This window comes from Saccostrea cucullata, unplaced genomic scaffold (assembly GCF_032062105.1).
Source record: "Saccostrea cucullata isolate Sc308-1 unplaced genomic scaffold, CSIRO_AGI_Scuc_v1 ctg214, whole genome shotgun sequence".
Classification (NCBI taxonomy): Eukaryota; Metazoa; Mollusca; class Bivalvia; order Ostreida; family Ostreidae; genus Saccostrea; species Saccostrea cuccullata.
This window is the reverse complement of record NW_026929583.1, coordinates 1-123,833: the sequence shown is the minus strand read 5'-3', so window position 1 is coordinate 123,833 and position 123,833 is coordinate 1. Positions and strand designations below refer to the sequence as shown.

The 123,833-nt window shown below is 34.1% G+C and overlaps 8 protein-coding genes and 1 long non-coding RNA gene across 19 annotated transcripts; 4 read left to right on the top strand and 5 right to left on the bottom strand.

Moving 5' to 3' along the window:
* Nucleotides 1-8,933: 8,933 nt before the first annotated feature.
* LOC134281286 (phosphofurin acidic cluster sorting protein 1-like) lies at nucleotides 8,934-33,326 on the top strand. 4 transcript variants are annotated; one of them, XM_062763764.1, is made up of 22 exons: nucleotides 8,934-9,070; nucleotides 9,223-9,310; nucleotides 12,109-12,198; nucleotides 12,311-12,433; nucleotides 13,538-13,691; nucleotides 13,969-14,138; nucleotides 14,908-14,970; nucleotides 16,548-16,702; nucleotides 17,125-17,176; nucleotides 17,449-17,508; nucleotides 19,390-19,533; nucleotides 21,750-21,854; nucleotides 22,554-22,660; nucleotides 22,804-22,958; nucleotides 26,136-26,246; nucleotides 27,623-27,725; nucleotides 27,985-28,027; nucleotides 28,336-28,375; nucleotides 28,672-28,819; nucleotides 29,059-29,303; nucleotides 31,153-31,260; nucleotides 32,061-33,326. In XM_062763764.1, the coding sequence occupies exons 1-22, from the start codon at nucleotides 8,964-8,966 to the stop codon at nucleotides 32,174-32,176; spliced, it is 2,487 nt and encodes an 828-aa protein (XP_062619748.1). In that variant the 5' UTR covers nucleotides 8,934-8,963; the 3' UTR covers nucleotides 32,177-33,326. The 4 variants fall into 4 exon arrangements, with proteins under 4 accessions (XP_062619748.1, XP_062619749.1, XP_062619750.1 ...); XM_062763765.1 differs by lacking the exon at nucleotides 17,449-17,508; XM_062763766.1 differs by lacking the exon at nucleotides 19,390-19,533.
* Nucleotides 33,327-38,357: 5,031 nt separating this feature from the next.
* Nucleotides 38,358-44,916, bottom strand: LOC134281283 (transcriptional repressor protein YY1-like). 3 transcript variants are annotated; one of them, XM_062763759.1, is made up of 10 exons: nucleotides 44,407-44,915; nucleotides 42,376-42,526; nucleotides 41,553-41,591; nucleotides 40,831-40,888; nucleotides 40,490-40,648; nucleotides 40,201-40,370; nucleotides 40,043-40,093; nucleotides 39,781-39,816; nucleotides 39,423-39,476; nucleotides 38,358-39,314 (listed from the first exon to the last, which is right to left on the bottom strand). In XM_062763759.1, the coding sequence occupies exons 1-9, from the start codon at nucleotides 44,843-44,845 to the stop codon at nucleotides 39,437-39,439; spliced, it is 1,143 nt and encodes a 380-aa protein (XP_062619743.1). In that variant the 5' UTR covers nucleotides 44,846-44,915; the 3' UTR covers nucleotides 38,358-39,314; nucleotides 39,423-39,436. The 3 variants fall into 3 exon arrangements, with proteins under 3 accessions (XP_062619743.1, XP_062619744.1, XP_062619745.1); XM_062763760.1 differs by lacking the exon at nucleotides 41,553-41,591 and having other exon boundaries at nucleotides 44,407-44,914; XM_062763761.1 differs by lacking the exons at nucleotides 38,358-39,314; nucleotides 39,423-39,476; nucleotides 39,781-39,816; nucleotides 40,043-40,093; nucleotides 41,553-41,591 and having other exon boundaries at nucleotides 40,197-40,370; nucleotides 44,407-44,916.
* A 7-nt stretch (nucleotides 44,917-44,923) lies between these two features.
* Nucleotides 44,924-63,354, top strand: LOC134281275 (sphingolipid delta(4)-desaturase DES1-like). Its single transcript, XM_062763749.1, has 8 exons — nucleotides 44,924-45,110; nucleotides 47,301-48,043; nucleotides 48,703-48,854; nucleotides 49,190-49,199; nucleotides 57,346-57,486; nucleotides 58,019-58,153; nucleotides 58,303-58,364; nucleotides 59,582-63,354. Exons 1-8 carry the CDS (start codon nucleotides 45,029-45,031, stop codon nucleotides 59,733-59,735), a joined length of 1,479 nt encoding a protein of 492 aa, XP_062619733.1. The 5' UTR covers nucleotides 44,924-45,028; the 3' UTR covers nucleotides 59,736-63,354.
* A 374-nt stretch (nucleotides 63,355-63,728) lies between these two features.
* LOC134281281 (complex I intermediate-associated protein 30, mitochondrial-like) lies at nucleotides 63,729-67,635 on the bottom strand. Its single transcript, XM_062763753.1, has 4 exons — nucleotides 67,615-67,635; nucleotides 66,751-67,234; nucleotides 65,008-65,208; nucleotides 63,729-64,187 (listed from the first exon to the last, which is right to left on the bottom strand). Exons 2-4 carry the CDS (start codon nucleotides 67,210-67,212, stop codon nucleotides 63,960-63,962), a joined length of 891 nt encoding a protein of 296 aa, XP_062619737.1. The 5' UTR covers nucleotides 67,213-67,234; nucleotides 67,615-67,635; the 3' UTR covers nucleotides 63,729-63,959.
* A 6,338-nt stretch (nucleotides 67,636-73,973) lies between these two features.
* LOC134281280 (calcineurin B homologous protein 1-like) lies at nucleotides 73,974-79,425 on the top strand. 2 transcript variants are annotated; one of them, XR_009995046.1, is made up of 8 exons: nucleotides 73,974-74,112; nucleotides 74,306-74,378; nucleotides 74,796-74,876; nucleotides 75,188-75,300; nucleotides 75,408-75,511; nucleotides 77,532-77,612; nucleotides 77,784-78,908; nucleotides 78,971-79,425. XR_009995046.1 is itself a non-coding variant. In XM_062763752.1 (7 exons), exons 1-7 carry the CDS (start codon nucleotides 74,046-74,048, stop codon nucleotides 77,835-77,837), a joined length of 573 nt encoding a protein of 190 aa, XP_062619736.1. In that variant the 5' UTR covers nucleotides 73,974-74,045; the 3' UTR covers nucleotides 77,838-79,425. The 2 variants fall into 2 exon arrangements, 1 of the variants encoding a protein (XP_062619736.1); XM_062763752.1 differs by having other exon boundaries at nucleotides 77,784-79,425.
* An 892-nt stretch (nucleotides 79,426-80,317) lies between these two features.
* LOC134281282 (protein transport protein Sec23A-like) lies at nucleotides 80,318-91,260 on the bottom strand. 4 transcript variants are annotated; one of them, XM_062763756.1, is made up of 19 exons: nucleotides 91,024-91,067; nucleotides 90,567-90,852; nucleotides 90,264-90,350; nucleotides 89,996-90,073; nucleotides 89,297-89,455; nucleotides 89,104-89,192; nucleotides 88,843-88,987; nucleotides 88,310-88,468; nucleotides 87,632-87,747; nucleotides 87,339-87,462; nucleotides 86,988-87,158; nucleotides 86,715-86,821; nucleotides 86,379-86,532; nucleotides 85,960-86,111; nucleotides 85,417-85,591; nucleotides 84,923-85,078; nucleotides 84,636-84,701; nucleotides 84,424-84,438; nucleotides 80,318-80,780 (listed from the first exon to the last, which is right to left on the bottom strand). In XM_062763756.1, the coding sequence occupies exons 1-19, from the start codon at nucleotides 91,050-91,052 to the stop codon at nucleotides 80,691-80,693; spliced, it is 2,358 nt and encodes a 785-aa protein (XP_062619740.1). In that variant the 5' UTR covers nucleotides 91,053-91,067; the 3' UTR covers nucleotides 80,318-80,690. The 4 variants fall into 4 exon arrangements, with proteins under 4 accessions (XP_062619740.1, XP_062619741.1, XP_062619742.1 ...); XM_062763758.1 differs by lacking the exons at nucleotides 80,318-80,780; nucleotides 91,024-91,067 and adding exons at nucleotides 84,088-84,215; nucleotides 91,117-91,260; XM_062763755.1 differs by lacking the exon at nucleotides 80,318-80,780 and adding an exon at nucleotides 84,088-84,215.
* On the top strand, nucleotides 91,249-121,931 carry LOC134281284 (threonine aspartase 1-like). Of its 2 annotated transcripts, XM_062763762.1 has the most exons (13): nucleotides 91,249-91,352; nucleotides 104,556-104,623; nucleotides 106,320-106,388; nucleotides 111,269-111,389; nucleotides 111,494-111,578; nucleotides 113,713-113,792; nucleotides 114,378-114,469; nucleotides 114,644-114,796; nucleotides 118,980-119,055; nucleotides 119,679-119,792; nucleotides 120,440-120,514; nucleotides 120,731-120,804; nucleotides 121,106-121,928. In XM_062763762.1, the coding sequence occupies exons 1-13, from the start codon at nucleotides 91,322-91,324 to the stop codon at nucleotides 121,175-121,177; spliced, it is 1,110 nt and encodes a 369-aa protein (XP_062619746.1). In that variant the 5' UTR covers nucleotides 91,249-91,321; the 3' UTR covers nucleotides 121,178-121,928. The 2 variants fall into 2 exon arrangements, with proteins under 2 accessions (XP_062619746.1, XP_062619747.1); XM_062763763.1 differs by lacking the exon at nucleotides 106,320-106,388 and having other exon boundaries at nucleotides 121,106-121,931.
* On the bottom strand, nucleotides 93,030-96,161 carry LOC134281279 (uncharacterized). Its single transcript, XR_009995045.1, has 3 exons — nucleotides 95,759-96,161; nucleotides 94,928-94,993; nucleotides 93,030-94,605 (listed from the first exon to the last, which is right to left on the bottom strand). It is a non-coding gene; the product is annotated as an uncharacterized LOC134281279 (long non-coding RNA).
* On the bottom strand, nucleotides 101,962-103,954 carry LOC134281277 (uncharacterized). The gene is made up of 2 exons (XM_062763751.1): nucleotides 103,922-103,954; nucleotides 101,962-103,759 (listed from the first exon to the last, which is right to left on the bottom strand). Exon 2 carries the CDS (start codon nucleotides 103,731-103,733, stop codon nucleotides 102,036-102,038), a length of 1,698 nt encoding a protein of 565 aa, XP_062619735.1. The 5' UTR covers nucleotides 103,734-103,759; nucleotides 103,922-103,954; the 3' UTR covers nucleotides 101,962-102,035.
* Nucleotides 121,932-123,833: the final 1,902 nt, after the last annotated feature.

Below are 123,833 nucleotides of genomic sequence, written 5' to 3'. Positions count from 1 at the left end.
TCAGGAACTATTAAAGAAGCTATGTTTTTAGAAAAACTGAAGAAGATTTATGCAGATTTTATTACAAGATACAAGCGAAAGCGCAAAGAATGGGTGATTGCATGTCAAAGTCTCATTCTTAATTCTTCATACAAGTCTAGACAATCTCCACATATTTTTATAGAATTGATGTATGCAAAAGGCATTAACGGACAGCTAACAGGCATTCGATAATTTTCTTTGATGATAACTTTTGAAATATTACAAAATAACCCAAAAAAACCACGGTGCTTTATAACACGCTCAGCGGGAACTACTCACTTATAACAAAGCGGGAAAATCTTTATGTCTGATGCTCCTGATAAAGCGTCTGAAGGTGCGATAAACTTATTATGTTTTCTATATGAAAATCTTGGTAAAAACTTTCTAGCCCCCCCCCCCCACCAATCGAGGTAAATCTGCACGAAGTATTCTATTTGTTTCCATTTCAATATCTGTATGCTTTTCTTCTTTCTCTATACTACACTGTACTGTATCACTTCTACAGTTTGTGTAATAATGTCGTAAACCAGTGAAATAATTGGGCCAGATTAGAAGGGAATTCTCATCATTTCTAACACCTTTGACGTCTAGCATCGTATAATCGGCTTCTTTGGGGTTCCGATGCTATTTCCATACGTTAATGAGCTCGACAGATTGAGTTCAAGGAAAATTTTTCTTTGGTATAACAAAATAATGGAATGGTGGTTCAAAATCACAAACTATGAAAACTGAAGAAAGATTACTTCTCTTTCAATAAACAAAATTATTTGTTCTAACTTTTATATATGGCACGCCAAATTCACAAAAATGTAGCATTTGAAACCTAGAAAATTACAATTGATAAACTAGGTTTTGTCGGACCCAAGAACCAATTTACTGGTTAGGCCAAAGGCAGACAGTTTGGTTCGAGGGTCGAAAAACGCATTTTGCCAGAGAACACAGTCAGTAAATGTTTTGTTATACCTTTCTTTCATTTTTTTTTTTACATAATTGTATCTTGTACTGTTTTCCATAATGTAACCTCAGGTCCGTCTCTTTTGAACACCAACGAATGCAAAAGAGATTTATCTCCTCTGTAACAGGTAACAGCGTTAACTATAGAAATTTTTTTTTTTATATATATATATTATTACACATAGATTCATCATGTAGTTACAATCGTAAAAATAGTTAAAACTTGTTAATCATAGTTTCACAAAAAAATACCCCATATATACATTTATCAGATCGTTAAAGGTATGTTAACGGTTTGTAAACTATAGTTTACAAATTTAAAAACGTATTTATTTTATTTCAACCTAAAATGTCGATTTTTGCACTGTCGCAAATGATTTTTTCGGTGTTAATGCTATCGGTATATTTTACGAATCCAATAATATCTCCTTAAACATAGAGTTAATGTTTTGTTAACCTTAGTTTAAAAGCAACGGAAGTGTATAAATGTATGATAACACCCGAGAGAGATGATAACGTCAGTCCGTTCTCTCGGACGTTATCCTTATAAGTGAATTATTCAGTCACTTCCGTTGCGATTACCTAACTTTCAACGTTCTGAACCGATGCTGTTTAAGGAGATTATCGATTGTAGAAACTAGTGATAGCATGGACTGAGACTTTTTATATGTAGAATTTATGAATCGACATTTTAGGTGAAAATAAATAAATAATGTTGTTTAATTTTGAAAACAGTAGGGGTATTTGAAACAAAACGGATATAATACCTTTCTCCCTTATAATGTATAGTAGGGTATTTTTTTGTGTGTTTTGACGATTTTTTCATATTGTACACCTGATGAATAAGTGTTAAATATAATTTGTGAAAAAAAAGCCAAAAGCCCCAGAGGTTGAATAAATCGAGGGGGGGGGGGGGGAACATCCATCCACAAGTACCTGTGTCTGTTTTATGCGGTTTACCAACCACAGGTACTTGTGGAAATGTTTTGTTATACCTTTTTTTCACAAATTATTTTTTACACTTTTTATCAGGTGTACATAATTGTATCTTGTACTGTTTTCAAAAAAATACCCTACTATACATTATAAGGGAGAAAGGTATGTCTCTTTTGTTTAACACCAACTCTTTCTGAATTTAAAAGAGTATTTATTTCTTTTCTAAAATGTCGATTCTACGTGACTATGTCGGTCCAACATCTCTACCATATAGCCCAACATCTCACTCAGCATTCGGTTAAATTTCCTTAGATTTTAATGAAGTGCATAGTGAGGCGTTATAAGATGTTAGACTTTTTTACTGTATAATCAGCTCTCTCGTATTATCATAACAATTTATGCACTTAGTTGCTTTTATACCAGGGAAATTTCACAATTCTGTCTGGAATAATGTTTAAGGAGATATTATCTGGATTCTATAGAGCAAGTTACTCCGATATAATGAGAGACAGAAATATGTAGAGAAATAATTCTTTTCTTTGAAATATAAATACAAACATACCTGACTTGGGGGGTATAATAACATAAGACATACTATCACTTATAATGTATTTGGGGTATTTTTTTGGGAGCGATTGTTTCTTTTGACGATCAAGACAGTATTGTATATCATGCACAAATATGTGTAATAATATATATATATAATTTGTGAAAAAAAATTTCGAATAAGCCCCGGGGTTGATAATTGAGGGGGGGGGGGGTCCTGTCCACAAGTACCTGTGTGCCTAGCATATTCAGTAGTCAGTAACACGTATTGTAGTAATCTTGAGCTTGGTTTACCGGTATATACAAGTAACTATCAGTAAGAAGTCAGTATCACGTATTGTAGCTATATTGCTCTGTTAAAACTTTTTATATGTTAATACTATTTTGATATGTATTGTGGTTATCTTGGTCTACATACACAGGTAACTCTCTGTATCGTCAGTAACACGTATTGTAGTTATTTTGGTCTGTATACAGGTAACTCTCAGAAGTCAGTAACACGTATTGTAGTTATCTTGGTCTATATATAGTTTACTCTCTGTATAGTCAGTAACACGTATTGTAGTTATCTTGGTCTATATATAGTTTACTCTCTGTATAGTCAGTAACACGTATTGTAGTTATCTTGATCTATATATAGCTAACTCTCTGTAGTCAGTAACACGTATTGTAGTTATCTTGGTCTATATATAGTTAACTCTCTGTATAGTCAGTAACACGTATTGTAGTTATCTTGGTCTATATATAGCTTACTCTGTATAGTCAGTAACATGTATTGTAGTTATCTTGGTCTATATATAGCTCACTCTCTGTATAGTCAGTAACACGTATTGTAGTTATCTTGTTCTATATAGAGTTTACTCTATGTGTAGTCATTGTAGTTATCTTGGTCTATATATAGCTTACTCTCTGTATAGTCAGCAACACGTATTGTAGTTATCTTGGTCTATATATAGTTGACTCTCGGTATAATCGGTAACACATATTGTAGGGTTCTTGGTCTATATCTAGTTTACTCTCTGTATAGTCAGTAGCACGTATTGTAGTTATTTTGATCTATGTATAGCTTACTCTCTGTGTAGTCAGAAACACGTATTGTAGTTATATTGATCTATATATAGCTAACTCTCTGTAGTCAGTAACACGTATTGTAGTAATCCTGGTCTACATATAGTTTAGTCTCTGTATAATCAGTATCACGTATTGTTGTTATCTTGTTCTATATATAGTTTACTCTCTGTAGTCAGTAACACGTTTTGTAGTTATCCTGGTCTATATATAGTTAACTCTCTGTATAGTCAGTAACACATATTGTAGTTTTATCCTGCAACTACTCCTTGCATTGATCTAATAAAGGTAACCTAATAAACAAAGCTTTATCCGGTCACTGCCCTAATAAAGCTTCGTGCATGTATTCCGACGTTCTAAAAGCATTGTGACGTCATGTATATTGCAATGTTTACGCAATGGCGTCATATAGATGTGCCGAAATCTGTCGGAAATAGCTAGTTTTGGACGTTCAAATGTAAAGGATATGTTTCAGGATAAACAAAATACATGATAATTTTCTTGAAATATAAGCGATATTTGGGCTCGGGTCAAACACGTAAGAGGGCTTGGCAAGCCTCGCCCTCTATCACGTTTTATTACCCTCGCCCAAATATCGCTTATATTTCAAAACAGTAACCATGTATTTTATATATCTTAGTCTATATATACTAGTAGGTGACTCTCAGTCTCGAAGTATAGTCAGTAACACGTATTGTAATTATCTTGGTCTATATTTAGTTTACTCTCTTTAGTCAGCAACACGCATCGTATTCATCTTGGTCTATATATAGCTTACTCTCTGTATAGTCAGTAACACGTATTGTAGCTATCTTGGTCTATGTATAGCTAACTCTCTGTAGTTAGTAACATGTATTGTAGTTATCGTAGTCTATATATAGTTTACTCTCTGTATAGTCAGTATCACGTATTGTTGTTATCTTGTTCTATGTATAGTTTACTCTCTATATAATAGTCAGTAACACGTATTGTAGTTATCTTGGTCTATGTGTAGCTTACTCTCTGTATAATAGTCAGTAACACGTATTGTAGTTATCTTGGTCTATATATAGCTCACTCTCTGTAGTCAGTAACACGCATTGTAGTTATATTGGTGTATATATATAGCTAACTCTCTGTATAGTCAGTAACACGTATTGTAGTTATCTTGTTCTATATTTACTCTCTGTATTCTGTAACACGTATTGTAGTTATCTTGGTCTATGTATAGTTTACTCTCATTATAGTCAGTAACACGTATTGTAGTTATCTTGGTCTATGTATAGTTTACTCTCATTATAGTCAGTAACACGTATTGTAGTTATCTTCGTCTATATATAGTTTACTCTCTGTATAGTCAGTAACACGTATTGTAGTTATCTTGGTCTATGTATAGGTAATTCTATGTAGTCAGTAACACGTATTGCAGTTATCTTGATCTTTATACGGGTAACTGCCAGGAGTCAATTATACGTATTGAAGTTATCTTGATCAGTGCGATAGGTAACCTTCAGTATACGTATTGTAGTTATATTGGTCTTTATGTACTCAGCAACACGTATTGTAATTATCTTGGTCTATTTATGTTAACTCCCTGTAGTCAGTAGCACGTATTGTTGTTAGCTTGGTCTACATATATTGGTAACTCCCAGTGCTAGTCAGTTATACTTATTGAAGTTATCCTGGTCAATGCGATAGGTAACTCACAGTATATGTATTGTAGTTACTAGTTTATTGGTCTTTATGTAGTCTGAAATATATGTAGTGTATTTATTTTGGTCTACATATAGGTAACTCCCTGTAGTCAGTAACACGTATATTACAGTGGCAGGTAACTCTTAGTATAGTCAATAACCTTGGTCAAAATAGGCAGCTTCGCAAAGGAAAACAGTGATTCTAACTATGGAATACTCTTAACATTATGCAAGAAGAGAAAAATCTGAAGCAAAATGTCAATAATTTCTACAACAGTTGTGTCTGACGGGCACCTGTTTCTGGGTCGCCGTAACCTCTAATAAGTTCCGGTGTCACACCAGGGCAGCCTAACCCGCATCGATCTCACTTCCGGAGTTGCTGTGAACAATTTCCGGACGTCCTTTTTTGATTGCACGATGAAGCGCCAGAGAAACGCCCATTGACCGGTCAACTCGCACAGGGGCTGGTCATAAGTAGACATATCCATTACTGACCATTATATCTTGTATTGGAATAAAAAAAATGATTTGAAAATTCATTTCTGACTTTATTATATTTGATAATTTATTTCTGACTCTGTAATATTTGATAATTTATTTTTGACTGAGGTTCTTCATTAATGGTTGATTACAGGTATTGATCGAAACGCATATTCTTACATACACTGACATGTATGTATTATCATCACTGCAAAAATCTATATTCCACTTATACGTTCGACTGATGCTTAAGGTAATGGCTTTCGTTTTTTTCCATCTTTATGTTTTAAAGTTCCCTCAAGAAAAATTATCTTATAATTATCTTATAATGATTTTTGTTTCAAAACTAAACAACTTTGAACGATGGAATTGATCTGCGCAACCTCCATGTCAATTTTTTGAGTTTTAATGCACTGAGTGATTAATTATTATTTTTTTGTATTTACATGTACATGTATTTACATGTACATATACCGGTATATAGTTATTGATATGACTTTCCACACAGTTGTGGCCATTTATATGATGAGAACTTTAGAACTTGCATTGTGTTCAAACCATTCTTATACTATTTACAATAACATACACTGTCTGTTAAGTTCAAACTTATTAATTTTTTTTTATTCGATGCAAACGAATTTAAATACCTAGGTATACTCTTTTCCCGATCAGGCTCATTCTGTAAAACTAAAAAACATTTATGTGAGCAAGCTCAAAAGGCCATGTATAGAATTATACGAAAAATTAGACAATTTAATTTACCAGTAGATTGCCAGCTTGATTTGTTCGATAAAGTTGTCACTCCAGTACTTCTGTATGGATGTGAGATAATGGGGTTTTGAGAACATTGAAATAATTGAACGCGTTCATCTTGAGTTTTTGAAATATATTTTTAATCTAAAAAGTACTACTCCTAGTTATATGGTTTATGGCGAAACAGGTTGCTTCCCTTAATTTTTTGTATATAACAGTGTATTCAAGAATGATATCCTATTGGGCAAAATTATTGGTAAGCCCTGAAAATAAGATTGTTTATGTTACATATAGACATTTATTTAAACAGTTTTGTTCAGGAAGTCATATAAGAATCATTGGATTTTATGTATTAAGAATATACTCGATAGCTGTGGCTTCTCAAATATATGGAATGAAGAGATCTTTTTAAATATTAAATGGCTGAAAGCTATAGTTGAACAACGTGTTAAAGATCAGTACATACAGAAGTGGAGAAGTAATATGCGCGATTCGACTAAAGGTCTTAAATATAGTATCTTCAAAACAAAATTTGGATTTGAAAAATATTTAGCCTTACTACCAAAAAAGTTTAGAACAAATTTAATTAAACTAAGAATAGCAAATCATCGTCTTCCAGTTGAGACTGGGAGATGGTTTGGAATTCCCAAAAATGATAGGCTATGTAATCATTGTAATAATGGACAAATAGCTGATGAGTATCACTATATTTTAGAATGTAAATTTTTTTCCGAATGTAGAAAAAAATATCTTCCTAGTAAATTTTGTAATAGACCATTTTTTTTTTCAAATTCTCAGAACTGTTGTCATCTGCTGACTCCAAGGTATTAATTAAATTTTGTAGTTACATAAATAGAGTATATGAAAAAGTCTTACCTCCATAATTATTTTTGTTTTTACTTCATACGAATGTATTTCCGCCATTTCACGTGTTTCTTGTATATAATTTTTTGTTTATATTGTACATATATTGTTGAACCTCATGTACCATTTATATGGTTTGAGCGAATAAATTGAACTTGAAGTTGGAATTTTAAATCGAAAACTGATCTTTTTTTCAATTTTCTAGGGCCAGGAGGGCTATTAAAAATAATTATAAGGAATGTTTTGTTGTGGAAACAATGAAAGAATATGTTAGGAACACAGGTTATTTTTTTTAGTAAAATTTTATATTCATATTGATTAACATAATGAAAAAAATGTGTACAGTTTTAAAAATAACAATTATTGAAAATAAAAAATAAAATCCGAGCAAGGATAAAATCTAAAGATTAATTTTACCTGAAACAGCGCAATTTTTTTTTGTATATATTGCGTAATAAATGTTCAGTTTTTTTTTTGGAGAACAATATATTGACAGAGGCACTGTAGCTTTCCGATCTGTCAATATATTTTTTTCAAAAAAAATTCTTTTCTCCTCTATCAAGAAGAGCTACAGTTCAGCAACTATTTAATTATAAGGAAAACAGAGAGTGGTATTTTTTGACAGTTTTAAAAATATTGAATAGTTTTTTTTTGTGCAATTAAAAAGTGTAATATATTTTTTTTCGATATTCATGTTTTTTTTGCAAAATGAAATTGAGATACATAAATAAATTGTATTGTATTTCCATTTTATACAATTTTGATTGGGACTATTTATTTTCAAATTTTAAGATTTTAAGATAATTTACTTCCATAAAATTTCCAAAATACCACTCAATTTCTTTTTTAAAATATTATTTTCTAACATTTTGTCTCTAGGTAAATTCTTATCCGAAGATTTAAGAATATTCAGAATTATTATTTCCAGCCGTGATAAAAATATTAAGAAGGCCTTTTTTCGGCTTTTTGATATATTTTATTAGATATCCATGTTGAGCATTCATTAAAGCAAAGTAACTCTATAAACAGCTGATAGAAGCATCAAAATTTACATTTTTTCTTTGAAAATTTGGGAGGTTGATCGAGTCCTGTAAAATAATTAAAAGAAATGGGAAATGAATAAGAATTAAAATATTGGTGTGGCTTTTCTAAGATGCGTGGTGTGCTAGTTTAAAACAGTTTCTTTAAGAATACCAATACATAATCTGCCCGGTTCTTCTCGGATACAGCAGAGTTTTGGACCCCCCCCCCATCTTTTTTTTTCTTTTAAACGTTACTTTTTTCAGCGTAGACGATAGGAATGATAGGAATGATAATTATATTCTTTCTTCTTATTATTTTTTTAAATTAAATAATCTGACCTTCACTGGCAAAAGAATAAAAAAACTGTAAACTAGTGTTTCAAATAAAACAAAGATTTTGGAACTGTCCAGTGGCAGCTGATTGTTTTCTGAACTTATCAAAACTACGCGGTTTTAAGAAACTTGTAAAATTCCTCGGAATTTTTTAAATTATATATTTAACATCTTAGAAAAGAAAAACCACTCATTTTGATCTATTATAAGGCTACAGAAAATATTATGCAGAAAAAATGAAACAGTTTTGGAACGAAATATCTTCTTCTCGAAGTCATTCAGTGAGCATGCGCAAATTTAATTAAAAATAAACATGGCGGAGAAGTCTGCCAAAACGATGGGGATCGGCACAAAACCTGTGCCTATGAAGTTCTTCGCTGTTTTGGAGGTGGAAAAAACAGCCCCAAGTTGTATTCCAAGGTATTTGCTTGAAGTTTTTGGGCGTTCTCTGTACATTGTAGTTTTGATCTTAAAATCACACGCTTTTAATTTTTTTCATGTGCGCCTCTGACACTGACAGAAGGGTGGGAAAAGTTGAATTATTCTGTACCACTTTTTCGATCGGGTTTCAGGTTGTGTACCCTTACGCTGAGCAGACTCATCATACATAAACCACTGGAAAATGATCTTAATTCCGTGATTATTGCTGTTAAAATGCAGGTGAGAAAATGCATAAGAATATGCGAACTTTGCCAATGATGTAGAAGTTAAATTGATCCAAAGCATTATGATTTTTTTCAAAATAATTAATTTGCTTTTGTATATGGTTTGAATACTGGTCCTGGTAGCTGAGTCAGTAGAGGGCCTGACCAGTGTAACAGAGTTAAAAGTTGTATATAGTGAGGCCACGATCCTAGTATCATTGACTAGTTGGTTAACCCCAAAGCTCAGTCGGTGTTCGGTAGAGCATTGGATTTTAAGTCTGAGGGCTGTAGCTCGAGCCACAGTGTAGACTCTCCCTAGCTTATCGGTCATACTAGTGATTCAGGGGTTCCAGGTACGATTCCCGGGCCAGCCACACATCTTCTTGGACGATGGGCCTGGGTAGCTCAGTATGTCAATATTAGGATAGAGTATCTGACTAGTGATGCAGCCATCTCAGGTGCAATTCCCCAGTCCAACCATACAATTTCTTTTTCTGTTACACTTTACATCAAGAGTAAGTATTTTCACCAAAGCTAATTCTAGATTATGTTAAACTTCCCTCAGTACTTATTCTATTGCCTCTTCATGGAACTCTGTTTACATTTCTTTCTAATTAGCTTATAGGTAAGGGCATTTATTTAATTTAGAGCCCAGAACAGACAAATATGAAATTATTCTTTTAATAACAAGAGTAGTCTTCAAACAAAAAAAAAACAAAAGGTTAAACTTTGTTGTCTGTGGTGTATTTTAGTCACAGATTCAAAACACTACCCTGGTTTCTGATAATTTTCCAATAACTTCCTACTACTATATATACCTTAGGCAACAAGTGAACTTGTATGGCATACATGTGATATAAGCTCAGATAAACAAGGAATGATACAATCAGGAAGTAGTCCTTGTTTCCTGCAGGGGAAAGTTCATTGTCTCCATATATTCACCTAAATTAATTTCACACTTTCTGCTTTTAGCTAAAAGAAAAATATTTCTGATTTTAGGCAAATTATTATTATAAATAAATATTGAGTGAAATGAATTAATTATGAATTTAGTAGTAACAAAAGCAAACACTGCATTTACTCCTACTGAGTCTTGAAAAGTTTATTATGAGACTTGTACGTCTGTGTTTGTCCCTCCACCCCCACACACCCACCTTCTGAACCATAAGGATATCTCTTCTGTCTAGTGGAAAAGTAATATATTCTGAACTGCTGTCTAGTCAAGTATGACTGTAGCTTCTGATTGTAGTTATAGTCATATGATTACACTCAAGTTATAATTAATGTCATAAATGCTCGAATCTTTTAAATATTCAACTTTGTTCTCATAATAATATTAAGTTAACCCCTGTTTGAGGACAGTGAGTCTCTCTGTGACAACTTTGTTTTGTTTCAAATCAGAGAGAGTTATTGCTTTGTAGTGCTTAACATATACAAGGAACTGCAAAAGAAACATTATCACACTTTTTATAGGCCATTGAAATCTTAATATAAAAATAGCTTTTGACATAAACTAAGTACAAACATGTAAGTCAATCAGAAACTTGTCTTCTTCTACTATATTCTAGCTCAGTTGCTGAGTGGGTTATATTTGGTGTAGTTTTACACCAATTGATAAATATTTATTAAGTACTCTTAACATTTAAAAAAAGATGTCTCTTTGTTGGGTACCAGCAAGTGGTGGTGTCTCAATATGAGCGAAAAATTCTCAAGAGCGATGTTAAGCAACATTTAATCAATCAATCAGTCAATCATTTCCATACTTGTAGGGAAGGTACATCTAAGCATATTTAAAGTTTGTTTTTTACCAGTTAAGCATCAGATAATTTTGCCTTCATTTTGTGGAACTCTTGCTGTGTTCTTTTTTTTTTTTAAAGCAGGTCCAATTTCCCAAGTAACTATGAGCCCTGCCTTGGTTTATAGTAAAGATTGATTGATGCATCTTGGGACACACACAAGTTTAAGATTCTTTTTTTTTTCCAGATGTACATGTTTATGTATTGTTGATTCTGTAGTGATGAAAGTACAGTAAAACTCGTTTAGTACGAACACGGATATAGCGAATTCACGGATACAGCGAAGTTTTTCTGGATCCCCGGCAAAATTTTAACAAATCTTTGCAAAATTTTATGTTTATAACGAACTCTGATATAACGAATTTACGGATATAGCGAACTGATTTTGAGTCACGTTGAGGTTAAATATAATGAAATTTACATCTTTTATAAAACGAACTTTCAAAGATCTCAAAATTTGATAAACTGAACTGACTTTATATTCTTTTAGCATTTGAATATAAAAATTCAATTCATAATAAAACCTTAGTTATCGAAAGTATGTTTTGTAGTATTTGTTTCCCTAACATATTTAGTAGAAACACTTGAAGGAAAACATGCATGTTGCGAATTCGCTATATATGGTTATACGAATTCGTTATACGGATATAAGGAATTACGGATATAGCGAATGAAATTCACAGGTCCCCAGGACTTCGCTATAACCGAGTTTTACTGTAACTGGATCGTTTGATATACTTTCATGTTTACCTTACCTTAAGGGTATACATTTGTAAAAATTTCTTTATTTATAAAATTCTCTTCAAATTTGTTACATGTTAAGCTAAAACTAGTGGATTCATACACTGACATTAAGGAAGATTTAAAATCTTATGTCTCTTGAGTAGATTTGTTTGACAGGATCAAGTCTCTTACCATCTCCCAAAATAAAAATCCCTGTTTTCCTGGAATAAAAAAAATTACAATTGAATAAATCAGATTTATTAACCTAAAATAATACTCCTTCTTTCCTTTGTAGAATTCTAAGAGAATTTTGAGATCAAATGAAATCATCGTACCACCAGGGGGACTACTGGATACAGAGTTAGACCTCACATTTTCTCTTCAGGTTTGTGAAGGAAATTTCCTGTGTGTTAAGATATCATTTTGTTGAAGGGCAGTATATAAGTATGTATTATCAAGTGATAGAACTTATATCCAGTTATTTTAATTTTTTTCAGTATCCACACTATTTAAAGAGGGACTGCAAATTACAAGTGATGTTACAGAGAAGGAAGAAATACAAAAACAAGACAATTCTAGGATACAAAACCCTGGCTGTGGGTCATGTCAACATGACACATGTAAGCAAAACACAGTCATATAAGCAAAATATGTCAACATGATACATGTAAGCAAACATGTCAACATGAAACATGTAAAAAAAAAACACATCAACATGAAACATGTAAGCAAAACATGTCAACATGTAAACAAAACATGTCAACATGAAACATATAAACAAAACATTCCAACATGAAACATGTAAACAAAACATGTCAACATGACACATGTAAACAAAACATGTCATCATGACACATGTAAGCAAAACCCAGTCATATAAGCAAAACATGTCAACATGAAACATGTAAGCAAAATGTCAACATGACACAGGTAAACAAAACATGTCAACGTGAAACATGTAAGCAAAACATGTCAACATGACACATGTAAACAAAACATTCAAACATGACACATGTAAGCAAAACATGTCAACATGTAAACAAAACATGTCAACACGAATCTCGTAAACAAAACATGTCAACATGAAACATGTAAACAAAACATGTCAAAATGAAACATGTAAACAAAACATGTCAACATGTAAACAAATCATGTCAACATGAAGTGTGAGCAAACCTGTCAATTTAACACGTATAAGCAAAACATGTCAACATGATACATGTGAGCAAAACATGTACAGTGAAATAAACTGGTGGTCTTACTTTCTGTGTAACGTTTTACAGAGAACACATGATAAGGACCTGTCCCTGTACAGTGATATAAACTGGTTGTCTGACTTTCTGTTTTAGGTTTTGCAGAGAACACATGATAAGGACCTGTCCCTGTACAGTGATATAAACTGGTGGTCTTACTTTCTGTTTTAGGTTTTACAGAGGACACATGATAAGGACCTGTCCCTGTACAGTGATATAAACTGGTGGTCTTACTTTCTATTTATAGTTTTACAGAGGACACATGATAAGGACCTGTCCCTGTACAGTGATATAAACTGGTGGTCTTACTTTCTATTTAAGGTTTTACAGAGGACACATGATAAGGACCTGTCCCTGTACAGTGATATAAACTGGTGGTCTTACTTTCTATTTAAGATTTTACAGAGGACACATGATAAGGACCTGTCCCTGTACAGTGATATAAACTGGTGGTCTTACTTTCTATTTAAGGTTTTACAGAGGACACATGATAAGGACCTGTCCCTGTACAGTGACCAGAAGGACAACACAGAGAAGCTGGCCACACTGGTCATGTTACAGTTGTCCAGTCAGCCGGTGGACCACACAGAGAACGGTCAGAGGAAGACAACATTGTCAGATGTTGGTGAGTTGTAGATAGGTCACATGATACAAGACTTATTAGTGGCAATTACTGCTAGGTTTTGTTGTAGCATCTAAACTTAATTGAAGGAAAACAATTCATTGGTGTGTGTACCTTTGTGTATGATTGGAATATTAAGTTTGAAATCTTACTTTGATTTTATAATGGGTGTATTATCTTTCTGAAACAATAAAATTGCTTATTCTAATAAGATATAACACAAAGTTGATGCTTTTAATAAAAGTACAAAAAAAGATAACTTTGAAAACCCTTTTTATAGATCGTTCGCCGGATATTGACAATGAGTCCTACGATGAGGATGATCAAGAAGAATGGTCAAATGATGACATCAGTGATCCTGAGGCTTTGGACGAGGACGGAAGGCTGAGGGCAAGAAAATCGAACCGAGCACAAGCCCGAGGTGTAGCCACAGCCAGGGGGAGAGTCAGCGTAAGTCAGGGAGGGGGATATTGCATGCATGGTCAATATAAATATCGGGGTAGGCCAAGAAACAAATCTTTAGTTTCTCAGGTACTGCTTCTTCAAATAATGCAAAGGGGAATAACTCAATTTTCTTCGGAGAATTTAGATATTTCCTTTTCATCAATACAGTAAAAATGTTCTTATTGAATACTCACTATATTTCTTGTTTAACAATGTTCTTATTGAATACTCAGTATGTTTCTTGTTTAACAATATTATTTTAAAAAACATACTAAATTTCAAATAATTAAGAGTACAAAAAGTAAGCTTTTGCTTTAAAATAAAAATTGCTTGTTACATTTTAAGCTGTGTAAAATTGAAATTATGGTTCTCAGGCCCACATGCATCAATTATGTGATAAATGCAATGCAGTTTATATCATAATAATATGCATGTATTGGGTAATTTTTTAAAATGTTACACATTTCTACATAATGGTGACCATAGATTTTTCTGTTATTTATTTTGAAAATTCTAAAAATGCCTATCAAAAAAGATAAAAAAAAAAAAACCCAGAGAAACTGTAATTTCAATTTTACTCGGCCCTCTGTAAAATTTTTGGCCCAAGAAACTAAAGACTAATTTGTTTGGCCTTTTGGAATTTATTGAATGTTGAGCGTTATTGTAAGCACAATATAATATATATATGTACAGTGGCTTATTCACAATTCATTATCACTTAGATTAGAAAGATATGGTTGGAAAGGTGTGCTATGCTAATTTCTTTGTTTTTCAGCAACAGAGGAATTTTAAACAGAAAATTGTATCATTGCTTCGAAAATTCAAGATCACCGAGGAGGTTTGCTTATAACTCAACACTTTTAACTCAACACTTGCTCTCCTTTTCTTCCTGAAGCTTATAACAGATAAATATAAGTATAACTCTGCAGTCTTTGTAAAGGATGGAGTCTGATTTAGTGATTAAGGCCTGAAGACAACTACTAGCCCTTGTTTTATTGTGTGCACACACTACTAGCCCCCATTGCATTATATGCACACTGTGTGTTCACAATAATTGTAGTTGGGGTACATCACATTCATATAAATTTCTGACTTCAATTCAGTTTAACAATTCAAGGGACAGAACTCAGAAATCTGTATAACCAGGATCAAAGTTATGATAACTGAGTCCTAGTGACAGTCCTTGACACTTACATCAAGATTCTTGTTAAAGAATAGATTATGATTGAGGTAAACATGGTTTCTGTTAATGTATTATCCACCCTCTCAGGTTGCCAGCAAAGGACAACAAGGCTTGGGGGGAAAATATGACAAGACAAAAATAAAAATATATTACAACATGCTTTTACATTTATAATAGTCTCAAGAAAGCAAATTTTTTGCAAGTATATTTTTGATAGGACTGAAAACTATAACTAGCAGCCAGTCCTGCATGACTAGGTTATCTGACTGTCGAACACTGCCCGTATCTCCATTTTGTTTTAAGGGAGCCGACTATAGTTTTATTGTGTGAGAACTACAAAAGCCAAACTCTTCAGTTTGATACCATATATAACTTACATTAACTTAGTGTACATGCAAAGTTTGGGGGAAATCTACCGTCCAGGTATTTTTGAGGGACCGTCTCAAAGTACAGGTACATTTACTGTAGGATTATATAGGAAAATGCCAATTGTGAGCAATTTAAAGTAAATTATACAAATACTACAATAGACATTTTGTTCAAACTATAATATATGATGTGTAATACTATATTATACAATATATGTAAGAAATACAAATTCTACCGTCTTGTTTCCAAAGGAGGCATCTCGAAATGCAAAAAATTAGCAAATATTACTATTTTTATAGAGTACTACAAAATATGACGTACACAATGAATTCACATAAAAACATAATAAAAATATTGGACATTTTCTCAAATTTCTATGTTTTAAATTTCAAGAGCGTATGGTTATTACTTTTTCTTAAATAACATTATTATAACCCCTTTCTTTAAGAGATTCAGTTTATCATAACGTCAAAAACACACTGTAACGATGTCAACCTACCTATCAATTGCAAATCCGGGTAAAAAATCAGTTATATCAAATTGTAATTACATTTTTATACGTATAATTTCTTAATTTTGTTCAATTTTAATAATTAAGTGAAAAAAGTTGCATTAAAACAGTAAAGACGCTTCATTTTACTATGATGCGCCGAATATTGCGCAATGGAAACTATAGTCGGCCCCCTTAAAACTAAAAGGCTCCATCCTTGTAATTTTATCAAGTTTCTCATAACTGTAAAACAACTAAGCTTTATATACCTACTATTAAGCTAATAATTTTTTGAAAGGATCTTTGATTATACAATTAAACTTTTAGGATGCTTATCATACAGAGATATTAAGTTGACATGATTATTTTACAGTCATTAGACCCTGAAGAATTTCCCGACACAAATCAGGACCCAAACGACGACATCGAAGACTTAATCGACGAGCTGGCTGAGAGCATGAGTGACAGCGGCCAGGAAATGGACCCAGACGCTGTCAGTGTAATCTCAACCCCAAAACCACGACTCAGGTGAGTTTGTTATCTCATATCTAACCCATGACTCTGATGAGCTTGTGATCTCAATGCCAAAACCAAGACTCAGGTGAGCTTAATATCTCAACCCCAAAACCATGACTCAGGTGAGTTTGTTATCTCATATCTAACCCATGACTTGGATGAGTTTGTGATCTCAATGCCAAAACCAAGACTCAGTTGAGTTTGTTATTTTAACTTTTAGAACAAGACTCAGATGAGTTTGTAATTTAAACAGTCCAGACCCAACCCAGACCAACACTGGTGTCATGATATTTATTATCCACCAGAAAGAATAAAAAATTATTTCATAATAAGAATTTTGTTTCATAGGAATAAGAAAATACTGCAACATTTATTTTGTTATTGATACATAATTTAAATTAACTTCTGATAATCCATTTATTTTCTTTTTGTAGACCATTTTTCCAAGGCCGAACAAGCACAGTAGAACCAGATGACAGTAATAAGGTAAGGCCACCAGCATAGACCCAGTGAGCATGCCCAGTAACTCATCGTCATCCCGTCATACCGCATCAGTTTATTTCTTTATAAAGCTTCCTTGGTTTATTTTCTACCAGATAATACTTCGTAATCCATTAAAGCATGTGTTATAAGAAGTAAGGTATATAGATCTGTATTAATCTCGGACTCTAGTCCTGTACTCTAGTTGTCAGACTGAATGTTGTCTGCCAGTGCTTCAGAGCTGGATGTTGTAAACAGCTGTTTGTTTGTATACACAGGACCCAGATAAAAATAGTGATGATGCAACCTCCATCAAAAAGGAGCCTGACAGTGTAATGGTAAGTGTAAAAAGGTCAGTCTTCTCACTGGGCCTCATTGATTGGTATTTTTGTCTTGATTTTTAGTATTTTTACTATGTGTCCCCCTCGGTACATTTTTATGATCTTTTTCTACATTATTCTTTTAAAATTTTGTAGCACTTTTTAAAATCAAATTCAAAAAGTGAAATGATACTGCTTTACACATTATGATTAAATAAATATAGCAGAATGTATTATACTTTTTTTTCAAAATAGCCGCACTCCCCCCTTATTAATATCAATAGTTCCTTAAAGATAAATTTGATATATTTCATACACAAGTGATTTTTTTTCTCAGACAGATAAAGCAGCTATGTTTATGACACAACATCAAGATTCATTTTATCACCACAAATAAATTATAAACCAGTGTTCTGAGGTGTAACTTTCATATCCCCTTACCCCATTTATCTGTAATCATCTAAGCCAACTAAATAGACAAAATTACAAAAGAATTCTCCTCAACTGATTAATAAAGGAACATTTTTGGTTGGCATTATTTGGTGATTATTATAATTTCCAACTTTGTGATTTTGATTTGGTACACTTTTTCAAATATTTTATTGGCATTTGGTCTGTCTAGTTTACAATTTTTATGAAACAGGAGTTGGATTAGTTTTCAGCATGCTGTTTACAAGACCTGTTGGTCATATAAGATTAGGCTTCATTGTCTACAGTACTAAAAAATATATAGCATGATGTAAATCATCTGCATTAGAAATCTGTACAGTATTGTAGCTTTGTTTTGTATAACAATTTTACTCTCACCTAAGAAAGACTTATTTTATTCATGATGTGCATATGCCCTCAGCAATTAAAAAGAAACCCCACCTTTTCCAGTATTGGAAGACATACATGTTTATGTATACTGTAATCTTACTTATCTTATATTGTATGTCACATAAACAATTCTGTAGCAAGATGGATTATTAATCATAACTTGTTTTTTTTATTTGTATACAATATTTAATTGAAAAAAAGTTCTTAAAACAAGTACCTATAAACATATTTCCAGATCCAACTTTAATCACATTTGGCTGACAGACAATTCATACATATACAACTATAGATTGATGTTTTTGATAGGAAGCGGGAAGGGAAACAACTAGATAGTTCATATCCATTCCTAACCATTGGCCATTGTAAAGCATTTATGCTGCATTAGAAGAATTGCTCATCTAACATACCAGTATTGTTGTGTATATCCTGTTTTGCGTCAATGTTTGCATGTTTGTGACGTATTTTGTCTCTGTTTGTGTACCATATACTGAATTTTTGTGTTTCTAATGTTTTTCCTGTTCCTCTTATTTATTTGACTTCTTCTGAGGGTCTTTTAAACAAATATTTTTGGTTATAGAATCTATAAATATAACTTTAGAGAACCCCTGTAGCCTGTGTACCCCTCAAATTATGATTTTTTTTCTCTTTTTTCTCCCCATTTTTTCTACTTTCTTTGATTCACTTGACACCGTTTTTTCACTTGTATATTTGAGCACCGGTTGAGCTGCTGTTTTTAAACAATTTATAGTTTAATTATACAATCATTTAATATTATTTATAACCCCAAGTAATCTGTATGTATATATTTTAGTTATAATACATGACTGCCTCTCACATATTCCTATTTAAACTAAAGACTAATCATCAAACTTTTATTGATTGGTACAGGATATTTTCTATTTTATTGATAACAGTAGGTTTTTTTTAAAGATATAGAAAATCTTGTTCAAAATCATTGGCAATTGATTGTAACAGTTGTAAAGTTCTAATATGTACATGTTTTACCCAATGATAAATTGTCTAGTTGTAATTGATATTCACAATGCCTCAATAGTAAATGTTAATTTTTGACGGCAATAGGAAAAAGAACACGTAGAAGATCACAAATCTTCGCCTGAAACTAAAGGCAAAATAAGTCACGGCCGAAGTCGATCGTATCGAGAGGGAAAGCACAATAAAGGGGAGCGACACCGCCGTCACAGTACGGGTCTAATTCACGGATCGGTTAGTAGTACCCCGGCCAAGGAGCATGAACTAACACACAGTGTATGTGGCCTGAGGCAGTACAGCTAGCCTGATATAGACAGATTACTTACATGTATCTTATAGAACACAATATCTTCTGTACCTCACACACTCCTAGGCAATCTTGCTAAAGCCTTGATCAGCACCACTGTTCTTTTTATAGCTCTGCCATGAAGGGGGTATTGGTGACCTTGGAAGTAAAGGGTGGTTGTTTTTTTTTTGTCTGTTTTGCATGTCCAGAATTTGTTGGGATCTGTTAAATTGTTTTGTGTTTATGTAATCATAAGGCTGAAATGAGCTCTTCTGATCTGTGTTTGTCTTTGTCTGTTGTCAAGTTCTACAAATATATTGACTTTTTTCACCTTACTAACACTGTCACTGAAACAATTTGACTTGATTCAAAAAGCACAAAGCTTTATGTGGAATGTATACAGAGGAAAAAAAACTGTCGTAATATTTGGTTTACACAAAACATGCTTTCTAGCATCATTAAAAGAAGTCCACCCTCACGATTTTAATGGTTTAAAGTACAAAAACTGCATTTATTTTCATTTGATATACTTCAAATTTTCCAATTATTGCAAAAAATGTATAGGTCACCATATTATTTAAGATAAGAAACATAAATAAACAGAAGTGTATTTCATCATTAGAAAATCGCACATTTTTTGTAAACAGTATTATGAAAAATATGTAAAAACTGCTTAAAATGCATAATTCTGATGCTGAATGTTCCTAAATACTTCTTACTTATAAGATATGATTGAATTGTGAATATCAGGGAAAGTATTTTACATTAGAAATACAATAAAGCAAATGAGACCTTAGAAGGAGTTACTGCCCTTGTCAACATTTTTAAAAGATTGAATACTTGATTAAATAAAGAAAATATGCATTTTTTAAATTCTTTTCTGTTGGAAAGCATTTTTCCAAAAGATATTGTTCTATTAGGTATGAATTCAAACTAATTACAGTTTTTGCAAAAACCTATGACATCACAGGAGGGTGGAATTACCTTTTTTTTAATGTACATTTTGTTGGGGTTTATTTTGTCCTTTTGATCAAAATTGTAAAGGAATAAGGGAAAGATCTTAGGAGATTTATACTCAGGTGAGCATTGTTGTCCATGAGCAAGCATAAAATCTGTCATTAAACATGATCTGTTTTGACATGCTGGCAAAGAAAAACAGCCATCTTGGTGCTTTGAGTGTGTGGTAAATTTGTTAATTTGTATAGCATGCTTTTAGATGTGCTAACATTTGGGTAGTTGCTAATACAAAATGGGAGTAGTGTTTATTTATAAAGTATATAAGTTTCTTTATTTGCTTTATGTTGTATCTTACTCAATCTGTTTTTCACCACACTTCATGTATTCAGAGATGAAAAACGTAAGCCAGCATGAAGACTATTTTTTATTCCAGCCACATTTTTAATACATTTTTTCTTCAATTTCTGTTTTGTTTTTTCAGTCATTTAGAATTTGCTTCCTGTCTCAAACAAGATCTTGCTTCAGTTAAGTTAGTGATGAGTGAAATTAAACCCAAGTTTTACTTAATGTCCAACAATATAACAAACTTAATGTTCAGAAGTAGACTAGATAATACCCAGATTCATTTGACTGACACCTGCCAGCATTTTTACTTGAGTTAAGGACCTTGCCTTGGGGTCTTAAAACTTAGACGAGCTCACTTTTGATCTCAGTCTCAATTCTTCACTATATGTTCCTTTGGTAAAAGTGAGACTGAGATCAAAAAAGAGCTTGTCTAATTATTATGGGCCCTGTGTTCTGATTATAAGGGTGAGTGTTTACAGTGTATTAATTTTTACTAGTCTTTTGAAAAGAGCTTTGTTGCTGTGCGATTTTACTTTAAAACATGTATACCCAAAAACCTATAAACCAGAATTGTGATTTTATGTGTCACTTTTAATCAAGAAAATGTTCAGATTTTAAAGATTGTGTGTTTTATATATTTTCTCTGCACTGCTTCAAGAAATGACTTTTTTCATGTATATTCTGGCATGGTAACAATTTTCATCAACTTTTCTCTTGCTGCATTTAGTATCATATGTCAAAAAAATTTGTAGATTTTCTTCATGTGTGTCATTAAGACTTAATAAGGTAGTAATATTAGTACATGTAATCTGCTATACGTTTGTTTTGTACTCTGAGTTACATTGTGATCTCTCTACTCCAGCCTCGGAAAGCTCTGATGGAACAGTTAGGGGTGGTGTTTGGGGGGTCAGATGACAATCTACCAGAATCTGTAATGTTGGTCAACACCTCAGAATGGCAGGGACAGGCAAGTATAAATATATGTAGAGGTGCTACATGACCTTGACACTAGTGTTTGTTATTCAAGGTCATGACTTAAACAAATTGCTATAACTTTATTGCATAGTAGATTAAATCTCAAATTTATATTAAGTAAGCTGAAGGTCAATGAGAAATGACAAGGTACTGTATACAGGGAAAATTTCGCCCCCGTTTTATTTTCGCCCCTTTCGCCCTCTTCCTGAATGGGCGAATTTAAGACGGAGCGAATTGAAATTACACAGCATAATTTCTTAAACAGAACTATGATTGGGCGAACTTAAAATGGGGCAAACTGTTTGCAACTGCTAAAGGGCAAAAATAACACGGGGCGAAAATAACACTGTATACAGCATTGATAAAATGTACTTAACTTGAAAATAGTAGTTCTGTACAGGAGTTAAATAGTAGTTCTGTACAGGAGTTTAATGATAAGATAACATTGAAGGTCTGGTTTTGACAACTGCAAAAACATAAGCTCTGAAGGGCTATTTTCAGACTAAAGGATTGACCTTGTATTTGTTGATTTGTTGCAGTAAGATTGAGATTGACCTTGTATTTGTTGATTTGTTGCAGTAAGATTGAGATTGACCTTGTATTTGTTGATTTGTTGCAGTAAGATTGAGATTGACCTTGTATTTGTTGATTTGTTGCAGTAAGATTGAGATTGACCTTGTATTTGCTGTAGGTGTTTCATCAGAAGCTTCAGGATCACAGTCATAATGTTATATGTACGTGTGGAGAACCTGACGTTAAGGCCTCCATTAATGCTCTAGTGTCCAAAATTCAGAAATAGTGAGTACAAGTAGCATGATAAAAAGTAAATGTAACACAAGATATGGTTACTTTAGCTGTAAAGATGAATGAATCTTAATTGTAACAGTAGGTGTGCTCTGATTGGTTTAGCTGTATCATTGTCTGTGTTTTGATTGGTTTAGCTGTAACAGTAACTCCAAGGCCCCGAGTGCTATCAAGGTGTGTATAGCGGGGAGTGATAGTTATATTAACACAGTCCTCAGACCATACGTCGAGCAGTTCTCAGCCAAACCTCCAGACTGGCAGACCTATGTTAAGTTCCTCATTATACCATTCGGTGAGTCTAATATTACCAGAATCATACCATTCTGCGAGTCTAATTACCAGATATCAAATTTACTGACTCTAATTACCAAAAAATCAAGTTCTTTAGTTTACCATGTGATGAGTCTTACTACCAAAAAGCAAGTTCTTATAATACATACATGTTAACCTATTATGATGAAAAAGAGGGAGATTCAGACCTCAAAAGCGGTAGCATTGCGCGCGTGTTGTTTAACGCTTGGATTATCGATATCTTTCATGTAATATACATGTATATTATAAGCCTTAAATGAAATCAGGTACCTACACTAATTAATCTTAAATATCAACAGCAAAGAAGAAGACAGAAACACCTTAAGTTTGACATAAATTGTATAAATTCAAATATTTTTCATGCTCATCATTTTGCTTGGATTGGCTGCTTTACTTAGCCTTTTGAAGAGTGATCTTTGCTGAAATAGCCTAGAAGCAATAATTCTGAATGTTCATTCAGTTTTTAAACAAAACAAATGATAAAATGGTTTAATCTAGATCTAAAACAAGTTCGTATCTTTCGTTATATAAATCAGATTTCCCGCGATGATCGAAAACGAAAGTAGAGATGTGCCACATGGCTTGGTCAATCGAGTGATTTCTATTGACTTTATTGATAAAGTTGTGAGCTTCTGTGCTTTTAAAGACGATCTCAAATGTTTTCTTCTAATTCTTAAAAGCTGTATCTCCTTTTTCACGGCAGGGATGTTGATTAATTTATCGTAACCAATGTAATCACTGGTAGTCTTATGTTGTTGTCGTTGTCAAATCCGTGCTTGAAATCTATGTACAAAAAAAGCGTTTGTATGATTCCCAGTCAAATCACGCGATATCTAGCGAGATTTTATGAGAGTGGCTTCAAAAATGGATACCCAAGTGAACCAAAAATACTTTAGACGCAACTTTTGTAGAAAAGCGGTAGATTTCTGAATTAAATCGGTAGGCGGGAGATGGAGTGAAAAAGCGGTAGACTCCCGCCTAAATCGGGAGAGTTAACATGTATGTATAATATGTTTGGTGAATGTAAATACGAAACATCAAGTCCTTTATCATGTCTGTGGGTCATACTAATATAAAGTTTGGTGGGAGTAAATTCCAAAAATCTTGTAAGTAAAGTTGTCAAAAATGTTCGGTTCTCATGAAACACTCAATTTTCACAAAAATTTTTTTTGTATAACTTCTACTTTTTAACTGTAATTTTATGTTTCAGTATTACTTCATTAATATTCTGAATACAGCAAAACTCGTTTAGTAGAAACACGGATATAGCGAAATCACAGTTAAAGCGAAGTTATTTTGGATCCCTAGCTATATAAATTTAATGTATTCCTTATATAGAGAATAATACATACCCTTTTCCATATCACATCCTGTATCAGCCCGAGACACCAATATCAGCCAGATCTCAGGCTGATACAGGATGTATGTGGAAAAGGGTATGTATTAGTATATTTATTACAGACTTAGTAATAAAATACAGCATGCATTAAGTTGAGAAGAAAATAAGTAAATAATCATGCATGGACTTCTTACATACATGTACATGGTCTATTGTCTCATACGATTTGGGTTTGTTTCTACTTCTATTTCAATGCACTCGATCAGTAATTTGAAAATAATCTTTTATATGTATTTGTAAATTAAGATTAACTTTATTTTCAAAAAGTTAAAATTCAGAGAACATGGACCCACCAAAAATTGTGTATGATCACAAGAACTGTTTTTGTGGTTTAATTTACTGAGGGTGTGATATTGACCTCACAATAGCCGTATCAGCCCTGCAGGGCTGATATGGATTTGAAGGGCTGATATACTGTAAATCACTTTTTATTCGCGAGAACTTTATTTTCGCGTAATTTCGCGGGAGGGTATGCTCGCGAAAATTTCATTCTCGCGTATAATTGAATTCCTTAAGCTTATATAGAGCAATGACCACAATTCGTGAAAATTATGTCTCGCTAATAAAGAGTCAATGACTCTCTCGCTAAAATAAGGTGTCGCGAAAATTAAGTGATCTACAGTAGGTTATCAACCCCGCAAATCCATATCAGCCCTGCAGGGCTGATACGGCTGTTGTGACGTCAGGCATATCGCATATGCAAAAAACCTGTATTTAATACTAAGTGTGTAATAAATGGATATAATGAATTACGGATATAGCGAAGTAAATTCATAGGTCCTTGTGACTTGGTTATAACCGAGTTTTACTGTACCTGGTATTACGTTACCTGATATTTATAGAACTTGTACATTACTTGAAAGTAGTGCTGGGTATCGCGACGGAAAAATCGTATCGTGATATATCGCAATATTATATTTTGTATTGCAATATATCACAATATAAATATTTAATAATATTTTGCTTTTCGTAAAAGTTAAATGAAAACACAAACTCAAATTACATGTATTCTCGAGTTCATATTCTAATATTGCCTGATCGCGTTATGTTGGCGCAAGCAGCAAGATAAGTTTTTTTGTTGGCACAACTTGTAGAATTCAATTAATTGTAATACTCAGATTCAGCTTTTAAATTAACATGAAGGGGTTTCATATAACAGTTGTCGTCGATTCTTTTTTGAAAGAGACATGTCTCTGGTTTCTGATCACACTTCACGTCGCTTGCCGCCATATTTTACCTTGAAAAGGGCAAATAACTCTTTTTGTAACAATTTATAGCATATCGAATCCGAACCGGTATTCACAAAAAAATACCGCGATACGTATTGTGAAGAACAAAATCGGGATACACCGGTTAACCGGTAATATCGCACAGCACTACTTGAAAGTGCCCAAAAGTGTACCTGATATTTATAGATTTTGTACATTTCCAGGCTCCAGTTCTATAGGGAAGTACATAGACATTTTAGACAGTACTGTAGATCACTTAATTTTCGCGAAACCTTATTTTCGCGTGATAGTCATTGGCTCTTTACAAGCGAGACAAAATTTTCACGAATTGTGGTCATTGCTCTATATGATCTTACAGAATACTATTAAACGCGAGAATGAAATTTTCGCAAGCATATTTTCTCGCGTAATTACGCGAAAATAAAGTTCTCGCGAATAAATAGTGATTTACAGTACTTACAGTGCTCTATGTAGACAGTACTTACAGTGCTTTATGTATGTGATATTTATAGATTTTGTACATTTCCAGGCTCCAGTTCTATAGGGAAGTACATAGGCAGTCTAGACAGTACTTACAGTGCTTTATTCCTGGACCAAACTTGGAAGGATACATTCGAAAAGAATGATGCCCCAAAACTGGGTAAGTTACTAATCATTGAATTTTTTCAGCTGTTTACTCCCCTCTTCCCTACAATAGTTATAGGTGCTCTACTACCACACATGTGGACATTGCTTCCTGTTTCAATTCTTGAGAAAACTGTCCTTTTAAGAATTATACATTTAACAGTTTTTTCCCTAAAGATTATAAATATTAAGCTTTTCTTTACAAATCTTTTGCCAGATTTTTCAATAGTCGTTTATTTTACAGTGGATTATCTCCCTGTGTAGGCTCTGCATTGTTAGCTCACCTGAGCCGAAGGCTCAAGTGAGCTTTTCTGATTGAAATTTGTCCGTTGTCTGTCGTCATTGTTGTCATAGTTGTTGTCGTCGTAAACTTTTCACATTTTCATCTTCTTCTCAAGAACCACTGGGCCAATTTCAACCAAACTTGCTACAAAGTATCCTTGGGTAAAGGGGATTCAATTTTGTTCAAATGAAGGGCCACGCCCTTTTCCAAGGGGAGATAATTATGAATTTGAGAAAAATTAATTGCATTTTTAAAAAATCTTCTCAAGAACCACTGGGTCAGGGAAGATTAAACTCATGTGGAGTTATCCTCCAGGCAGTGTAAATCTAAATTTGTTAAAATCATGACCCCTGGGATAAGGGTGGGGCCACAATGACCGATTAAAATTTTACATAGGAATATTTAGGAAAAATCTTTTAAAATATTTAAAACTCTTCTTCTCAAGAACCACTGGGACAGGAAAGATGAAACTTATGTTGAATCACCCTCAGATAGTGTTCATTCAAGTTTGTCCAAATCATGGTCCCCGGGGGTAGGGTGGGGCCACAATGGCCGATCAAAGTTTTACATAGGAATATATAGACAAAAAATTAAAAATCTTCTTCTCAAGATTCATAGGGACAGGAAAGATGAAACTCATGTGGAATCATCCTCAGATAGTGTAGATTCAAGTTTGTTCAAATCCTGACCCCTGGAGGTAGGGTGGGGCCAATATGGCCGATCAAAGTTTTACATAGGAATATAAAGGAAAAATCTTTAAAGATCTTCTTCTCAAGAACCACTTAGACAGGAAAGATGAAACTCATGTGAAATTATCCTCAGGTAGTGTAGATTCAAGTTTGTTTCAATCATGACCTCTGGGGGTAGGGTGGGGCCAAAATAACTGACCAAACATTCTCAAAGGAATACATTGGAAAACCTTTTAAAATCTTCTTTTCATGTACTTCAAAGCCATGATTAGTAATATTTATGTAGAATTATCCTCAGGTAGTGTAGATTCTAGTTCTTCCAAATCATGATATGTGGTTTTTCCTAGCTGATGTTCTCAGGTGAGCGCTGTGGCCCCTGGGCCTCTTGTTTGAGTTTGGAATGATTGATTTCTATTGTAGATTCTCAAGACGTTATAAGCCGAGTGTCAAAGTATGTGAACTGTTCAGGGTCAGTGGTTCAAATCCCGATCGCTGAAGCCATGGTCATGTGTAGAGCCAAAAGGTAGGGACTCTGAAAAACATTTTAAAATTGATATAGGTGTAACATTATGGGATATTTAGTCAATGGTTAGTGTCTTAGAACATAATTAGTCAATATTGGTTATAGAAGGTTTCGTGTTTCCCAAAAATGATAATTGGCAAAAAAAATTGTTCTATGGGGAAAAAATGTTAAAACATGAAGTATATTAGAAGAAAATCTAAATTAAAAAGAAAACCAACACATCTTTCTTTCTCAGATAATTTATTGGTTTATTTTTCAGTGGTGAAGAAGATTCATCCCAGATATTGATTCCGTTCATTAGTGTAAGATTTATTGATTCAGTTCTAACTTGTACGGATGGAGAAGCAAATAAACAAAGCAATTCAGTATTTGTTTATCTTTATTTGGTTAAAAAAAAATGATAAACAATTACATTTATATGAATTTGTCGTATACCTGAAAGTAATATCTTCAAATAGAATTATCAGCAGTTTTGCCTTCAACAGGGAAATTTTAACATTAAAATTAATGATCTCAGAATTTTTTTTATTTTTCATGAAGCTTTATGTATTTGAGTTGTTTCAGAAGTAAATATTTTTAAAGTGCATTTTGTCTTTTTTTTTCTCTCCAGGAGGTTAAGATAGGCAGTTGTGATGTTATGAATGCTTCCAGTAAGTTGTGTATTATCAGATTTATTTTAAAATTAACTATAGAATTTAGATAATTTATACTTTAGGTATCATCTTACATGTATATTTATTTTGATAACACAGTGCATAGCATATAATCTTGTAATACCAAAATGTAATCTTTACATACATTCAGCACTGGCCACAGTTGTGTATGATGGAGCCCAGTAATAATTCATGACGTGCATTGGCATTTACTTTGAGACATGCCAAGCATATATACACCCACAGTACATGTATTTAACTTTTACTGGAGAGGAATGTTTTTGATTTTGTAGTGGACTTTGAGGACACGGGGAACACCCTGGTCAATTCTCCGTCACTGTCCAGTTCTCCCCCCAGTAACATGTCCACCCTAGACAAACCCAAGATGGACTTCTCCACGCCCCCCAGCTCCCCCAATGTCAGTGTCGCCTCCAACACAAGGTATCAGCCAAGGACTCATTTATACTCATGAAAATTACAGTATTTTGATTTTTGAAAACAAATTTTATAACAGTAAATTGTTTCTTTTTATGATGAAAGTTTTGAAATGGTAAGTGCTTTTAGTAGATTTGATTTTACTGATGCACTAAAATAAAAAGTACTTCATCCATACAATATGAAAAACTATTTTGTGTCATATGTCTAGGGGGCACACTGTAGCTGAGTTGTTCTATTTTTAGCCAGAGCACCTTGCCCCCCACCCTGGTCCCCTCAGGTGAATTTCTGGAACTGCAGGTGGACTACTGGACGACGGCCTCTAAGTCTGAGAGCACCGAGAAGACGGACAAGGCCAGTAAGAAGGACAGTAACAAGTGTACGCTGAAGACGACGTTCCGCTCCCTACAGGTCCAGAGGCTGGCTCAGAATCCCGTCGACCTCACCGCGTTCTCCATGGTAGTGGTGACCAAAGAGAAGAAACACATAAGTAAGTGAGACTCCTATAGACTGAGGGGAGGGGAAAAAATGCATCTCATAGGGAAATATTTCTTGAAACCCCCTCATCCATTCATTCTGAGTGTAAAGTTTCAAATCCAGGCAGTGGATAATTTTATGTTTATCATGTTTGTCTTCCTACCACTCCTCTCAATTTCAGAGAAACTGTTCCATGTATTGTTTACTGAATGTTTTACATAGATATTATAATAGTATCTCTTTGTTAGCTCACCTGAGCCAAAGGCTCAAGTGAGCTTTTCTGATCACAATTTGTCCGTTGTCTGTCGTTGTTGTCGTCGTCGTTGTCGTCATCGTGGTTGTTGTAAACTTTTCACATTTTCATCTTCTTCTCAAGAACCACTGGGCCATTTTCAACCAAACTTACTACAAAGTATCCTTAGGTGAAGGGGATTCAAATTTGTCCAAATGAAGGGCCACGCCCTCATTCAAGGGGAGATAATTGGGAATTAATGAAAAAATGGTGGTATCTTTTAAAAATCTTCTTCTCAAGAACCACTGTGCCAGTAAAGATGAAACTTTTGGGGAAACATCCTCAGGTAGTGTAGATTCAAGTTTGTTCATATCATGACCCCCGGGGGTTGGGCGGGACCAAAATGGCCGACCAAAGTTTTACATAGAAATATATAGGAAAATACTTTAAAAATCTTCTTCTCGAGAATAGCAAAGCCACAATTGATCATATTTATATGGAAGCATTCACAGGTAGATCAGATTCAAGTTTGTTCATATCATGACCCCTGGGGGTAGGGCGGGGCCAAAATGGCGGACCAAAGTTTTATATAGAAATATATAGGAAAATTCTTTAAAAATCTTCTTCTCGAGAATAGCAAAGCCACAATTGATCATATTTACATGGAAGCATTCACAGGTAGTGTAGATTCAAGTTAGTTCATATCATGACCCCCAGGGTTAGGGCGGGGCCAAAATGGCCGACCAAAGTTTTACATAGAAATATATAGGAAAAATCTTTAAAAATCTTCTTCTCAACAACCACTGGGCCAGGAAAGATGAAACTTATGTGGAATCATCCTCAGGTAGTGTAGATTCAAGTTAGTTCATATCATGACCCCCAGGGGTAGGGTGGGGCCAAAATGGCCGATCAAAGTTTTACATAGGAATATAGTGGAAAAATCTTTAAAAATCTTCTTCTCAAGAAACACTGGGCCAGGAATGATAAAACTTTTGTGGAATCATCCTCAGGTAATGAAGATTCAAGTTTGTACAAATCATGACCCCCGGGGGTAGGGTAAGGCCAAAATGGCTGATCAAAGTTTAACATAGGAATATAACGGAAAAATCTTTAAACATCTTCTTCTCAAGAACCACTGGGCCAGGAAAGATGAAACTTATGTGGAATCATCCTCAGGTAGTGTAGATTCAAGTTTGTTCAAATCATGACCCCCAGGGGTAGGGTGGGGCCAAAATGGCCGATCAAAATTTTACATAGGAATATATAGGAAAAATCTTCTTCTCAAGAACCATTGAGACAGGAAAGATGAAACTCCTGTGGAATCATCCCCGGATAGTGTAGATTTAAGTTTATTCACAACAAGACCCCCAGGGGTAGGGTTGGGCAAATAACCTATAAAAGTTTTACATAGGAATATATAAAGAAACCTTATGATATTTATAGGGAATTATTCTTAGGTTGTGTAGATTAGATTCAAGTTTGTACATATCATGACCCCTGGAGGGTTTAATTTCAAGCCCTCCCCCCCCCCCCTCTCAGTAAACTTTCAGTTCTGATATGATCTGGTATGAGCTTTTTCCTAGCCAATTGCTCAGGTGAGCGATGTGGCCCCTGGGCCTCTTGTTTGTAGTTATGAGGCTGGGGAAGAAAGCCAAGGAGGGAGAATCTAAGAGTCAGATTGTGGAGGGGATAAATCGACTGATCTGTACAACCAAAACACAAAGCTACTCTCTCAAAGGTAAGACACATAACTGCTCTCTCTCTCTCTGAGGTAAAACACAAGAGATACAAAATATGATTGGTATCAGATTCCTTATACAACTGTAGTATATATGTAATGGTACTTAATTTGCTCAAATTAGCTCCACCATCTGGTAGGAAATGTCATCACTACAGGTCTAAACAAGATGTGTTTGTGAAACACTATGCGCCTGGCGGCAACAAAGTTACAAAAAACTATTTTTAGCATATAGGTCACAGTGAAGGTCACAAGGTCATTGATATTAATGTCATTTGAAGAACTTTAGTAGTGGAGTATGCATACCAAATATGAAGTCTATATTTCCTATGGTTCAAAATTTATGGCAAAAGTTCGAAAATAGTTATTTTTTAGCATTAAGGTCACAAGGTCAATGACTTTGGTGTCATTTGTATGAGCTTTATTAGTGAAGTATGCATATCAAATATGAAGTCTCTATCTCTTATGCTTCGAAATTTATGGCAAAATTTTGAAAAAGCTATTTTTAGCATGTAGGTCACAGTCAAGGTCACAAGGTCATTGACCTTGGTGTTTTTTGAAAGATCATTATTAGTGGAGTATGCATACCAACTATGAAGTCTCTATATCTCAAGGTTCAAAATATATGGCGAAGGTAAAAGTTTTCAGCAGACAGACAGACAAACAGACAGGACAAAAACAATATATGCCTCAGATCTATCGATCCGGGCGCAAAAAAATAATCTTTTAGTCTATTCTACTGATTAATCTTGTTTTAAAAGCTGATGCCTTGCTATTAAAGATTATCCTGTACTTTACAGTTATGGTGGATGGGGTTGAATGGACAGGAGTGAAATTTTTCCAGTTGTCCACGAATTGGCAGACCCACATAAAACATTTTCCGATCACTCTCCTAGGGAACCCAGACCCTATCTGATTTCCTCAACCCGCAGGTCTTACAGTCTCTAACCACCAAGGTGCAACACCCTGGGAAAATTCAGATGGAGATGTTTTATATATCAGGGCTTCCCTCTTTTACCAGAGAGTTTTTGTAACGACTCATTTTTTTTCTATTGAGGATAAGCTAACCTTGACCAGCCATACTTACTTGATTCATGACAAAAATTTGTGATTTTCACAAATGACTGAGTTGTTTTTGTATTCGTGTAGACAAGTGCCAGCAATTATTTGTACACTGGATTTTTAAATTGTTTTGACCTTGCCTCTTATTTTAGTAAACACATTAGTCATAAAAATGTATTAGAATTGTACAAGTATATTCCTATTATAAATAATGTAGGAATATTTTCCAATCAAATGATTAGTGTCGTACATCATTTAGATTAATAGTGCTAAAATTACTAACTTGTAAATCAGTGCATCCTGTTGTAACTGTGAGATGGGTGCTGTGTAGAAAGCAAAGCATATTACATCTGGATTGGTTTTCACACTTTGAGTAGGTCTTTCCACGTGACCGTTTTTCTGAGGTGCCTAATTATAAGACTATGTCAGTGAGTTGTCTCAATTCCTCTGTAGGGAGTACAAATAAAACTAGGCCAGTATAGAGTTGTCTCCCTGTCGTTGTGTGATCTGGTCTGAATAACCTCAGTATTGTTCTGACTAAGCTCTAATATTGTACTTAATTAAAAAAATGTATTAATTTTGTATGAAGTAATTTATTGTTTTATTTGTGGTATCCATTTAATTAGGGCATGTTCAAATTTAAAATTGTATTAATATGTGTGTATATTTAACCAAGAACAAAACTTGTGTACAGGAAAATTAACCAGTCCATTTTTGTACATGTAGTTTTATACATCGGAGTTTTGTAATACGACCCTACTTTTGTAATGTCTGTGTTGTTCTGTATACATGTATCTATGATCTGGGGATGCTCCACATTAATATACCGGTACTCGTGTGTAACATGTTGTCGTAGAGACGAACAACAAATTACGTGTTGTCGAAGAGACAAACGACAAATTATGTGTTGTCGTAGAGACTAAAGACAAATTACTTGAGGGCTAGACTTGGATCTCCTTATTTAGGGTAGTTAAGATATAGCAGCATCACATTTCATTCTGGTATTTTTAGCTCACCTGAGCCGAAGGCTCAAGTGAGCTTTTCTGATCAAAATTTGTCCGTTGTCTGTCGTCGTTGTCGTTGTCGTTGTTGACTTTTCACGTTTTCGACTTCTTCTCAAGAACCACTGGGCCAATTTCAACCAAACTTAGTACAAAGTATCCTTGGGTGAAGGGGATTCAAGTTTTTTCAGATGAAGGGCCAGGCCCTTTTCCAAGGGGAGATAATTATGAATTAGAGAAAAATTAATGGCATTTTCAAAAAATCTTCTTCTCAAGAACCACTGGGCCAGGAAAGATGAAACTCATGTGGGATCATTCAAGTAGTGTAGATTCAAGTTTGTTCAAATCATGACCCCCGGGGGTAGGGTGGGGCCAAAATGGCCGATCAAAGTTTTACATAGGAATATATAGGAAAAATCTTTAAAAATCTTCTACTCAAGAACCACTGGGCCAGGAAAGATGAAACTCATGTGGGATCATTTTCAGATAGTGTAGATTCAAGTTTGTTCAAATCATGACCCCCGGGGGAAGGGTGGGGCCAAAATGGCCGATCAAGGTTTTACATAGGAATATATAGGAAAAATCTTTAAAAATCTTCTTCTCAAGTACCACTGGGCTAGGAAAGATTATTAATTCATTTGGGATCATCCTCAAGTAGTGTAGATTCAAGTTTTTTCAAATCATGACCCCCGGGGGAAGGGTGGGGCCAAAATGGCTGATCAAAGTTTTACAAAGGAATATATAGGGAAAATCTTTAAAAATCTTCTTCTCAAGTACCACAGGGGCCGAAAAGATGAAACTTATGTGGGATCATTTTCAGGTAGTGTAGATTCAAGTGTGTTCAAATCATGACCCCCGGAGATAGGGTGGGGCCAAAATGGCCGATCAAAGTTTTACAAAGGAATATATAGGAAAAATATTTAAAAATCTTCTTCTCAAGAACCACTGGGCCAGAAAATATGAAACGCATGTGGAATCATCCTTAGGTAGTGTAGATTCAAGTTTGTTCAAATTATGACCCCCGGGGGTAGGGTGGGGCCAAAATGGCCGATCAAAGTTTCACAAAGGAACATATAGGGAAACCTTTTAAAATCTTCTTTTCAAGTACTTCAAAGCCAGGCTTCGTTATATTTATAGGGAATCATCCTAGCTCAGGTAGTGTAGATTCAAGTTTATTCAAATCATGACCCCCTGGGGGGGGGTGTAAAATTCAAGCCCCCCTCCCCCAGTTTACTTTCAGTTCTGATCTGATCTGTGTTTTTCCTAGCCAATTGCTCAGGTGAGCGATGTGGCCCCTGGGCCTCTTGTTTAAATTGTGTCAATTTTTGCAGACACTGATCATGCCCCATCATTTTGTATTACATGGTACAAAATGTATCTTTTAGCCATTAATATCATCTTCTATATGTGCGTATACCGAACAAAACTAGTAAACAGTTCACTGAGATTGTATTTTGATAATTTTCTGTAAACTAAAGCATTATATTCAGTGTTGCCATGTCACATTTGTCATTTTTTTAAGGACCATAACCCTAAGTGTGATCAGCATTAACTGCCATAAAAACAGCTTGCCAAAATTTCTCGTTAAAAAATATTCACATCATGATGTGTATTTACGCTGTAGAGGTAGAAACTGGCTCTGATTTTGTTGAGGTCTTTAGAATGGAGTTATTTGTTTTATCAGCAGCTTTGCATATTTTTTATTTAAATGTAATATAGTATTACAGGGTGTAAATTGTATTAGATTGAACAAAAAGAGGTCTCTTAGTTTACTAGTCTGAAGTTTTGTTATGCTTTGACAACAAAATATATGTACATTTTTATGTGTCCTCAACAAATTAGTCAGTCATGCAGATAACCTTGGACTAGTTCAATTGACCTATTTTTAGGGCCATTTTTCCTTTTTTATGCCTGCATCATGAAATCCTTATTACTTATTTTTTTTACCCAATCATTGGTGGTCAATCTATTTTGCAATGAATTTGAGCAGTAGTTAACCTTACATTTTAGGGTAAAAGTAGTCATTTCTACATATGTAAGAAAAAAGCAATTTATTTTGCAATGAATTAATTTTTTTAATATTAAGAGTCCTGATTGTATATATTTGTTTATTGTGCTTCTGTTTAAATAACTTTATTAGTCCGTAACAAAAAGTGGGTGAAATATGTGGGCTTTGAGAGAGGAGGGATTGTGTACATTAAATTTTTAATTTCAATTTTTCGTTCCCCCCATGTGTGATAGATTTTTTTTCTCCCCCCTTTTCCTTTTTAAGATTTGGTGATATATGACATTGTTGATTTGTTTTGTTATGATTTCGGGATGTACTGCAATATTGTGACTGCCAGGTATCTCTACCGTGTGGTAATTTCACCTATGTAAGGTTGTTGTCACCCGTAACTAAAAATAAAATCTCATAACCAGATTTTGATTTCTCTTCTGCTCAGCATGATCAGCAAAATAAGAGGGTAGAGAAATTTGACATGGTCGATCAGGTATAGAGAAAAGATAATTAAAAGTGATTTTATCAACTATTTCTGAATGAAAGAATCCATTTTAATAAACAACTTTCAACTCGACTATCTCCATGGATGCTATATTGAAGCATGACAAACCTATCAAGTTTTACCAGCTCAAGGACAGATTATACAAACTTTTGTCCTAAAAATTGAAAATAACCAGTCATGTTTCAATGAGTAACATGAATAAATTTAACCACTTATTGTTTAGATTTTTTTAAGTTTCACAAAAATGGAATTTGAAGTGAAAAATATTTGTTTCGATTGATAAGGATAGCTGCAGAAATGTAGAATTTTTAATATAGAAAGTTTACTATTTCTTACATATTTTTGGAAATTTATTAGTTGCATCATTTGCAACAAAAATAGGCCCGAAATATATTCCAATCCAGACATCTATAATTTTGTTTGTATCATCTGTCCTTAATCGACTTACCCACAATGTAGACTGATCATGGCTGCTTACTCAGGCGCTGCCACTGGCACACCTAACACATTCTCAATGAAAATCATTGAATCTCTGTGCCAGAGGCAAAGATTTACACAACTACATGTACAAGGAAACATCATTTCTGGTAAAGCGGTTTTGGAAAGATCCACCCTAATTTCACTATTTCTAAAGGAGTGGTATAATGATATTTTTAGCTCACCTGAGCCGAAGGTTCAAGTGAGCTTTTCTGATCACATTTTGTCCGTAGTCCGTCCGTCTGTAAACTTTTCACATTTTTAACTTCTTCTCAAGAACCACTGGGCCAATTTTAACCAAACTTGGTACAAAGCATCCTTGGGCGATGGGGAGTTTAAATTGTTAAAATAAAGGGCCAGGTCCCCTTCCAAGGGGAGATAATCAAGAAAAGACAAAAATAGGGTGGGATCATTAAAAAATCTTCTTCTCAAGAACCACTGGGCCAGGAAAGCTGAAACTTATGTGGAAGCATCCTGGAGTATTGTAGATTATAAATTGTTAAAATCATGACCCCCGGGGGTAGGGCGGGGCCACAATAGGAAATCCAAGTTTTACATAGAAATATATAGGGAAAATCTTTAAAAATCTTCTTCTCAAGAACCACTGGGCCAGAAAAGCTGAAACATAAGTGGAAGCATCCTGGGGTAATAGATTCTAAATTGTTAAAATCATTACCCCCGAGGGTGGGGCGGGGCCACAATAGGAAATCCAAGTTTTACATAGAAATATATAGAACCAATCTTTTAAAATCTTCTCAAGAACCATTGGACCTGTAAAGCTGAAAATAATATGGAAGTATCCTGGGGTAGTGAAGAATTTAAATTGTAAAAATCATGACCCCAGGGGGTAGGGTGGGGCCACAATAGGAAATCCAAGTTTTACATAGAAATATATAGGAAAAATCTTTAAAAATCTTCATTTCAAGAACCACTGGGCCAGAAAAGCTGAAATTAATACGGAAGTATCTTTGGGTAGTGAAGAATCTAAATTGTAAAAATCATGATCCCCGGGGATAGAGCGGGGCCACAACAGGAAATCCAAGTTTTACATAGAAATATATATAGGAAAAATCTTTAAAAATCTTAATCTCAAGAACCACTGGGCCAGAAAAGCTGAAATTAATACGGAAGTATCTTTGGATAGTGAAGAATCTAAATTATAAAAATCATAATCCCCGGGGATAGGGCGGGGCCACAATAGGAAATCCAAGTTTTACATAGAAATATATAGAGCAAGTCTTTAAAAATCTTCTTCTCAAGAACCATTGGGCCAGTAAAGCTGAAACTTATGTGAAAGCATCTTGGGGTAGTGTAGAATCTTAATTATTAAAATCTTGACCCCCGGGGGTAAGGTGGGGCCACAATAGGAAATCCAAGTTTTACATAGAAATACATAGGAATAACCTTTAAAAATCTAATCTTCTTAAGAACCAGTGGGCGAGGATAGCTGAAACATATGTGAAATCATCCTGGGGTAGTGTAGATTTTAAATTGTTAAAATCATGACCCCAGTGGTAGGGCAGGGCCAAAATAGGGAATCCGATTTTTATATAGAAATATATAGAAAAAATCTTCTCAAGAACCAGTGGGCCAGAAAAGCTGAAACTTAGGTGGAAGCATCCTGGGGTAGTGTAGATTCTAAATTATTAAAATCAAGACGGGGTGGGGTGGGTGGGGGGGGGGGGTGGGTAAGGGGCCACAATAGATATAAGAAGAGGGGAAATCTGGTAAAGAACTGCATCACAAAAGTTACTCAGGTGAGCGATAAGGCCCATGGGCCTCTTGTTACAATCAGCTATTGATCGTATGAAGTAGTTGTAACTAAATAAATCATTGTTTAAGCGAGTATAGATGAGGATGTCCACCTTTAAAATATCTTTCAGATAGAAAACTTGAAGTAATTGTTTCTCTCTAGTTTAGGACTGTATGTTAATTCTTTTTATAAAGCATTTTAATAAACTTGAATTCCCAGTGGCCAGATTGATTTATATTGTCCCTTGGGTCTAGTATTAGCCTACAGAAAAAGCTTGCCCAAAAACACAACAACACAAAAAATATTTTGTTACTTTTATTTTCAAGAGAAGACCATTGAGGAATGACAATTTATTGCCTCCCTTTAAGTTTTATACACCGTAGCAGTTGCACCAAATAATTCAGATAAAAATAAACTTAAAAACAGGAAATGGAGAGGGATTTCTCTGATCTCAAGTTTGTTTGAATTTTAGCAAAATAATTTTAAAAATTAAAGTGAGTGTTAAAGGTCAAATTGTACATGTTAGATTTACAATAAATAGTTCCGTATAAAACTGATATCTATCCCTCACTGGCATGAACAATACATCATTAAAATATGATGTTAAAATGCTGCTTTTCTTACTGAATACTTAGTTTGTTGTTTGCATTGATAGGATATGTGTGAATGTTAGGGGGGAGGGGTGTAGAAATGGTGGTGATGGGTTTATATGTAAACAAACTAATGAAACCCAGTGTCGGCCAGAAAAGAGCGGGATAAATTGTGTGAAGATATGACATGTATGTACACACCAAGAGAATCTGTTAACATGTCTCAATATTTTATAAAACGCTTCAAAAGGCTACATTAAACAGGAACAGTAACCACTCTAATTTCTGTAAGTATTTTGTTGGGCAGCAAAATAGTTTCTGTGCATGAAGACAATTTATCAGTGTTGAACAAATAAATATATGGAGACGAATTGAAGAAAGGCATGACACAATTCCAACTGGCTTAACTTTATCAAGTGTCAGAAAAGCACTTCTCGAATGAATCCACTCCACAGTGAACAACATAATAAATAATACATGAGGATGAAATGTTAATGAGGCAGACAGTCACTGACCACAACCCGAGGCCGAAGTCCGAGACCCAAGTTTGGACAACAATGACCTTGACCTTGATGGTCATCAGTCAAAGTCTGTATATTCTTCACAGATTGCTGGTATCAGGGCAAAATGTCCAAAGGATTACTCCAAAAAGAAAACCTGTATGTATCTGTAAAAAACAAAAATCCTTTTACCGGGTAATAATAATAAAAATTTCACGAGATGAGAGAATTGCTGCTTTTTTGAATCCTGAAAAAGAAAAAAAAATTGTTCTTACCTCAGATTTTAATATCATTGCTCTTCATAGGCATACCCTATTAGCATTGTCTCTCTGCAAAAGAAAAAAAAATGAAATTCTAATTAACTTGCTAGATCTGTCAGTAATCAATTCAATCCGTTTTCTTACAATAACTTAGATATTTTGTCCATTATAAAAAAGATGACATTTACATAAACTGGACATTGGGACCTGCCTTTATATGAATACTTTATACCGTAAGACAAAATCCAGAACACAAATACTTTGGATAAAAATATCTGGTTAATTAATATAGGGTGGTCTTGATGAATTTTATGTTTGTTTTTTTTTTATATTAAATTCCTCCAATACTAACAAAGATTAAACATCTACTTACTGTGAAGATGGCAGTTGATACGCTGTGGCTTGATTTCTACAAACAAAAGAAATATCTTGATGAATTTCTATCGATCCCTAATGTTTATTTGGAAAACATGTTTCAAATCAAAATGTAATAGAATTGCTATTCTAAAAAGTTAATCAACTGCTATGAGGAAAAGCAGATTTTTCTTGCTACTGTATTTACTTGTAATGGTAAAATGAATTTTGAGATATTACACATATACTGACGAATTTTCTCCTCCCCGACCAGTACTTACAGATCTACGCTGCTATTACTGTCACTGCCTAACTGTACAGATATCACATTACTGAAAATAAACACATAAAAAAGTAAATAAACTATTAATAGATATAACATTACTACAACAAAATGCTAGGTTAGGGTTATTCAGCATATTTAGATTAGTGGACTTACTTAGCCTTTGCGTGAGTCAGTATGTGAGACTTGAGATTTGTGGACTGGGCAAACTTCTTGTTACATCCATCAAACGGACAGACATACGGACGGTCACCGGTGTGGATCCTGACGTGAGTCCGGAGGTTAAAGTCCAGAGAAAATCTCTTGCCACAGCCCTCAAACGTACACTGTCAATCACACAAAATGGACCATCAAAACCCAAGAAATGTGAAATCAACAAAGCTAGAAAACTTATCTCAGAGAGTTTGTCTTGAGATAAATTTACATATAAAATATAAGTATATACCTGGAAGGGTTTCTCTCCCGTATGGACCAGCTGATGCCTTTTGAGTTTGGAGCTCTCCACGAATGCCTTCCCACACTCGGCGCAGACATGAACTCGGGGACCGTGTGTGTGTAGATGTTTCCTCATGGCCGAGTTATCTCGGAACATCTTACTGCAACCCTAGCACAATAACCATAAACATAAAGAGAGGGGCAAAAATATATTGCATAATTAATATACTGAAAATAACTTGGATATGTAGAACCAAACTATTGAAGTTTACAAAGACACATGAAACACATGAACACTTGGGTTGTGTGTCCTGAAGTTAAGAAGAAGACTTAATTAAGCATTAGATCTACCTTGTGAGGGCATGGGACTGTCCGCGGCACATCATCTGCTGGCTTTCTGGGCTTAATTCTGAAAAAAAGATAAATCTTACATTAATGATTTGTCGTGAAGCTTTGGTGTGCACCTTCACAGAATTTCATATCTCAAGACAACAATTACATCAATGCATTTTTCTTAATTAAAACCTACATTAAGCAGACATAAAATATATCAATGGCAAGTCCTGAACCTTTTTATCTAAACCATTTTCATAATTTTTTTCTGATTCAAGTGACTTTGTACTTAGTTCCATACAAAGCAATCATCATCCACATAAATCAAAAACATATGTTAAGAGTGATTTTTGTCAACTTTTACTTCCTACTCAAAGCAAGCAGAGGGAAGAAAATAAAATTGTGGCAAAATAAAGAGTTTCTAGTGCTTGTGCTAAATCATTAGTGGAAATGGAAGAGAGACACAGACAAAAAAGCTCTATCTCTTGTCACTGAAAGCTGCAAAAATATATTTTTTAAATTCCCTTCTATTTCTTAATTAAGGCATACTAGGGTCTTTCATCAATAAGTTTATTTTTTCCCTAAAAGAGTAGATGCCAAGAAAAATAAGAGCCAAGAATTTTGGAATCAAAGAACCCAACAGCGGACAGTTTCAGTGACAAGAGAATCCTACTCAGTAGCAGGATAAAAATAGAAGAGCGACAGAGGGGGGTTCCCCTTTAACCAGGTGAGATAAATACCTTGAGTGCTGCAGCAGAGCTGTGTCCCTGTGCTGGAGACTGAAAAATGGAGACAATAACAAAACAGATCATTACTTAGGTCTCCCTGTGTCAGCACTCAAGGACGCCTGCACCCAAATCAAGTTAACGCTATCGCCCCAGTTATATTCACTGATAATAATATGTGTATAGGAATTTACTACTAAAGTGAAGAGAAAAATATCTTAAAATCATCATTCTTTACGTCAAATTTGCAAATTGCAGGCATTCACCCAATGGAGAAGAAGTGAAGCAAACTGCATTCACACACAACATTCATGCTAGCCCTTACAGAAAAAATATTCCCAAGTTCATGCACGTCCCTACTGCATTATAAATAGTTTGACCTCTGAATGTATTCACCCTCACACATAATCACCGGCATAGACAGATCAAATTAATATTTTTAATGCTGATTCAAAAATTAATTTCAAGTTTAATTTCAAAGAATGTGTTCTGCACAAGATTTTTACATATGGAAATTTTCCTGTAATCCATAGATAAATATTTTATTATTGAAATTATTTAGGCTGCAAAAAAAAAAAAAATAATGATCTAAATCATTTAACTTTACTGCATTGATGTAATATGGTAATTAATTATCATTATAATACTTTATTTTAATCCTAAAATTTTAATTAACAGAGAGTGATCATATCTCATACGGTGTACATCTAAGGGTGAAATTTTTGTGTTCCCATGATAGAAGAAATACAATCCAGATTCATCAATTACATTCCATGGTTTTAATTAATGAAGCTATATCAATATATACTAACTAGGACCACTAAGAACTGTGAGATACCTTGCAAACTCTGCCAGCTGTTTGGGGTCACTGAGGTCAAGTCCTGGAATGCCCCCTGGTGGCAGTTTCTTGCCTGTCATGTACTCTGTGAAGTCTGCATCAGTTTCAGATACTGAGGCATCCTCTTCTAGCTTTATCTTATCATCTGTTCCTGGAGAAAAATAATTATATTACAATTTTCTTCCTTAACAAAAAAAAAAATCACTTTTAAGAAATTTAAAACTTATTTCAGCTTTTGAGCTACATTTTTTTTTTATCTAAAAAGTTTGGTTTTTCTAATATTCCAAGGGCAACGAATTGCCAATTCACCTTTCACAACACAATATCACTTGTAAATCAGACTTTGGGTCCACAAAAATATTGGAGCAAAACTATTAACATCTCTGTTTACAGCTTAAAATTTTGTAACTGAACATCTCTGTTGAATTATTGTCTGAATCAGTGTACTGCAAATTTGAGAAATCAAATGTATATATATTACAGTGGAGTCGCCAATTCCGGGTCGTCTCCAATTCCGGGTCACTTGCGTGTATTTTATGCCTAGTGTTAAAATTTATGCGCAAAAAACTTAATGAATACGCTGGTCATGAAGAACTGGTCTTTCTGTACGTAATTAATTACAAAATTTTGAATATAAACTTTAAGAGAGCATCCGACAATCGAAATTCTGAAAAGCACGCATTAAAGACTTGGATGTTTCTGCTGCGGTGACGGGCTACTTTCGTTTTTGTTCGCAGCAGAAAGGCTGATATAAAAGTTCTGGATAAATAATGATAGCTCGAAAGTATGGCAAATGCATTTAGTTTTAACTCAGAAATCAATCATAATGATCGCTCAGGGTTTGAAATTAACAGTCGCCCACTCGCCATTTGCGACCAATATTCCTTGTGGGCGACTTAAAATTATAAATAATATATAATATTAAAATATGTTCAAGTAGCCCACATGGCGATTAGAAAATTTACGTTGATAAATATTTGTTTTTTAATTTTGTCCGAATGTTCCTTTTTTTTTCTCTTGAAATTTTCGTAATCAGTAAAGTGCTTTATATTTAATTCCAATTGATACTCAAAAATGTTGGCAATATTAGCCTGCACAGGACATCATGGAGAAAAAAAAATTGGTTTTTGGTTAAAAAAAAAGTTTTTAATCTTAATTAAATAATTTTAGAAATTTTAGAAATTTTAAAAATCTTAAAATCTTTAACTCCTGCTAAGTAAATTTATTTTTACAATAAAATGAGGTTTAAAATATTGACATCAACAATGATAATAAAATTATCAATACCTCTTTCATATTTTATTTCTTCTTTTAATCAAGAATTTCAATCTAAATGATTATTAAGTACTAAACACTGTATTTAATTTTATCTTAAAATTAATTTATTTCCTTTAACATTTTTACAATAAATTCCTTCTTATGGAAATCTTGAAATGTGATTGGCCAATTTTTACTGACGTCACAAATTCTGAACCTGAGCCAAGATGGTGAATTCGGCAAGGAAGCCATGTTGTTGATAACCAAGGTCGACTGCTACGGCTGAAGAATGTTCGCTAATATTGCAAATTCAGGGCACGGTAGTGCTTCAATGATAGTCAAATCAAAATAAAAAGGAACTGGGCTAACAATTTACAGATATTTTGTGTTTGCTTTGTCCCTCTTTACTATGAATTTTTTGCAAAGTAGTCATGTACCTGATACAAATGGCCGCCAGTCGCCATTGCTAAACCACCGCCATGTTCTTTACATGGCGGCGCCCAGCAAAACATGATGGCCGACACCAAACCAAAACAAAGACGATTATGAAGCTACATTTGAGTAAATATCAAAAACACTAAGATGACAACGGTCGATATACATAGGAAATATACATATCTCGGGGGCGCCTGAAATGGTGACGTCATTTGAGCACTCCGACCTATTCTAATCGCTTGCTCATTTTAGCAACAAACTAGACACATTTAAAACTAAAATAAAAACGAAATAAATTAACAACAAACCAACCTTTGCTTTATTTACGTTATTTCATACCTGTAGCCCACATAGTCACAGAGAATTCTCCTTCCAGTGTCTTTATTTGCACTTGTTTCTGTTCCCATTTTTTAGCTGAAGAAGGTGAGTCAAGAGTTAGTTCCGTGCCTAAACCGCTTAAAAGTCCTCGATTTTTAGCACCCTTCTTCTTTCCGCCTCTACCTCTCTTCAACGTATGTGTCTCCTCTGTACTTATTTCAATTTCAGGGGCTGGTACAGGTATAGAATCCGCATACACGAGGTTTGGATCACCTACAACTTCTTCTCTTGTCTGTAAAACAATTTCTTCCTGTGCATCTGGGAGCGGTTGTAGAGCTATCATAGGTTGAACTTCAACTGTCTCGTCTGTTGTTTCAACTGTCTCTATGGGCATTTCAACCGGGATGGATTCCACCTCCACCTCCTGTATTTCTACTTCGGAACCGATGACGGACGCCATGTTGGTTTGACGTTAATGGCGGGGATACCTTCGTTGGGGGTCAAATCGCGTAGTTACTTCTGAGTCACATGACTTGTTTTGCATAGGTGATCACGTGACTCGTTAGTGCAGTGGTACGATTGATCGAAGTGTGAGGCGATCAGAAGGGCCGTGACTGCCATTTCATCAAGACTGATACTGAAAATGGGCGCACGAGTGTCAAGAGAAGATTACGAATGGGTGTACACAGAGGAACCACATGCGACACGAAGGAAAGAAATAATGGGTATTTAAATAATGAACTTTTTATTTTTCGTATTTTTTAAAACGTTACAAGATAGAAGTATCGCCGTGCACAGCTGATGCATGATGCCGGTGCATGAAGGTTATGCATTTGACTTCAAAATATTAGGCCTATGGATTATTTTGTCTTTATAACGGTCCTTATTTAACATTCCATTAAAATTAAAATCCTTTTAAGATTGATGTATTTTTCACCATTTCGTACGCTAGAACATTAGCATCCTAGTTTGTAAAATTACATAAATCTTGCTGTAGGCGGATCATAATTTTTTGGTCCTTATAAAAACTAGCTATTGTACTGACATTAAGACGACTTATAGGATTGATTAATGAAAAAGAAAGAAATAAAAGAATATTGAAACATGAAATGGCCATCTAATATTTTGTCAAATTTTCATTTCAAGAGTAATGCACAAGCTAATTTTCGGAAGTAATGCATTAAGCAGTGGCGGACATTTTAAAAAGGTTTGAGGTGAGGATAGGGGCTTGATTTATTAAATTATATATTTTTGGTTTTTTTTTTACATGGTCTTGAAATTATTGGTTTTTTTTTTAAGATGAAAGACATTTAGAATATTATTATTTAAGATAGGTTACAGTTTGTTTATTGGAATCTAGCTTTTCATGATCGCACATCTGAACAAAGGACAAGAGCCAATAAGGAATGGTTTAAACACAGAACAGTTTATTTAATGTGGCCGGTCATTTAACTATGTGTAATTGTTTCAGTATATTCAGTGATCTATGCTTGATTCTCTGGAAAATAACCAGAATGTGTTATGTTTAACAGAACATTTAAATCGTAGTAAACTACAGATATGTTTAACAAGAGGCTTTATTCATTGTGACTCTTTAAAGACTGACATAATATCAGTTATGCCATTTATAAATAAATAAGTTTGGCATACAGAGGACTTGATTAGAGAGGAGGGGGGGGGGTTAACTTTGTTAAAACAATTTGTCACTTTTTATCTTGCACCATTTTCTAACTTTACATACAGTATGCTGTTTCTGGAACTAGGACTAAGGTGTTGATTTTTAATTCAAGATACAGTGGACCTTCAGATATCCGGACGCCAGATATCCGGATGCTTCAGTATCCGGACGATTTTTCATCGGAACGAAATTTTAAAATGTTATTCTGTCTTGTTTAACTGGTGATTCAGATATCCGGATGCTTCACATATCCAGACAAATTGACTGGGAACCAAAGCGTCCGGATAAATGAGGGTCCACTGTATTTAAAAATTAAACTATTTGCAGTTGAAATTTAATTGCACACTTTTAGAAGTATTTTATTCTGGTGAGCATCATGCTGCCTTCAGAAAAGCTCTGTCAAGATTCACAAAATGAAGTGATTCAGAAAAAGGATCAGTTTATCATTAAAATCACACAGTTCATATCTTGAGACTCTAGCTGCTTTTAAATGTTTATTGACAATCAAAACAAAAAAGGTCTTCTTTTAATGAGAATGGATTATCTGCATGTGATTATAAATATTTAAACTATTTATTTTTTTATATTGGAGATTTACCATCATGCATGCCCATGTTCAGTGAATCTTTCATATTAAATTAAAATTTTTATCATCAAAATGATGTGAAAAATCAAGAAATCAAGAGTTCTTGAATAGTTCAGAAGTTTAAAAATTACTTTTGTTAAAAAACTTAAATTCAGTTTTGAAAGTCCAAACAGGAAGAAAATATCTTGTTTTTTTTTTCAGAAAGATTCTTTAAAAGCCTGTTTATTTTCTTCGTAAAGCACCCCATGCTCAGAGGGGTTCATTTTGAAGTCTCAAGGCTAAGGGTTTTAATAAATGGATTATGTAATTTGGTAAATGGTGGCTTTTAATTATTATGCACAAAGGTATTAGCCTCAGTGTTCAGTTTTTTTGTGTGCTTGAGTTCTCTGTAGCTCTGTAGAGGTAACAACTTAGATTTCATTTCTTTTCATTGTACTAGTACAATCAACACTTGAAGAATCTGTACACTGGCTTTGATATAAAAGATAGCATTGCCTGTAGTCTGTTCTGGCCATGATTTCTGCATTTAAACTGAGTCCCAAATCGGCCAGGCTTTAAAAATATAAACACTCTACCATGTACTGCTGTACAAAACAAAAAAGAAAAAATTCTATGAACTCAATCTAATTGAAATTTTTCATATTATTACAGCAAAATACCCCCAAATAAAGAAGCTGATGCGCCCAGACCCCAATCTGAAGTACAAAGTCCTGTTCCTGGTGACCCTACAGATTCTGGCTATGTCTGTCATCTCCTCACAGTCCTGGATGGTCGTGTTCCTCATGGCTTATGTGTTCGGGGGAACCATCAACCACTCCCTCAACCTGGCCATCCACGAAATTGCTCACAATCTCGCATTTGGACACAGTCGTCCTCTGGCAAACAGAATTCTGGGAATGATCGCTAATTTACCCATCGGTGTTCCTATTTCGGTCTCCTTCAAAAAGTACCACTTGGAGCATCACCGTTACCAAGGCGATGAGAAGAAGGACGTGGACATCCCCTCGGATTTCGAGGGCAGGATGTTTAACCGTACATTCTCAAAATTGATCTGGGTGATTCTCCAGCCCTATTTCTATGCGTTCCGACCATTGTTTATACGACCAATGCCAGTCTCTACCCTGGAGATTGTTAACTTTATAGTACAAGTGACCTTTGATGTTTTAGTGTACAAATACTTTGGTATCAAAGCCATTTTCTACTTTATACAAGGGACTTTCCTAGGGACAGGGCTACATCCCCTGTCGGGACATTTTATCTCGGAACACTACATGTTTATTAAAGGCCAGGAGACTTATTCCTATTACGGCCCCTTGAATCTCTTAACCTTCAACGTAGGGTATCATAACGAACATCACGATTTTCCCAGCATTCCTGGGTGTCGTCTGCCAGAGGTAAGTCTCAGCGACAGCAATGTACACAGTTCAAATTTTTATTGTGTTGTTGTTGGATACCCTTGATTGATCTCATGTAGAATAAAGTCTGCCAATATCCAACAATCATTTTGTTGAAATGTTTCTGTGCTTATTAAATCTCAATAAAAATGCACCTTTTTCTCAATCCATGCATAAAAAATATGAGGGTTCATCCAAATGCAGTGTGTTGCAACCATGACTACTGCTATGAATTCTTTAATTTATGATTTATAAAAAGATTTTACAGCTGTAGTGTCAATACTTTTGGATCAACCCTTGTACTTTTAGCTAGATATGTTTTTTTTTAAATGCTTACACACAAATTATTTTGTCATCATAAATTTATGCCACAGAAAGCTTGCCTCTCTATCCTTAATAGGCTTCTAAAATTAGTTGGATGTTTTTTTTAATGGAGAGATTATTTTATAGGATTGTACATGTTTTTTCTAGTTTTGGTGTTTCTAGTACATATGAAGAATAAGCCTCTATGCTAACAAATATGTGTGTTAAGATTTGCTAGGGACTTAAAGGGCTTTGAAATGATTCACCAATACTCTGAATATTTAACATTGGTTTTGATAGATATTTGACAAGTTTGTGGTTTTCATGTATTATAAGGTTTATCTTTAATTTTTCAGGTCAAGAAAATCGCACCTGAATATTACGACAACTTGCCTCACTATGACTCGTGGGTCAAGGTCATTTATGACTTTATAACAGACCCTGAGATAGGGCCATATTCCAGAGTGAGGAGAAATATTAAGGAATCAGACGAGAAAAAGATCGATTAGCGTGTCTGTCACTTGTACTTGTATGTCGTAAACATTTAGCACTCTTATGTACCAGCAAGAACAAGTCACAGCACTTCTGGAATTGCACTTTGATGTTTATATTGTCAAAATTGAGGAAGTGGAGAGATAAATTAAATTTCATCGATTTCAGGGTACTGATAAACCATTTATGGATATTTGAAGAATTTTATGAATTCAAAAGAGTGAATGTTATGATATGTAAATCTACAAATTTCCAAGTATGTGTACCCATACACTGTTTTTTATTTTGATATTTATGAAATAGGAATAATTTGCTCTGTTTTATCTAGATGTGGCATCAATTGTATGACAGCTGTTTTAGTGTCAGAACAAATAGTTATATAATATAGCAAGTTACAGGAACTTTTATAATTTTATCTGTTTATCTCACATGAGTCATAGGCCTCTTATTTTAGGGTAGGCATTTTAACAGACAAGATGAAAACTCACTCATTTTATGGCTTGCCTGTTTGTGATTTTGAATGTGTTGTCAGAATTTTTGAGCTATTGTTGAGTAAGTAATATAGATATAGTGTGTATATGAAAAAGTTGCTAGCAGGGCCAGTATTTGTTTTGTTGTATTGACCTTGGTTATTTTTTTAAAGAAATGTTTTACAACGAACCAATAGATTTATGAAGGTTTTACGCATGCCCCCCTTCTGAATTTTGTCAGAGATTTAGTAGATTTTTTTTTATCATACAGTGTGTTCATGATTTTAAAGATGTCAAGTGTAATTTGTCATTTATTTGATATTCTTTATTCAAGAAATAAAAATTTGAGAGGCCATAAAGTTGTCCCTGTATTTTCACAAATAAGAGCTTTAACTGTTCTTAATGTCAATATAACCATTGTTAGAGAATTCAGAAACATGTAGTAAGCTGTATTATAAATCAGTCAAATGACAATATATAAAGTTTAAAAAACTAAATAAATTGAATGTATTATTTGTGCATAAAATGAAAGGAATAATACAGAGGACATGAATAGCAATTCATGCTTTTTGTTTGATATTTTTATATCCTATTAAAAATGAATATTATTGAAATTAAAATCAATTATACAAAAGAATTGGTATCTTGAAATCTGACAACTTTTTTTTTGGCATATTGTATTATTTCAAAGTACCATGGTATAAGGCATTGATTATTTAATGATCAGATTCCAGTTCTATTTACTGTAGAATTAAAATGTATTTGATAAAAACCTTTAATATTCCTCCCATTTAAAAATCCCAGAATATTTTAAACAGAATAGTTAAATACAGCCGGTGAGATATTGTAGTAGACTGTTTATGTATAAATCTGGTGCTCAGTGTAGTAACTTGTTTAAGATATATACAGAAGTATTAACGACGTTTGTATGGGCACTGCATGTTTAAGGGATAGACTTAGTCTGTGATGTAAACAGAAGTCAGATTTTGAAGAGTGCAATAGAAAAGGATTACCCTTAATATATCATCTTCAAATATTCAATACTTTTAAAGCTTACGTATTGATTTTGTGCCGAGGATTTTTGTGTAGACCTAGACACGCAGGCTGTCAGACATATCAGTGTATATTTAAATGCATGTTAATTGTACTGAAGGTAAAATGTTTGAATCTGACATCCAAGGAAGACTTGATTCAATAGTTTTAACAAAATTTATTGATTGATTTTAAGTGTGATCTGCTTTATCTATGTTTTTAACTAAACCTAAACTACGTCAATTTTTATATGAAATGCGTATATAAACAGCTACATTGCTTGCCACAATTAAAGATTAGAAAAGATTAGTTGTATTGTTTTGTTTTTTAATTAATCTTCTTTTAATGAAGGTTATTTACACAGGTGCTGTATGGTAGATAATTGTGAATTAGTGGACACACCTGATATTTCTTCCTCAGATGCCAGAGTTTGTTGGTTATAGTTCCTCCTAACACTGAGCGAGTTTTGGTTGCCGTAAGAATATGATGCTTATCTAATTGTAAAATTGTGCATTCACATAAATTTCTCAAATTAATACAAACAAAGATTTCTTTTGTTGGAACCAATGATTGAATTATTTTCAATTCCTCTTGAATTAAATTCCTGTATTTCCAACTTTCAGATAAGACCCTTGGTCCCAGTGAAATATACATGTGTGTCACATTCGGGTAATCTTGGTTCCAAAATTGAGCCAAATTAATAACTTGCTCTGATAAACAAATTACTTCTTTGAAATTATTGATTTGCGTCCCTCTTGTTCTACCAAAATCTGACATGAAGTTAATCTATGGATTGAAATAAATTACAAAATCAATTTTAAGGCTTTAGGTGAAACTTTTGTTGAAAACTGGGTTCTGTCTTTTTTACATAGTATTGATAAGTTCCTAAAAAAGGGTGAATCACATTGATTGTGCTGGGACAATCCTCAGCTGTGGTTTAATCCCCTCCAATTGTAAATAGTACATCAAAAATGTCCCTCCTCAGAATAATGTGACAGATAGTGATTAGGCTATAACCAGAAAGGAGTGAAATGAATTCTATAAGCTTAGAAGCATGTTTTGAGGTCTATGATACCAAGGCTCATATACCTGCACATATTGGTGAGAACTATTCAACTGTAATAACCATAAGGATAGCCAAGAATGACAAGCTGAAGTCATTTCGGCTGTCATTCAATTTTGAAAGTTGATCCTTGTCATCTTTAGTCAGTAAAAACATCCAGATATGAAACAGTTGTGGCAGACTCTGTGGTATCTTTAATTTCCACTTCACTGGGATTTAATGAGTAGACATGTGAATGGTTGTACTGGTAACAGTTTTGTCAGTTGATAAAAAAAATCTGAATGCCAAGATGAAGGCCACAGCCAGGTTTTACTTCTCATGTAAAAGTTATTTTAGAATGAATTCTGCTTCATAGAAATATTTTTAAAAGGTTGGCTAACAAAGGAGCACAATTGGTTCCTATTAGGATTCCAACACTTTATAGAAAGACTTGGTCTGCAAAGACGATATAGGTGTTGTCAATGAAAAACTGTGGAAGTATATGTCTACTTCAAAGTATTTTTATGTAGAAAAGTGATTTTAACAGAATAATTTTGTTAATGACCAATCACAATGTATGACAATTTCCGAGTTCAGATTTTATTAAAGCAGTTGAAAGTCAGCATTTCGTAAAGTCTTTGGTCATCATAATGACCTTCATAGCAAATAGATCTAACATTGAGTCATATTTTGCCTTGTAAACGTTTTTCATTCCATTGTTAGCCTTTGTTTATATACATGTACGTCATTTGATTACGGAATATTCTGTCTTCATGATCAATATTTAGGCCTAATGATGGGTATAACCGGTCGTCAGGGGATGCTTACTCCTCTTAGGCACATGATCCCATCTTCAGGATTTCCAGGGGTCTGTGTTTATAAATGCCCTATTTAAATATTTGTAGGCTTTTGAGATTGATAAACCCTTTATTGACCAAACTTGCATTTGTGAAAATCTAAAAGAAGGCACACTACCAGGCTTGCTTTGGATGCTGAATCGACTTCCATTTTCCAGATGAATGACCAGATTAAATATTTTGAAGCAGGTTCATTTTAAAGTTACTTTTACCCTTGTTGACTTTTATGATGCAACCGAGGATGCACACTACAATATCTGCTTCGGTCCTCAACTTGTAGGAGTACTTGCAAGCCCTTTCAGACTAAAATTGGGGAGATGACGGTCTAAGTTTTTAGAACTTTTTCCAATCCCTTTAACATATTGTCTACAAAATATATTCAAAATAAACGTTGCATAATTATACCGTAGGTTTTCATAATGCTAGATTATTAGTTTAGTTTGGTACTTTACTTAAAGACAAAATTAACATTTTTTGGGGTGTGCTCTATAATCTTATTAAACTGTTTTTCATTAAATGTAATGCCAGGGATAGGCCAGGGCATTTATATCCAAGATATAAATTAATAGCTTTTATATTTCATTAAATATTTAGTGAATCGAGAAATCGCTTTTGGTGAACAATTTCCTGAATTATTTAATGTCTTAAGCCTAAATCCATATTATACACCTTATTAGAACTTCTCAAAATTAAAAACACCAAAGGTATCATACGTAAAGGAAACCAAATTGCTGACTTCCAGGAAAGGTTCTTATAATGTTCTATGTCCTTATTAAAGATGCTCAAAACTAACACGGTCTCCACGTGTGGGTGTTTTCTCATCGAACACGTAGAGCTACGTAACAGAACACCTTGGGTGGCATTGGTTTTACCCAAGCTTTATAGTTTTAGCATTTTCTTAGAAACTGACAAAAAAAAAAAATCATTTGAGATCCTACACGATAACTCAAGTACACCACACAGCTTATAATAACAGAGCATGACAGTTAATGAGGAATGCCACACCATTTTATTTGATGGTTCGTGTCTTGTAGTATTGTCCAGAAACTGGGGGAGTGGATAAATCACAATGCTCTTATTGAAAAGACGCAATGAAATAAATTTTTTATTCTTTCTTTTTGCACCTTTACATGTATATCAAATTCTCAGACTATGATATTTAAAACGTCCTGAAGTTACACCAAGTTCAGTACATTTTCTGGACGATTTAAAAGACCTTTTGTACATTATAATAATGACATTGACAGTTAGATTTAAAATGTTTAAAAAATGTTTATTTTCACGCGTCTTTTCCTATTTTCAACTGTCAGAGCAGAATACCCAAATTGTTCTTGAATCTTTCAGTTATTTAAAATTCCTTTTTAGGTAAATATTTAATTGATCAAACTTATTTAAATTTATCTTATTTCATAAACATCAAATTTTTATTCAAATTGATCTTAAAATAAAACATCACAATAACTTTGACATTGAAAATAAACACATCTTTTTATTATTTCCACCCTTTTAGATAAATTATATATGAAAATACTCTTTCGAAGGCTATTTTATATTATTTTTGAATAATTAAATATTTGATGCTTGATATAACTACAGAAGACTGGCGTAGAACACGGTCAATTTCCCAATGCAAAGAGCTATGCACGCTGACTCTCGATTCCCGCCCACATGTTATACCAACATTTTAAATTAATCAATGATAGGTTTCAGAGACAAGAAACAGAGACACCATCATCAATATTTGTATCATTTAAAGACTTTATGGGAAAAAAATTGACAGAAGTCTGCACAAAGTCAATATAAAATTTAAATGCAACATAAATACATATAGAATTTTGTTTAACCTGTGATCAATTGTTCGACCTTGAGGTTCTATACAAAAACTGGGTCAGTTTTTACCTTTTTTTAAAAAAAATAAAAGTTATATACGTGAAGGAGGAAGGGCGTATCAACATTTTACGGAGACAGGTACCCAAATAGGTCAAAACGCAAAATGAAGAGGACCTGACAAAGAATTTATTTCAGAGATTCTCTCCATTGTGTTCTCTATTTTGTAAACCAACGTTTATTCGTGTGCGAGAAATATTTCGCGACCTACTTTAATTTTTCAGATGGATATTAATCACCGCAAACAAATTATTTCGCTTTGTATTTGTTTCATACATGAAAAAAGTATTAATTGATTTCAAACTGACGAATCGCAAATAAAGAATGACGCGGATAATAGTTGGTTTACAGTATATACTGTATAATTCAGTATTTCTACAGAACTCTGCGAAAATTTTAAATGTTAAGAAATTCAATTTTTGACATGAGGTTATGAACTCGCGAATATTTCATGAAGCGCGTTAGCGCTTCATGATAATAGTTTGTAGTTTATACATGAATATAAATTCCTACATTATAATTGCCATAAATTTACGCCGTTCAATTGTCATTTTTAAAACAAAACAGTGTGTACTATATTTTTTGACTTTTTGACGTCAAGAGCGGTATTATGCTAACAATTATTCATGCTTATTATACATACCTAATGTACATATTATACTGCATTTTATAGTTTGGTGTGTAAATATTTAATATAGTTTTTGAAGAGGATTTTTTTAAAGGAGCTGCATATTTTTGAGTCTATGCATTGCACTGACACATGAAAAGCTCAATGCAAATATGAACGCCCTATCTCCTCTCAATCAACAGTTATAATGACATTTTGAAAAGTAATTCAAATTTCAAGGTTAAGGTCGCAGGGTTAGAAAATATATATTTGTAGTAAGTTTGGAAAGGTCTTGTCACAAGCCCTTTCTTTTCTCTTTAAAATGTTGTGATCAATTCTAAGTAATGTTAAAATTTTTGAAAAGGTAGGTCAAACTTCAATGGCAAGGTCACGGGGTCAACATTCATAGTATTTATGGAAAGATCTTTTCACAGGTAAATTACATGTGAAATATGAAAGTCCCCATCTCTTTTTATTAAAAAAAAACAAGATGTGTTTTGAATGTTCCCCGGCGCTTTTAAAAAAAGCCTGACATGAAATCTGAGCACTGTTGCTAGGAAAAAGTAGAAATTGGTTTACTGTTGAAAAGTTTAAATATAAGTACCCATGACCAGGGCTTTGTTGTTCTTAATTTTATTTTCAACTTTTTCCTATATATGTCTATTATATATTGGCCATTGTGGCACATTTATGATGATGTGAACAAACTTAAATCTACACTACCTGTAGATTTTATAAATATGTTTGTTTATTCTTGAGGAAATTTTTAAAGAATGTTCCTTTATATTTCTATGTAAAACTTTGCGCCCATTGTGGCCCCGCCCTACCCCCGGGGGTCATGATTTTTAAATTTAAATATTGAGGATGTTTCCCCAAAGTTTCATCTTTCCCGGTACAGTGGTTCTTAAGAAAAAGATTTTTAAAACATGCCACCAAATTTTCATTAATTCCCAATTATCTCCCCTTGAATGAGGGCGTGGCCCTTCATTTGAATTTTATAATGCCCTTCACAAGGATGCTTTTGCAACAAAATAAAGAATAACAGAATATGACGGAGCTTTTTAAAAATTAACATTTATATAGGGGGACGTAAAAAAAAAAATTCTCCCACCACCAAAATTAAATGGTTAGTCCCTAAAATTTGTGTATTTGGGTTAGGGTTAGGATTAGGTCTAATTTTTGGTGTGCTTACATTGGTGCAGTTCACCAAATATCAAGTATACCTTTTATGGTTCAAAAGTTATGGTGAAGGTTCAAAAAAGCTACTTTTAGCATATAAGACACAGTCAAGGTCACAAGGTCATTGACCTTGGTGTCATGTGAAAGGTCTTTATTAGTGGAGTATGCATACCAAATATTAAGTCTCTATCTTTCTTCATTCAAAAGTTATGGCGAAGGTTAAAGTGTGCCGTCAAGAAAGCTATATTTAGCGTATAGGCCACAGTAAGGTCACAAGGTCATTGATCATGGTGTCTTTTAAAAAAGCTATATAACTTTTAAAGCTTCATTTCAATATATAGAGAGTGTTGTCAATGGTTCAAAAAATGGCATTCAGCAAAGGTTAAAGTTTGCAAGAAAACCTCTATTTTTAGCATATACGTCACAGTCAAGGTCACAAGGTCATTGACCTTGGTGTCATTTGAAAGAGCTTCATTAGTTGATTAAGCATACCAAATACGGGTATGTATCATTTTTTTTCAAAAGTTATGGCGAAGGTTAAAGTTTGCATTAAACAGACAAACAGCTAGACAGACAGTGTATACGCCTGTTCTTTACATAATATAGGTATGCTGACAGTCGAGAATTTAAAATGTTCCCTCTCTTTCGCGAAAGCCTTAATAAAATCAGAAAATGCGAAACTTGCTAGCTACCTTAGCTTTTATTTTATGCCTTTTGAAAAGCCCTTTGCTATTGTTATTGAAAGTTGTTAACATTCCATGATGATAATATAAAGGTTTGATTGATTATTCTTTATTATGACTATAAATATATATATTTTTAAATGCATTATCATAATTTACCCGAGTTATTTCATTCATTTTGCAACAAAAAATGGAATAAATTGAATTTTTTTTATGATAACATTGATTACAATATATGTATCAAAATTAAATGTCTTATTTCTACTTTTCTGTAATTCTTAAAGAAGAACTCAGCCAAAATTTTTGGGTCCACAAATCCTTTCAAAATTCATCGCACACGTATGTACCAGGAAGTTAGTGGGAGTGAACAAACTCGGAACAAATACTTATCGGTAGCGAATTGAATAAGCACCCGAACTTGCTTGTTGATTCGTGGAAAAAGGTCAACTTTGTGACGTGTTAATCAAATATTAAGGATTTTTATAAATTTATACAGCAACAATTTAAGTGACTTTTAAAGCTTCGTTTCAATATATAGAGAATGTTGTCAATGGCAAAAACGTGTCATGAATTTGTTCAATTTAACCGAATTTACTCTGATCTCATTTACATCCCAGTTCAAAATAAGTTACAAGTGTATTTATTTGTAATTTTCAAAACTCTATTTTTATTTATTATCGGTCACAACACAGTGTGTTTGTTCGTTTACATAATATATGTATTGTTATATCTTCTATTTTAACTTTTCAGAATGGGTTTGAGGAGTGTCATTTATTTGATCCACAAATCCTTCAAGATTTAGGGTTTGAGGATGAGAAATGTGCCAGTTACAAACCGGAAATTTTAAACAAAACCCAAAAGGAAGGGGACTACAATTCTCTGAATTTGTTGGTACACCAAGTATATCTGATTATGTACATTATTTTATTTAAGCAGCTATGTTAAGTTTTTTTTGGCCCATTGTTTACAACTTATACCCTGTTGATTTTCTTGGGGATCAGGTTACCTGTCTCTCCTCACACACCTAACAAAGGTTATTCCTTTTAAGTATATTAATGCTGATTTATGATATTTATTGCCAAAATAAAAATTTTCATTTTAATTATTTTTTTGCACTGTAAATTTATATCCGATGTGGGATATGATATTACTGTAAATGTATTATATTTCTGTAGGAAACAAAAACAAAAACTAATACATTATGCTCTAAATACTAGTCAGCTAGTGCATGTATTTGTCAAACACCATAGGGACTTTTCGACAGAACAAAGAATATTGCTGTTTTGATTAATGTAGAGTAATCATGTTCTAAGGCCAGTATCTTGTCATTTATTTAAAAAAAATTTTTTTTTACAAACTGACACTTGATCATGTTAGTTTCATGTAATTCTCAGGCATATTGACATTCTGAATGATTTAAATTTCAGAACGATTCCAGCTAATGAAATCCCAGCCTAACCTATACTACACTGTGGTGATAGAGGACACAGTCACCAACCAAGTAGTCGGATCCGCCACTCTGGTGAAGGAAATGCACTTTATACGACAGTGTGCTTCTGTATGTACATGTGATAAACATATCCCTAAAAAGCTTCATTTCAAAGTTTTGAGTGCAAATAATTCATTTAAATTATGTCTTAAATCATACCAATTTTGTAAAATTTGAAAAGCATCAATGCAACCAATAATTTCCTTCCATCATTGCAGAGAGGCAGAATAGAAGATGTGGTTGTGAATAGTTCATATCAAGGAAAACAGTTAGGCAAGCTGTAAGTTACAGTTAAGTTATAATTGAGTGTCTAAAGGAAATCATAGGTTATAGGTCATAACTCTAGTCCTTATATAAACCCTATGGTCCTTAGATCCTATATTAATTAAACATGATAAGCTCATCTGAACCAAAGTTTTGAATTTATACTACAACGAAGTTTGGTGATATAGGACACCTTGTCACCAACCAAGTAGTCTGTCCGTCCGCCGTCCGTCTCTAGTCCGAAGGAAATGCATATCTTTCTTACAGAGGGACATTAGTGCTTCCACACTAAGATTGCTCATGACCTAAGGGTGTGTCATGACCTTGAAAGGTCATTTGGGGAAGTTAAAAAGAAAAATTCATTTTAAAGTTTCTTATTGATAAACTTTTTATTTCACACAAAGATTAATGACCCAAGGGTGTGTCATGACCCTGACCCAAGGTCATTTGGGAAAGTTCAAAGTCACAGGAAGAAAATTTTCAAAAATCATGTTTGATACATATCTTCTATGGATAAATTTGGTAGGTTCTCATTTCACACAAAGATTGCCCATGACCTAAGGGTGTGTCATGACCTTGACCCAAGGTAATTTGGGAAAGTTCAAGGTCACTGGAAGAAAATTTTCCCTGTCCGGTCCATATCTTTCTTATGGATAAACTTGAGGTTTTTATTTCACACAAAGATTGCCCATGACCCAAGGGTGTGTCATGACCTTGACCCAAGGTCATTTGGGGAAGTTCATGGTCACTGGAAGAAAAATATCAGTTCATGTCCGGTCCATATCTTTCTTATGAATAAACTTGGTTAGTTATCACATTTCACACAAAGATTGCCCATGACCCAAGGGTGTGTCATGACCTTGACCCAAGGTCATTTCTAGTTCAAGGTCACTGGAAGAAAAATACAAACCCGGTCCATATCTTTCTTATGGATAAACTATATTCTCATTTCACTGAAAGATTGCCCATGACCCAAGGGTGTGTCATGACCTTGCCATTAATTTCACTGGAATAAAAATTTCATAATTGGTGTTTGATACATATTTTTATTATGGAAAAACTTACTTCTGAAAAACCCAGCGGGGGGTATTTTGTCCCGTTTGGACAGTTCTGGTTTTTAGTTGCTTTTAGCTCACAAGTACATTCATTAGTTTAAAAGTGTATTTAACATTTATGTATAAAATTAAGATACATATGTATTCCCCTCTAATTTTCTCTTTGTCTTCCTTGCAGACTGGTAGATGTTTTAACACTACTGAGTAAGAAGGTTGGCTGTTATAAGGTATCCCTCGAGTGCCTGGACAAAATGGTCCCATTTTATTCCAAATTCGGATACGTTAAGGAAGAAGGACAGAATTACATGTGTCGGCGATACATTCCTAAATAGGTCAAAGGTCAAGGCCAGGAGGAGGGAACTGATGCGGGACTCTTTTGTAGAATCTCTTTACGTAATGTCTAGATCTCTCTTCAGATCTGCTGTTATATACTAGTATACAGTAAAACAGGCTTATAGTGAACCGGCTTAGAATGAACTGATGCTTACAGCAAAGTTATGTTCATTCCCCATGGCTTTAAAATATTTTGGGAACTTAACAAATATAGCAAATACAGTAAAACTCTTTTAATACAAACACAGTTATTGCAAAGTCACAGATATAACGAAGTTATCTTGGATCCCAAGCTGTATAAATTTAAAGAATACCTAATAATATATGGAAATATACCGAAGAACCACGAACGATAGTATTGTTCTCCCGCCTACCTCTAAGTCAATTCTCAAAAGTTAACATATTCGAACGATTTTCGAAATTTTTATAGATTTTTATATGAATTTTCATAAAACGTTACTTATTTGGGATACCAAAGAGAGATAACTCTATAATTTTGGTTAAACTTGTGTTTTTCACTATAGAAATCAATGGAAAACGGAAAATATTTTTAAAACATCTTCCCCCCCCGTGAAACAAAAATTCCTTTTTACAGGTAATATGGACTGTCATTTTACAAATTTATACCAAAGCTTTTTGTGTTTCATGGGGGGGAACATATGTTTATAGACAAAAAACGAAAAAATGCTGATTTTTCACCAATTTTTAAGCTATTTACAACTAAATAATTGTATTTTATTTATTTATATATGTTTTATTTATTTGCGTAAAACATAAGAAAAGATATGAAATACATTTTATGATATTTAAGAATATTTCAAAATATGGTGATTCTTGAAAGTTCCATTTCACCAGAAAATATCGCCTACCCCCCTTTTTTCAACAGCTGGAATTAATGATAATTTACTATCTAGCACTGGAAATAAAATGATTAATCAATTACCATAGAACTGTTCTTTGTATTAAACAAAGATTTAATGGCCAAATTGCCATTAAAATTGAATTTAATGGGTACAAAATGTAGGCGGGAATCAAGAGTTAAGAGACTTAGAGTTCGTAGTTCTTTAGGATATAGCGAAGGTACCAGCCACTTTGCTACAACTGAGTTTTACCGCATTGTTTATAAACAAGCAAAATGATCCATCCATGACATTTGTTATAAGTGTGTTTTACAGTAGAAGACTGTGATATTGATTTTATTTATTCTGTGGGAAAAAATGTCCGAGATCTGATTTATTCTGTTCTTTTCACCAGCATTGATGCATAATAATCAAGGCCAAAAACTCTCTTTTCTGTGTACTGGGAAATCGTGTATTGTCATGTTTTACTATTGCTGGCAATAGTAATCGTACCTACATGTACTTCATGTATAGATGAGTATTGTGTAAGTGTAAAACATGAAATATTGCATAATTAAGTCTCAAAGAAGATATGGCTCAATATTTTCCAGTGAGTTCTATATGAAATCCTGTCTTGGTGCATATATTGTATGTCAGTTGACATCCACGATTTGAAATCGGATACACTGAGTTTAGTTCAGAGGTTTGACGTTGTCATATTTATTGGTGAGATATATTTATAGCATTGCATGTGTTCTTTTCACAGTTGGGATTATTTTTTCATTTTTTATTTTTGTTTGTTTAATCTGCAAGATTGTTTTATTAAGGCTTCATGTTTTAATAACTTTTATTATGTCACAGGTTTTTTTTCCAATTCATTGTATTGATGTTTACTGTTGCCATAACAGTAATTATCTTCTCGTATTTTGTCATGGAGGTCATTGTCTGGCATAATGATATACATGTATCCATACAGCATCCACATGCATGTCAATCTTTGGGAGGCTTGTGAATTTTACTTCATGTACAATGTTGAGTGTTTACATTTGGCCAATATTGAATAGAATGCCATATGATCATATTTTCATGTGTATGTATTGAACTCTTTCCTACTTGTAAACCAAAGCTTCATTTACTCCTGTATTATAGAAATACTGTGAACCATTCATATAAAATTTTCAAGTTCTTGTCAATTCACGAAAAATTAACCTCTGTGAATTAAAATGATTCCTTGTTAGTTGTGTGACATTCCTATTGTTCCCGAATCAGGCTTTCACCCAGAAATGACTTCCCCAAAAACCTAATCCATGATAATTTACCCCTGTAATTTAGATTTATTCTTCATTATCTGGCAGTTAGTTGTGTTCAAGCTTTGACAATCCCAGGACACTTCGATCAGACATTCCCTCCAGAGTGTACGCTGTAGATATTATGTATGTTATTTTACTTACAATATTGATTTTACAACTTAATTATTGTGATTTATCAGACATAAACTTCTGAATCAGATATTATTTTTATATCATCAGTAATAATTATGATTGTACTCTGTCACACTAGTGAAATGATTAATTGTGTATCTTAATTCACATGTACATGTATTTACGTTGTATATTTTGTAACATTTATAATAATGATTTCTGAACTAATCTAATAGCATGTTGATTTAAACAATATTTATTCAGAATACTGAATAGATTGGGCAACAGGCAAACTGCCTATAAATACCCTTTCTATAAAATAGATAGTATGTTATCATGAAAGATCTTAGAATTAAATAAGAATAATTTTTATGTCTATGTATTGAGATGGAACTAAGGGGCAATATTAAACTTTGGTTGTGTTATGTTTTTTTTAATTATATGTAATCAGGTCAGAGCCTATGTTCCACTCAACAAAATGAGGTTTTCGGTTTGTTTTTATGTAAGATTAACAATTTTTTCCCCCAAAACTTGATGTTTCACTAAGAGATCATGTTGAACGAACAATCTAGCTACATATCAGTATTGTTGTAGTCGTGAATTTCAGAATATCTTAATATAAAGGTCCAACCCACATAAAGAAAACAAAAGATTTTTATTGTCTTCCATGTTTACATGTAGTGTTTATTGCATTGTGAATACAGGGCATTTAGACGGCTTCTTGGTGTTAAACAATTTGGTTATGGTATCCCTGACAGTTAAGTATTGTGATGTATTGCTTTAAATTATGGATTCTAGAATTGGTTTTAGAACAGCTTTAATTACTTTGACAGTAAAGCACTTGTAATTTGATTGACTTTATCTAGGAGACAGTTGCATGAGGTATCTACAGTTTTCTTAGATTCATTTTTTTAAAAATATCTTTGTGCCATATACATATGGTAATGGTAAAGTACGCATTTCAATTTTTATGTAAATTGTAAGATTATATATTATTATCCTTATTAAAATTATATACATGTATAAAGAAACCTCTAAATATTTGCTTTTCCTGTAATATAATTTGATTGGCAAACCAAAAAGATAAAGTAATGCTGTACCATATTTTTTTTCAATCATCAGAACAACAAAATTCCACAAATGCAAAATACTTTAAGTACTTGTAAATCAATGCATGTGTAGTATTATAGTGCGAACAGTTCTCTGAAGAGATAGAGGAATTTAAGTACATAATTACTGTATTTATTGATATGTACTGTGGAACAGATTCTGCTTTCATTTGCTGAAAAATAAATTATCCAAAATGTACTTATTATACAAGCACATTAGAAGGGGAAATAAAACCAGCATTCATAGCATGTTACGAGTTTCTTGTTTTTACAATGTCTATATATAGGTTTATTTTACATGTATGCTGTTCTTTAGAAGTCTGCATAAAATGCCACTGCACCAGAAAAGAAAAGTTGTGAAATTATTTTCCTTTACGAGGGTCACTCAATTGAAATCGGATCATGGCCCCTAAGGATAGAATGGGCTTACAGTAGGAGGTCAAATTATTAAAAAGGTCAAATTGCAACAGAAATATCAAGTGAAAATCATAAAAATATGATTTTTAATAATTAAAAATACATGTATTGATATGCAAACATCCTTGCAGGCATCAAGTTGGAATGTCTCGCAATTGACTCAAAATGTACATCATCAGTGCAAATATCAAATGTCAATGCAGAAATGAGTATTAATATTTTATTACCTTTTTCAATATCATGATTTTCATTAAAATTCTTTCAAATACAATTCATCGTTAACAAATGTCGTGCAGGCCATTATTAAGTAATGACATGGCATACACAGTATATCACATCATGATCAATAAATACCTGTTCTACCATAAAAACAATATGGAGTTAAAAATTTTTGGTATTCACACACACAATAAAATGATAAACAAGATTTTTGTTTCTCAGTAGACATTAGTGACGTAGTCCTCCACCTGATAAAGTTCATACGCGTGATTTTCCTCATGATTCTCGTCCCGGAGGAGAGCGATGTAATCTATCTCGAGGTGGAACGGGCCATCAACATTGTCCATCAGATTTATACAGAAGAATCCCACTTCATTAAGATCCATAGGGGACTGCTTATCTTGTACCGTACCCTTGTGGCTTAGGTAGAACTTGCTGAATGGAATCTGAAAGTTGCAAAAAGACAGGAATGGTGTAAATAAATAATACTAGGCTTAAGTGCTGTTTGCATCATTTTTAAATCATTTTGCTGCTATGAACTTGAAAAGATATTGAGGGTAGAAAATATGGCATAAATTTAAAAGAACAAATTAGTAATTTTAAGTGAAACGAGATGTTTGTAAAACACTTATGCCCCCTCCCCAAAATAATTGGAATTTTTCTACCGTTAAGTCCCAGGGACATAACTCTGTAAAAATGGCTCGATCAAATCCATAACTCAACTTGGTCTAGATATTTTCATGATAAATCTGTATACTGAATTTAATTTCAACTGGTGCAAACTCTGCAAAGAAAATGAACGGAAACTGCAAATAATTGAATTTTATTAGTCTAAGGGGCATAACTCTATCCAAAATGGCTCGACCATATCCAAAACAAAAATTTACCATATATATATATTTATGATAAATTTGTATAGCAAATTTCATTTCAAAAGAAGCAACCTCTGCAAAGTAAATGAATGGAAACTGCAAATAATGGGAAATTTTTTGGAAGCAAAACTCTGTTCAGAATGACCTAATCATACCCAAATCAAAACTTGACCTAGATATTCTTATGATAAATCTGTATATCAAATTTTATTTGAATATGTTCAACCACTGTGAAGAAAATGAATGGAAACTGAACGTGGACCAACAGACAGACGGCGACTGACAGACGGCAGCAAAGCAATATGCCCTCCCTTCTTTGAAAGGGGGCATAGATATTTAGTTAATTTGTCAAATGAAGAATGAAATGACAAGAAAAGGTTTTGGGAGGTACTACCTTAACAATTTGCCAGTATGGACCTCCTCGGGTAAACATGGGATAGTGGTACTGGTCATTAGCGGTCAGTCCCATTGTAAAGTCTACCACGCCCGTCCTCTTATAATTTGTCTGTAAGCCCAGACCGTACGCACGTCCATCACCCCTCATACGTATCACAAGGTGGGTGAAGTCTGACCAGTCGTAGTTCATACGCATTGTCTACAAGTACATTTACAGGAAATACATATACATTGAAAAACAATAAGTCAATTTATTAAAGCAATATGAGCCGTATCTTCGAAAATTTTATTTTGCTGGTAAAATGTGCTATCATGATTAATTTGTATGTAATTTAAACCCTTATGACCAATAAGCCCAAAATAAAGTTTAAAAATGTTTCAGAAGAAATATTTCTGTACAATGAACATACAGTTTTATATATTAAGAAATCATTATTGTACAGGACAACAATAATTCAATTTTGCTTCAATCAAAGCTAATAAAAAATTTTCCATCACGAATATGAACAACAGAAGTTTATAAATGATTTATTTTTCTGTCATTAAATTAGTTAATCACAAATTTGCAATAAAATTTTCTGATGTCAAACATGCAGCTCATATTGTTTTAATAAACAAGAGGCCCATGGGCCACATCGCTCACCTGAGAAGCTTTGGCCATTCTGTTCTTTACCAGATTTCCTCCTTGTAATACATAATGAATCCCTACCCTACCCCACTGATCATAATTTAGACATTTTGAAATCTACATTAACCCAGGATCCTTCCATGTGCAAATAATTTTCAGCTTTTCTGGCCCAGTGGTTCTTGAGAAGAAGATTTTCAAAGATTTTTCCTATATATTTCTATGTAAAACTTTGATTCCCCATTGTGGCCCCGCCCTTCCCCCGAAGGTCATGATTTGAACAATTTAGAATCTACAATACCCCAGGATGCTTCCACATAAGTTTCAGTTTTTCTGGCCCAGTGGTTCTTGAGAAGAAGATTTTCAAAGATTTTTCCTATATATTTCTATGTAAAACTTTGATTCCCCATTGTGGCCCCGCCCTTCCCCCGGGGGTGTTGATTTGAACAAATTAGAATCTACACTTTACCAGGATGCTTCCAGATAAGTTTCAGCTTTTGTGGCCCAGTGGTTCTTGAGAAGAAGATTTTTTAATGACCCCACCCTATTTTTGTCTTTTCTTTATTATCTCCCCTTGTGAGGAAACTTGGCCCTTTATTTTAATAATTTAAATTCTCCTTCACCCAAGGATGCTTTGTACCAAGTTTGGTCAAAATTGGCCCAGTGGTTCTTGAGAAGAAGTCGAAAATGTGAAAAGTTTACAGACGGACGGACGACGGACAACGGACAAAATGTGATCAGAAAAGCTCACTTGAGCCTTTGGCTCAGGTGAGCTAAAAACCTTCAATGATCGTATACCCCTTTTCAGAAAATGCATGCAGTTATACATGTACAGGAAAAAATACTGTCAGACTCTGGATTGACAGGTGTGTTTAATTAATTGGGAAGAATAAATACTACATCTGTACCTGACTTGCAATGTGGATGTTATGAATACCGTACCTGACTTACAATGGTGATAAATATGAATACCGTACCTGACTTACAATGGTGATATTATGAATACCGTACCTGACTTACAATGGTGATATTATGAATACCGTGCTACCTTACTTACAATGTGGATATTATGAATACCGTACCTGACTTACAATGGTGATATTATGGATACCATACCTGACAAACAGGACTTCTGAGTTGGCAGTAACCTGCTCTGGTTTGCTCTCCATCTTTTGGCACTTCTGTGTTCAAGTTTCCATAAAACAGGGCCCTCTTGTTTCTACTGAGAGCCAGATACGCTCGACTGAACCCCTGCTTATTATCCGAGTCTGTCGTCACAATCCAGTCATTCAACTTATCCTCACTGTCAAATTTCCAGAAGTAATCATATTCACCATGAAGCACTACGAGTTTATTTTTACAGGAAAGTGTTTCTTTGATTGACCTGTCTATTTTCCTGAGTGCTCTCGGAATGTTGTCCTTAAGCCACTTAGCTCTCTCAGTATCTGTCTTTCCCCGAAACTGAGGTCTTCCTTGAAAATCTATAGAGATTGTTCTTTTACCCGACCTTTCGAACGATGGGAGAGGATGAACAAAATCTCGTCTGCACAGTTGACAGAAGGAACGCCTCAGAAACATGTTTTATTTCTTTATACCATACCTGAGTAAATATATATACAGAATATACTTGTCATATACTTTCTGATATCAATTGTTGTTGTCTGTAAGAAAATTTTTTACTATATACTGTAGCTGTTTAGGTATTTCCCATTTTCAAAATTAGTGCATATGTACTTAGGACACATTTTCAAGAATAAAAAAACACGAACTGCTCATTTATTCAATTAAGAATGAAAGGCGCCACTCTGAACGCATCAGTTTACTGTAGTCTAGATAGATACTTTTGTTTTTCATCAATATTTCATTTAGCGATTCAAAAACAAACTTTATTCTGCATGAACAAGAAGGTGTGGAATCTAGTCACTGTATGACATCACTTATCTTACAAGGAAGTACGGCCGCCGATAAAGTGTTACATACCCAAACACCCCAGGGCCTGAGAGTGACTAAAATGGGTAGCGAAACCCGGGCCGGGCCGGGAATTTCGAAACTCAAAACCTGGATTTTTACTATTACGAAATAAATACCTGTTCTTTTTTTTATGAAATTTTCGGACATAGTTTATAGCTATACGAATTGCCTTCGCTGAGAGTTTTATCTCAAAATGTTTTGTTTTTCCATGATTATCGCCGATTGTCATTTCCCAGGTGACTAAAATGGGTAGCGAGCCCGGATTACTCATTTTGGCGATTTTAAGCTTAATGCATCGAAAATGTATATGATATTTGCATTTATTGGTTGTTAATTAACTTCAAATAGTTAAATTTTACAACTATTTTGAAATTAAATCTCAATTATTAGGGGTTTTGTCATATTTTATAGACCCGGGACAGTTCAAAACCGGACGCGTTTGCCCGGGATAAACTTAATAATTCCGGATTGTCAGAGAAAGAATGTATATAAAAAATGAATTGAAAAAAAATTAACAAAATATGCAGCTCAAAGCACGGTCAAATTATATTTTAATTATATGTCATTGGAAAGTTTTTTCAGCACATTAGCTTGATGTTCAGGTACAAATTTGGAATTAATAACCAGTGTAATGCCAGCACATCTGGCTTGGGAGATTCATTATGACTAATTAAGATTTAGCAAGTATGATAATATCTGCACAGCTGGCTTGGTATACAGATATTAGCTGGGGGTTTTAATTAATTTAAAAGTCTGAGTACGTGTTCATATTGTTCAATTTCCATTGGGATGAAAGTGAATAGATTTAACAATTATTTTAATTGGGTGCCACAGTTATTCTAAGATACCCTATATATATCTTGTCAGTATCAGCTGGTGTTTCAATACTTAGTTCCGACCACTGTGTGATGTACACACATTAACGCACTTCAGATTCTCACGAATCTCAAATCAATAGGTATGCAGGTTTATGTATTATTCAAATAAAAATTAAAATACCAATGTATGTTGACTTTCAACTCATCGCACTGGAAACATTGAATTAATATGCTGTCTATCACACACAATTACTAGCTGGTAGTAAATGATGAAATTGTCATATATTTAAAATTAAACAAAACAGCATATTAATTTGATGCAGGTATAGTATAACATGTATGGATACCTAACGGTGACAACTAAGTACATGTCTACGTTATTTTTCCACACCACACACATCTCCTTTCATATCTGTGTCCAAGTTCCTTCGGGAGCTTCTGGGAGGAGATAATGCTGGACCCGGGGTTAACTGCAATATAACTGTATATGTTATATGAAGTTTTCACCCATTGCACGTCCTAACTCCCAGCCAGGTATTACAAGGAAAGGAGATGCTATTTTTTTCTGTAAGAAATTGGAGAATGACTAAGTTCGTCACTAAGTTTAAGAGTATAAGTAGTAAAGTAAAAGAATGATATGGAGTACAATACTAGTACTTGGATAAGAGGGTTACTATAAGGAATTAGAGGATGATGTGTAAGTTTAAGAGTTAAAGTATCAGGAGTAAGGTATAAGAATGATATGGAGTATTTGGAAAAGAGGGTTACAGTACTATAAGGATCGAATAAGAAAATAGAAAAGGTGTTGAATAAGTTTGTGTCTTGGTATCAGGAGATTACAGAGTGGATGGGGATTTGGATTTAAAATTAAAATAAATTAAAACTAAAATAAATTTACCGTAATTTTTTTTATGAAATGTATTTCTTTTGTATATATTTATTTATTTTTTGACATCGACATTAAAAGAATAATTTCAGAATTTCAAAGAGGTTTAAGTGACACCGACCCAAAAAGAAGATGAGGAGATGGATTTGCAATTTAGTAATTATTATTAGTAATTGTATTATATTTAATCTTAGTAAAATGAAAATAGAATAATGTCAACTGTACTCTAATTATTTTTTACTATTATTTGTCGTTTTAATAATTGTTTTTTTATTTCATATAACTATAAATACAAATAATTATATTTATATAATCCAATATAATCGTGATGAAAGAAATAAGATTGTGAATATTTTTATGATATTTTGTGAAAGTGAAACTAATGAGTGTTATTATTTTGACTTTCAGGATGGAGCAGAGTGTTTTAACTGCAAAGGTTTATAGGGTGCAGTCTTCAAAATTATCTAGCAAAGAGGCTTGTAGCATTCTTCAGAATCATGATCAAGAATTAATCTCAAAAATCCCCCCAGTACGACCAAAGGCAGGCGAGATTTATCTTATATCTAGTGAGGGAGATGACAGAAAAATAAATGACTGGTCTCATGACGGATATCAGTGGGTTAACAAAGGAGGAGATGGCTATCCAAGGAAGGAGAAAATAATGTGGAAGAAATACTACAACATAAGTAGCATGCCTGGGGACAAAAATGGCTCAGCTGAGTTCCAGAGAGCATCTTTCAAGCTAGTTGAGAATTCTTCTTTAGTACTCGTACACTACACTGGGGATGAAACTACATATGTGCCAAGACCCCATGGGAATCAAAAATCACAAACAGGAGACTTTGTGTCAACGTTGCCCTCTGTATTGTCACAGATAAAGGAGAAATCTGTTTAGAACAAACCACAGGAGGTGTACAGAAGCATGCTCTTAGAGAACACCGTTAGTGGAGAGTACCAAGGTGTACTAAATCCTAGAAATGCCAAGCAGATTAGGAATATGCAGACAAATATGAACAAGGCCAGAAGGTTATCTCACGATGAAATTTATAACACACTACAACTGGCATACCATCTGGATGATTTCGTGCATCATTTTTCAATTTTTCCTGATTTGCAATGCTTTGTAGCAAACAAAGATCTCCTGCAAGACTTAAATAAAGTTCTTCAAGTCAAATCAGATGAGGTTCCACTTTTGTCATATGACACTACCTTCCTTATTGGGGATTTCTATGTTTCAGTATTAGTTTTCAAACACGTTTTATTTCAGAGCAACCCATCCATTCCAGTGGCCTTCTACATTCACGACAGGAAATCGGAGGAAATACACCACGACTTCTGGAGAAAAATTGCCACACTTGTGCCAAACATCAATAGGGCATCAACTGTCATTGTGACTGATAGGGAGAAGGCAGTTGTAAATGCAATTAAGAAAGTAACCCCAAATGCAGCATTAATCCACTGCTGGAACCACATACACAGTGATGCTAAACACTGGATCAAACAACATGGTGGCAAAATAGACGACCAACTTGTCTATGTCAGCAATTTGAGGGAACTGCTTCAGACTGAAAATGAAGATGACTACAATGAAAAGTTAGAGGAAGTATCACAGTTCTGGAGTAAACCGTTCCTAGAATATTACAATGGGAAACTACACAAGGACATAATTCAGCATTCCTCAAAATGGGTTTTGGAAGAACACAAGGTTTACGACCCTTATTCCGGTGTGACCAACAACATGTCAGAAAGCATGAATGCAGTCATTAAGAGGATGATGCAGTGGAAACAAGCTCCATTAGATGCTACAGTACTGGCCTTTAATTATCTACAGAAGTTTTATGTATACGAGACAATGAGAGGACTTTGTAGTATAGGAAATTACAGGCTCAAAAACATTCACTCAGGTGCTGCCGTTGATAAGTGTGATCTAGCCTTCCCAAATGATGTATGCGCCCCAGAGAAAATTGTAGACCTAGTGAAAGGAAAGTTGGAAGAGAAAGCTAAGGAAGTTGAAGAAGAGAAAGAACAAGAGGTAGATCTGCCAAACAATGCCACTATTATTGACGAGAAAGAGCAACAGAGTACGACCCAAAGATCCCTGGCAATGGCTGCTGTGAAAGACAAAAGGGTATTCCACGTTCCAGAAGCAGGATCATTTGTTGTGAAAGGTTCTAATGGGGATAATTATAGCGTTTCTTTATTTCCAGAAAAATGCCAATGTCCCTCCGTCGGCACATGTTACCACATCATGGCAGTGAAAATGAGTATCGGAGAGGAAAATATTGAGGAAAAACGCATATACAATTTGACACAGCTGCGGAGAAACAACAGGAAAAGGGTAAACAAAAAGGCAGGCACCAAAAAACCAAGACCATGCGACAAAGAGGTAACAGTCATTGCTGCACCAGATTCCTGCATCAAGAGAACAGAAGAATGGACGGATGATATTTTGCCTTCACCAGTGGCAACTTTAACACCAGTGTGTGAAAAAATGGATGGACATGACACAGCTTCAATTCTAAAAAGGAAAAGGAATGACTGCAAACCAACTGCCAGAAAACGCATAAAATTTGAGGACGAGAATTTCCAAGAGAAGGTAAAGGAAATGACATACATTGAGGAGAGTGAAAATCCAGGTGCGGAAAATTGGACTGAAAATGGCAAACACATTCTTACCATCAAACACAAAAATGACATCCAGAACAATGCCATGCTGTGTAGTGATGTAATTAACTTTGCTCAAACCATCTTGAAGGAACAGTTTCCACAGATAAACGGATTTCAACACACTGGATATGCACCAGTAATAAAGGAAGGAAATTGGGAGTACAAACTACAGATGTCACCGGAGAAAGCCCCTATAGCTCAGATCCACCATACTGGTCATCAACACTGGATTGCTAGTCTACAAATGAAGGATACTGACAAAGTTTTGATTTTGGATAGCTGCAATAAAAAAAGAGATTACATATCACAATCAACACAGCTACAGCTGGGGAAGATGTATGGAAGGGAAAAAACAAATTTGAAAGTTTCCATCTTGGAGGTCCAACAACAAACAAATGGTGTTGACTGCGGTGTGTTTGCGATTGCAAATCTAACAGATTTTTGCATTGCAGAAGATGTCAAAGACCAGCCAATACAGTTTGACACGGAGAAAATGAGGGATCATTTGATAAAATGCCTGGAAGAAAAAAAATTTGAACCATTCCCTAAAAAGCAAAAGCAGAAGAAACGCCTGAGTTTGACAAAGAAGCGAGAAAACATTCAGAATATCAGTATAGACTGTGCAGCCCGGTGTAGCCTTCCAAATGTGTATGATGACATGATTGTCTGTGAAAATCCATCTTGTGGACAATGGTATCATCTCCGCTGTGTTGGAATCCAGGATCCAAAAGAGAGTCTCATCTTCATTTGCCCATCTTGTGCTAACTGAATAAATAAAAATGAATTGAAAAATGAATTGTGTTGTTTTTGTTTTTAATGGGATATCATAGTGCTTTTTTATATAACTTGACAATTGTAAACCGAGTCTGTGCCCTGGTAGGGCGTTGTAGAAATACAATAAGAACGGTTTGCATGTAACTATGTAAATATAGTGCTTAGAACTTTAATAAAATGAAATAAAAGCATTAAAACCTGTCTTTTCTTTTTATACTTATTTTTTAATTAGTATTGCATAAAGTCTTAGTGCTTTAGAGTTTAGAAGTTTGATTGATAGTCAGATGAAATATAAACCGAGTCTGGACCCTGGTAGGGTGTTGTATTTTATACAATAAGAACGGTTTATGTTTTAAGTTTAAAAAATTAAAACATTATAACATTTAAAAAAGTTATGTTTGCATGCATAGATATTGTATATAACAAAAGGAGGGATGGGGGTGGGTATACAATAGGCTCAAATGAGGATACCTCCGCGTGGTTTGGGCTGGGCAATGTCACGAAAGTGATAGCTAACATCCTCTGGTAAGTATTCCGGAAATAAAAGGTTCGTCCCGGGTGAACGCTTCCGGTTTTGACCAATCCCGGGTATTCAAAAAATGCTTATATTCTTAATAATTGGGATTGATTACCGAAACAGTTAGACGTTTTGGGTAGTTTAAGTTCAATTTCAAAGACCCAAATGAAATAATTGTAAATATGCTGCCGATATTAAGTTTAAATCGCCAAAATGAGTAATCCGGGCTCGCTACCCATTTTAGTCACCTGGAAAAGGACAATCGGCGATAATCATTGAAAAACACAACATTTTGACTCAAAACTCTCAGCGAAGGCAAAACGTATGGTTATAAAACATGTCTGTAAATTTCATGAAGAAAGATTGAGTATTTATTTCGTAATTATCAAAAACCCGGTTTTGAGTTTCGAAATTCCCGGCCCGGCCCGGGTTTCGCTACCCATTTTAGTCACACTCCCAGGGCCTACGGACGATGTCACATTTCTCACATCCGAATGTCCTCTGCATGTCAGTATCCCGAACCCGAGCCTAAGGCGTTTTCGTAAACAAGCATTGATTCTGTTGACTAAGAGGAAAATAACATAATAAAGTTTTAAATTTTAATAAATACAGGATTAGAAAGTTGTATCATTTCAAATATATTAAAAGTTTGTCCGGTAAACAAAATATTATCGGGATCGACATTTGGATATCCCCCGTCGCATTATTTCCGGTTCTTCCTGGAATGTCCGGTGTTGAATACTTTTGACAGCTGTTTTTCTTGTAAATATTCAAAACAATGGGCAGTAGGGCATCTATCCAGCTCCAGGAAACTGAATTAAATGAAATTCAGTCAGAAACTGGCTGTAAGTAATATGTGTTGACTACAAAAACACACAAATTTCATACAAAACTATTTTTTATCAAATAATTATGAGAATATTTACATTAAAATGATAGTTACTGATTTGTAATGTTTTGTAACGAAGGCTTTGCTCAGGACATTGATTTATATATATGCAGCATAATACACTGTACCCATCTTTTCTATTTTTGCAGTTTCACACAATCAGATTGTACGTCTGTATAGTCGATTCACAAGCCTGGATAAAGGGGCTATAGGATGCTTGAGGTAAAGTTTGATTAACAACACTCTAGATAAGTAGTTGGATTTGTGTTTAAGTTATGTATTGATGAAGACCCTTCAAGAAAATAAAAAACTGCTTCAAATGCCGTCATTTTGACAGGTGGAAAGTTTGACAGTTTCCTTATTGAAAATTTGGGAAGTTACAATGTCGATGTTACTTTTCATGTTTCTCTTTAACGATAACTAGTGAAAGAATTGAAAACAAAGATGATAATTATTTATTCGCAAATTTTGTTTTGTACATTTTTGACACTCACAATTTAGAGTAAATGTATCTTTGATCAAAGTTTAATAAAAAGTAATTGGCTTAACTCTGGTTGCAAGATGAAATCAAAATAAAACATTATTTTATGTTATAATACTATAGCTTCATTGTTTATTTCTTATGTCATGTTTATGCAGCCGTGAAGATTTTCTGAGGATTCCTGAGTTAGCTATAAATCCACTCGGAGACCGAATCGTTCATGCATTCTTCACAGAAAGGTAAACATATATGCAGTGTTTTCTCTTTATTTCAATGTAAAGGGTTAGAGATCAGTTGTAAAAGGCTAGGGGCAGAGGTTTATGTACGGAATCTCTGTGGACCTTGTAACAAATTTTATTTCAAAGTGGCATTATTGTCAATTGAAGTGGTCAATTTGGCCGGTAGCCGCTTCTTAGGGAAAACACTGATATGTTGCAAAATGAAAGAAAAGAAACAACGGTTAGTGTTTTGTATATTTCATAGAACTTTTTGGTAAGAACCAAGATCACAAAATTATCACATTCTAACTAATGTTTACATTTGTTTTCAGTAACAATGAGACGGTCAACTTCAGACAATTCATGAGAGTTTTAGCGAGATTCAGGCCAACGAAGTCAAACCAGAACAAAAATAAACTGAATACCAGGGAGGAGAAACTGAAATGTTTGTATTATAAGTGTTTAGATTCTGTGCAATGAATGTAGTTAAAAAACAAGCCTTTGTAGAACTGAATATTGCGGAACACATTTAAATTTTATGATACATTTCAGTTGCTTTCCGAATGTATGACCTGGATGGTGATGACAAAATTTCCAAGGATGAGTTACTGTCCGTGTTACACATGATGGTGGGAGCTAACATTTCCGAGGAACAGGTAAAGAATAGGAATTATGATGTATATGTACCTTTCTATTGACACAGTGGTATGTTTTGACATTACAGAATTGTTTTTTAGCTCACCTCAACGAAGTTGGGGGAGCTTATGTAATACCCTCGGCGTCCCCGTTGGCGTCGGTGTCGGCGTCCCAGGTTAAGTTTTTTGGAGCAGTTTTCTTTTAAAGTACGTCTATATCCTATATTGATTAGACATGCATGGAAGATGCTTCTAGTGTGTTTCATTGTACCAGTCGAAGTTTCAGATGCTGCAACTTCAGCAAAGGAATGACCAGGTTAAGGTTTTTGGAGCAGGTTAACATTTTTGGTGCAGTTTTTGGTGTTGGTGTCATTTCCAAGGAACTATAAGCCCTATCTTGACCAAACTTGCATGGATGATACATCTAAGGATGTACACTACCGGGTTTGATTCGGATGCTGAATCTGACCTACATTTTCCGGTTGAGTGAACAGGTGAATGTTTTTGATGCAGGTCTCATTTACAAGTAACTATAAGTCCTGTGTTGACCAAACTTGCATGGATGATACATCTAAGGATGCACACTACCAGGCTTGCTTCCGATGCTGAATCTGACCTACATTTTCGAGTTGAGTGAACAGGTTAAAGTTTTTGGTGCAGGTTTCATTTCCAAGTAACTATGAGCACTATAATGACCAAACTTGCATGGATGATACATCTAAGGACGCATACTACCAGGCTTGCTTCCGATGCTGAATCTGACCTACATTTTCGAGTTGAGTGAACAGGTTAAAGTTTTTGGTGCAGGTTTCATTTCAAAGTAACTATGAGCCCTATACTGAGCAAACTTGCATGGACGATACATCTTACGATGCACACTAATGGACTTGCTTCAGATGCTGAATTAGACATATTGTACATTTTTCAGATAATGGACCAGGTCTATTACTAGCTGCAATAATGTAGCCCTCTCCGATTTTTTTTTTTGGGAGAGGGCTACAACTCCTTAGGATCTCCGTAATGGTGCAATGCGGCAGTGAATCACTCCCGCACGGATTTTGGCTCAAATTGTCTGAAAACGGCTATTTTATTTATATGCCTTACCTGAAGTTCCAAAATGTAGTTATCCCTCACATAAATCGATCAATAAATATACAGCACAATCCATATATCAGTATTTTTCGTGTATGTCAACATCACAACTTAAATTTATCCGCCATGTTTACTGACCTTGACAGATTTTATTTTGAGACAGCCAATGAGATTAAGGATCTATAGGGAGCGGATTTCTTTGAAATAACCTTATTTTAAGCCTAAATATCGCTGTTTACGAAAAAATGACACATAGAATTATTTTATTCATCGATGTTTAGTGTTACTATTCATCAAAATTATTTATAAACATCGACATTTGCTTGATTGAATTATTCGAAATTTCAAGCGCAAGTTTCACTACGTCACGTGTGAACTGTCATGGCTGCCGAATAAGCGACAAGAAATCACACAGATTTATTTTACATGGTTTTCGCGTTTAACGAGCTATGATGTCAACAGTGAATAAAAATTCGTCTTATTATAAGTAAGTTGAATGTAAAAACAATTTATTCGGCCTGCAGTCGCTCGTATTTAAAAAATATTTTTGCACCATTACGGAGATGCGATGGAATTGTAGCCCTCTCCAGAAAATATCAGATAAAAAAAAATCGGAGAGGGCTACATTATTGCAGCTAGTCTATTACCAAAAAACTATAAGGCTTATATAACATTGTATAAACCAAACTTGCACAATTGATGCATCAAAGGATGAAAACTCTCAAATTTGCTTCAGATGCTGGATTTTAATTACATTTTCATGCAAAAGAACTAGTTTGAAGTTTTTATATAGCTCTCTTCCAAAGTATCAGATCAAAATTGCATAAATATTTTCCTTTTGGGATGTACACTTATTTTTGGTGAATTGTGTGACTTTGCCTTACTTACAGACAACATTCGTTGAGGTGAGCTCTGTAATCTCTGATTACCTATGTTTTATGTTTTATAGCTGGGGAGTATCGCGGAGAGGACAATCAGTGAGGCTGACATTGACGGGGATAACCAGATCTCTTTTGAAGAGTTTGTACAGGTAATTATACATAATTAGGTCAACTAATAAGTTTTTACAGGTAAGCTGTTAGTAAGCTCCTCAGATGTACTGTGCTTGATATCTAGGTTCTGGTTATATATATATGTTTACAATACTGTAATGTAATTAGTTTCTTAAAAAAATGTAAATTTCTTCACTTTAACTTTACAGGCAATGGAGCGAGTGGACGTCGAACAAAAGATGAGCATTCGCTTCCTTCATTAGTGTTCTTGTCTGTTTTGTTGATGATGTGATATTCTAGGCATGTTATCTTCATAAATACTATATTTAATAACTACAAAAAAGATTTACATGAACAAAAAATTTCCAGAATGTTTGAATTTTAATTTTTTTGTACAGATTCTCTATTTTAATATTTTTGTGAAACACTTATTGAAATTCTTTTCAAGTATAAATTATTAAGAAATATTTGTACCGATATTAAGATGACATGAGTCCATCTTAAAAGTTAAAGATTCATATATAGACAAAATATGGCAGACAGTGATAAATCTTATTCCTCACAATAAATACTCTGTCGTTGAAATCCTGACATAAAATACTGCCACGCACCACCACCACACACACAATTGTCAAATACTTGTTTATTATACACACTTGTCTTTGTATTTCAAAAGAATGATTTGTTGTTTTTGCTGACTTTGTTGCAAATATGGAATGTAATGACACAAAATATATGTATTGTGAATTTATGAAACTTCCTGACATTAATTGCACAAATGTAAAATTATGTAATTCATTTGATTACAAGAATGAAGTAGATGATACACCTTATATTGTATTGTATGTATGTTTATCATTCCCCCCCCCCCCCCCCAACCCAAAAGTTTTTATTACGATGAAGCATGTTTTACAGCTGAAAACATCTATGACTTGCTGATGTTTATCTTTAAAGCTATAGTGGATATAATAATATCTTATGTTTGAAGTTTAAAATCAAAACTTGTGAACCTGATGTATCATAAATCATAATACTGTTTTAAGTAATTAAGAATATTGTTATTAACAATATTGACCTAATTTAGAGAATCTGCATTGCCTGTTGATCATGTTGATACTACATCAGTACAAATACATATACAGTGGACCTTCAGATATCTGGACGCCAGATATCCAGATGCTTCAGTTTCGGGACGATTTTTCATCAGAACAGAATTTCTGGGAGTTGAACTATGTTCAATCTCCCTTGGTCATCACGCATTTAACATGAGCTTCACATATCTGGCCAAATTGACTAAGAACCAAAGTGACCAGATAAATGAGGTTCCACTGTATGTATATCTTGTTTGCAAAGGAAGGAGTTTAGTTTAGTAGCAGTAATTGTAATATATACACAGTTTGTTCTCTAGAGTTCTGGTAATCATTTCAGATTTCCTTTGTTTTTCCCCACTGTTCTTTCAAGAATCCAATACATGTAATTAATAGCATTATAATAAAATTCCTGATTTTCTAATATCTTGTACATCTTTCTGCAAAATAACCATATTAGTGGTGCTAAAGTAATAAATCTGTTCATGTACAGACAGAGAATTTAGCCATATTCTAGGTAGAAACTTGATCTTACTTATTATGTGAGTTAGTTGTTATTTTTAACACATATTCCAGAGTATTTAATATACTGTATTTGTTGATTGTATGCTGATTGTTATACTGTTTTATATTTATTATTAATATTAAACTTAATGCCATATTTAATCAACAAGCTACTTGCAAATGAAGAGTGATTTTTTTAAAGATGTAAATTTGTTGAAGCAGGGTCTTTAGCTAGCAAAATAAAAATCATAAAAACAAATTTTAGCTGTTGCCTTATTCAAAACAAATGATAGAGTATGTTTTAACAGGCATTTTATGTGTAATTAAACAAGTCAAAAAAGAATTTGAAACACATGACCAGAGTTCCATATGTTATGTGCTCTACCAGATGTTTCACTTGGCCATTATTAATAGGCTAACCTGAGCATCACATTTCTGTCTCTTTGAATGTCTTTGCCTCAGTCCTACCCCAAACTCATCAGGTTGCAAAGTTCCCTCCTAGAAGGAAGACTGAATTGAGCTTGTCTGATTCATGTAGAAATTTTGATTAGTTGTGTCCTATTGACTAAGCCTGAACCAGTTGGGTTTCAACCAAACTTGGCATAAAGCATGTTTAAAGGGAATTTATTCAAATTATGTCATATTCCATAAAGGAGGTACTTGACAAATGTATGGTGGAACCAGAAATCCAACCCAGGACCCCTACATCAACTCGGGCAGATTTCCATTGCCCAGACCATTACATTCCTCCCTCCTCAAACTGTCTTTACCTCTAAAGACACAACCCAAGTTCTTGTTAGCCCCATGCAGGACTTTAATCTGTAAGTCCAGGGGGTGATTGACACCAAATGGTGTAACAGGAAAGGAGATTATGACTTGTGCTGGTCAGGAATCAAACCGGGGACCCCTACATTACTAGTCAGGTGCTCTACCGACTGAGCTATCCATGCTGATATCCACGGCCTAAACAAATACTGTATGTTATCTGCTGATATTAAGTAAATAATGCAACTTTCTTTTATTAATCAAGTTTTACTTATCAAATGAGTGTGAACACTTTTATGGGGATAATAAATAAATAAGGCTTATTATCTCACCTATCAGTGTTTCAATAAATCTTGAAACAAACAAAATCAGATATAAATTCAATACCTAAGTAATTGTCAATTTATTAAGCATGTACAACAATTCATTTTATAAATAATGTCCATAGTAACAACACTAATATCACAAACAATGAAGGGCACCTTGCAGTGCCAAATCAGGCATAAAATCTCCATACAACCACAGGCACAAACATTTACTCATCTCCGTAAGACCAGGCACCATACACACATAACCACGATGAGATGAAAAGTGTTATATAAAATCAGGTTCATAAAAATCCTACAGAGCTCCAGTGAATTGCACGATTTGTGTTCATTTTGATGTCCGACACAAATGTCTGACTGTCCTTGGCACTTGATAATGCTGGTGTGACGAGCGGTCACTTTGTCTTTATTGGGTCATTAGCAGTGGTCACTATCACGAGGAGCTGGACACGGCCAGTTTCTTCAGATGCTCCATGAAAACCTGTAAACTGACATCATCTGTCAGAACCGCTGCGCCTCCATCCTACAAAATAATTAAGTACTTGGTTAATTAGATTACAATATTAAAAATATCCAGCACTGACATTACTGGTATATTAAACTGTGGTTTTAAACTGGCCTGAAAAAAACTTGAGGAATATTACCCTTGTCCCCTTTAACATGTACCTGTTCATGCTTTATAAACTGTCGGAAAATGCAAAAATTCCATGTAGGTAGAAAATGTACAAGGGGACAGGGGAAGGAGGAAGGGATTTCTACCTGGGGTCCCCTCATATCACAGTACAAAGGAATTAATTTCAGATCATTTCACCAAAATAAACATGCAATATAATGGACAAAAGGAAAGGGAAAAAAAGTTTAAAATAAAGATCTGGAAATTGTGAAGAAGGTAGAGGAACGGGACTTCAAAAATTATCTTTAAAATAATTTTTCTGAGGAAACCTTAATCTTGAAAAACTGATTATTCTGACTCATGGACATAAAAGTCAGATTGACCAAAATACAGCACACTTATAATTTGTTTTGATGGTGTCTGAAGTTATAAACATAGGTAATCAGAGATTACAGAGCTCACCTCAACGAATGTTGTCTTTAAGTAAGGCAAATTAAGTCACACAATTAACCAACAAAAAGTGTACATCCAAAAATGCAAAATTTATGCAATTTTGATACTTTGGAATAGACCTTTATAAAAACTAAAAACTAGTTCTTCATCATGAAAATGTAATTAAAATCAAGCATCTGAAGCAAGACTGAGAGTTTTTATCCCTTGATGCATCATTTAAGCAACTGGTTTATATAAGCCTTATAGCTTCTTGGTGATAGACTTGCACCCATAACTTTTATGAGGTCTATTATCTGGAAAATGTATGTCGAATTCAGCATCTGAAGCAAGTCCATTAGTGTGCATCCTAAGATGTATCATCCATGCAAGTTTGGTCAACATAGGTCTTAAAGTTACTTACAAATGAAACCTGTATAAAATAATTAACCTTTCCACTAATCCAGAAAATGTAGGTCAGATTCAGCATCCGAAGCCAGCCTAGTAAAATGCACCCTTAGATGTACCATCCATGCAAGTTTGGTCATTATAGGGCTCAAAGTTACTTAGAAATGAATCCTGCACCATAAACTTTAACCTGTTTACTCGTCCAGAAAATGTAGGTCAGATTCAGCATCCGAAGCAAGTCTGGTAGTATGCATCCTAAGATGTACCATCCATGCAATTTAGTCATTATAGGGTTCATAGTACACTGTACCTTGAAAATGAAACCTTCACCAAAAACTTTAACCTGTTCACTCAACCGGAAAATGTAAGTCAGATTCAGCATCCGAGCAAGGCTGGTAGTATGCATCCTAAGATGTATCATCCATGTAAGTTTGGTCATTATATGTCTCATAGTAACTTGGAAATGAAACCTGCACCAAAAACTTTAACCTGTTCACTCAACCGGAAAATGTAGGTCAGATTCAGCATCCGAAGCAAGTCTAGTAGAATACATCCTAAGATGTACCATCCATGCATGTTTGGTCATTATAGGGCTCAAAGTATCTTTGAAATGAAAGCTTCACCAAAAACTTTAACCTGTTCACTCAACCGGAAAATGTAGGTCAGATTCAGCATCTGAAGCAAGTCTAGTAGAATACATCCTAAGATGTACCATCCATGCAAGTTTGGTCATTATAGGGCTCAAAGTATCTTCGAAATGAAACCTTCACCAAAAACTTTAACCTGTTCACTCAACCAGATGTAGGTCAGATTCATCATCCGAAGCAAAGCTGGTAGTATGCATCCTAAGATGTATCATCCATGTAAGTTTGGTCATTATATGTCTCATAGTAACTTGGAAATGAAACCTGCACCAAAAACTTTAACCTGTTCACTCAACCAGAAAATGTAGGTCAGATTCAGCATCCATAGCAAGTCTACTAGAATACATCCTAAGATGTACCATCCATGCATGTTTGGTCATTATAGGGCTCAAAGTATCTTCGAAATGAAACCTTCACCAAAAACTTTAACCTGTTCACTCAACCGGAAAATGTAGGTCAGATTCAGCATCAGAAGCAAGGCTGGTAGTATGCATCCTAAGATGTATCATCCATGTTAGTTTGGTCATTATATGTCTCATAGTAACTTGGAAATGAAACCTGCACCAAAAACTTTAACCTGTTCACTCAACCGGAAAATGTAGGTCAGATTCAGCATCCGAAGCAAGGCTGGTAGCATGCATCCTAAGATGTATCATCCATGTTAGTTTGGTCATTATATGTCTCATAGTACTTGGAAATGAAACCTGCACCAAAAACTTTAACCTGTTCACTCAACCGGAAAATGTAGGTCAGATTCAGCATCTGAAGCAAGTCTAGTAGAATACATCTTAAGATGTACCATCCATGCAAGTTTGGTCATTAAAGGGCTCAAAGTATCTTCGAAATGAAACCTTCACCAAAAACTTTAACCTGTTCACTCAACCGGAAAATGTAGGTCAGATTCAGCATCCGAAGCAAGGCTGGTAGTATGCATCCTAAGATGTATCATCCATGTAAGTTTGGTCAACATAGGGCTTATAGTTACTCGGAAATGAGACCTACACCAAAAACTGCACCAAAAATGTTAACCTGCACCAAAAACATTAACCTGGTCATTCCTTTGCTGAAATTGCAGCATCTGAAACTTTGACTGGTACAATGAAACACAGTAGCAACATCTTCCATGCATGTCTAATCAATGTACGACATAGAAGTACTTAAAAAGAAAACTGCTCCAAAAAACTTAACCGTAACCCAGGACGCCGACGCCGAGGGCATCACATAAGCTCCCCCCAACTTCGCTGAGGTGAGCTAAAAAAGGGTCTTCTATGTACAATACATATGATTTTAAGTGTGCTGTATTTTGGTCAATCTGACTATTTCAGAGAGAAAATTCTATGTAGTGTTTATATGTGCCTTATTTGATACTTACAAATGACACAAAACAGTTTCATGCACTAAAACACTGTTAACCATTTTTTTTCTTTCAAAAAACTTATATTTGAGAATACAACACTCTCTTTCAAAGTCAAAATTTATTTTGAATCCAAAGCTGTTCCAATTACCGGTAAATAAATGTACATACATGTAATGAAAACATCCTGATGTGCAAATACATGTACATTGTACCTATATGTATAATGAAAACTTCTTTATTTTACAAAATATACCCATATTTTCTGAAACATTCCTGGGGGTATATCTTATTAAATCCTTAAAGTGGGGAAATTCATAATGTTGCAAGTATTTCATTTAAGTGTTTCCCTTTGAATTGAAACATGTATAGATACAAAATGTACAAGCACATGAATAAAACCTTAGGCCATAGACATCAATACCAATACCACATGCATTTCCCCATGTTCATGCTACACCGAAATAACCCCATGTTAAATACCTGGTACGAATCAGAGGATGTTATAATCTATAACAAAGGAACAGCTTTTATCTGTGTCCAAATCTTAAAACATTCAACTTTATTTCTGAATCAGCTGAGTGGAAATTAATGCTGAACCACCTGTGTTTTTTTTTGGCAGAATTAAGACAATTTATATCTACCGACACACCACTACTTTCTCCTGAATTTACATGTACTTTGTAAAAATAATAAGACACAGAGAACTTATACAAACCATTCCAGAGGATTGCTGATAAAGAGGAAAAAAGATGAACATATGAGATGAAAAGATATTGTACTAGGTTCACTTGAATGATTAATTTGAAAGTGTGTGTACTGCAAACATGATCAATGAATGTATTACTTTAATGTATTTTTAGCTGCACAGTCACACATTTCATGCATGCTTATTCTGAGGTTTGTAAGGAAGTGAGATATAATCTTTACCTGACCCCATCCGTAGGCGTTGTTGTGGGTCTGTGATGGATTGACTCGTGAGAGCAAGAAACGGGACTGAAAAATAAATAATATCATCTTACATTTCAACTTACTGAAAATAAAGCACTTTTTATTTTATAAACAACAAGAAATGCACTGTATGTTAAAACAATTATCCAAAAGTAAAATCTACTTTTAGTATAATTCTCAGACACCATTTTACCCCTACAAAGGGGAATAAGCATAACCTTTTTTCACCTCACATGACCTTTCCTGATTTGAATATGTAATTTTACCTGTGACCCGTCATGCTCGGTGTCGATGTACCGCGGCATCGGGAACCTGGTCTGTAGGATTTCCTGGGCGTCGTCCACCGGAGCGTTGAGGAGCTGTTTAAAGTTCTCATATTCTGGCTGATCTTGGTATCCCTGCTTCCTCCATAACGCAATTGTCTGTACAACAAAAAATCACATAAGAGATCCTCAGAGTGACAAACACAATGTCAGTGTGTTCTGTATACAGGTTATTTTCACTCTTTCTTATTTATGCTCAGAAGAGTTGTATTACAAGGGAGATAATTCTGTTGAATTTGCCCCCTTTAAGTTTGCCTTTTAACTTAAATGGCGGGGGGAGGAAGATGAGGGCAAAAATTGATGAGTACAATATGTAACTAAATGACACATTACTGATTCCATTGGCAACTTTAATTAAATCTTCATGTAACAATTGTGCCAACTTCCTGCCCAGTGTAGTCTTCCTCTAATTTTTATCTATTGGTATTTATCTTTACCTCTCCGTGGTACAACACGATCTGGAAGAATGTATCCATGAGTAGGATCCTGTCGGGCTGTATACTGCTGGTGTCTAGTAGGACGGGCTCGGGCGTCCCGTTAAAGGAGTAGGCGTACAGTATAGGCTGGATCATAATCAGGGACTGGGTCAGGTCCTCCACATTCAACATGTGTCTACAAGGTCAAGGGTTACAATGTTAAAGGTTAACATTAGTTACTACAGGATGGCTGAATTCTACATTCAATATGTGTCTACAAGGTCAAGAGTTCACATTAGTTAAACTGTTAGAAATATAATACAGGATGATTGAATTCTAGTCTTCTACATTCAACATGTGTCTACAAGGGCAAGGGTTAACAGATGATAAATGTTTGAAAATAACACAGGTAAATGACTTCAAGAAACCTTTTAAATGATTAAATTCTTAAGGGTAAGATTTTTCTTTGAGAGAAAGACAAAGCTTTCAATACATGCAAGCAAATCATCATTAAATTAGGGAATGAAATTCCTGACTTGACACCTTGATAAAAACAATACCTACCTGTAGTATGAAGTTTCATCGGGACTGTTGTTGAAAACTTGTAAAAACTGTGACCGTCTTAAATGGAACATGAATTGTGGGTACAGGGAGAAATTATCAGAAAATCGGAATGAGTTAGGATCATCTTTATGGTAATCTCCAAACTTCTGACACTGAAACCAAACAAAAGTTTGTTTAAAATAAATGTCTGGAAATTATTTTGCCACTGAATCAAATATATGTCATGTACCATAATATATACCTTAAATCTATCATATCATAATTTTGCCCCTGCATGAAAAATACGTCATGCACGAGTATTTTGATTTTTTTCATAATGATATTAAACTCTGTTACACCCCACCTCCATTTGTATATTTTATTTGTATCTGCCAACAATTTTTCTATATTCATTTCCAGTAACCCCCCGTCAGACTTACAAGTCTGATCAACATTCTGTCTAGCCATCTCAGGACGTCAGGACCATCGTCCGTCTCCGCCCTGAACACCGCCATTCTTGCCATCAGCACCGCCGCCGCCTCCTGATCAAAACCTGCCGCGATGTGCTGGATGTTTGTACTCGCATCAGCCCAACTAAAAAGAACAGCCAGTTAATAAATCAGTGCCTTTAGACAACTATAAACCATTATATAGATTAGCTACATGTGTTTGTTCTAAACAAAATTCTGGGACTATTTTAACCTGAAAGTAATACATGAATTTCTACATTTTATTGGTTAGTTTGTATATTAGCATTAACTTTGACTGTGACCTACTTTCTGGCCAGTGTGGTGACCCTGACCCTGCGCTGTCCACTAGAATGTTGATACTGTGTGATAAACTGTAGGTACCCTCGGCCACCTTGTGGTATTGGGGCATTGTGCTGGAAATCAACAAAGTAAAAACATATAAAATACACATTTATATCACAACTTTGATCGGCAATTACTACCGGTAAATATTATGTTATTTTTCAAAGCTGATTAAGCAATATATTAAAAAGTTTTAACAAAGATAGCTATATGAACATTACAGAAACTTTAAGGTACCTGACTGACAACTTCAAAGAAGAGGGCGAGGGTACTGTTAGGGTAGAGCCCACACATCTTCCACTGACAGGTGCCCCCCAGTCCCATCTCTGTGTCAGACACACACGGACCCTTCACCCCCAGGGACACGCACGGTCCGATAGCTCCCGACACCTTCAGTTCTCTAGAGGTCTGTGAAAATAAAAAATTAATTTTGATAAAATCTGTCATTTTAGAAAAATGGATATTGGAGAATGAATCAATTTTGTAACAAGTGGAGTAAACTTATTGCATTCAAACTGCAAGTACTTGTTTTAAATTCCATACATTAGAATACTGATTAAGATTTAAAGGGACAGAACTCCCTCCTACCTTGATCTCTACAGTAGCACCGAACCCCATCTTGAACTCCCCTTTGGCGTCCTTGGAGAAGACCCTCTGGAATGTCTGTTTAAATAGGGAGGTGTTAAAGGAATCCCCCATCACCATGTGACCTCTGTAAACAAGGAAACAATGACGGCCTCTCACTTACAAGAAAAACAACAAAATTAAATCAGTGATCACACTCATTTACAAGAAAAACAACAAAATTACACCAATGATGCACACTCACTAACACAATGATAACATGACAACATTTGACGGATGTCCTCTGTATGGCTTACCCTGTGTATCGAGGACAAAACTTCATCTCGTGTAACCCGGTCTGATCCAGAGCACAGGCGTATATATCAACCACATGACCGTTCTTAGCGGACCTATTGGCCAACATCTCATAGTGCTGAAAAATGAAGAGGATTACGTAAAATATATATTTATGATCACTGCTTCTTTTAGTGGACATTTAGCTTGTCCTAAAAATGAAATGTGTACAGTTTATTCACAGATACATGTAAGCAGTACAAAGCTGCATCTAGCTCTACACTTAATAAGTCTATTCATTCATTCATAACAGAAGCATGAATGGTTGGGCAATAGACTGAACAGTGAACATACTGTACAGAACAGCAAGAATCTTTCAAACCATATTTTTCAATATAACAAATGTCACATTCTCGTAAAAAATACCCTAGTAGTCTGTATATATACATACCTTCCTCATATTTTTCTGTACCATTATTTATGCAGATCTATCTCTATAACATTAACTTCACGGCCTTCTTCATGTACTTTACCCTTTTCCTATGTCTTCCTGTATTATCATTTAGTGTCCTATTTCAATCTAGTTCTCTGTACTATTATTTATAGTCTCCTAATGTTACCTTCATGACCTTCTCACTTTCTGATCTTTTTCTATGTTTTTCTGTACTATTATTTACAGTACCCTATCTCTATAGCCTTACCTTCATAGCCTTCTTCATGTACTTGACATTGTCTTTCTCGATGTCCAGATGTTTTCTGATTGGGTTTTTCAGTTCATCGTCCACCACCATTCCAGGTCCCTGTGTGCACGGCCCACCAGCAAACAGCATGATCCGTGCCCCAGTGTTGGGAAATGTGCACTGTAAGTAAGTATCAACTTACTCTAAACCAACATTTAATTCCATGCTAGAAAAACTTATTAGTTTTTTCCAGCTTCTTTTATTCACAATATTGCCAAAAACATTTTTTAAATCGTGTACTCATGTAAATTTTTTCTCTCACAAAAATGAATGGTCATTGCTGAATTTCAAACTGATGAATTTCACGTCAAAGTGTTAGATATATATCTTTTGTTTTAGATCGATAGCTTTTGTCAATCAAAAAATTTACAAATCAAACTTTATTATTTGAAAGTACCAGTGACCAGAAGTTGATAGTTATGAAAAATAATCCTTAAAAAGCTAGTTGTTACACAAACAGCACTGTGATTAAATACATAAGATGATCTACGTACCTCTAGGAGCCCCACAGCTATAGACAGAGCTACCCCTGTGGACCTGAGGGGCCTCTTTCCCTGGGACACGGGCCAGGGGTCCCTCTGTAACTCCCCCAGTAAATCTGTCAGGTTCATGTCACACTTGTGGACAGGCTGCAGGAATCTGTCAAAATAAATCAATACTTCATCAACAAAATTAAGGCTGTTTGCATTTTTATTGTAGCATTAAAAGCATGTTTGAGAAAAGGATGAACCCTTGGAATAAATCTTGATATTGACCTATTGGAGGGCAACTGTTGCTGTTGTTGCTGCTGCTGTGGACCTCTTTGTTGCTGTGTTGCACCACCTCTTTGTAAACCCAACATTTCCTACAAAAAGCACAATGCGACCTGTTGTAACACATAAAAGATCTTAATGCATTCATCTGCCAATCTTACAAATGACCATTTTAATTAACTGACTTGATGCATACCTGAATTTGTTTGGCTGTTAAATCTTTGGTTCCCCTAAAAACATAACTCTTGGAGCAGCCTTCACAGCCGAGCTCGTGAACTTGGACCATTTTTCCGTAAGTGATTAAACCAATCAGGGCGTTTGGTGGCAGCAAGCTTAGTGACATTTGTAGAGATTCCTAAGATGCACAATTTCATATTTAAAATCTGATCGCCATCAATTCAAAAAGAAAATAAAACATCACATTATTGTTTATTATTGAAAATTTTTCCTTCTAGTCCATTTACCAATATTTACATTCGCTGTGTTTTTCTAGTAAGCTTACTGTGAAATTGATTTAAAAACCATTTTCGTGTATACTCACTCGTAGAAATATACACAGAGAAACGTGCGTTAACGTGACGTCACAATCAGTCTGCAGCGACGTTAGTAAAAACGCAACGATATAGGGCAGCGAGAAATTCAAATATTTAGCATATTTTAGTTGCTTCCAAACATGTAAAATGTAAATATAAGGAATGTTTTTCAGTTTAGTGTGAATTATTGGTGTGTGAATCACACAGACTTGCACATAGGCATATTTTTCATGAAGCGCTAGTGCGCATCATGAAATATGCCTACGTGACAAGTCTGTGTGATTTACACACCAATAACTGACACAAAACTGAAAAACATTCCTTAAATATACATCTTAAACTAGATGAATTTTCAAACCAACCTTAACTGCCTGTAAATCCTCTTCATCCATACATGTGTCTAAAACTATCAGGAAAACTGGAGGGTGGCAGGTAGCTCTCTATACACAAGAACAATATTGTATCTTATAACATGTTTATAAACTTGGACATTGGTCTTGATACATTTTTTTTTTCATATGCAGTGTAATATTTTAGAGTTCTAACTGATGACAAAAATTGTTTTTAAACATATTCTTAAACTGTCCAGGGACAATTACAGTAGCATATGTAAATCTACAGAAAACTCACTGTAATTGTGTATTCCAGGGTAGAGAACTGGGGTATAATCTCAGCAGGCTGATGTTGATCTGATATTGCGGCATACTGCGGAGGAAACTGAAACAAACAAAAACAACAATATTTACACTGATTAAAGGCAAAATACTTTCTTTTACATTAAATTACAACAGTATACATGAGATTTGTTCTATTTTTCTGAGTAATATACATTACTTGTAATGTATTTAACTGTGTGTGAACATATTTTTTGGTAAATAAATCTTTATAATCAAGACATAAATTCATTTGAAAAGCTTCACAAAAAGTAATTACTGGGTTTCTTTGGAAGCAGAAGTTGCAGGCCCAGACTTTAGCTCTGTAATCGACCTGACAGAAGGGATTGAGGATGGCGCGACACGTGGGTCTGGTACACAGAACCGGGTCGTACTGGATTGGGGGGAGATCTGGACGCTCCTTCAGCGGTGTAAACAGGCACCCCAGGGGGACCACCATACGGGTGGCCTCTATACGACTGGACGGCCATACATTCCAGCTGAATCTCACTCCATCCCTGTCCTCGTTCTGCTGTATAAATTCCTGATAGGTAGCCATTGGGTACCTAAAAATAAGAGTCAAATTTGAAATCAATTGAACAAATGCATTTAAACTTGAAATGCATTGATATATAATCAATCTAAATATAAATCATATGATATAATTCTCCAATAAGTTAACTTATTCATGTACAAGGATACCGGTTTCTGATGTTGACAAAAAAATGACAATTTACCCTCCTTTCCCATTTACAATCACCCTCATCTTGCCGTAGACGTTAAATAGACAATATAATGTGTTGTATACATGAAACTGTTTGGTTGCTTACCTCCAACAAAAACCTGGTTACGTGTTAATATTTCGTTCACGTCAAAAACAACCTTTTCCAGACAACCTGGAAGTTGGAAAATGCCACGTAGTTTCCCACAATTCAACAAAATACGTCATTGGGGAACCCTTTTCCGGGCTTAGATAGATCGTACGTAAAAGAGAGCCAAAAGGAACGGAGTCACAGGACATAGGAGTATGCAGTTATGTCGCATTTTGTAGTGGCAGTACATTGTGGTACTTTGTTTTATTTTCAATATTTCAGTAGTAATGACATATTTCTTGAGTTTATATGTGTAGTCGTCTTTCCCAGCTGGTCCTGATGCAGAATCTGGACCTCGCACGAAGGACGGTTCCTACACTCACAGTCTCAGACATTTTCGCCCCCTGGATGTTTTATACCACCTCTCATTTTCTAAATGTACGAAGTTATTATCTTAACACTATGGAAATATGGCTAAAAAAAATAGAAATATATTCATCGTGCATATTATACAAACTGGGTTTTAAAAAATCTAAAATAAAATTAAAAAATGAATGTAAAATCACTAAATTCAGCTAGGCCTACATAGCTTAATTTACCTATATATGTTTATTTACCTATTAAATATAGCTTTATTCAGCTATTTTGGAATAAGTTTTTGTTTTATGAAAAGCAGACAAAAAGTCGCATGTAAAGAATGGCTGATATATTTTTTAAATGGTTTGATAAAAACAACCTAGGGCATAGACAGTAAAAACATTGCCTCTTATAAACATTTTTTAACCAAAAAATGCATCTCTATTGTTTGGATAGCTGGAAGTGCGATGAGGCATGACTAAGTAGTGATGGGAATCGGTAAAATTTTCATAATAGATGATTGGGTTACTCTAAGTAACTAATTATCGATTATAATCGGACATGTAAAAAGTATATCAATTTGAACTAGTATAAATGGTAAGAATGGGTTATAGAACCAAAAGAACGTCCATGTCCAGAAACATGGTTTGTTATCCGGGTAGAAATACAAGAGTTAATGTTTATCTGTACCATTACGTTACACAAAAATGTCAAAAGCAATTCTGTGGATGGAAAATCAGGGTAAAAAATTATAATGCTTGTAAAATAAAATAATAAACCGATTAATCAGAATTTTAAAAATGCAATCGATTGCTTGGATTATGTCAGCAATGGACTGATTTTCGATTATAATCGATGATTGGAACACCACTATGCCTAAGTATGATACTGCTTTGCAATGTGCTCAATTATCACCAATCAATTATCTTGTTGACTAAAACTGCTTTCCTTTGTTAAAGTAGCTGCTTATTCACAGATTAAGTGTTAAACATTTTAGATCCTTGACTGCAATTTTACAAAAGGAGAAACAATTTTATAAGTGGGTTTTTGATGAATTGTTTTCAGTCCATTTCAAAGTAGACAAGCAAATTCAAAGAATTGTGGTCCCCCGCTTTCGGTGTCTTTGTGGGTGAGATGTTATCTTTATGACATATTGTGTGTAATATGAACATCCTATCATATGTCATTTATTTAGAAAGTAACATTGAAGTTGATTTTTTTAATGATGAAAACCCTAATCCTGACCATTAAAAGTTATGGCCAAAGTAAAAAGTTTTTTAAAAGTAGGTCAACTCCAAGGTCAAGATCAAAGGGTCAAAATTAATGATATCCAATGAAATGTTTTCTCATAAGGATTACATATATGAAGTATGAAAGCCCTAGCCCTTACTGTTCAAAATTTATTATCGATGTTAAAGTTTTTTTCATAAGTACGTAAATCTTTAAGGTCAAGGTCAAATGACCAAAGTTGTTGATATCCAATGAAAGGACTTGCCACAAAGAATACATATTTAAAATATAATAGTCCTAGTATTTACCGTTCAAAAGTTGTGTTCAAAGTTGAAGGTTTTTTTTTAAAGTACCCATACCAAAAAAAGGTACAGATTAGGCATGCCTATTCTTGATAAATATAGGCACAAAAAAGGTATACCTAAAGTATACAAGTTTGGAACCACTTCTTCAAGTATAGGTAGCAAATTGGTACAAAAAAGGCATACTAAAGGTATACTTTTCAATGATTCATTTTTTTCTATTTCACATATAGGTACATTTTAGGCACACATAAAACATTAGATTGAGCAGTGAGGCATACCTAAAGTATGCCTATACATAGTATGGCATATAATTCTAACAGTCAGATAGGTACATTTTAGGTATACCTAAAAGGTGCCTACATATCAATCTATTAGGTACCTTCAAGGCTGTGCCAAAAGTATGCCAGAGGTATACCAAAAGTATACCTACAAGGTACCTATATTGTACCAAAAGCATTAATAGGCACATTTTAGGTACTAAAAAAGCACAATATTGGCACATCATCTAACTATACCAGTAGGTACATTCCAGGCATACCTAAAAAGTGCCTACATATCAATCTATTAGGTACCTTCAAGGCTGTGCCAAAAGTATGCCAGAGGTATACCAAAAGTATACCTACAAGGTACCTATATTGTACCAAAAGCATTAATAGGCACATTTTAGGTACTAAAAAAGCACAATATTGGCACACCATCTAACTAGACCAGTAGGTACATTCCAGGCATACCTAAAAAGTGCCCACATATCAATCTATTAGGTACCTTCAAGGCTGTGCCAAAAGTATGCCAGAGGTATACCAAAAGTATACCTACAAGGTACCTATATTGTACCAAAATCATTAATAGGCACATTTTAGGTACTAAAAAAGCACAATATTGGCACACCGCATAACTAAACAAAAAGGTACATTTTAGGCATATCAAAAAATGGGCTTTTGTCGACAAATCAACCACAAAACCCTGGAGTTAAAAATTTCTTTCTCCATCAAAATTTTTTTAATTTTTGGCCTAACATGAAAAATACATACTTATCATTCCTTGTGAATGGGACAGGACTATATCAAGGAAGAATTTAACAATAATTATCAGGTTCAAGTAAAAACAAGTAAAAATTTATTATATGATGCTACATGAAAATATATATGAAAAATAACTATTTTAAATCCTCTCTATAAACGGAATCTATATATGACAAATCTCCTATATTTAAAAAAAAATTAATATTGTTACCTTTAACAAAATAATGATATTTGTAATATCATTCTTTGCAAGAAAAAAATAAACACACCTTTTCAGCATATACAAAACATAATTAATGCAATGTAAATACACAAAGACATCGTAAAGGTATTGAAAGTATACTCCATTTCATGTCCTTTTTTTTGGCCACACATTATTCACTTGCTGCATGTGCAATTCATGTAATCTTCATTACTTTCATAGAGTTTTTACCCAATTGGCACCACAGAATTTTCTGCACAGTAATAGACCTTTTACCAGGGTAAATACTCATTTCTGTACAGTTGCGATTTTCATCCGGACTCCTTATAAAAATTGATCCTCCATTTGAATGTACCACGCAATTCCTTCTTTCATGCCATTCCCTTCAATTCTGAAAAAGTTGTTGCTCTTGAGTCTTCACTTTGAAATTATTTTCAAAAATATTAAATCCAATGTGTGAATGTATAGGGGAGGGAGGGGTCCGTGGAGTCTGGAACTTCCTTCCTACTTGCATTATGTATATATTATGTAATTAAATGTATATATATACTTATTCAATTAAAAGTGATTTGGACACTCCCCCCCCTTTACCCTGTTACGATCTGCATCTGAAATTCCTAAAATTTACAATGGAGTTTGAAAAGTGGTGATTAATTTTACTAAATTACTATATTTATATTTTTTTTTCAAATCAGATTAGATTTCATACTTACTGACAGAGTTATAGTCTTTATGCATTTCCCCCAAGTTTAGAATGACTACAGGGGACAAGAATTTTGCTGAAAAAGAAAGTTTGTTCATGAAATTATCTGACATTATTATTAACAAAGTTTACACTAATTTGTATACATAATATTTTTTAAATATAATACTGAAACATTGTCACTCTGAAATAAATTATGTGTGTCATACCCCCCCCCCCCCCCCCCTTCATTTTCCCTGGCATGAACCAAGTGGAGAGATGGGGTTTAAATGATTTTATGTAAACTTATAACATAAATTCAAATCAGTTAATTTTGTTATACTATGTTTTATAAATGCTGTAATTTTGATACTTTAAATTAAAACTATTACATGTAAGAACCCCCCCCCCCATTTTTTTTTTTTAAATAGTGCCTTTACTTTATATTTCAAATTTCATATGCCGATGATTAAATTTTCACACTGATCATTTGAATTTCTGTTTGTTATTATCGCCATGCTCATGCAGAGGCTACTGTACATAACCTGTTCCCGCGATATTGACACGTTAATTACTGGTATTATTTTTTTTTAAAAGACTCTGAAACTGTGAAACACTTTTTATGTCTTGTTACACATCAGGTTAAACAAAATAATTATTATCTATATGTCTTCACTTCATGTGTAGGCTGTAGCACTGGCTACACGGCCATCTTGAATCAAAACAAACCAAAAATCTACGGTACAATTACCTAGAACTTCGTAAAATTTACACTTGATATTCACATTCTAATGCATTCTTTACGTGCACAAATACACTAACAACAAGCAGCATGAAAATTTACACTGAAATAAAGACTTACCGAACTATAATTCTCCGATTTCTTTTTGAGGCTTTCATCTCGGCAAATTTTCAAAACGTCTCAGAAATGTCCGCGCTCTCCACTGACCAATCGTAGACTTCGCTGGAGTCACGTGATTTTATTAAAATTTATTAAATTATTCATAAAATATTTCGTGTAAACAATTTATAATTATAACAATGAACATTTAACAATTATTTAATGAAGCCCCAACTTAAACTGAAAGCCGATTGCGAAGAAATCCTAGAAATTTAGCGTGGCTATTTTGGGCAAATAATTGAACCGCCATCTTGACCGCCATTACTATTTTGTGTTTGTTTACATAACAAATCACCCTCAAATTGATTAGGCCCCCTATTTTTTTTTTAATTATTCATAATTTTCTTTCATGTTAGATTTCAACTATAAAATCTTAATTAATCTAACTGACACCAGAGATTGAAACAAACATCGAAATACATGTATGTAAATTATTACAGTATACAATCCATAAATGCCTAGTATGTGAACATGGTGAATAATTATAAATAATAAGCACCTGTATTTTGTGCATCTTGGGGGCTATTATTTGTATGAAAATTCTGTAAATGTACACTTTTTTTTTTTACTGCTACTGCCTAACTACCGGCAAAGACCTATATACTACCAGTATATAGGTCCCTGCTACCGGTAAAAGTTAAAGCATCTCTATTTATTTCATTCTGTAATTTATTCTTCTGTATTTTACCCATTCATGTTGAGCTGAAAAATCTAATGAAATCACCGTTTTGTCATGTTTGTGGTTTGTGGAGAACTACATGTGATACACTAACAATTTCTGCAGGGTGAAGGTCATCCGGTATTAACACCGAATACTGAGGAAATCGACATCGTTTTGCATTCAAAGATAAACAAAGTCTATTTCAAAATACATCAGTAACTGGTCTAATGGATATAAATTCTCACCCTATAAAATTAATCTAAACATCCCAAACATTTTTGTAGTTACAAAATGTACGAGAGAGAGAGAGAGAGAGAGAGATGCAGTGATCGCGTAATGGGACCTCTACTGGACATAGAGATGTGTATATAAATTTTATTAATGATAATTTATCATAAAAAGTTGTATCTGTTACAACTAGAGGGGTTTGCTAGCAAACCTGGTTTTGAAAAAAAAAAATGTATTTAGTTTTTAAAACGTTTTATATCTTAATAGTTTATCAGTTTATTCACATAGTTAAAACATTCATTTATCATTAAATATTTAAGAGCAAAAGAAATTAAAGAATTATACTGCAAGAATAATACAGAGAAGCATCGTAACTAAGCAGATTTGGCTGTTGGTTACACGACTTTGTGTCCACTTCACTAGGTGCATGGACTAAACCTGATCTCTCTGTGGATTACCTGTGTATTGTATCCGTTCAAGCGGAAAGTGATTTCCTGTCTGACAGTCTCTAATTGACATATTTCACAGTATTGCAGAATTAGTTTTATAAATGCAAAAACTTGATAAAATGACATGTAAAAAAAAAAATAATAATAATTTAGCAAGTGCGTGTGTAGTGGGGGGGGGGGGGGTGTTAATGGTCAATATAATTGTATAGTGTTTATAAGACAATCCCCTATGTCTTAGAGAATGTTAATCAAAGTTACTAAGAACTGACACTCTTTAAGACAAACTAGTGCATATTTTAAGAACAGAAATGGATCTTTACCTTTTATTTTCCGTAAGAAGATTAATTGAATAAATGATAATTACATATTTGGCATTTGAGAGTAACAATGTTATCACCCCTCCCCATTTTTTCTTTCCACAACACCGCTATATATTATACTGAGGACTTGAAATAATGATGTGAAATCTGAAGTACCAGGTATATAATGTTATTAAAAATTAAATGCACAAAATGTTGAATGATAATTCAACCCCAGCCCCCTACAACCCACCCCACCCACACCCAGATACAAAGAACCAGTCATCTAAAAAAGTATTTAAATTCAGACATTTTGAAAAATGACTGAGTCCAAAGTAGGTACATTTTATGCACACTGGAAAATATTTAAGTTCAACATAGGTACATTTCTGGCACACTGAAAAATGACAAAGTTCATAGTAGGTAAGATGGAAAATATCTAAGTTCAAAATAGGTACATTCTAGGCACACTGAAAAATGACAAAGTCTAAAGTAGGCACATTTCAGGCACACTGTAAAATGACAAAGTCCAAATTAGGTACATTTTAGGTACACTGAAAAATGACAAAGTCTAAAGTAGGCACATTTCAGGCACACTGTAAAATGACAAAGTCCAAATTAGGTACATTTTAGGTACACTAGAAAAAAATAAAGTTCATTTTTGGTACAGAATAGGTATGCCTTTTCTGTACCTATAATAGTAGGTACACATTAGGCACAGAAAAGGCACAAAAAAGGTATGCCTATATGTACCTTTTTTTTGTATGGGTAGTTAAAACTCCAATGTCAAGGTCAAAGGGTAAAAGTTGTTGGTATCCAATGAAGGTCTTCTCAAAAGGAAAACATATGTGAACTACGAAAGCCCTAGCCCCCACCGTTCAAAAGTTATGGTCAAGGTTAAAGATTTTTCATAAGTACGTAAATCTCCAAGGTCAAGGTCAAAAGGTCAAGGTTGTTGATATCCAATGAAATGTCTTGCCACAAGGAATACATATGTGAAATATTAAAGTCCGACTATCTAATGGTTAAATGTTGTGACCAAGGTTAAAGTTTTTAAAAAGTAATTAAAACTCCAAGGTCAAGGTCAAACGGTAAAAGTGAAAGGTCTTCTCACAGGGATTACATATGTAAAGTACAAAAGCCCTAGCCCCCACCGTTCAAAAGTTCTGGTCAAGGTTAAAGTTTTTTAATAAGTACGTAAATCTCCAAGGTCAAGGTCAAAAGGTCAAGGTTGTTGTTATCCAATGAAAGATTTTGCCACAAACAATACATATATGAAATATGAAAGTCCTAGTACCTACTATTCAAAAGTTATGGCCAAAGTAAAAGTTTGAAATTTTTGTGTAAAAGTGGGTCAAACTCCAAGGTCAAGGTCAAAAGGTCAGATTTGGGTAGGATTTCATTTGTCATACTGGCGTACGCCGAATGCGCCGCTTGACCTTTCCTAACCCGGCTTGTTACTTCATTTGACCGGGGAAGGTTCGCCGGCGTACGCCGAATGCGCCGGTCTGAAATGACCGGCGAGGAGATCGCCGGTCTTAGAAATATGGCGGGAAGAGAAAACAATTGTGAAAATGCAGATACTTTTTAACAGATCGACATGTTCTTTATTTGTTTGCATATTTTGAGCAAATCTGTATTCATATAATTAAAATATGTTTTTATTTTCTGAAAAATAAAATTTTTCATGAGGTCCATGGTTTTATTTTAAATTGAATTTCGAATTATTCTAACTAAGATATAATGTAAAAAATGGTAAAACTTAATTAATTGATTATCATTTAGCGTAATTATTCAATTTTTAAAAATGTTTTCGCCGGTTTACTTCATTTGCCTCTTAGCCGTTCTACGCCGGTCATATGACCGGCGCAATTCGGCGTACGCCGATCAGTGACAAATGAAACTGACCCTTGGTGATACCCAAAGAAAGGTCTTGTCACAAGGAATACACATGTGAAATATGAAAGTCATAGCTCCACTAAATCAAAAGTTATGGGCAAGGTTAAAGTTTTTGTGACGGACAGACTGACGGACAGACGAATGAGATTTTATATCCCCTCGCTTTCACGAAAGCGGGGGACAAAAACTAATATTGCCTCATTATGTGACTTTTTGTCTGCTTTTCATAAAACAGAAATTTACTCTGAAATAGCTAAATAAAGCTATATTTCATAGGTAGATAAACCTATATAGGTAAATTAAGCTATATAATAAAAGAGCAATATATGGTAAGTGTCTCAAATGGCCCCCTAAAATGAATATCTTACTTTCAATTTATATATATAGCTTTATTTTGCACAGCTATACATGTGACCTATATTGTTAATTTTCAGTTTCATCAAAATGCCGTTAATATAGAAATATGACATCATAAAGTTCATGTTTTCCCGCAATTTTAGCATATTTTGTATGAAAATGCTTATTTTTAAGCAGTTTTTCTTCCAGAAAATATTGAGTGCAATCTAGAACATACTTTAATTTTTTACCAAAGATGTATCTATTCAATACTAATTACTGACAGAAAAACTATGCATGTTCTACAATGCGCACTATGTTTCCCATAAGAAAAAACATCAAGAAAAAGATGTATTTATGGCTTTTTCGGGTAGATATATAAAAAGTGTTATTTCTGTCATCATGTATACATGTAGCTAGTGAGTGCATATAAATGTGAAAAATATATCGGAAATATATCTAATATAATCTTTTCTACGAAATAAATATCAATTAAACATATCTGAATGTCATTCTAAAATGCTGATTTTTAGGGGGCCAAAATTGGCTCTTAACATACATAATCCTTTATTGGTTTTCCTGGACGTCACCTGGTAAAGGGAGAAGTGTATGTAACAGAGTTAAAAGTGACTGTCAGTGTGTTATATGTAGTGAGGCCACGTTCCTACTAGCACTAAGCTACAGTGAAACTTGGTAATAACACAAACATGGATATTGCTAATTCAGGGATATAGCGAAGGTATCTTGGATCCCCGGCTATATGAATTTAACGAATTTATTATACGGATATAACAAATTACAGATATAGGGAGGTAATATCATACAGTATGTGACCATAAGTGAGTCAGAATTGCATTTTTACGCTATATATTTCATTGTAAAACCAACTTGATGTGAAGTCAATCTTTGCTCAATTTTCATGATGTTTTCACTGAAACATGCAGAATTATTAATTTTCTCTGGTCCTAAAATGATAAAGAAAATGATACTCAAATCAATGAAATCATTGAGAATAAATTATAAAATTGTCAAGATAAAAATTTCCAACCTCAAATTACTAAAATTTCTTAACAAATATTGAAGTCTTAAAATTTCTATTTTGCACTTGACCTGTGATTTCACTGTAATGCCTCAAGATAAAATTACTTTGAAATATTAATCTGAAGAAACTACAAAGAATTCTGCATTTTATGGTGTTTTAGTCATAAAAAATGAGCAACTAATAACACTGAATAGTATTTTAGAAAATTGCATTTTTCAATGAAGTATATAGTGGAATTTAATAAAATTATGACTCACTTAAGTAACTGAGTGTTACTGTAGTGGGTTAATCCTTTAGCTCAGTCGGTAGAGTATTGGATTTTAAAGGGGGGAGGAAATAGCACCTCCTTCAAATTTACCTGGTCTTAGAAAGTCTGTAAATCATCTGAAATTAAGCCTAGGATTGGATACTTTGATTTGATTGACATTTAGTTTGCTGCTATTGTGTATATCTTGTCTACCTTGTCTAGAGATCGTACCGACCATCGAATTTACTTTCAGGCTTTTGATGCCTACCGCACTGTATGCCAACGTGATAAAGAAGCAATCAAATCGTTCTTTTCTTTTTTTAATTAATTCATAAGAATATTCCATATATATAATCAATCTATCAAATAATTAAATAAATGACATGAAAATCATGGCTATATAATAAATATTATTTATAAATTTGATTTTAAAAGGGAGGATTTCAAATTGCGATTACAATTGATAATTTTAAATTCCGTGTCAAAACATGAGTTAACGTACATTTATTCCTCCTTTAAATAAACCGACCTGCGTTTGAAGCTAGTATCATGGAATTAGATAAAATTATTTTTTAAAACAAGTATGACAACATTGTACATGTACCATTGTTCATTAGTCAATCGAATTCAGATGTATAAGACAAACCTGTATGTTTCGCTTTTCTTAGAGACATGGTGACGAAGTTAACGTATAATCTGAGGGTTTTAGGTTCAAGCCACTGTAAGGACACCCCCTAGCTATTAAATCAGATAAAGTTTTATTAGGTCTGCAGAATTTTCAAACATTTCCACTGATATTTTGGTCAATTCTTGACAAAGTCCTGTAAGCATTTTACTTTTAATGTATGGATTGATGAACATATTTTTTGACTGCAATGATTTTGATTTGAAATTATATGAATAATAGGTACCTAAAATATCAAGAAATCATATTATCTTCTGTGCTTGGATAAGAGACTTTGTTTCACTTTTTATACAATTCAAAACAAAATTTTGCCTTAATAATTGTGACAAAATATTAGAAATTTCCCTCATTATACCTATAGTAAAAATTATTCAGATTACTAAGGATTTATTTTAATGCAAATATTTAATTTTTTTCACTTGTTTGTTGCTCTGTAGAGCAACAAACAGATTGTCATTTGTATCCATACACAGTCCATGGGGATTACTCAGTCCACAGTCTATGTAACGGAGGAACTGTCCATCCTGGTCTATGATGTGGACACACTCATTGTTATAATCAGCTGTAAGGATGTGACTCTGACTGTCTGTGGTGATTCCTCGTGGATCAAATCCTTTGTTCTTTGGAGCAGGAGTATGTCCAGTGTACCTGAATCTCAGTTTCCCGGCCTGATTGACCACCACTACTGCTCTAGCTTCATTGTCAGACACACAGATATCCAGATTCCTGTTCTCTCTTATGTATCTGTAATAATTACCAGATGAATAGAGAGGTTTACCTTTATCATCAAACTGAATGGTTTGTTTCTCTGTAGAGCCAGAGTAACAGACAACTTTTGTTTCTTTTCCATCATTACTGTCCATGATAACCAGGAGGTCACCAGAGGAGGTACTACAGACACCTTGAGGTCTCCAGTTCTGTAGTCTGATCAACTCCTCTATCTTCTCATTCTTCACAATGTTCACAGTTCTATCATAATCAGTATAAACTAGATCTCCACTTTTGGTCACTGCTATGTTAGATGGAATGTTCTTTGACTTAGTTGTGATTGACTTGAGTAGTGATCCCTGATTGATGCTGTAGAGTTTCATGTTGTTGTCACCTCCAATTGTCCAGATTTCTTCATCACTCAGACAGGCCACATTGTAAAGGAATGGAAGAAGCGTAAAATGTATGTATATTTTTATAGTGGTGACAGTCTCTGGTTCATCAAGCAGCTGTTTGACTGGAGGAGAGGATCCAGCTTCTGGTGATTTCTGTGTTGTCTTCATGCTGTAACCATCTTTTTCTGATGTTAAAGAACTTGATGATAAGGCGCCAAACACTTTAAAAAGCTCTTTATGGATTGTTCCATGCGTGAACTTGGGTAAAGATGGCATAATTTTGTGTGGAAGATTTCTGTATATATCTACATTGGATGTAACACTAAACAGTTTTGACAAGTCATTAGTGTCTATTGCTATTTCAACTGAATCAATTTCATCCTTGATGTCAGACATTGTCTTGTTTATTTCATCCAGATGTTTCTGTAGAGTTTGTAACTGTGTGTTTTTCATCTCATCAACTTCAGCTTTAAGTTTCTTGACAAGTTTGTCAATTTCTCTGTGCCAGTCCTCTCCATGTTTTGTTATGGCTGTTGAGAGATCTCCATATTCCTTTTCTAACTGACTCATTCTGTTTTGTACATCAGAGGCAATATCCTGGTAGGTGGGATAGATTTTCTCATTTAATTCAGTTATGTCTTTCATAATTTTGTTTCTTCTTTCATCTGAAACTTGCAGAATTTTCACAATTTTATGCCCAAGGTGTTTATCAGATGCAACACAACTTGTGCACACAGGAATTTCACATTGATTGCAGTACATTTCACATCGTTCTTTGATATGATGTTTACATTTGGGGTAGAGGGGGGTTGATTTCCTTGCCTGAAATTTAACAACTTCATGTTTCTTAGATTCATCAGATATCATGTGTTTTCCTACACAACTTGTACACAGGTTGACAAGACATGTATCACAGTGCATCTGTACCACAGCGGTCTCACACAGGTCACATCGCATCAGGTCCTGGGCACTGGTACGGGGGTCCATGATTAATTTAAAAGCTCTATATCAAACTAAAAAATAAAATTTTACATTCTTAGTAGAAATATTTAACAAAATTTAAATAATTCGACATCAAACTAGCATCCAAGAAAACTCAGAAAATAGATTAGTTTGTTCCCCATGGTTAAAAATTACTAAACTTGACTGTTTTCAGACTAGTTTCCTATTATTACCTTTCATCAGTAATGGCGACCGCCCTTGATCGAACTCCAAGTGCTATCTCTATACACACTGATCATGTGACATACCTGTGTTATCTACCTGTCAGGTGTTTATACTTCCTGGTCTAAAAGGAGATTCAATACCCTGCTATTCAAATGCTGGTTTTTAACATAATATTTGAATTTAGTATCCTATTTTATAATTTTAAAGCCACCAGGAAAGTAATAGCTCTATTATGCAAATTCAGAAAATTATCATATGATAATTACAGGCACTTGTTTTGGTAATAATTTTTTACCCATTAAAAATATAATAATTAGTGGATTATTTTATATAATTTATTTCTGAAACAAGTGTTTGTGATCTGAAGCCCAAAAGTTCATCTAATCAATACAACTCTGAACTTAGCTAGTAGCAAAGAAAACTCAGACAGGTTTCTAAACATTTTGATGTGGTATATCTGGCACACTCAAGGTGTAAGTATCCCCTGTCCACCAGTCAGTGTGTTCTTTGTCATGATCAGGCAAATGGAAAAACCGAAGACAATATTTGTAATTAGGGTATTCAATTTTTTTCCAGTTCTGGCAAGTAGGAGATGGAAAAAAAATTCGTTATCATGTTTTTATTTTAAATTATTTCTTCCAGGTGCAGGATACCATTCAGTACAAAAAGAAGATGCTTATGTGAAACTCTGTAAATCTACATGCCTAAAGGTGAAAAACTTTTATTAATAATATCTTAATGTACATAATTATGATTTTCATTAAAAATCTCAGAGGAATCGTTTACTATAAAATTGTGTACTTTTTTTATTGATCTTATTCCTGATATTTGAATTAGAGCTCATATGAGCGGAAAGCTCAAGTGAGCATTTCTGATCAAAATTTGTCTTTTGTCTGTCATAATTGTTGTCATTGTTTTCATAAACTTGTTCAATTTCACCTTCCTCTTATTAGCACCATAATAGGCTGATTTCATCTTTGCCTAGAACAAAGTATCAATGGATGGTTCTGGAGGATGCATGATTTAAAACAGGTCATAGCTTTTACAAGGTTCTTTAGAACAAAGTTCAAATGAAAGGCCACACCCTCTTCTAAGGGGAGATGGTAAAGAATAGTAAAAAAGGGTGACTGACCCAGTTAAAAATATTCTGAACCACTGAGCCAGAAAAATTGAAGCTTAATTATGTGAAAGCCTCCTGATGTACTGTAGATTCAGATTTGTATACATCATGATATGGGGCCACAATAGGCAAAGTTTTAAATAATAATAAATGAAGTCATAATGGAACTAACACTAAAAGACGATCAACTCATTTACTAGATCTTCACCTTAAGAAAAGCAATGCTCAATTTGCCATATTTATAAGGAAACATCTACAAACAGTGTAGATTCAATTTGTTCAAATCAGCTAGAAGGTTTTGACCACAATGGCAATAAATAGTTGCAAGGCTATAAGAAATATTTTGTTGCTCTTGTAGTGCAGAGGTAAGAGGGTCTGCTCTAGAGTTTTGAAGTACTGAGTTGATCCTTAAGTTGCAGGTTAGAATCCAACTGTGGGATGTGGAGACCATTCCTTCGGGTAAGACCGTATAAACTGAGGTCCCGTGTCGCAGTAGGTGCCGGCAAAAAAAAGATCCCTTCCTGCTCAATGGCCATGAGTGCAGAGTATAGGCTGAGAAATTTTAAAATTACTTATATTTGTTGGTATTTATTTTGTTGTTTTCGAATTACAAAGAAACCATTGAATTCATGCCCACCATGAATTGTATATTTTCATATACATAGCTAAAAGGTACTTCTCAGAAAAAAGGTTAATTAACCTGAGACCAGTATTCTTTCTTCAAGTCTCAAAAAATCATGATCAGATTCTGTGATTTTTAAGAAATAAAGTATCATTTTTTTAGTTTTATTGGGAGTAAAATGTGTTGGTCAAGTGATCAAATAAAGCCCAAAGGGCTTTATGGAAGATGTGATCATGTGCCAACCTGTTTTACATCCCAGTAAAACTCAAAAAATGATACCATATTACTTATATTTACATTTGTGACTTAATCATTCTTTAAATTTGCCTGATTGTGACTTTTAACTTGTGAAATGCATTATTTTTCAAACCCAACGGCATGTATGTAATCCACTGAACGCGCGTCAACCCTTTATGATGTCACTGAGAAATGACGTCAAACGTTTATCCATACTCATATCTATGACCTCTTGACCCCGTATCTGTGTCTATAAAGTTATAAAAACGCTTGCTTTCAGTAGTGTTATATAAAGGAAAACATTTGCAAATGTAAATATTACAGTATATATTGTGAGCATACATTGTGGTCTCATGTTGCTTATGGGTCCATTGCTTCACATTAATACTTGGTTGTGATTAACAGTTCTTGCTTTTTGTTTTATCAGGTGTATCATCTTCTGGAGAAGGGGAGGGGTGCTGTAGAGTGTGTGACAGAGGCAGTTAAATCTTTGGAGGTATGGATAAGATAGGTAAATCTGTAGGGTGTGTGACAGACACTATCAATGTTTAGAGGTATGCATGGATACAATTAGTACAAGAGGCCCATTGGCCACATTGCTATTTATTTTTTTTGCAAAAATTTGATCCCCACTGTTGCAACCACTATTGAAATAACGACCACTATTGAAATAATTATATCAAATGAATAGTGGTTGAGAATGCATTTCAATAGCAAGCATAGTTAATAACCACTATTGAAATACGACCACTATTGAAATAATTATTTCAAATGAATAGTGGTTGAGAATGCATTTCAATAGCAAGCATAGTTAATAACCACTATTGAAATACGACCACTATTGAAATAATTATATCAATAGTGGTTGAGAGTGCATTTCAATAGCAAACATAGTTAGTATAACCACCATTGAAATACAACCACAATAGATATAATTACTTCAATGGTGGATGAGAGTACATTTCAATATGATTACCATAGGTTTCAACCACTATTGAAATACGAGCACTATTGAAATAATTATATAATAGTGGGGATTACGATAGGTTTCAACCACTATTGAAATATGACCAGTATTGAAAGAAAAGTTCCACCTTGTAATTGTTTTATTTTTTATCGAAAATTTCACAAAAATTGGATATGGGGTGAAAAATATATACATAGATTAATAATTAAGAAAGTGTATAAAGTAATAATGATTGTTTTAGTGAGGCAAAATGTTGAACATCCCAGAAGGTTTACAATTATTTCTTTACATTCTAGAAATTTATTATTTGCATATTTTCAATGAAATCAGACAAGAATATTTACCAATCCAGGCATCCATATTTTGTTTGTATCATCTGCCCTAAATTTAGATAGTTATTGAAATTATAATTTCAAAAGTGATTTAAATAACTATTTTGATAGTTGCTGAAAATACTTCAAACTAAAACCATAATTGAATCCATATTAAAATCTTTCTTTCAAAAGTGAACATTATTTCAATAGTGGTTGCAACCTATGTTTGTTATTGAAATGAATCTCGCCCACTATTGAAATAATTATTTCAATAGTGGTCCTTTTTAGTTCTACTGGTCAGAGACCAGAAGAGCTTATGCGATAGTCATGTGTCCGGCGTCCGTCCGTCGGTCTGTCTGTCTGTCCGTCTGTCTGTAAACAATTTTTCAAAACGCTACTCCTCCTACAGTTTTGGTCTGATTTCAATATAACTTGGCACACAAGTAGACTACACAAAAATACATAGAATAGTGCATCGGTTTTTTATTTCAATGAACGGTGTAGCCATGGTTACTAAAAATAGAATTTTCTGTGAAATTCCTTTAAAACGCTACTCCTTCTACAGTTTTGGTCTGATTTTAATATAACTTGGCACACAAGTAGACTACACTAAGATACATAGAATAGTGCATCGGTTTTTAAATTCGATGAATGGTGTTGCCATGGTTACTAAAAATAGAATTTTCTATGAAATTCCTTTAAAAAGCTACTCCTTCTACAGTTTTGGTCTGATTTCAATATAACTTGGCACACAAGTAGACTACACTAAGATACATAGAATAGTGCATCGGTTTTTTATTTCAATGAACGGTGTAGCCATGGTTACTAAAAATAGAATTTTCTGTGAAATTCCTTTAAAACGCTACTCCTTCTACAGTTTTGGTCTGATTTTAATATAACTTGGCACACAAGTAGACTACACTAAGATACATAGAATAGTGCATCGGTTTTTAAATTCGATGAATGGTGTTGCCATGGTTACTAAAAATAGAATTTTTTAGCTCACCTGAGCCAAAGGCTCAAGTGAGCTTTTCTGATCACAATTTGTCCGTTGTCTGTCGTTGTCGTTGTCGGCGTTGTCGTCGTCGTCGTCGTTGTCGGCGTTGTCGTTGTCGTAAACTTTTCACATTTTCATCTTCTTCTCAAGAACCACTGGGCCAATTTCAATTAAACTTGGCACAAAGTATCCTTGGGTGAAGGGGATTCAAGTTTGTTCAAATGAAGGGCCACGCCCTTTTCCAAGGGGAGATAATCATGATTTAGAGAAAAATTATTGGCATTTTTAGAAAAATCTTCTCCTCAAGAACCACTGGGCCAGGAAAGATGAAACTCATGTGGAATCATCCTCAGGTAGTGTAGATTCAAGTTTGTTCAAGTCATGACCCCCGGGGGTAGGGCGGGGCCAAAATGGCCGATCAAAGTTTTACATAGGAATATATAGAACAAATCTTTAAAAATCTTCTTCTCAAGAACCACTGGGCCAGGAAAGATGAAACTCATGTGGAATCATCTTCAGGTAGTGTAGATTCAAGTTTGTTCAAGTCATGACCCCCGGGGGTAGGGCGGGGCAAAAATGGCCGATCAAAGTTTTACATAGGAATATATAGGAAAAATCTTTATAAATCTTCTTCTCAAGAACCACTGGGCCAGGAAAAATGAAACTTATGTGGTATCATCCTTAGGTAGTGTAGATTCAAGTTTGTTCAAGTCATGACCCCCGGGGGTAGGGCGGGGCCAAAATGGCCGATCAAAGTTTTACATAGGAATATATAGGAAAAATCATTAAAAATCTTCTTCTCAAGAACCACTGGGCCAGGAAAGATGAAACTCATGTGGAATCATCCTCAGGTAGTGTAGATTCAAGTTTGTTCAAGTCATGACCCCCGGGGGTAGGGCGGGGCCAAAATGGCCGATCAAAGTTTTACATAGAAAATATATAGGAAAAATCTTAAAAAATCTTCTTCTCAAGAACCATTGAAACAGGAAAGATGAAACTCATGTGGAATCATCCTCAGGTAGTGTAGATTCAAGTTTGTTCAAGTCATGACCCCCGGGGGTAGGGCGGGGCCAAAATGGCCAATCAAAGTTTTACATAGGAATATATAGGAAAAATCATTAAAAATCTTCTTCTCAAGAACCACTGGGCCAGGAAAGATGAAACTCATGTGGAATCATCCTCAGGTAGTGTAGATTCAAGTTTGTTCAAGTCATGACCCCGGGGGTAGGGCGGGGCCAAAATGGCCGATCAAAGTTTTACATAGGAATATATAGGAAAAATCTTAAAAAATCTTCTTCTCAAGAACCATTGAAACAGGAAAGATGAAACTCATGTGAAATTATCCTCAGGTAGAGTAGATTCAAGTTTGTTCAAGTCATGACCCCCGGGGGTAGGGCGGGGCCAAAATGGCCGATCAAAGTTTTACATAGGAATATATAGGAAAAATCTTTAAAAATCTTCTTTTCAAGTACTTCAAAGCCAGGATTAGTAATATTTGTATGGAATCATCCTCAGGTAATGTAGATTCTAGTTCGTTCAAATTATGATCCCCTTGGGGGTTAAAATTCAAGCCCCCCCCCAACTTAAATTAACTTTCAGTTCTGATCTGATGTGTTTTTTCCTAGCTGATGTGCTCAGGTGAGCGCTGTGGCCCCTGGGCCTCTTGTTATGAAATTCCTTTAAAAAGCTACTCCTTCTACAGTTTTGGTCTGATTTCAATATAACTTGGCACACAAGTAGACTACACTAAGATACATAGAATAGTGCATCGGTTTTTAATTTCGATGAACGGTGTTGCCATGGTTACTAAAAGTAGAATTTTCTGTGAAATTCCTTTAAATTGTTACTCCTTCTACAGTTTTGGTCTGATTTCAATATAACTTGGCACACAAGTAGACTACACTAAGATACATAGAATATTGCATCGGTTTTTGATTTCGATGAACGATGTAACCATGGTTACTTAAAATAGAATTTTCTGTCAAATTCCTTTAAAACGCTACTCCTTCTACAGTTTTAGTTTGATTTCGAAAAAAGTTGGCACACAAGTAGACTACACAAAGATACATAAAATAGTGAAATGGTTTTTGATAAGAACAAACCAGTAGAGCTACAGTCTCATCAGAGACTTCTGGTTCAATAGTGGTTATTTAATATGTTTGTTATTGAAATTCACCCTCAACCACTATTGATATAATTATTTCAATAGTTGTTGTATTTCAGTAGTGGTAACTAACTATGTTTGCTATTGAAATGCACTCTTAACCACTATTGATATAATTATTTCAATAGTGGTTGTAATTCAATAGTGGTTACCAACTATGTTTGCTATTGAAATGCAGTCTCAACCACTATTGATATAATTATTTCAAAAGTGTTCGTATTTCAGAAGTGGTTATTACCTATGTTTTTTATTGAAATACACCCTCAACCACTATTTATATAATTATTTCAATAGTTGTATTTCAATAGTGGTAACTACATGTAACTTATGTTTGCTATTGAAATGCACTCTTAACCACTATTGATATAATTATTTCAATAGTGATTGTAATTCAATAGTGGTTACTAACTATGTTTGCTATTGAAATGCACTCTCAACCACTATTGATATAATTATTTCAATAGTGGTCGTATTTCAGAAGTGGTTATTACCTATGTTTTTTATTGAAATACACCCTCAACCACTATTGAAATAATTATTTCAATAGTGGTCGTTATTTCAAAAGTGGTTGCATCACCCCACTGTGGTCCAACCCCCCCCTTCCCCCATTGTAGCCCAACCCTGGCCCCATGGTCATGATCAAAACAACAAATAGAGTTTTAAAGAATTTTTGTATGTATTTCTATGTAAAACTTTAATCATCTTTTGTGGCTCCACCCTACCCCTGGGTGTCATGATTTGACTAAACTTCATGGTCCTTCATTTGAACAAATTTAAATCTCCTTTACTAAAGGATTCTGTCTGGCAAATTTGGTTAAAGTAGGCCGTCATTCTTGAGAGGAATCTTTTAGATACAGTGTACATGTATCCATGGCATATAAGATATCGGAGTTCAACTTAGTAATTATACAAGAATTTTTTCTTCATCTTCAAGGATTCATTGTTGACCAATGCAGGCGTGGGATCCAGTCTAAACATTAATGGCTGTGTGGAATGTGATGCTTGTATTATGGAAGGAAAGAAGCTGGTGTTTGGAGCAGTGGGGGCCATTTCTGGTTAGACATCACTCAAAATAATTAAAAATTAAACGTAGGGAAAAGTCTTCAGAGGCTATCTTTTTATATGGTTTTAGACGTTGAAGAGACATTTTGTATTCCAGGTGTCAAGAACCCAGTAGAGGTGTCGGCCACGCTGGTTAACAGACAGTTGGGGGACAAATTGTCCTTAGGGAGACTTCATCCCAGGTTACAATTAAATACATGTTTTACACTTAAAGGTAGAGATTTTTTACCGGGTGGTAAATTCCAGGTGAGGGAGGGGCTTGTTTTGTACAGGTGTGAATGCCTTGGGGGCTAGCAGTCTACCTGCGGTCATCTGTCTCCTAATCCCTATACACAGGAAGTGATTTAATACACAGTGAAATACCGCAGGTGTCAAACTTTACCTGTGTTTGGGATTTTGAGACAATTTTAAAATTAGTAGTAAAAAGGTTTTTTCAACTTTTTATTATTTTTTTTGACTGTTTGAAAACACCCCTACCTATTTAAAAAAAATATAATGATACCGTACTAAGAATTCAAATATTAAAACAAAGTTTGTTTTAGATGTTATATTGTATGTGTTAATTTAAAGAATTAAAAACAACTCTTGTAACAACCAAATTAGACTTACTAGAGTAATTAATTCCTTCATCCCCAGGATCCCATCTATTAGTTAAATGAAAAGAGAGCTGTGTGAACAACATTTCACAAAAAATATCTGCACTGTATAGGTCTATCCTAACCTTAATAAGGATTTGTCACCCTGAAACATATGCTTTTTAATTCTCATTTGAATAAAAAAGAAAAATGTGACCCATTATTAGAAACATTATTTTTAAATTTAATTAATTTACACAGTGCATATCTGAACTTTATCAATAACATTTCCACTTTACCATTTAACATATTAAAAATAATATAGAAATTTAATTTGAAAATAGGTTTTTGTACTAAAGTTAAATATTTTGGCTTTAAAAATACATATTATATTATTATCCTTTCAAATACAAAAGATATATTTAATTCATATATTATTTAAGAAATAAAGTCCGCGTTTTCGTGAATGTTGCAGAATAACCTCCAAGGTCGAGAAATGTTGTTTGAAAGATAAAAGCCGAGGCTTTTATATTTCAAACAACATTTCGAGACCGAGGAGGTTATTCTGCATCATTCACGACAACAAGGACATTATTTCTATTCTACCAAGACCGATAAATACGGCTGATTGTTTCCTCTATAGAGAAACGAATTAGGTCACCATGTCTCGATTACGCTGTTTTATTTAACACCAGAGGTACAATTTGTTTGCTTACCTGTGTTAGGAATGCAGACGATCTGAGCTTTCGTTACATTGAAAATAGTCTTTTTTAAATTACAAATTTGTTCGTTATATGTATTGATCAGTTAAAAACGAATATACAATAACAAAATCATGTTCCTGTTTTACTGCTAAAATCACATTGTTTAATGTGTAGGGAGGTCCGTGGAATAGCCCTGCTTAGCTATTAAAACCGACTTCATCTGTAACTTTATGAAATTTACAGTGTTTATTTCTTATAAAGACGACACATCAATGCGGTCTAAACAAGTATTTCATTCTACAGCCAAACATGCATTTGAATTTTTTTTAATTTGTACATGTTTCTGATCTGATAATTTTTTGATGACGTTCGTGATTTATTGGAGAATAATGTCCGGCGGCTTTCTTTCATGTTTTTAATAATCGTGGTAGAATAGTCTATAAAATTCCGTAGTTATACATGTTCTGTATACCATGTTCTGTAAACATCAAAGTATCAAAAGTTAATTAGAAGGTCACCATGAGTTCCAATCAAGGTGTACAAGGTATACACAGAGACCAGTAAGTAAATGTCAATCAAGGTCCAGCATCCAATGATGGACCTTCATCCACTTGATTGACAGGCTGCCAAGACTAGGTATTTTTGAAGGCGGTGCTTAAAATCTCTGCCTTTAAAATACTGTATGCGTACTTTAAAAAGCGGGCTTCATATTTTAGCAATTTTTGCACAGACAACAATGCGCTAATTCATGAATACCATTAAACAATCATTTATACATACAATATAAAGCGCGGACATGTGTAGCGCTAATTCATGATTGGCTAACTATTCACTACCCAGTGAGTGCGCTAAATTTTGAATAGTCACGCCAAATTATGTACATGTATAGTACCTACAGAACTGATAGAGATGGTGGCTTGATGTCGTCTCGACATGTCATCTTCTTAAAAATTATCTACTTCTATAAATTTATATTAATCTAATTAATAAAAGACAACAACAAACAATTTACTTTTAATATAAACTTTCCTCTTCAGTGTTCTTGTAGGTGATGGAGCTAAACAATGGGCTGAAGAAAACGGAATAAAAACTTTGGAAACTAGACATCTAATTACAGGTAAAATAGTCCATAAATGACATAAGGTAAAATCTGTTACATTGGTTTATAATTAATAGGAAGAGAGACATTTCAATAAAATGACAGTACAGTGAAACTTAGTTACTGTAAATCACTTTTTATTCAAGAGAACTTTATTTTCGCGTAATTACACAAGACGGTTTGCTCGCAAAAATTTCATTCTCGCGTATAATAGAATTCCTTTAATATTATATAGAGCAATGACCACAATTCGTGAAAAATTTGTCTTGCTAATAAAGAGTCAATAACTATCTCGCGAAAATAAGGTGTCGCAAAAATTAAGTGATCTACAGTATAATGAAATCACTGGGACCTAAGAAATCACTTCACTATATTTGTAATTTGTTATATCCATATAAGAAATTCTTTAAATTTATATAGCTGGAGATTCAAAATGACTTCGCTATATCCGTAAATTCGCTATATCTGTGTACGTACAAAACGAGTTTTGCTGTATTTGATAATTGAGTATTATGTCTCAATCTTTTCTTAAAGCAGATATGTCTCCAGTAATGGTCAGATAATAGAATATGCAGACTTCTTGTATTATTACTTTTAAATTAGATGAGGCACGGAAAACTTACCAGAGTCACAAAAGGAAACTGGACATTGTAAATGAGAGAGACAGCAGCAAGAAAATGAAGTTAACCGAACAGGTAAATTTAGCTATAATCCACAACAGCAGGCTATAGATAACTAAGTCATTCTTAATGGATAGTGGTTACATGAATATTCATTAGGTTAGTTTCCATTCTCATTCCCCCCACTGTCTCAAACTACATACAATGTAATCATGTTGATAGACGACCATCATTGTTGTATTTGTGTAGAGAGAAGACAAAACAGAGGAAAGTTGTGATGTAGAGGAGGAAGAGAAGATACAGGACACCGTGGGAGCTATCGTCATGGATACCAGTGGTAACATAGCAACAGCGGTGTCCAGTGGTGGGATTTCTCTCAAACAGTCAGGAAGGCTTGGCCCTGTGTGTACACTATCAATTAATATAAATTATATTCTAAAAGATAAATTCTTCTGATAAGTTAAACAATAAAATGCTTTCTTTGTTTTTATAATTACTGGAATTAACGGAAGCAGCTGTTGCAGAAAAATGATGTAATTTTTTTCTGCAATTGCTGTGACCGTTTATTCCAGTAATAACAAACAAAGAAAGCATTTTATTGTTTATATTTTTATCTCTTTAAATAATCATTTAAACTAGGAGTTAAAAAATTAATTATTTTATTAATGATGCAAACGTTTTTATTTGTTTCATTGATGGAACAGCCACTGATCAAGAAATCTGTACAGATGACATGCATAGTGTAGTTCATGCAGTGATTAACGCAATGGGTTTTCTTAAGAAATAAAAGAGAAAATATTCAGTGGATGTAAATATTTGTTGATAAGGGACATATATATGTAGGTTATTAACTGAATATACACTATCACACTTGATGTCTTTGCACAGTAAAATGGACAGGTTTGGGGGTCCACATCCAAACAAAGTCTAAGGGCAGACACATTTTCCCAATAATCAGATATGCTTTCAATTAAAAAATTCCAATTTCCAATTATTTTAATCCAATATACAGAATTTCTCTGATTTTTTGGATGTAAGCATTCTGACAACATAAGTGAACTGATTATAATTTTGATGTCATGTATCCTATATGTAATGTTATTGAAAGGCAGAAAAAAGCAAGTTTGATATTTTGACGTCATAATCTCAAAATTAGCCGTCTTGCATTTACGGTACAGACTGACGTGTTTCTGTAAAAACTTGTGCTCTTCTGTACACTCTATTGATAAATCTATCCAAATATTTGAATTTTAAAAAAGTTACTGTATAAGTACTTTTTACACAGGGTATTAATATACGCACTGTACACAGTCACAAATTCTCTGCAGAAGTTTTTCCTTTTAAACCAAATATTCTTTTTAGGCATATTAAGCGAGAGTAAGAAATCCGCAGAAATTTTTCCCTTGGATGAAACAGAAACAAAGATTTCTTTGAATTTTGACTCATGAAAACGTAATTTGACTGTCTAGAATTTAGTTAGCTGCTCAAGAGGAATATATAATTGACTCTTTGAATTGATCTTTCTTAATGAGTTATCCAGTGATTGTATTTAGGAAGCCATTTATTCTTAAAGTATTTTACCATGGAAATATTACTTGGTTTCTATGTGTTTAAAATAACCAGATTGACTAATTATAAAATTAACCATGCTCTCGAAGAACCCATTTTACTTTTTAGGTCACCTGAGTAAACTCAGGTGACCTATTGCTATCTGTTTTCGTCCGTCGTCGTGCGTCGTGCGTTGTGCGTTAACATTTGAACATTTTCAGCTTCTTCTCTGCAACCACTGAACCAATTTTAACCAAATTTGGCACAAAGCATCTATGGGTAAAGGGGAACAAAAATTGTGAATTTCATGATCCCGGCCCCCCTGGGGCCTGAGGGGTGGGGCCAAAACCACTAAAATTACTGCAATCTTTAAAAATCTTCTTCTTTACTCCTGGACATCAAGCAGTTAAACTGTTTGCATGATTGTAATCAGCAATGAGTCCTCTACCAAAATTGTGAAATTTATGGCCCTGGGGTCAGGGGTTCTAGTGCTAGGGCGGGGCTAAATAAGTAGGTAGTGAAAATGCATTATTTCTTTGAAAATCTTCTTCTCTGCTCCTGGGTATTAAATAAACCAGCTAAGAACATAGTTATGATGAGCAAGAGTGCCTCTACCAAAATTGTGAATTTTATGGCCTCAGGGTCAGGGGTTCTGGTGTTAGGGCGGGGCTCTATTGATTATATAGTGAAAATACATGAATTCTTTGAAAATCTTCTTCTCTGCTCCTGGGTATTAAATAAACTAACTAAGTACATAGTTATGATAAGCAAGAGTGCCTCTACCAAAATTGTGAATTTTATGGCCCCAGGGTCAGGGGTTCTTGTTTTAGGGTGGGGCTCTAATGATTATATTTAATGAAATGCATGAATTCTTTGAACATCTTATCCTTTGCTCCTGGTTAATATGATAATGATCTAATTACATATTTAAGGCCAGGATTAATTTTATTTTCAGTTTTACAAACTCTCCGCTCAAGGTTTTAAATTTTCAGAAATAAATAAAACTTTTTTTTTCTTTCCGATGTCAAATTTGAGTCGGGATCGAGATTTCAAATTTACGAACTCGCACTTCCGGTTTTTACGATGAAACGGCGAGTAAATAAAGCTAGCCTGGTTTAGTGTAAAATTCATCGATAAGAGTGCCATTCAAAACGTTTCTTCTGTTCAAGGGACAAATAAAATGCTGACGACTTTGTTGCACAATGACATGCTGGTGAGAGAATTATGTATTCGTTCCAAAAGTAACTGTAAATTATTTTCTGTCCGCAGGTTTTAAACTGCTCGTGGTAGGTATTGCATATTGCCAGCGACATTGTTTAGGTCTCTGTTATAGCTTACAGTCTAAGCATCATTCTTCAGAAAAGGGTGGCTTATGCATCAGATGTAATGAATAAAACTATGGGAGAAGTTAAGTCCATAAGTTTACAGGTCTGGTACAATCACTAGATTTAGCTACGTAGCTTGATTTACCTACATAGCTTTATTTACCTACCTGAGGTAGCTTTATTTAGCTACCAAATTGGTTTATTTCTATTTAAAAGCATTTTTCTCAGGGTGTGCAGAAAATATCATTTTGATGCAGTGATCATTTTCAACTTTGAACTCATCTGAAAACAACTCATGAAAAAATCCCTCTTGGAAAAATGTCTTTTTCTGTGCAATTGCAATCAAAGTTCTGAAAGTTTTGGGGCTATGTATGACAGTTAGAACAGTTACCCCTTGAATGAAATGACAAAGAAGTCCAGTTCCAGTTAACACGATAATAGGTCGGTAATTATTCAGCACAATGTGAAGTAATCATACTCAGTCATGCCTCACCGCACGGACAGCTAACCAAACAATGGAATTACATGTTTTGCTCTAAATTGTCCAAACGCAGCAATGTATAAACTATCTCTGCTTTGGATTGTTTTTTTAAGCCTCCCTAGAATAAATATCTATAGTCATTAAATTGCGACTTTTTGTCTCTTTTTAATAAAAAGAAAACTTTTGAAAACTTACCTTGAAATAGCTAAATAAAGCTACCTGAGGTAGGTAAATAAAGCTACGTAGGTAATTCTACCTACGTAGCTAAATCTAGTGATTGTACCAGACCTGGTTAATTTTACAACAATGTGTACACATTCACCTAACACATATTTAAAGAATGATGATATATTGAAAGACTTTTAAAGAATTGATTTTTTAAAAATATATTTTGATCAACATCACACAAGTTATATAACTGGCCCAAACTTGCAGATGATGAAATAAGCAGTTAAATGTTCTACTTTCCTATAGTCCAATCCACACTTTTCAAAAGTTATGTCCCTTGGCCGCCATCTTAGGGAATAAACCCATACAATCCACACAGTAGCCTTTGTAGTTTTCAGGTTTGTAACTTCGTCATTTGACTTTAAAAAAAAGCTCTGCCTTTTGTGTACTGATTGCCCCAAAATGGGGCTACCCACATATCGAAAGAAAGAAAATTAAACACAATGGATTTATCATAGCACGTCCAAATATTTAGTAGCATAAAGAGGAGAAATGACGTTTCTTTCCCTTTTGACCTTTTGGTTGACCCCGCAATGGGAAACAACTTTTGCAAAGTGTGGATTGGACTATTTGTAAGCATGTGTCCAGTGGTAAGGAGCCTATTAGGAAAAAGACTGAACAAATATTAATAATTGAGTTATCAGAAAAAAAAATTATTTCCTTCTCCTGCGGGACTTTTTTATTCTTATGTTCATAACTAAACCTAAATATAAAAAAAAAATGCTGGCCTTATAATGAAGAAATGGGCCTCTTTCAAAATAGATAATTTCAGGGCCGCTTGGTCAGGGGTACCAGGGGGGTACTTTGACTAAAAATAAATTAATGCTTTGAAATCTGCCCTTTGATAACCATTGGTGCCTCTTTCAAAATTTGTGAATTTCATGGCTTTTGGATTAAAACACGAACCAAATACAATCGCTGGAAAGTTGTTACATGATACTCAGGTGACCTATAAGGCCCGTGGGCCTCTTGTTGATACATATATTCAATCTATAACTTTCAGGCAGCAACCTATGGTGCAGGATGTTGGGCCTACAATCAGAGACCAGGAAAACCAGGGGTGGGAACCAGTACATCAGGTAAGACGACCTTGAAATTAGCTAGAGGTCACATGATTACCTTGGAAACTATGAAAAATGTTAAGAACAGTTAATAAGATTTGTAATTCTGAAATAGCCCTAAACTTAAGCATATAAAAATGGTATCTAATATTGCAACGGCAAATACACTGTAAGTGAAAATAAAAAATTGTACATATATGCATGAAACTAATGTTACAAAATGGTGCACATTGACAATTCATCATTAAATCATCATGATATATTTTTGTCCTAAAACTTTGCAAAGATAGTTTATTCACAAGTTTTTCCGATCAAAACGTAAAATTGGAGGTGCACGAGGCACTTAGTAACAAAGATTCTGTATGAGTCTCATTAAACTTCATTCAGTGGTAAAAGAGGAGTCAGGGATAAGAGATAGAAACCCCAAACCCCAAACCATAACAGACGGATGGACATAAATAACTATATATCCTTCCACTTTTCAAGCAGGGAATATAATTATTTCAAAGAAAAAGAAACAATAATACAGGGGTAGTAAAACTATAACTACTTTTCCAATCCTATGACTTACAGCAACTTTTTTCTGTGTTAATTGTTTCTTCATAAAATATATATTTTACATCTTAATACTTTTCATACAGGAAGTGGTGAACACATTATGAAGACATTACTGGCCAGAGAGAGTGCCTTGTCTATACAACAGGAAGATAATGCTAGTCTTGGATTGTCCAACTGTTATAAAAATAACTTCTTAGGTCAGTGACTATGTTAGTCTGTGACTGTCTAACTGTTATAAAAATAACTTCTTAGGTCAGTAACAATGCTAGGCTAGCAATGGCAAACTTGAAAAAAAATCCTTTCAGTTCAGTATATAGATGCAGAGCTGGATCATTGTAATGGTTTGATGCTTAGTCTTTGACAATTAATGCTATTGATCCTAGCATTCTCTTACAGTCTTGTCTAAGGACCAGTCAGTTTGATTGTGTAGAAATATCTGCCACACCACCAAAAATTCTTAACAAGCCAGTTTATTAGTTTGTTGAATACTATTGACGGATAGACATGTAAGGAAATGGATAAAATATACAGGTTGCTCATGTAATATGTCTAGAATTAGGTAGTTGATTGGTCAATGCTGGAAGTGAAGAAATACATCCCTAACACAGAATATTTTGTGCCGTAAATTTCACAATATCTGCACAACGGGATCTGTAGCATTATAATCAAAGATTAAAATATAAAACCATATCTGCAGTCAGGAACCAGGATGGTAAACAATTCTGATCAGTTTCTTGATTGAAATCAATAGCATTAGTGGACTTCCAAAATTCACAATAAATTTAGTTTATCAATGTCAAGATTTACTTATTTCAATGCTTATTTGTATTTCTTTTCCTGACAGAGTCTGAGTTTTTAGAGGAAGAGGATGACAAGTTAGCTGGTGTGCTGGCTCTCAAACAGAATGAGGAGGATACAGGTATCCATGGTGATTTAACTGTACTCTTCAAGACATGTTAAAAAAACTTACTTGAATATGATTTGTTTTATTAGATTCTTGCATTTGTATGACACTGATATCCTTTTAAAACAATGTTCATGGATATTTATGTCCAGAAGCATTGTATTTCTAGAATATCAAATGATTTCTGGTAAATTATTAATGCACACTGTGTTATTTGAATTTTTTTCACAGTGGAAGTATTATGGGGTCACACAACAGACAGCATGTGTGTGGGGTATATGTCTTCTTCACTGAAGAAACCAAAGGTAATTTACATTATGTATTTGATGTTTATTCAGGTAATGTTTGTGAAAAGTAATTCTAAAAAAAAATTTTTGACTAAGATTTATAAATTTGTGGTAGAAAGCAGGAAGTTAAACATTTCTGTTTTACGTGTTTTATAGCATTATTCTTACATTTAAGCACAATTAATGTGTGGGGTCTTTCTCAGCATTAATTAAACTTTCCTAAAAAGTATCGTTTTAATAGTAACAATATAATTATGTAAGGCATTGCAGAAATTTCACATTATTTAGTAATCGGTTATGTACATGTATATAATTTCAGGTTGTCATGTCTCGTCTACCAGAAGGTGGGATACCTGGGAAATCTTTCACCATGTCTGGAGTGTCCATATGAGAGGATGCCAAATAGAATGTCCTCACAAACCAAGTATTGTGTGTCGTTACATAGAGACCAGGGAAATCCCTCACCACGTCTACAGGGGCTGAGAGGAGCCTTGTCATAGCGAGGAAAGTCCCTCACCATGTCTGGTGTATCAAAACGTGTTGATATGCAGGGAATGGAAGAGGATTCTTTGACAAGTGATCATATGGAAAACATAAAGGAAAACCAGGGAAATTTTTCCCACCTCTTTTTGTTCGTTCTAGGTGACAAAACATATAATGCAATTATATTTTGTTTGATTTTGTTAGACTTTTTGTCTCTGGTTTTGAGAATTTAACAAAGATTCGAATTAACCTAAAAGTTAATAAATCATTCTTGTCAAAATTGGTTGTTGGTTACTAAAAATAAATCCCCTCCAAACAATTACAGTGTCAGTCATAAATATTCAACTTCAACAATAACCTGGTCACTTGTCTGTTGTTTAACCTTTCGAGAATTTTTTACTCGTATGGAGATGCCTATATTTGCTGAGGGAGGGCAGAAAATTCTGCCTTATACTGGGCACTTACAGCATAATTAAAAAAAATATTAGTAAAGTATTAATAATCTGAATAAGCTACTGCCGAAAAGAAAATCTCAGGGTAAAATAAGGCCATTTCAAGTTTTTTCTCTGTTTAGCATCCACCCATATTTCAAGAACCTAGCTACCTATTTGCAAAAAACACACAAGTCAAAAAAAATTAAACACATATCTTATAGTAGTAAGAATGAAGTAATTCAAAAGATATTATTTTTATCTAACAGGTATTTTTCATAAAGAATATTATTTTCTTCAGCAAAATCAAGGTATTAATTACTGAAACTTTTCCAATTATGAAATATTATACAAATATGTAGAGAAATTGCTGCAAGTCACAAATTTTGACCTGAATAATAAATTTTCGGACTCCTGATTCTGTTTGATTTTTTTTGACATGGGGTGTCAAAAACAAAGACGCAAGCAGACGCTAAACATAGAAAAAACTTGGAATGGCCTAACCCCAAATAATGAAATTTGATATCCTTAAAAAAAAAAACTTGCCTGTAACTGTTAAATGGTTACTACTAGGGACTTTATATTTGACAAGTGCATATCCTGTGACGGGACCTTAGATTTAGTACTTGTACTTTTAACTCTTGTCCGTTTGACATTGACCTCTAAGGAATATTATATGCTCACTCCTTCATGGCACCTGATCCCAACTCTGATGTTTCAAAGGTCCATGTTTGCTTTGCTCCTATTTTGTATTGTTCTGTGGACTTTGATATTAAATATTGTTTGTTATCTCTGTATCCTTCATTCTTACCCATGAATAAATAAAATTAAATTAACAAAAGAAAAAATAAAGAATAAGGAAAATTAATAGTAATATATTTATATGCAAATTTTCTCTTAGAAGACCTTTCCTTGGAAAATTGATTCTTTTTTTTTATATATCAGATAAAAGATGTAGTACTGAAACTTTACAATGTTTACAATGTTATATCCCAAACACTGTTATAAAAAACTTACATAATACATTGAAAGAAAGAATTGCATACTTAAAAAAAAAGTTTCTAGTATGTACATGTATGAAATTATATCTAAAGAAAGTGACAATAAATGGCACCATAACTAGCAACATTTTACATTTTGTCAATATCATTCAATTAAACATCACCTTAGGCCTTATAGTACCCCAATACATTCAATTTATGGGGTTTCCACCACTTTATTGGGGTTTCACCCCTCCTGTATGGGTATTCTCCAAAAATTGGGGGGTTTCGGGTTTTTCGAGTTACTGAACTAATCATGCTTATGGTAATATCATAGGCGCTTGGTTACAGGATGGTGTATTTTGTGTATGATGTGTTTTTTTATGTGTGCCTGAATACCCTCATTAAAATAAAATTAATATCCTGCGAAATTAGCATGTTTTAAAAAATGTCTGGACTGTATAATTCAGCAAATTTTTATTTTTATCAGGGTATTCAGACACACCTACAAAAACACATTTTACACTAAATCCCATTTTACACAAAATCAGAGAAATATAAAACTGTTTTATATGTCTCTGACAAAATACAACATTCTGTAAAAAAGCCCCTATGGGTAATAGCACAAACATGGATATTGCTAAATCAGTGAGATAGCAAAGTAATCTTGGATCCCCAGATATATGAATTTAACGCATTTAAATTATTATACGGATATAACAAATTACGGATATATCAAGGTAATTTCATACAGTATGAGACCATAAGTGAGTCAAAATTGCATTTTTACGCTATATATTTCATTGTAAAACCAATTATATTTATAAAAACTTGTTGTGATCGAAGTCAATTCTAGCTCAATTTTCATGATGTTTTCACTGAATCATGCAGAATTATTCAATTTTTCTTGTCCTAAAATGATAAAGAAAATGATACTCAAATTATTGAGAATAAATTATAAAATTGTCAAGACAAAAATTTATAACCTCTAATTACTGTATTAAATTTCTTAACAAATTGAAGTCTTAAAATTTCTATTTTGCACTTCACCTGTGATTTCACTGTAATGCCTACAGATAAAATTATTTTGAAATAATATGAAGAAGCTGCAAAGAATTCTGCATTTTTTGGAGTTTTAGTCATAAATAAGATG

Excerpts from the sequence above, each read along its gene's own strand:
- LOC134281281 (XM_062763753.1), bottom strand. The coding sequence starts at position 67,212 with ATGTTTCTGAGGCGTTCCTTCTGTCAACTGTGCAGACGAGATTTTGTT. Across the intron at positions 65,209-66,750 it reads TCAGAAGTCCTGTTTGTCAG|ACAATGCGTATGAACTACGA; the intron begins GTATGGTATCCA and ends ATGTACTTGTAG. Across the intron at positions 64,188-65,007 it reads CATACTGGCAAATTGTTAAG|ATTCCATTCAGCAAGTTCTA; the intron begins GTAGTACCTCCC and ends TGCAACTTTCAG.
- LOC134281282 (XM_062763755.1), bottom strand. The coding sequence starts at position 91,052 with ATGAGGGTGATTGTAAATGGGAAAGGAGG. Across the intron at positions 90,074-90,263 it reads CCCTGGAATACACAATTACA|AGAGCTACCTGCCACCCTCC; the intron begins GTGAGTTTTCTG and ends TCTTGTGTATAG. Across the intron at positions 85,592-85,959 it reads GATGAAACTTCATACTACAG|ACACATGTTGAATGTGGAGG; the intron begins GTAGGTATTGTT and ends TTGACCTTGTAG.
- LOC134281280 (XM_062763752.1), top strand. The coding sequence starts at position 74,046 with ATGGGCAGTAGGGCATCTATCCAGCTCCAGGAAACTGAATTAAATGAA. Across the intron at positions 74,877-75,187 it reads CATGCATTCTTCACAGAAAG|TAACAATGAGACGGTCAACT; the intron begins GTAAACATATAT and ends ATTTGTTTTCAG. Across the intron at positions 77,613-77,783 it reads CTTTTGAAGAGTTTGTACAG|GCAATGGAGCGAGTGGACGT; the intron begins GTAATTATACAT and ends TTAACTTTACAG.
- LOC134281275 (XM_062763749.1), top strand. The coding sequence starts at position 45,029 with ATGGGCGCACGAGTGTCAAGAGAAGATTACGAATGGGTGTACACAGAG. Across the intron at positions 58,154-58,302 it reads TTATACGACAGTGTGCTTCT|AGAGGCAGAATAGAAGATGT; the intron begins GTATGTACATGT and ends CCATCATTGCAG. Across the intron at positions 58,365-59,581 it reads GGAAAACAGTTAGGCAAGCT|ACTGGTAGATGTTTTAACAC; the intron begins GTAAGTTACAGT and ends TCTTCCTTGCAG.
- LOC134281283 (XM_062763759.1), bottom strand. The coding sequence starts at position 44,845 with ATGGCGTCCGTCATCGGTTCCGAAGTAGAAATACAGGAGGTGGAGGTG. Across the intron at positions 41,592-42,375 it reads CAGCTGGCAGAGTTTGCAAG|TCTCCAGCACAGGGACACAG; the intron begins GTATCTCACAGT and ends TCCATTTTTCAG. Across the intron at positions 39,817-40,042 it reads AGTAATAGCAGCGTAGATCT|AAATCAAGCCACAGCGTATC; the intron begins GTAAGTACTGGT and ends TTTTGTTTGTAG.
- LOC134281277 (XM_062763751.1), bottom strand. The coding sequence starts at position 103,733 with ATGGACCCCCGTACCAGTGCCCAGGACCTGATGCGATGTGACCTGTGT.
- LOC134281284 (XM_062763762.1), top strand. The coding sequence starts at position 91,322 with ATGTCGCATTTTGTAGTGGCAGTACATTGTG. Across the intron at positions 106,389-111,268 it reads AGGCAGTTAAATCTTTGGAG|GATTCATTGTTGACCAATGC; the intron begins GTATGGATAAGA and ends TTCATCTTCAAG. Across the intron at positions 114,797-118,979 it reads AGTCAGGAAGGCTTGGCCCT|GCAGCAACCTATGGTGCAGG; the intron begins GTGTGTACACTA and ends TATAACTTTCAG.
- LOC134281286 (XM_062763764.1), top strand. The coding sequence starts at position 8,964 with ATGGCGGAGAAGTCTGCCAAAACGATGGGGATCGGCACAAAACCTGTG. Across the intron at positions 26,247-27,622 it reads GAATGATGCCCCAAAACTGG|ATTCTCAAGACGTTATAAGC; the intron begins GTAAGTTACTAA and ends TTTCTATTGTAG. Across the intron at positions 27,726-27,984 it reads GTCATGTGTAGAGCCAAAAG|TGGTGAAGAAGATTCATCCC; the intron begins GTAGGGACTCTG and ends TTTATTTTTCAG.